A 114,707-nucleotide genomic window follows, 5' to 3' on the forward strand; every position below is an offset into this window, starting at 1 on the left:
TGCTGGTGCTGCTGAGCTATAAATAGCGCTGGCTGTGCCCCCCCGGCTGCGCCCCCGCAGATCCCTATTTATTTTTTTTTTTTAATTCATTGTGACTGAATGTTGGAGAGCAGCTGGAGCCCCTCCTCCACAGCAAAGGCAGCTGGCATTTACAGACAATGTATTTTTATTCTCATGGTTTGTTTTTAAACTGACTTGCAGCAAAGTTAAATAAAAGATTAGGTAAATCTCTGTCATTCTTGCGGGGCAAACCTCGCACTGCAGCGCTTCTCAGCCTAGGCACCTTTGAACTGGAGCCTTTCTGCCATCTTGGTGAGTAAAGGAGGGGAGAGTGCAGCTGCAGTGTTGGGGCACGTGGGTACATCCCATGGTCTCCCCCTGCTCTCTCAGGGTGTTCAGGGAATGGTTCCCAGTGGCACAGCAAACCTGGCTCAGGTTTTCTCAGACCTGTCCAACCCCCACACTCAAAAGCAGGAGCCCAGAGCATCGTCCAACTCCGTGCAGCTCTAAGTTCAGTAACACAGAAGTGATCCCAAAGGTCTCACCACGTGCTACAGGTTGTATTCTTAATGGGTAAAGCAGCAGCAATTAGCAGCAGCCTGCCACAAGGCACCAACTTAAAGGGGAGACAAAACCCTCACGAGCTGAGGGAGGGGCAGAGATGTGCTCTTGGGGCAGGTCAACTTGGGACTGTGAGCTTCTGGTGTCAAGAGCAGCACCAGCAGCACACGGCAGGACTGCTGCAAGGAAAGGTGAGACCAACCCTGCCTGGGCTGCAAACCAGCACTCCTTAAGCGCCACCCCAGCAGCACACACACACACAGAGCCATCCTGTCCCACCTGGATGTTTATTAAAGGAGCCTTTATGAGGAGCTTCGTGCTCAGCCCTTCCTCTGGGGCCTGATCGTAACTTCATAGTAAGGTCAGGTTCCTGCAGTCAGGGGTGGGAGCAGCCCCAAGCTGTATTCTGAGAGCCACGTGGGTGCCTGCTACATTCCACAGTGCTCGGGGAGCGTCGTTAGGATCAGTGCCTGCTCGATCACATCCACTGGTGAGAGTCGCCCCACAGGGATCTCCTCGGGCAGGGAGCCACGGGACAGAGACTCCATGATCACCGCAGCTGAGCCCACCTCCAGCTCAGGCGGCGGCTGCAGTGCCACCACCACAGTCTTCTCGTCCTCAATCACCAGGTTCCGCAGCTTGCGCTGCCGCGGGTTGTAGTTCTCCACCCGGTCGTGGATCTCCATGTGGCGCCTCAGGTGAGCCTGCAATGGGAAAGGCCAGCCAGGGCTGGCTCCCCAGCACAGGGCACCCCAAGAGGGTCCGCAGGGCAGGGGGAGGCCTCACCTGCCGCGTGAACTTGTAGCCGCACTCGGAGCACTCGAACTTCCTGACACCCTTGTGCCGGCGGACGTGGACACGCAGCTGCTCCACAGCTGCGGAGGGAAGGGAGAGCCCTTCGGTGGCAGCACCACACTGGACATGCCCAACGTGAGGTTGAGCCACGCCATGGGAGCAGGGCAGGTGCCAGGGCCATGCCTTGCTGTCACCTTTGAAGGTCTTCCCACAGATCTGGCAGAAGTGTGGCCGGCCCTCCTGGTGGCGGCTGGCAACATGCCGCAGCAGGGGCCCCTTCTCGGTGAAGCGCTGCTCGCAGAACTCGCAGCTGAAGGGCCGCTCCCCGGTGTGTGTCCGGTTGTGCTTGTCCAGGCTCGCTGCCATGGCATGGGGAGAAGCACAGGTCAGTGGCATGGTGCCTACCCCCAGCGTGTGCCTGAGCCATGCCACGGAAAGTGATGGCACAGTCGGGCTGTACCAGGCTGGCTATCAAGGCTCAGAACACTGCAAGCAGCAGCCTGACCCTCACTGGACTAAACTCCAATTCCTTCCCCTTTGGTGCTGTGAGGGTACCAGAGATGAGGAACATTCCCTCCTCAGCCAGCACATGCTCATGAGCATGGGGCTCCACTCCCCACAGGAATCCAGGAGCCTCACAGGAGCCCAGGATCAGGCAGGTTTCCAGCACAGCTGCTTTCTGGAGGCCTAGGATGCCAGGCCAGAAAGCTTGGCACCACCAGTCCCAGCTGTACCTTGTGTCCTGAAGGTCTTGCCGCAGAGGTGGCACTGGAAGGGCTTCTCCCCAGTGTGGGTACGCAGGTGCATGTTGAGGTTGGCCTTCTGCGTGAAGGCATGGTGGCAGAACTCGCAGACATAGGGCCGCTCGTTCCTGTGGGCAGCCACAACTTACCTGCAGCCCTGCCAGCTGCTCCTTGCCCAACACTCTTGTAATTAAACCCCACTCAGTTTCACCTGGCACCTCTAGGAAGGGGCTTCCTGCCACCCTCCAGCCAGCTACTGCCCCCATCATCATCCATCCAGGTGCCCTTGAGGGAGGAAGCAGAGGCAGGGTGGAGGCAGAAGGATGCTGGATGCTGGCAGTGTCGTACCTGTGCTTGGCCTTGATGTGCATCTGCAGGCCATTCCGGCTAGAGGCCCTGTGCCCACACTCCTCACACACAAACAGCTTCTCTCCACGGTGCTTGAAGGCCTCGTGCAGGCGCAGCTCTGTCCGAGACAGAAAGCACTTGGAGCAGGTCGAGCACTGGAAGGCCACAGGAGAGCACAGGGTTAGGAGCTGTGCCTGCGCTGCCCTGCTCGCTGCCTGTGCCCCAGCCCTCCGCTTGCCACTCTGGGGCCCTCCTGATGCCAGCTGTGGCAGCACCTCCAGCTCTGAGCCACCACCTGAGAGGAGGCAGCCTGACAAGGGTCAGCGCTTGGAGCGATTAGCCAAGGAAGTGACAAGAGCTGCTCCTGTACCCAGGACAAACCCATCTGCAGCAGCTCCGTCACTCCCCAGAGACAGGCAGGACGATGTGCAGCAGTCGCTAGGCGAGGACTGAGCACAGGATGATTCCCCCCTGAAGTCCACCCCTGACCTCCCCTTACCGCATGGGGCTTTGGTGCGCCGTGGAGCTTGATCATGTGGCTCTGCAGGTCCTTCTTCTGCATGAACTGCTGGGCACAGGAGGAGCACTGCAAGGCAGGAGAGGAGCAGGGTCAGGTTCCAGCTGCCCACAGACAGCCATTTCTGCATAATAGGATCAGCAGCATGCAGGGCAGGGCAGTGTCGCTCTGACGTGGAACCCCCAGAAGGCTGCAGGAAGCGCCTGGCTGTGAGGCCTCCTTGGAGCACATCATGGCTCAGAGCCTGGGTATGGCCCTCACTGAGCTCCTGCACTCAGCTCCCCTGCCGGGCTGGGTCAGGCTGCCCCTCCCTTCCTGCCAGCAGCCATCCACAGGCACCGCTGACCTTGTAGGGCATCTCTCCGGTGTGTGACACCATGTGCAGCCGCAGCTCCATGCGCCTCTTGAAGGCCTCCTGGCAGACCGAGCAGCTGAACACCTGCAAGACACAGGGCAGGTGTCAGCACCGCCAGAGCCCAGCACACAGCTTGGCTCAGCCCCACGCAGGCCTGGCTGATCTGTGGCACAGAGGTCTTTGTGGCCTGGAAATGACCAGAGGTGAGCTGCTGCTGTCCTCAGCAGCAGAGTGGGAAGCCCTGGCTGTGGGATGCTGTGTGGGGCATGAAGGATTTTGGCTGAGTGGGACAGGTGAAAAGGCTCCAATCCTGCTCCTGCACAGCACCCCTCACTTCCCACAGCACCCTCCTGCCCCTACCTGCTCCGAGCGGTTCATGCAGTTACGGGCCTCGTGCTCCAGGAGGTTCTCTTTCCTGAAGTAGCATTTGCCACACTTGGAACATTCAAAGGGTTTCTCTCCAGTATGTTTCCTGGGGAGTGCAAGTGGAGAGCACCCATCGTTGCCAGCCCCACAGCAGGGATGCAGGAGCAGGCCCCTTACACCCCCAGCATCAACATTGCATTGCCCAGAAGCTGCCTTCTACCCAGCTTTTGGAACACAGTCGAGCTGCTGGCACCCACTGTGCTCTGTGAAACCTCAATTCCACAGGGCCAAGGTCCACCATCAAGCAAAGCAGAAGCTTGCACCCCCTCTGCGGGTACCTGCTCTGGTTATCCCTTACCATGCCAGTGTGCTCCCCATAACCCAAACTTCCCCAGCCCGTGCTAATCCTGGAAGCCCAGAGGCAGGATTTGCCACTGGCCACCTCAATGCCCCCTCCTAGCCCCAGGCTGCTCCAGCCACTGAAGGACCCCAGCCTAGGCATTGCAGCCCTCGGAACCATTTCAGAACTACAGAACCACCCCAACTCAAAGCGATCCCCATGCGGGGCCAAAGAGGACCCCCTCTTTCACCCCGGAGGGCACCGAGGCGTTGAGATCACCTGGCTGCGAGCTGAGCCCTTCGCCACCCCCGCGGGAGGGCTGAGCCGCTGGGGGAGCGGCGCGATCCCGGCGCACGGACGCGAGGGACGGAGGAGCCGAAGCCGCAGCGTTTACCTGTTGTGCACTTTAAGGTAATATTTGCTGAGGAAGGTTTTATGACATGTGGGGCACTCGACCGGCACCGCTGTACCTTTTCTGCTCCCCGGTGTCTCCGCCGCCCCCGTGCCGCCGGGTGCCTTCCCCGGCGGGGGAGTCTTTTTGCTCTGTAGGGCCTTTTCCTCGGAAAGGGGCTCGGTGTCGCTGTCCCCCGCCCCGCCGTCGCCCACTACCTCCTCCGGGGCCGGGGGGGGACCCTGCGAGGGAACAGGCGGCCGTCACCGCGTCTCGCCCGCAGAGCGGCCACCCCCTCGCTTCTTCCCGTCCTCCCGTTCCCATCACGCACCGCCGGGCCGCTGGGCTGTGAGGCCGCCACGGCCACGCTGTCCGCCTCGCTCAGGCGGCTCAGGGCGGGAGCAGCGGGGCGGCGGGGCCGCTGGCGGGGACCGGCGGGACGGAAGGCGCGACAGAGCGCTACGGCGTCGGGCACGCCGAGCTGCTCGGCGGCGGCCAGGAGCCGGGCGCGGTTATGGGCGGTAAGCGCCAGGCGGCCGGTGTAAAAGAAGTCAAGGAGAAGCTGGAAAGTGTCGGCGAGACCCTCGGGCAGCGCCACCGGCCTGCCGGGCTCGCGGGCGCGGAAGAAGCGGGAGCAGCTGGCCAGTACTGGCCAATGGGCGCGGAACTCCCGCCCGCCCACGCCCAGCGTCGCATCGCAGAACTGCCCGGCCACGCGCTGCCGGTTCAGCTCGCGCAGGACGCGGACGCTGTGCGCCGCTGCCGCCGCCATGGCCGCGCCGCTACCGGGACCCGGGCGCCGCCGCCATCTTGGCAGCGTGCCGGAAGTGGCGTGCTCGCGCCGGGCTGCTGCGCACCGGAAGTGACGAACTGGAGCCGCGGCGGGAGCGGGAGGGGAGGGGAGTGGGGAGGCACCGCTTCGGGGACGCGGTCGAGGAGATGGTGGCAGTGGATCTGGCCCCTCACTGCTCAGGTGTCGGCCAGGCGCCGCGTATAGTGCTGGATCGCCATCTGGAAGTGCTCGGGAGTGTTGAAGTGCGGCCGCAGCAGGATGACGAAGGCCTTCGGGAAAAAGAAGCCGCCCAGCAGCGCGCCCACCGTGCAGAGGTAGCCGAACACCTGGGCCGCCGCCTCGTCCCGCCCGCGGAACGCATCCTGAGTGCAGAGCACGGTCGCGGAGCAGGCGAGGTGCAGCAGTAGGCTACAGGTCAAGCACTTGGCCTCGTTGTAGCTGGCGGGTAGATCCTTGCCCGCGTAGCTGAGGGTGAAGCAGCAGACGCTGAGCAGCACGGTGTAGGCGGTCACGGCCGTCCTGCTCACCGCGTCGTTCCGGCCGCACTCCAGCAGCACCCGGTCGGTCGCCGCGCCGTAGTCCATGCGCGGTGCCGAGGGGCTGATGGTTTCCGAGGCCAGGCACAGCAGCGCCTGGGCCACCGTGCTGGCCGCGATGAAGAGTACCGGCCCCCTGCAGCGCAGCCAGGCCTCATAGAGGGCCGGGCAGCGCGCGTTCAGCTTGAAGATGCAGATGATCTGGAAGGAGCGCGTTGCCACGCACGACAGGAAGAGGGTGAAGCTGATGGCAAAGAGGGGGAGCCGCAGCAGACACGAGTGCCATGTGGGCTCCCCGAAGTAGCAGAAGAGGCTGCTGCAGGCGCAGGCCAGAGAGCCCAGCATGAGGAAGCACATGTTCCCACCCGCTGACTTGACCACTGGTGTGGAGACGTTCAGGGCAAAGAGAACGGCCAGCCCTGCCAGGAGCAGCATGAGGAGGGCAGTGAGGGTCAGCAGTACCCAGGAGATGGGTTCGGACCAGGACAGAAACTCGATGGTGCGGTTGAAGCAAGCCTCACTCCCCGTTGGGGCCCACTCATCTATCCTGCAGGACTGGCAGCTGTAGAGGTCTGTGGAGGACATGAGCCCGAGTGATGACAAAGACATCTCACATTTCATGGACCCTGGTAAGAGATGTGCCCCGGGCTCTGGCAGGGGCTCAGCTGGGCCAGCTGAGGTTCAGAGGTGTGTGGGCTGTGGGTGGAAATTGGCTCAGGTATCCAGCTGCAACCACTGAAGGCCAGGAGGGGTTGCAGCTGCTGCCCATCTGCGGATGGTGCTGGGGAATGGGGCAGGAACACCGCTTGTGTCTGGGGGCTCCCCATGTGACCCAGAGCTGACCGGTTCCATTCCCCTCAGCCCATGTGCAGGCTAAGGCTGCCAAGCAACCTGTTTGTTGTGGCTGGTGACTTGGAGGCAGGAGATTTCTGCCACCTGTCCCAGGCAGGAGACATTTCCATATGCCAGCTGCTGGTGACCACATTGTCCGGAAGCCCTGAGTGCCACCTGGAGCTCAGAGACAACCACTGGGTTGAATTTCCCTCACGGAGGATGTGGTGCCGGATGTCCCTTGTCCGTTGGCTGCAGCAGAAGGGGCTCTGCCGGTGCCATCTCCACTGGCTGTGGGCTTAGCATACCCACAGGGAAGCAAATGCAGTCAAATGCACCACGTTCAGGACAGGTCAGAGGCTGTACTGACCAGGGGAAGGAGAGAGAGCAGGAGGGAAGAGGCTGGGGAAAGAGCGGGACGGCAGCAAGAGGCTGCTGGAAGGAGGAGGCCGGGCATGGGAGGGAGGACACGGCCCTGCGGGCATGCTGACTGGATGGGTTCAGGAGGGTTCACAAGGGACACACTGACCTGATCTGTTCAGGAAGGTTCCCGAGGGGCAGGGCACACAGCTGAAGCAGCAGCGGTGGCGGCTCCGTTGCAGCCGCTTCTGTCCAGGCTGGCAGGGCTCAGAGCACACGGAGCTGGGAGCCTGTCGGGAGCAGCAGGAGTCAGGCAAGTGAGTAGCAGGCAGGAGGATGCAGCTGGCTTGGCAGTGAGCAATAAGGTCTGGATGCAGGACAGTACCTGGTGATCCCCTGTGTGCCACAGGATTCTGCCCTGGGTGATGCTCAGCCTGTCAGGGTTCACACGGAAGGTTCCTATCACGTCAAAGGCCCAGCTGGGGCCGCTCCAGTTCCACATGACAACGTCATAGCCCTTGCGGATGTCCCCACTGGCATCAAAAGAGATGTGGCTTCTGTACAGGCTGAAGTTCACTTGCTTGATTCTTGGTAGGAGCTGTGAAACAACAGGAAAAAGAGCCCTTCTCACTGATAAGCCTCAGACTGGGGCATGTCTTGCCTTGGGAGGGAGGTGTGCTAGAGGAGGGCCCCTTCTCTGCTCTGCCTTCTCTCTCAACAGCTGGCATAGATCCAGCTGCAAAAGCCTTCCTGATTTCTGCTAGGGGCTGGCAGTAGAAGAACCAAAGTGACCTAGGGTGAGGTCTGTGTCTGGGCTGCTCTGACTATGATGGGTGGCTGAAGCCCACAAGGCTCTTCACCTGGACACAAGGGTTTCAGAGGGGCAGAAGCCCCCAGGCATGCAGGGAAGATTGTTCCTCACGTTGCTCTTACCTGCCAGGGGTACACAGTGCGCTTGCTGCAGGCCCCCGAGGCGCAGCCCAGCAGGGCGTGCAGGCCGTGGGCCACGGCATAGACAGCAGAATAGACGTTGAAGGAGGCTTGAGCGTCGTAGATGTCAGGAGCAGCAGCAAGCGAGAGGCAGCGGGTGCAGCGCTGGGTGCAGGCCAGCTGGGTGCTCTCTGCATCCCCCACACCTGCCCCTGTGCTGCCAGCACGTTCAGCTGCAGCACTTTCTTCTGCTGCCTTCCAAGGCACAAACCGTTCCAGCATCATGGACTCCGTCTTCTCGACCGACATCCCCAGCACTGAGCCAATGCTCCTGATGCCAGGCACCTGCCAGATGGTCTGAGCCAACGGCCAGTCCTCAGAGCCCACCCACACCATGCCTGTGATGTTCCTGTGCACCACCACCTCAAAGAAGGGGAGGACGCTTTGCCTGGTGGCAAAGACAACAGTGACCTTGACCCTGACGTCCCTGAGGATCCTGACCAGGTTGTGGAGCTCCGGGTTGCTGGCATTGGTGCCGGTGGGGATGAGCCCTCGGTAGGCGACGCAGACACTGCTTGTGCTCAGCAGTTTGTAGAGGGCCTCCAAGCTGTCGCGGCCATAGGCGTTGTTGCTGCCCAGCAGTGCAACCCATGTCCACCTAAAGTGCTGCAGCAGCAGGAAGATGGCCCTCACCTGCTGCCCGTCACTGGGAATGGTGCGCAGGAAGGAGGGGTAGAACCGCTTCAGGCTCAGCGGCGCTGCGGAGGCTTCATAGCTGATCTGCAAAGGGAGCCAGGAGAAGGGGCCCAGTAGTGGCACAGGCAGCCTGGCTGCAGCGAGGTTCAAGGCTAGGCAGGCAGCAGACCCACAGCTGAATGTGCTGCTATAGAGAAGCCTTTGGAGGACAGACTGAGAGCAGCAGCTCCTTCATGCCGGTTCTCAGAGTCGAAAAAGAGATCCAGGCCAGCCACACGTGGCAGGGCTGCATCTTCAGCCCAGCCTGCCTCCTTGCCTCCATGCTCCCTCAGACCATTTCCACTGGCTAGCCACACTTACCTCCGGGACAAGGTAGACGCCGAGGATGGTTGCTGTGGTGAGGGCCAGCTGGGTACTGTCGGGTCCAATGACAGCCACTGCCTCGGGCTGGTAGTGGTGGAAGGCAGGGAGCACTTCCACCTCCTGGGCACCTTTCCGGGCAAGGGCTTGCAGCATGGCATGCAGGCTGGCAGGCTCTGAGCAAGCGTCATGGATGTCGTAGCCCAAGGTGATGTTTGGGAGAAGGGTGCTGGAGTTGTTGATCTCCTCCACGGCAAAGCGCATGGCTTGGGACAGGCAGTAGCCGTGGCTCTTGATGGTGGCGATGCTGTGTGGACACAGAAGTGGTTTTTAGAAAGGAAAAAGCACATTGGGGGTGGAGGAGTGGGGAGCCAGGGGCCACGCCAGGCACTGGGGGCTCACTTGTCGCACCCGCCCACGAACGGCTGCGCAGCAGCCCGCGGTGGCGGTAGGTGTAGCGAGAAGAGTCCGGCCAGGCGGTAGTCGCCGGCGCTGGTGAAGAAGGAGGCGGCGGCTGCCGTGCAGAGGCAGAGCAGGGCGGACAGTGGCATGATTAGGCGGTGCCGGGCGGCGGGCGGCGCCTCTTAACGGAGCGGCAGGGGCGGGACCGAGGGGTGGCGCCGAGGAGGCGGACGGAGGCTGAGGCTGCCATGCCCGCTCGGCGCGGCCCGCCGGCCCGCCGGCCCCGACGGGGCTCGAGCCGCGGCGGCCGGGTGGAGGCGGCCTGGAAGGAGTTCGTCGCCTCCTTCGCCCGCGCCAGTATGGTGCCGCCGGCCGACGGGGGTCTGGCGGCCGTGGAGGCGGCGGAGGGCGCCGCTGTCCTCCTCCTGGCTCCGCAGCAGGTGAGCGGCAGCGGGCCTCGCCGCGCCGCTTCTCCGTGCCCATGGCCGTCGGCTCACCGCGCCGTTCCCTGCAGACGCTGACCTTCACCGGGAAGTGTCGCTTGCGCTGCCTCTATGGTGCTGTCCGTCTCCTGGGCTTCGCCGTAGCCTCACACCAGCCGGCGCTGCCGGTCTTCTCGCCCGCCACGCACTGCGCCCTGACGCTGGAAACGCTACCGCCCGCCCGCCCGCCCGGCGCCGACCTCCGCCAGCTCCGTGCCGCCGCCCGCGCCGCCATGCGCGCGCACGGCGTCCGTCGCCGTGAGTGTGGCCGCCGCGGGGATGCGGGGCTGCCGCCATTTCGCGGGCGGTGCGGGACCGCCGCCATTTCGCGGGGCGGTGCGGGCGCCGTTCCGCGGGCCGCCGCCTGAGGGCGCTGTCTCCTCGCTGCAGACGCGCGCGTGAAGGCCATGGCGCGCTTCGCGCCGGACTGCGCCCTGGTGCTGCTGGAGCACCTGGACACGCCGGTGACTCGGTACCTGCTCAGCCACCCGCCGCTCTCGCGCCTCTTCGAGCCCCCGGTGAGCCCCGCGCCCGGCCCGGTGCCTGCCCTGCCTTTCTCGCAGCAGGCGGCTGGCGCCGCAGCCACCCTTGGTGCACGCCCCCAAACCTTTCCCTCTTCCCTAGAGGAAGGAGGAGTCCAACTTCACGCCAGAGGACGCGGTGCTCGCCTCTGTTGGCATCGTGAAATGCAGCGCTGAACACGGGCTGCTGGTGTCAGAGAGCATGGTCCTAGCTCTGGAGGAGCTGATCCAAGCCTGCTGTGGTGAGTGGCCTGGGCTTGGTGAGTTGGGGCTTTCTAGCCAGACCAAGTCTGCAGTGTTTCTTCCAGGCTTTTGTTGGTTTATTTTCTAACAAACTCGCCTAATGAAATCACATCAGAGCAACTGTCAGTGCTGGGCCATTCCAGAGTATGTTTTGTTTTCCAGCTGAAGATGAAGGTGTCCCACTCATTCTGGTGTGTGGCCCAAAAAATACCGGCAAGTCGACATTCAACAGATACCTGATCAATCTGCTGCTGAACCGGTGAGTCCTCATGTCTTGCACGGTTCCAAGCAGGGTCTAGGAATGGGGGAACAAAAGCTGCCTGCCAGGGTTCTCAGAAAAGCTGTCAGGGCTGGAAACAAACAGGGAAAAGCTCACAGAAATGGCTCTTCTTGTCTTGGGCTCTTCTTAGGCAAGTTGTCTCTTGAAACGTTTCTGTTCAGATATTGCTAAGTGCTGCCGGCTGGCACTGGGGCACCTGAGCCAGTTGGGCTCCTGGTTTCAGTGAGGATCTGGGAGCTGCACCACTCAGACACCCAGTGAGGTATAACTGGTGTCTGGAAGAGTCTTGGTAGGGGAGGTGTAGACGCTTCCTGCCCTCACCTTCAGGGCCATATAAAATTTATAGCTCTGCAAAGGCTGGTCTCAGGGTGCCCAGTTAACATGGCAGGGGGTACTCTGGTATTGCCACCTCCAGTCCAGCTGTTTCTGAAGCTACTGCCATGCATGGCTCTGTGGGTGAGGCTGTGCCATTCTCATTCAGTACCTGCTGGGTGAGGGCATGAGAGAGACAAGGGGTGGCTCGACTGGGGAGTTCAGTGTGATCCCCTTCAGCAAAGCCAGGCTGTGTTTGTGGTGTGTTCTAGGGTGCCCTGTGGATGTAGCTAATTCCCAGGTTATGTCCCCACAGCCTCCCCTCTGTGGAGTACCTGGAGTGTGACATAGGGCAGACGGAGTTCACACCGCCAGGCTGCGTGTCCCTGAGCCACGTCACGGAGCCCCTCCTGGGTAGGTGCCTCCCACTGGGTGCCAGGCACCTGCTGCACTGCCAGCAGCTGCCTGTGGGTACAGGCTGTGCTGTAGCTGCCAGAGCTGTGTAGGGAATGGAGGCAGGCTGGGAAGGTGCTCTTGGGAGGTACCATGTGAATGCCTTGTTGAGCAGCTGGCCACTGTTCTCCCTGCTTTGGCTTTCATCTGTTTCAAAGAAAGAAGGGAGTTGTTCACCAGGTGGTGGGACAGGCTGTGGCATGTCCAAGTGGATTTTCAACCTTTGGGATTTGGGAAGCCTCTTTGGGGAAGACTGTCTTAGGTTTCAGTATCAGTAGCCAGAGAAATGCAGGCTGATGGATTCAACACAAGTTAGGGGCTGTTGTGGTGAATCTGAAAAAGCTGGAGGCAGGGAAATGGCTGCTGGTTGTGGCCCCTGTGGATTGGGGCTGCTGCCTGAAATGGCCATGGCCAGGCTGGGTTACCTTTAGCGTGGTCAGTCATAGAAGCGTGTTGGTTTAAAACACTGCTTTAAAACAATGATTTGGAACAAAAAACAAGGGGAGGTCCCCAGCCAGAGAGAGCTCCAGCACAGAGGCATGCCAGGGACACAGCGGTGTGTGCAGGGGATTGTGTGGAAGTGCTGCAGCGCTGCCAGGGCTCTGCTTTGACTTCCTGAAAGCACTGGAGGTTGGCTGCTTGCTGTTCCAGGGCCCCCATTCACTCACCAGCAGGCCCCACGCAGGATGGTCTACTATGGCCTGACCAGCTGTGAGCAGGACACGGAGAGGTACCTGGACGTGGTGAAGTCTGTGTTCAACTCCTACAAGAAGGAGGTGCCCCTGGTGGTCAATACCATGGGCTGGGTGAAAGGTAGGCAGGGTCAGGCTGCTGGCGGGGGTGGGAGCTGGAGCAGGACGTGGCCAGGTTCTCTGCAGAGCCTGTAGCCAGAAGCAGAGCTTGCCCCTGGGGAGCCTGCAGTGCTGTCCCAGGCCTGCCCTGTGGCTGCAGCAGCAGTAGTGCTGTCTTCTCTGCTCCCTGAAGGTGAGGGCTTGCTGCTTCTGATCGACCTCATCCGGCTGCTGTGCCCCAGCCACATCGTGCAGATGGATGTGTACGACTGGAAGGCTATGGTCCCCCTCAGCCCTGACTACGTTCACCTCACTGCTGGCCTCTACACCAAGGGCAAGCAGCAGGCCAAGTGCAGGCAGATGAGAGCAAGCGGAGCAGAGCCATGGAGCCCCTCGGAGGGGGCTGGGGACGCTCCTGAGTACAAGCTGCTCTACATCCACCCTGAGTTCCCCCGAGCAGGAGCTGCAGGCGAGGCGTGAGTGCAGGGCTCAGTGCTGCCTGCTGGGTACTGGGCTGGGGGAAGTGCAGCTCAGCCTCCACAGCTCCTGTAAATCAGTCAGGGCTAACTGGTTCGCTTACTGGGGGGCTGTGTTCGGGTGGTGGTTGTGGTTTCCAGGTACTTGGTGGAAGGAGGGAGGGGGATAGTTCCTTCCTGTTCTCCAGATGATTGCTCTCAGGTACTCTTACACTCAGCATGGCTCCACCTTGGAGTCACTGTTAGGACTCCTTTGGAGGTTCCTTACCTGTTTCTTACAGTCCTGGGTGGTGATCACCTCAGTTCGAGTCCTCTGATAGCTTGAACACTTCTGAGGTGTTTGTTTTGGAGTCACTGGGCAGGGCCTCTGTGCCTACCCTGACCCGTGGCTGCTCTGGCAGGCGAGTGCACAGCAGCATCCTGCGGGACGCAGCCATCCTGGGCTACCTGGGCCAGCTGCAGTGCCCGGATGTGGGCGCCTTGCTGCCACTGCACAGCCTCCTGCCATACCAGGTGAGGAAGGCTTGGGGGTGCTGCACAGAGCCCTGCTGGGAGGTGATGGAAGAGGGGAGGAGGCTGCGTGGTGTGCCAGGAGGGCTGTGGGTGCAGCACCTCTCCTGTATGCAGGTGCTGAGGTGATGCCCACCTGGCACTTGCTGGGGAGCTGCTGGGTGCCCCGTGCCCAGTGCTATCTCAGCTCCAGCTCCGTTGATGCTGAGCCCTGCTCTGCCTTCCCTCCAGGTGCCTTTCCGTGCCGTGGCGCTCAGGGTCATCCACACAGACGTGGCCCCCAACAACACCCTCTATGCCCTGAATGCCAGCTGGGTTGGGCTGTGCCACATGCCTGATGAGGTACAGGGCCAGGGCGAGGCTCCGGTGTTGCTGACACAGACTCCGGTCTGCGACTGCCTCGGCTTCGGTGGGTGGCAGGATGGCCTGAGCCATGTGCCCAGGGCACCAGGATGGGCACTGGGGTGGCTGCTCCAAGCAGCAGCTGCAGCAGGGCAAGGAGTCACAAGAATGATCTGAGCCCTCTGTCCTTCACAAGCTACGGTTCAGGGCCTTGGGTTTGCATTAACTTGGGGTCACAGCTGAGGGTTGGATGTCACAGCTGGGGGGGATGTTTTGGGGGGTGTTGGAGCTTCTCTCTCTGACAGCCTGACCACCTGCTGGTTTCCTGTTCTTCAAGGCAGGTTCCATATGGCTTGGGCAGAGTTCAGCTGTCCAGTTGTTTCCTTCTACAACTCCTTTAATGCTGCAGTTCTAACTGGGACTTTGGCACTGAGCTGTTCTAGCTCCTGGCAGGATGTGCTAGGGAATAGGGGCACATGGTTTGGGAAGTTAGCCGAGGTGCTGCAGAAGTGGAGTACAGCAATGCAGATGCTCCCTGGTGTGTCTCAGGAAGCCGTTTAGTGCCAGAGCTCTGGCTATGGCTGGCTGCACAGCCTGGCAGGACCAGCTGGGGTGGGGGCTGAGCTTTGCCTGTGTCCTGCTCAGGAATTGTCCGCGGGGTCGACATGGAGAAGAAGCTTTACCATGTTCTGACCCCAGTGCCTGTGGAGAAGCTGAGACTGGTGAACTGCCTGCTGCTTGGCAGCGTTGCCATCCCCAACTGCGTGCTCGTGGGGCAGGTAGGAGCAGCCTGGGGAGAGGGGAAGCTGGAGACTGCCTGGCAGGTTGGGCACTGCATGCCCAGGAATGCCTGGGCCCTGGCAGATGTTATCTGTTCTGGGAACTGCCCTTAACACCTGGAAACCAGGAGAGGAGGATGGAAACAGGGAGAGGAGGACGTTCCTGGCATGCCTCAGATACCAGCACAGGGCTGGTTTGGCCCTGGCTTGCTGCTCTTGCAGCAGGCAACTCTGCCAGCCTGGGGAGGAAGGGGTTTCCTGTTCTACGGAAGAGATGAGGCTTTAAGGCTCTCTGCTTTTGTTTTCCCTTTCCAGCAAGGAGTTCAGGGTGAGATCCCCTATGTCACCTCTGATTACAACTACAGCATCATGGGCTCTGGGAAGCTCAGGAAGAAGCATTTCAAGAGGAGGGAGTTTGACTGCGACTATACCTGAAGCCTGGGCACCACAGGCTCACGGGAGCCCTGGCTGCTGCAGAGCTCACCAGGGTGTGGATACTTCGCACCCACTTTTGACAATGTTTTATATTTTCAGTTTGTATTTTAGTGTTTTGTAATAAAGATCTGTTCAAGACGGGTCTCTGGGTTGAGTTTTTGCCTCAGCTTGCAGGGACGTGGAGAGGACTGGCAGCAGCTGGGGTGGCTGCCACCACAGTGCTCTCTGCCCTGTGTCTGCAGCAGCTCTCTGCAAGCTGCCCTTGGTTAGCTCCTGGTGTCTGAGAGCAATCCATGGTAGTGTGAGCCTGAGCCACAGCCCTGGGCTGCTCATGGTTCTCTGGCTTGGAGAGGGCTCCTGCTGCTGCTTCTTTGCTCAGCACTGCAGCTGGAGATGGGGGAGGAAGCAGCAGCCAGAAGCTCCTCTCTGCCACTGAGTGACCACAGATGGACCCACTGGAGGGGTTTGGCCACTCACCACCCAGCTCTGGGTCACTGCTGTGTGCCAGCTCTGCCCAGTGCCCTGCAGCTGCAGTTCAAAGGCTCAGGCACTGACTGTCAGCCTCAGCTCTGCCTCTGTAAAAATGGTGCTGCAGGTAGAGGCTAAACTGAGGTCCAAGTGGGAAGGAATTTGTCACAAAGGTGCTTCCTGGAGCCCCAGGTGCTGGTCCTGACCAACACCAGGTGAAAGCTCTGTTTCTTTCCCAGGTGTGTGCTGGGGCAATGATCTGCTCTGCAGTGAGGATGAGGCTGGTGGGAGCCCAGCAGAGGTGAGTGAGCATCTGGGGCTGAGCTGACCTTTTGGGAACCCACTCATGAGTGGGTGGCAGCAGCATGTGAGGTGTGCAGTGGATCTGTGACTGCAAAGTCAACCTCCTACAGCTCCTCCGGGCACAGCCTGGTGCTGCCCAGTGTGCCAGCATCAGGGACAGTGCACCCCTTGGGATCCCCAGTGGCCAGGTCTGCAGAGGAGGGATTTTTAGGGCTCATGGCTGCTGAGTAATCCATGAGGAATGCTGTCAGCCAGGGAGCCTGCTTTGAGCCCTCCACCTGTGCAGGGCAAAGGAGCTGGGAGGGGATGGAGCTGGAGAGGAGCTGCCAGGGGCTATGCAAGAGTTAAAGCTCCAACTTAATCCAGGCCTAATTATCCCCATCTGTCTGAGTCTGGCAGTGAGAGAAGGACTTGGCCAGCAACTTCTCCCATGCTGTGGCTCAAACAAACAGAGGGGCAGGCAGCAGACAGGGGAAAATCCCAGTGGGACAAGGCAGGAGTTCCAGAGACAAGAGGGCGTGGGAAAGGTGAGATGGGCGAGGGGCAAGGGTGAAATGCCCAGTGTACAACCTCCCCTGGGCTGACATCCTCCTCGAGGCTGTCACTGTGTCCCCAGCATCCACCCCCCCTGGCTGAGAGTAACAGATCCTGTGCTGGCCAGGCAGGGATCTCCATTGGAGCCAGGGAGCAAGCAAGCGAGTAACCCCCACGAGCCAGTGCCAGGCCTCCCATGCCTAGTTTTGGACGTTTCTGGGTGGGGGTTACCAAGCTGCCAGGGCCTGCTGTCACCCAGGGCAGATGCTGCAGCCACAGAGGGACCACAGCAGCTCCTGGAGGTCAACCTGCATCTGCCGTGACAGGAAAGGGGCAGTGGAGCTGGGGGGAGCTGTGGGACATAAAATTGCCATCAGAGTGTGGCAGCTTAGTGATCAGATGGCAGCTGGGTCCTTGGCACTTAGAGCATTGAGGAGCTGATGATTCCTTTTCCAGGCTGTCACATCTTACAGTTTTGCAGCAGCTATTTCCAGGGTACTTCCTGGATCCCTTTTCTGGTTAAGGTCACCAAAAAGCAGCAGGGCTGAAGGGTGTTGGTACCCTCAGGAGAAGCTGTGGATGCCGATGAGCTTGGGGGCAGGTTGGTCCTGCATGGTGTTGTGGCTTTTGGAGGGTAAGGGAGGGTTTCACGTGGGGCAGGACAAAGCTGCCATCCTTTGCCACTTTTGTGGGGTTTAAGCCCTATTCAGCGCTTTCCCATTTGCTCACATTTAGCAGGAAAATCTCCCCCCAGACGCCTGTGCGGGCTGGGGGCCCCCAGCATGCCCGCGGGGGCGCAGCCAGGGATTGGGGTGGTGCATTCCTGCCCCGCTAAAAGCCGTCTGATGCGGAGCTGCCGAGCAGCCCCCCTCGTCACGCTGATTATTTCCATCACAAGTGCGTCTTGTCCCCGCGGCCGAAGGGCTTTCACAGGCGGCGGAAAGTGAAATTTGTGCAATGTCTGTAGGAGGCTGAAGAAAGGCCCTTTGTGTGCCCCCCGCGCGGGTGCTGGGCAGCCTCCAGCAGCACCCTCTGCCGCCCCTCGGCTCCGGCTGCCGGCCTCAATGCGCTGCTTGTCCGGGCACCGGGATCCACTCTTCAAGCAGGAGCTGGGCTCCCCCAGTTAGTGCCACCGCTGTCCCCGGCGGGGCGGGCACGGCTCGGGGGAGCCCGGCCGCAGACCCAGGATGTTTCTGTACCGGAGAAAGAGGGGAGCCTATGAGCTGGAGGCTTTGCCCGCTGGGCTAGCGGGGCTGGAGTGTGGGGCAGTGGAGCGCTTCTCCTGGAGCTCCAGCCTGGACAGCGGCGAGGAGCCCGGGGGTAGGTGGCTGAGGGCTGGGGGGAGCTGGTGGCAGCCGCCCTGGGCCAGAAACTCTGGCAAGGAGGAGAAGGGGCTGGGAGAAGGTCTGGCTGGAGCAAGGATGCAGCGGGAATGCTGCAGCAGAGATGCCGTGGGAACACTGCAGGTGCAGCATGGGACCACTGAGCAAACTAATCCTGGGGCACTGGCACCGCTCCCTCCCGGCTCAGGCATCTGACACAGGGAGCTGCCGCCGTGTGCTCCGCTGAGGGGACGCTCCGGTTTCAAAGTCCTTTGCTGTCACCGGGAGAGCTGGAAGCGAGAGCGCAGCCAGCAGCGGGAGGAGGTGCCGGGCCAGGGAAAGGAGCTGGCGGGGACAGGATTCCTTCTCCAGCCCCTGGAGTGTCTGGTGGGGACCGGGACACCCTCTGGCCTCTGCCATCACCTCGGGCTCCCTCTGTGCTCCTTGCCGAGGAGCTGCCACCCGCACGCCTGAGGCCCTGCGTGCGACCTGCTGCCAGGGTCAGCGTTGGGGAAGGGCCAGGCGGCTCCGGCTGTGCCAGCAGCTGCGGTGTGTGGCTGATCGCCGGCACCACCGCCTGCTCCAGCCAGCCTCGAGTTCTCGGTGAGTTTGGAAAACTTTCCCCTGGGTGCATGAAAGAATTTCTGGTTTGTTTCCGTTATTATTCCTGATAGGTCAAGTGAAACAGCGGCGAGGGGCAGGAGGCCAGCTCAGTGCAGGGGCCGCTGCGGGGCAGCCACGGCGACAGAGCCCCCATTGTGCTCCAGCCGCGGGGGCAGCGCCGCAGCCCCGGCTCCCAGTGCAGTCTCGGGGAGCGGCGAGCCGAGCCCTGCCCGCTGCTCCTGCGCTGCTGTCCGGCAACGCCTACCGTGCAGTGCCACTCTGCCTGTGCCCGGCGTCGCCTCCGGCCTGGGGCACCAAAGCCGGTCCGGATTGATTCCCCCTCCTCGGGCAGAATCAACATTTTTTGGGGTTTTTTCATCCCGCAGACTGAGTCTAACCTCGGCCTTGGCAGCAGTCCCGCTTGGGCCATCACGGGTGCCGTTTTTGTTGGCAGGAGGGACGCGGGAGAGGGGAGCAGCGCAGTGGGGAAGTCCCTGTGCCGGCTGCCCTGCTGCTGGGGCTGGTGCAGCCGTGCCACCTGGTGCAGCCGTGCCCCCTAGCCTCTCCGTATCTTCTACACCAACTCTCTACCTTCCCCTCGGAGTATCCCTGTGCCTCAGCGGGGCTGCCTCGCAGGGTGTTCCTGCCGCTCTTTTGCCACTCGCAGTCTGCTATTTTTAAACGATTAGATGCGACACAAAACAAAAGCCTTCAGAATAGGATTTGTCCTTAAGGCCGATTTAACCATCAAAGCTTAACATAGCAACTAAGCCCCTTTGGGGGCTGGCGACTCGCAGATGTAGCACTCCTGCAACAGCCCTGCTCCACGCTGGCCTTGGGGAGCTGGGGCAGGTCTGTGCCCTGATCCTGTGACGTGGGGTGCCAGGCAGGAGATGTGGGATGCTTGGCGCCTTCCCCCGTGGGCCATGCAGCACTGGTCTCGGGAAGGAAATTTTACCCCCTGGGAAGACTCTCAAGCAGGGAGCAGCAGGGAGCAGCAGGCAGCAGCAGGCTGGCCCAGCCTTGGCTAAGCCCGAGCACTTTGCCAAGCTCTTCACACAGGATTTGCAGTGTGGGAGCCTCAGCACGGCCCCCTGTGTGGGCAGAGCTGGGACCAGGGCTGGAGAGGGCTCACAGCAGCACCCTGACACTGACCTCTCTCTCTTCAACAGCCGAGCTGTGTCCACTGGAACAGACGGTGCTACACTGCCAGAACCCCAACTGCATCAGCGACAGGACAGCGGCCAAGGTGGGTGCCATGGGGTGGTGGGCAATGCCTGGCAGCTGCCTTCTGCCATTGCCTGGCATCAGTGCCACAGGCGAGAAGGAGAGCAAGTGGCTCTGCCCAACCTGCCATTCCTTAAAGCCCCCCAGCATGGTTAGTAGCACCCTGCCTGCTGTGTACCCCCAGCCCATGCTGGGCACGCACTCCCTTGTGGTGTCAAGGTCCTGCAGGCATTCAATGACACAGCAGCATCTGCCCTGTTTCCCTGGCTGCCATGATTTGGCCTAATCCCTTCCAGCCTGTCTGTCCCCCACACTAGAGAGGATTTAGGGTCCCTTTGCTCCCACTGTCTGTCCGGGTGCTGGGCTGGACCCGTGTGCCAGCTCCCTGTGGGTCCCCGGTGTTCCCGTGCTGGGCTGTGGGCGGTGTCTGGCATGGACCAGGCAGGACAACAGCCCAGCCACGTTGGGAGGTGTGCCCCTGCACTTTGTTTGCACGGCTGGGGTGACAGGGCCAGTGCCAGCGGGGCCACACATGGCGCTGGGTTGCAGCTGCCCCAGGGTGTAGCTAGGACTCACCAGGACCACCCCACTGCTGTCACTAGAGACCCTCAACAGCACCCAGCTGGTAGCATGGGATAGGTGCTCATCCTGTCATGGCACAGAGCTGCACAGTGTCCCTCCTCACTTCATGGGGCAGCTGCTGAGGGTAAACCTGCCACATGCTGTAAGTGCTATGAGGTTGGGAGCTGACCCTTGGGGTGGGCACAGGGGCTTGGGCAGTCTGTCCTCCCTTTTGGGCACGAGCCTGGGGCTGAGCTGCCAGCGTAAGGTGGACAGAGAGTGCTGCATACTGGTGGGGCATCTGCCAAGGGTCCTGGGGGTGCCCACTGAGGGAACACCACCTGCAATCACTGCCTGTGGCCATGCTCCCCAATTCACAGGTGCCATGACAGCCACCACCGGGTTGGCCTCAGTCTTTCGGTAGGCAAGGAGGGCTGAGATTGAGGGAACAGAGTGTCCCTGCCAGGGCCAACGTGCCTCTGGGACTGGGACTGCCCTGTGGCTCAGGGTAGCGCACTGGTGGGTGCCGGGGCAGTGGGGACCGGTGGCCCCCTGGGGAGTGCGCGGGTGGTGGGAGCGCGTCAGCTCTGACCTCAGCAGCACTGGGAGGAAGGAGGGCAGGAAGCGGGGGCGGCTGGAGCAGCACGGGCGCTTCCTCCCCGCAGCAGCACGGTGCAGGCAAGCCCGAGCAGAACTGGCTCCTCCGCAGCAGGGCAGCGGCAGCAGCCCCGCTTGGGGACGAGGACACGCCGCTGGTGCTCAGGGCTCGCAGGCAGAGGCCGGTGGCACTGCCGTTTCCTGAAGCTGGGCCGGCCAGAGCCCCCAGCGAGGCGGGCACTGGCCGGGGGTCACGGGCTGGGCGCTGCGCCGGGGGCCCGGACGGGGGTTTAAAAATAACCTGCAGTGAATGCCCGGTGGGGCTGGGGCCACGGCTGCGGCCCGCACACAATCGGAGGAAACGCTCTGGCCTGCAGCATTGTTTTGCTGCAGACTGCGACTTCCGCCGCCCTGCCGCGGGGACACCGCTCTCACCGGCACCAGCGGCCCCGCTGCGGGAGGGCGGCCTCCCGGTACACAGCAAGGTACGGGTGACAGGGGTGCAGGTGGTGTCCCCCGGCCGCACACGCAGCCTTCCCAGGGCCCCTTGCTCTGTGCTGGAGTGGGAATGGGGCTCTGCAGCGCCTTGCAGCCCTGTTCTGGTCGAGCTGCCTTCCCCGTGCCCGCCCCGTGCCTGCACCGGCCTCAGCATCGTGCCAGCAGGAGGTGGCATGAGACGGGATGTCCCCGCTGCTCGTCGTGCTGCCTGTCCCTCTCGCCGGCATGCCGTAGCTGGTGGCCACCGGGCAGCCCATCCCCACCCGATGCGTGTGCCCACAGGTATGCCACCACGTGGAGTGCCTCGAGCTGAGCCACAGAGGCTCCCTCAGCCTGTGTGAGCTCTGTGACGGCCGCCTGCATGGCGCCATGCACTTCGACAGCCACATCCGCTTCAACCTGCCCCCGCAAGGTGAGCTGAGCTGCATGTGGCCAACATCGCCGCTCCCGGTGGCAGTGGGGCTGGTGCAAGGCAGGACTGGAAGTGGGACGCAGTTGGAGCTGGCATGGGGCTGGGGGTGCCAGCACAGCCCAGCTTGATGCCCATTTGCAGGCTCCATCCTGGCCCGCAACATGTCAACACGCTCCTGCCCGCCGCGCACTAGCCCTGCCTCCGACTTGGAGGAGGATGACGGTCCTGCGGACAGCAGAGGGTGAGCCTCTGGACCTGCACGTCCCCTCCACACCCCCAGCCGGTGACATCCCCATCACCTTTCCTGCCCTGTGCCCGCAGGGAGCAAAGGAGCTCGGCGCTGAAGCTGCCCAAGAAGAAGGCTTGGCGCAGGCACACAGACGTACGGCACCAGCCCCTCTCCCAGCACCATTCAGGGGTGCAGCAGTGTGGCCCCTGTGGGTGGGAGGGAGAGAGGGACCCCTGGGTGAGTGGCTGCTGCCTCCCCTCAGGACCCCAGCAAGGAATGCTTCACCCTGAAGTTCGACCTCGGCATCAACATCGAGGCGGAGATTGTGCCGGCCCTGAAGAAGAAGTCCCTGGGGTGAGTCTGCTGAGAAAAGCTGAGGGAATGGATGCAGTGACTGATGTGGGGACGGATGTGGAGACAGATGTGGGGCTCGTGTCCCCACAGGGAGATTCTGCTGCCAGTCTTTGAGAGGAAGGCAATCGAGCTGGCCAAGGTGGACATCTTCCTGGACCAGTCCCACACACCACTGTCCCTGCAGTTCGAGGCGTTCCGCTTTGGGGGGCACTACCTGCGGGTGAAAGGTGCGCTGGGGGGGGGGGGGAGGGGGGTTCAGCTGCCCCAGGGCTCCCAGTAGCCTCTGACATCCCGGTGCTCCTGCAGCCAAGCCTGGGGATGAACTGAAGCTGGAGCAGGCAGCACAGGATGCCAAGTCAGTCAGCCTGCCCATCCTGCGCCCTGCCAGCACCACAGTGCTCCTCAGACCAGAGGCAGTGACAGGATGCCAGGAGGGTGCCAACAGCCTGGTGAGTGCCAGTGCCAGCCCCAGGGGAAGGAATCAGAGGAAAAGGTGTTGGGGTGCAGCATCCCCCTACAGCCATCCTTTCTGGGGAGATGGGGACATGGGACAGCAGCACAGCGTCTCCTGAATGGCTTTGTGCAGTGTGGGCTGGAGACCCCCCTGGAGCTCCCAAGAGCCAGTCAGGCCCCTGGCTGTGCCATTCTGCCTGTGCTGTGCCATTCTGCCTGTGCTGTGCCTGGTGGTGGCACATGGGCAGTGCCCTGTGCCAGGCGTGTCAACTCAGCTGTAGGCACTGGCCCCACAGTTATGCCATCTATGGGCTGGCACCAAAGCAAAGGCAAACAGGAGCTCCAGGGGCCCAGGGAGTGGCAGCAGCCCAATGCCAGCCTGGCCCCGGGGCTCACCTTGGCCTCAAGACTCTGGCCACCAGCCCTCTTCTCACCATGGAGCCTGGAAGCTGCTGAGTGCAGCTTGGTCCTGCCCTGTGGACCCTGGCCCCAGATAAGGTGTGGGGCTGGGCTGGTCGCCACTCCCCGTGGGAGCAAGCTGAGGCTTGTGGCAAGCAGCACCGTGGGGCACACAGTGCTCAGCTCTGCACTGGCAGCCCTGAGAGTGGGAAGCTGGCTGCATGGCCAGGGCTGGTGGCCACCCGAGTTCAGCACTATGATGTCTGGCTGAAGGACCTGCATGGCCCCGGCAGGGCTGGGGGGCAGTGAGAAATCAGCCACTCCTGCAGGAATCTCGGCCCCAATCACCTTCCAGGAGGCAGGTGGGAGCCAAACCACACCACGGGGATGGGGCTGGCAGTGACTGGGGTGCCCGGGGACGTAGTGGCACGGTAAGTAACAAGGACAGTGCCTGTGGTGGCTCTCCCCAGCGGAGACCAGGGATGTGGCAGGGCGTGGGGCTTTGCCAGCAGCAGCGACGGCAGCGTGCCACATCCCGTGGTTTGGTGGCAGAGGAGAATTCTGGCCCTGCTGCCCTATGTGCCAGAGCAAGGAGATGCCAGTGGCTACATCCCCGCACGGCCTGGGTCTATGCCGGAAGGCAGCCGGTGCAGCGCTGCCCGGGCCGGCAGGAGCTGCTTGGCCGTGACCCAGCTCCCGAGGCCAGCCGGGGCTTTGATCTCGGCCGGGGGATTGTTCGGCTCGGGTTCGCTTATCTGGCGAGGAGGGAAATTAGGTTTTGGTGCTGGCCCCACCTCCTTTTGTTTCGGAGCAGCCAGGCCACAGCCTGCCCGGCTCCGGCTCCACCGTCCGAGCTGGGAGCGCAGCTGAGCAGGCATTTGGGCTGGGAGGCTGTGCCCCGCGGGATGCCCTGAGCCCCCACGCTGCCAGGGCTGCTTGCCCAGGCAGCACCCGCGGTGGCGTACCCCGGGATGCAGGTAGGCAGGTCAGTGCAGGCAGGGGAGTGTGGCCAGGGGGCCCCCGCTGCCCGTGGGTGCCATCCGGATGTCTGCCTGTCCCGCGGGTGTCTGAGGCCAGTGTTGTGCTGTGCCATGCTGCTGTCCCCAGCCCGGTGGCACAGCGGCACCCATTGCGCAGTGCCAGGTTCTGCCCTGGGGGACACCAACTGTCCCTGCTGCAGGCTCCGGGTCGGCGGAGGAAGAACATGACGGAGTTCCTGGGGGACAGCAGCATTTCCAGCCCTGAGCTGGTCCCGCACGGCGGTGGCTCCCTGCCTGCCAATGGCACTGACACTTGGAAGAACCGCGCTGCCAGCCGCTTCAGTGGCTTCTTCGGCTCTGGCACCAGCACCGGATCCTTTGGGCGGGTAGGTAGGGCATGGGGAGGGGGCCCGGGAGACACCAATGGCTATGCTGGGGAGCTGAACGGGATACCCCCAGGGCTCAAGCCACCCCAGTGCCATGGTCAGGGTGAGAGGGTCTGTGGTGTGTCCCCACCCAGCCACTCTGCCTCCTGCTTTTGGCCAGGAGTCAGAGAAGCTGGAGCAGCTGATGAGCCGACTGCACGCCTACGGCACCTTTGGGTTGCCCAAGTTGCCACCCCAGCTCTGCTTTGACCGTGATTCCTGGGAGGAGGACGGGGACGAGGCTGGCCTGGCGCTGGAAGACAGCTGGCAGCAGATCATCCAGGGTGCAGAGGTAGGGCTGGTTGGGGGGGGGATTGTGGTGGCTCTGCCTGGCCACTGGCATGGTGCTGACACTCAGCCTGGCAGGCCCTGTCACGTCGGCAGTGCCACCAACAGGAAGCCATCTGGGAGCTGCTGCACACCGAGGCCACCTACATCCGCAAGCTCAAAGTCATCACAGATGTGAGTGCCAGCGCAGCTGTTCCAGGCTGTGCTGTGGCAAGGGGCTGGGGGCTGTGGCTGTACCCTACCAGCTCCCCACTCTGTCCCCACAGCTGTTCCTCTGCTGCCTGCTGAACCTGCAGGAGTCTGGGCTGCTCTGCGAGGTGAGCTGTGGCACCAGGGTCCCCTAAGGGGCAGATGGAACCTCAGCCTGGCCACACCAGGAGGGGGAGGGTGCTGTGCCTGCCAGCAGCCTGTGTGCCAGCAGCCTGCCTCCCACCCTGCAGGTGGATGCTGAGCGGCTCTTCAGCAACATTGGCGACATCATTCGGCTGCACCGGGAGCTGTGGCGTGGCGTCATGGCCCCGGTGCTGGCCAAGGCGCGGCGGACTGGGGCTCCACTCTGCCCCATCGACTTCCTTGATGGCTTCAAGATGGTGAGTGGGGGGCCCCGTGCTGCAGCGGGGAGCTGTGCTGTGCCACACTCCACAGTGACCTCCCTGTGCCCCCCAGTTCGGCTCCCTCTTCAAGCCCTATGTGCGCTACTGCATGGAGGAGGAGGGCTGCATGGAATACATGCGGGCGCTGCTGCGGGACAGTGAGCTCTTCCGCGCCTACCTCACGGTAAGGGGAGCGGGTGGGGGTTGGTGCCAGGGCCAGGGCCAATGCCAGGGCTGACAGCTGTGTGCTGCAGTGGGCTGAGAAGCATGAGCAGTGCAGCCGCCTGAAGCTGAGCGATATGCTGGTCAAGCCCCACCAGCGCCTCACCAAGTACCCACTGCTTCTCAAGTCCGTGCTGAAGAAGACCGACGACCCACGTGCACGTGATGCCATCACCACCATGGTAAGGGGCTGGGGACCCAGGGCTGTGAGACACAGTGTGGGGTGGTTCCCCTGGCCCCTGGAACCAACCAGCTCCCTGGGTGCAGATTGGCTCTGTGGAGCACTTCATCAATGATGTCAACTCACGCATGCGGCAGCGGCAGGAGCAGCAGCGCCTGGCAGCCATCCTCAGCCGCATTGATGCTTATGAGGTGGTAGAGGGAAGCACGGATGAGGTGGACAAGGTAGGCTGGGCACAGCAGAGCTACCACCCCATGCCATGCTACTCGGTATCATCTCATGCCGTGCCACATGCCATGCCATACCATGCCACACACCATGCCATACCATGCCACACTATGTTATTTCAATGCAAGCCAAGCTAATTCATGCCATGCCATGCTACCCATTGCCATGCTATGCCCTGCTACCCTGTGCCATGTCACCCCCTGCTGTGCCCCTGGCAGCTGCTGAAGGAGTTCCTGCGGCTGGATCTGACAGCCCCCATCCCTGGCACCTCACCGGAGGACACCAGGCAGCTCCTCCTGGAGGGCAGCCTGCGGATGCGGGAAGGTAAAGACAGCAAGGTGAGGACCGTAGGGAACAGGGAGCCTTGGCCTCGGCTCCTGACTGCCCAGCCCTGCCTGCCCACCCCTGCCTGCCCACCCCTGCCCACCATGTCGACTGGTGCCCACGGCCCTGTTCTCACCCCCAGATGGATGTCTACTGCTTCCTCTTCACTGACCTTTTCCTCATCACCAAGCCTCTCAAGAAGGCTGAACGCACCAAGGTGGTCCGGCAGCCCTTGCTAGTGGACAAGGTAGTCTGCCGGGAGCTCAGAGACACAGGTGAGAAAGCGCTGGGGGCGCTGGGGGCTGCAGGAGGTCCCTGGACACTGCTGATGGCCTCTGCCTACAGGGTCCTTCCTCCTCATCTACCTGAACGAGCTGGGCAGTGCCGTGGCTGCCTACACTTTCCAAGCCAGCGGGCAGTCACTGTGCCGCAGCTGGGTCGAGGCTGTGCGCAATGCCCAGGTGAGCTGCGTGGGGGGTGGGCGGGGGTCCCCCAGGCACCTTGTGGCTCTCTGATGCCTCCCTCTCCCCAGAACCTGCTGCAGCAGCTGCGGCAGCGCCGGCGCCTGGAGGAGGCAGAGGGGGAGGAGGAGGATGGGGAGAGCAGCGCTTCGGCCGCCAGTTCACCCACAGTCCGCCGCCACGGCAGCACCAGCTCAGACTCACAGCAGTGGTAGGGAGTGGGAGGGGGCCCCCAAACAACCCCTGGCCTAGCATAGTCCCCTCCTCACCTTTTTACTCCCACAGCCTGTCCAATGGCTCCACCGAGACCCTCGCCGTGGTGGCAGTGGATTGTGGCGATGAGCTCTCCTCCCCAGACTGGGATGCAGGGCCCTTCAGCTCAGCCTCGGATGGCTCCTCTGTGGGCACCAGCGCCTCCATCAGCACTGGCACCTCTGCTGACACCCCCACCTCGGCTGAGACCCCCACTCAGGAGCTGCTGGCAGGAGCTCTGCCGGTTCCCCTGTCCCAGGGGGCAGACACCGCAGCCAGCGGCTGCCGCTCGTCCTCCATCGACAGCGCTTATGGCACCCTGTCCCCCACCTCCCTGCAGGACTTCGGCCAGCAGCCAGAGGGGGTGGCTGAGGAGGGCCGGCAGCCCCTTTTGGCAACCCCAGTCCCATGTCCCTCCTCACCCCGGCTGCGCCGCCGGATGCCTGTGCAGCTGCTGCCCTGCCCAGCCAGGGTACTCAAGTCCAAGTCCGAGGCCAACTTGCCCCAGCTCGTGCCCCCTGGCTCCCCAAGCCCCCTTAGCCAGAGCCGAAGCCTCTCTGACCTCTCTGCTGGCCCCCCCTGGACTAGCCAAGCCCCAGGCCTCCTGACTGCCCCCAGCAGCAGCAGCAGCTCCACCTCTGAGCTCTCAGAGCCAGAGGAGCCAGGGGAGAGTCCTGTACCCCTCCCAGGGGAGCTCAGCTGCAGACCTCTGCCCACTGCATACCGGACCCTCTCGGACCCCCAGGAGGCACAGCACCGCAAGCTGACGCTGGCACAGCTCTACCGGATCCGGACCACGCTGCTGCTGAACTCCACGCTGACCGCCTCGTAAGCACCCTTCTGCCTGCACGCTCCCGGAGGATGCTCCTCATGGGCTAGGTCCTGGTGCTGAGGGCATCTCTCCCTGCTCTCTGCCTTGCAGGGAGGTCTGAGAGCCGTGGAGGTGGTGAGGATGGACACGTGGCTGCACCAAGGAGCTGTTCCCGCTTCTAATCGTAGCATAACGTTGGGGCCAGGCAGAGTGAGCACTAGGTTGCCATACCAGTGGGGTCACAGAGGGGGATGCCAACCAGTCCTCGTGGTGAGGACATGCCCGGGGTGTGGTGGCATGGAGCTGCCTGCTTCTCCCTGGAGCAGGGACGGATGTGGCACACAGCTTGTGCCAAACCTTTGTCCACAGAGATGAGAGCTGGGGCCTGACCATGGTGTGCTGGGCAGAGGGCCTCGGGACATGGGGGACTGCCAGGGCCTATGAGGCAGCTCCTGTGGGTGAGGAAGGGTTGATGATGTTGGTGGTGGTGATTAGAGAAGGTGCTGAGAGGAACACAGTGTCAGTGGCACAGTTCTGTTGGTAGTGTGAGGAGGCTGGGGCTGGTGGCAGGAGGGGATGATGCTGGGCTGGGGCAGGCAGTGGCCTCAGGGTCTGGTCAGGGCAGGGTTTGCCTTGCATGTGGGTGGGCAGCAGTGGGTAGCAGCACCTGGGGCAGGAGTGCAGGAGCTGCATGGGGATGTGGTGGTGGTTGGGATGCTGGCTGCCATCCTGTGTTGGGCTGCACTCCGTGTCCTGGCTGAGCAATAAACCAGCTGGTGCAAGCTGTGCCTGCCTCACCTCTCCTTGAGCCGCAGGGCCATCTTCCAGATGGGCATGTGGCACAGCTGACAGGAGCAGAGAGCGGGGCTCAAGACGGGGACAGAGCCCTGGGGAGGGGGTCAGAGTTGCTCCCTAAGCCTCCCACATCCCCCCAGCCACGGTGGATGTGCGCCAGCGGGCAAGGGCAGGCAGCAGCCGGGCAAGGCAGCGCAGGTCCCTCCCGCACCCAGTGCTCCATCATGTGGTTCCGTACCCCCTGGTCTCACTTCCAAAAAAGCATTTCCTGCCGCGGCAGCTCTAAAAGGCTGCGTGGGGAGGGCTGCTGCTCAGTCACCACGCATCACACGCTACTGCCACCAGTGGCAGTGATGGGGTGCCAGGCACCCTGCCTGGGCGCTGAGCTGCCCTGACACCCTGCACGGCCCTGCTCCGCTCACCGCTCGGCATGACCTAGCCACGTCGGCCGCAACGATGAAGCACTGCTGCCCAGGGGTGGCTTGGGTGAGTGTGGTGGCACTGGGGTCCTGTGGATCCCTGGCACCAATTGCAAGGTCCCCCAGGGGGTGTGGAGGAGGGTGGGGTGGTGTAAGCCCAATGCCAAGAGTGCTGAAACCCTCACCCTCCACAGCGGAACGCCTGGGACTGGAGTCTGCCTTGCCAAAGTGCCCACAGAGTGGTATGGCTGGGGGCACTATGGGCACAGCCACTAAGACTGTAGGCATGGCCACAGTGACCACAGGCATGGCACGACCACAAAGACTGTGAGCATGGTCATCATGCAGCTGTGGGGGTTTAGCCACAGGCCTGCAGACAGGGCATTGCCATGGGGACAGGCTATGCCAACAGCCTGTGGGCTCAGGTCAGGACTGCCAGCGGTGGAGGCTGCTGGGGGCTGTCCTGGGCGGTGGCTGCCCTAGCACACGGGTGGTGGGAGCAGAAGCCCGGCCGCGGCCGCGTCAGGGTCAGGGGTAGCATTTGTGTGGCACAGGAAGTGGTGCCTGTCCCTTTGCCATGCAGCCCGCGGCACGACATTACTTGTGCTGAGGGCTCCCCTGTCCCCGGGCACCTGCTCCTCGCGCCGGGCCCGCTGCAGGACTCCGCCATGGCACGGCCGTGCCCAGGAGGTGACTCAGCCGTGCCGGGGCAGACGGAGCTGTGCGGGCGGGACGGGGCGGGCGCCGTTTCCAGTCCGGCGGCGAAGGGTTTAGCAGAAAATGATTCAGGCGCTAATCGGGGCCATCGCGGCCGGGAAATCCAGCCTCCGGCGAGGAATCCCCTGGCTTGCTGCCCGCCCCCCGGCACTCCCCGGGCCCCTGCCGTTCCCTCGGGCTGAAGGGTGCCAGCGCGGGCAACCCCCACCGCCCCCGCCGGGGCTGCCCGCGGAGCGGTTCTGCCGTGGGTGCAGCGCCGGCACGGCGGGGCGGGGCGGGGCGGCGCTGACCCAGTTCGGGACGCACGTACGGGGCCGATAGCATCGTGGGGAGCATGAGGCAGGCACGGCTTCCTCCCGGGGAGGAAATCGCCTCCTCTGCGAGGAAGAGCAGCCCCAGGAAAGGCAGAGCCGGCAGCGTTTAACCCTCCCGCGACCGGCTGTCGGCACCTCCCTGTGCTGTCAGCCCAGGGGCACCGGGTCCCTTGTCCCCACTGCTGCGCCAGGGAGCAGGTGACAGTATCCCAGCAGAACACACGGCAGGGTGGCACAGTGCCCCTTTATACTCGTGCCACCAGCAGGAAGCTGCTTGCCCAGGTGCAGGGGGAACATGTGGCGCAGAGGCTGCCATTGGGCACTTCTGGAGCTGGGGCCTCACACTTGCACAGCTCTGGAGCATGGGGCTATGGCTGCAACCATCCCACCTGGCACAGGCACTGGTGTCCATGTGGCATTGAGTTGGGCTTGGCTCTGCCTCTGGTAGCCCAGCACATGTGGCTTGCAGGGTGGGGAGCATATGGGGGCACGGCCCCTGGAGTGCTCTGGCTGCTGCATCCCTGCTCTCTCCCTGCCCACAGGTGATCCTGGCAGTGCTGTGGCTGGCACTGAGTGAACCACAGACCCCACCATGCCAGGACAGGCATGCTACCAGACGCCCCTGTCCTGCTGGCATGAACTGGGTCAAGGAGGCTTGTGGGTGCTGCACCCAGTGTCCTGCAGGTGAGAGCTGCCTGGCTAGTGTGTCATGGCATGGCCAGTACAGCATAGTACAGCACGCCATGGCACACTGGACCACAGGTGCCCATGTTCCCTGTCACCCTGCTGTCCCTGCAGGGACGTTCCTGTACAAACCCTGCTCAAGCCTTGGCAATGATAGTGTCTGCAAAACCTGCTCTCCTGGCACCTTCCGTGCCCAGCCCAACACCTTCACCAAGTGCCAGGCTTGCTATGAGTGTGACCAGCAAGGTGAGCTAGCAGCAAGCCGCCCTGTGCCATGCTGCACCATGTCATGCTGTGTCCTGCAGCACCCTGCCACTCACTACTGCCTTCTGCAGCTTTCCAGAGCGTGCTGAGCAACTGCTCAGCCACCAGCAACGTCGCCTGCGGCTGCAGGCCTGGGCACTTCCGCAGCTGCCTCGATGAGCAGTGCACTGAGTTCTCCTGCCTGCAATGCCAGACCTGTGCTGGGCGCCTTGTCCAGCGACCCTGTGAGTGCTTCTGGCCAGCCCGTGGTGTGCCCCCACGAGCTGTGCCCCCCTCTGCAGCTGTGCCCTTTCCCCAGGCTCAGAGACACAGGACACACTCTGCGGCAGCTGCAAGCCTGACTTCTACACCGAGGGTGGTGAGTGCCGGCCATGCCCCACGTAAGTTCTGACCTGCCCTGTGCCTCAGCCAGGAACACAGGTAGGGACCATGGCACAGCATGGTGCCCACAGCTCCCCTCTTCTTGCAGGACCACCCCAGATGCATGTGGGAAAGAGTGCCAGCGGGCATGCAGCGGCAGCGACAGCAACAGCCAAGGTACAGGTTGGTGGGGCTGGGGGCAGGGGCTTGGGGGGCACTGTGCTGGCTGGCTGATGGGCAAGTTCTTTCTCCTCCTTGCAGGCTCAGGGCTAGAATACATTCTGCTGGCATTCACTGGGCCCCTGTTCCTGGGTGCCCTCGCCATCTACCACAAGAGGAAGCAGCTCTGGCACAGTACCTCATCAGGCAGCCCCCATCCCACAGTGCAGGCAGCCAACCCCACAGCCTGGGCCATGCCATTGTACCAGGACAGTGCCCAGGTGGGTGACAGCATTTGCTGGACCCAGTCGTGCTCCTCCCAGGTGACAAAACTTGCTGCTGGCATGGGGAGGCAGAGCCCCAAGCATGACGCCTTGCTGCAGAAGCCTGGTGGCACAGCATGGCCGGGAGGTGAGGTGGGACCCTCCTCCCCTCTGGAGCCCAGAGCCACCCTGCTGCAGGGCAGCCAGCTCTACAGCATCATCGATGCAGTGCCAGTGCGGCGTTGGAAGGAGTTCATGCGGGTGCTGGAGCTGCGTGAGGCAGAGATTGAGCTGGTGGAGCTGGAGGTGGCCCATGTCCGCGACCAGCAGTACGAGATGCTGAAGCGCTGGTGCCAGCAGACCAGTGCCACCCTCGACCACGTCTTCACCGCCCTGGAGCGCATGGAGCTGTCTGGCTGTGCAGAGGCGCTGCGCCGAAGCCTGCTGGTGGGCCCCTGAGCCCTCTGGCACTGCGGCTCTAGCACAGGGAGGTCCAGGCACCTTCCTGGCTCACCATGTGCCTTGGCTCAGACGTACCCTTAAGTATTGTTACTTATGCCGTGTAGACATTTTATGTCAGTTTTATGTCCCCTCCCCACCCACCTGCCCTCTCCTATTTATGGGACCTGCATGCTGGCTGCCAGCCGCTCGCAGGACGAGCAGGCACCGAGCCCGCTGTGAACTCATGGGATAGTTCTCGAGGCCGCCCACCGCTGGGTGCGCCTGCCCTGCCCCAATAAAGTGGCACGTTTACCAGCCCCTGGCCCTTCTTCCCAGGGATGCATCAATCCATCTGGGCACCGGGGTACCGCTGTCAGCAGGGCCACCACTGGTGATGGGGCCACCACAGGTGATGGGGCGATGTGGATGGTGGTGATGATGTGGCTGGCGGGAGGTGGTGTGGATGAGAGGGGCACTGTGGTGCGGGCAGGAGGTGACATGGGCGCCCCAGGAAGGCGCGGGGCACTGCTGGCAGGGTTTATCGTTTTAATTGCTGGAAAGGCAGGTGGTCCGGGGCGGAGGCCGCGAGCAGCCTTCAGTGGCTCCAGAGGTGGGAGGGGCAGGAGTGGAGGCAAGTGTGCCACAGCCGCAAGAGTGAGATGCTAGCAGGGAGCACACGGAGCTGGGCAGTGAGGTGAGCCCAGCCACAGTGGTAGAGCCAGGTGGCACACAAGGAGCCAAGTGCCCCATGCGATGGCAGCTCACTTTACAAGGGGCAACGTGGGGTGATGGTGGGCTGACGGCAGCGGGACATGGGCTACGGGAGCGCTGGGGGCTCCTCCAGGTCGGACTACACAGCCATCCGTGGTGGGAGGAGGGCGCCAAAGTGCATCCTGGTCCACGCTGAGACCTGCTGGCCTCCTCCCGCCACGAAGAGCCAGGGCGCGGCGTGGCGTGGCTAATGCTTGGCTATGTCCCCCTTCTTGAGGATGATCTGCCGCTGCCAGGGTGCCAGCTTTGTCTCATCGTACCCGAGAGTCCTTAGCTTTTCCGACTGCTCCTTCTCTTTCTCCTCCTCCTCCCGTTTCAGCTTTTCTTGCTCTTTCCTGCTTGGCAGTGGAGTGCACAGAGCACCTCGGTCACCAGAGCCACCAGTGCCGTTGTGCCCACCCACTCGCCCAGGGAAGGGGCTTGCGGCACTCACCGTTTCTGCTCCCTGCAAAGGCAAAGGGAAGAGCAGAGTTAGCAGAGCACGGGGGCAGCTGGCTGTCAGTGCCATGCTCCCCGGCCCTGGCTCACCTCTCCTCCTCCAGCTTCTTGCGTAGGATGTCCCTCCTCCAGGCTGGCATGCTGGCCAGGCGCGCCTCCTCCTCCTTCTCCTGCAACAGACACCTGCGTTACTGACACCACCAGGAGCTCGCCGTTGCTGCCGGCACCACGAGGCAGCGGCATCGCCCCCGCGCACAGCACCGCATCCCAGCACGGCACCGTCAGGGGCTTGCCAACAGCATCGCCCCTCGCTACCCCGCTTCTGGCAGCAAGGGGAGGAGGAAGGAGTGCGCGGCGTGGCCAGCCCTTCGCAGCACACCACAGCTTTATTGCACCGACACGCAGGGGCCCGCGCTGCCCCGGCACCGCAAACGCCACACCGGAGGGGAGCACAGCCCTAGTGCTGCGCCCCCCGCACAACACACAGCCACAGCAAGCGGCACACTGCAACTTCGGCCTGCGGCCTCGCGAACCAACACCGAGCCCTCACCGAACGCAGCCACGGCACTACCAGAGCCACAGAGGCGGCCGAGCACACCTGAGCGCCAGGTCCTGCCGTCCCCGGCTTCCCCCATCGCCTGCTCCCAGCCTGCTCCCCACACCGCACCGCCGGCACAGCCTGCAGCACCCTGTCGAGCTCAGGTGTCTGACATCTCCACCTCCTTCTCCTTCCAGAAGGAGAAGCTGCGGTCAATGAAGCGGCAGACGTCCTCCTCGCTGAACTTGCCCAGCTCCAGCACTGGCACCGGCATGGGCACTTCCACCCCCTCGCCTTCTGGGGCCTTGAGGAGGGACTCTTGTGGGCTGCCTGCCACTGCAGCGGGGCTGTCCCCAAAAAACTCCTGCACAAGGTCCTCAAACCCATCGAGCCAGTGGCAGTGGCCAGCCTCGACCCGCTCTAGAACAGCACGATGGAAACGGCGGACGCGGTGCCAGCTGTGGCTGCCCAGGCGGTCGAACATCTCGTAGCAGAGGAGGTGGCGGAAGCGCCGCTCCTCGGAGCTGAGTGGCATCTCCAGCAGCTGGAAGTAGCCCAGCATGAAGAGGTCGAGTGGGAGGCTGTCATGGGGCACGGGCGAGCCGCCGACGTGGGGCAGGAAGTGCTGGGGCCAGTACAGCACTGTGGCACGGCTCAGTCGCCGGATCTGCCGCCCTGGTACCCGGCGGGCGATGCTCCTCCAGCGAGCCAGCAGCTGCCTCGCCGCTGGCCACTGCCTTCCCAGCTGCCGCGGCCACTCCACCTCGGGCACCAGTGCCTGTGCCCGCATCTTCCAGTAGTCCAGGAAGAGGCAGACAGCGCGCTCCTTGTGTGCCTCGGCACGCTCTTGTAGGTTGCTTGGTTCTGGATGTGCCAGTTGGCTGCGCCGCGGTACCCCGTCCCCATACTCCTCCTCCAAGACAGGCTGGCGGGTGCTGCCAGGGGTTTGTGCCCGCTTGCGTTTGGTGACCCTGAGGAGGGGCGTGGGGGGCCCTCCTGGCCCCTCATAGTTGGCCTTGAGGCTGCGGACAGACACGCCACAGCCCAGGATCTCACGCCGGGCATCGTGGTGGGTGCCACGGCTGCCCACCACCCCCACAGCCCCAGGGCCCTCGTCGCCCCCCAGGGTGGCCGGCAGCACGGGCGGGCTCCTCGGCAGTGTGGAGGGCTGGCTGCCGCGGGCAGATGATTCCTTGCGGCCGAGGGCAAAGCACTGGGGCACCGGGGCAGCGGGCAGTGCCGGGAGCGGTGGTAGCTCCTCCTCCAACCACCCCGGCTGGGCCTCTTGCATCACCCGCAGGCTCCCCAGCTGCCTTTCGAGGTACTGCACGTCCTCCTCCCACATCGGCTGCCCGGTGTGTACCGGGGTGCCCCTGCAGCTGGGTGGCCTGCGCTGACACAGGGGCAGCGAGTCGCTCCCGGGCTGTGGCGGGAAAGAGGGCAAAGGGGCTCTTGAGGCTGCACCACCTACACCTTGTGCCGCCGCCGCCATGCACAACGCCCCTGCATGCGGGTGGGGTGGTCCCTTCTCAAGGCCAGAAGCGGGGGGTGATGCCACACACACCATCTCGCCAGCTCCGGAGCTGCTGGGCCTCACCCATGCCACGCTCGTTGCCACAGCACACGGAATGCTCCTACCTTACGCCGCTGCTCCTCTTCCTCCTGCATGCGGAGCTGCAGCTTGCGCACCATCACCTGCCGCTTCCACTCGGGGATGGGTCGGCCCTGCTCATCGTGGCTAGGCAACAGTGCCTCCACCTCCGCTGCTGCCCCGACGCCCGCCGCTGGCATCGGTGAGCTTCCATTCAGCACCGGCTCTGGCGAGCCCCCTGCCAGGCAGCGTGGCGGCCCAGCAGCCTCGGGGATGGCCGGCGGGGTGGGCGTTCTGGTGGGTGATGGGGAGGACACCGGTGACTCTGCCTATAGAGGAATGAGGGAGGGAGGGCGGTGGGTGTGCACTGTGCCGAGCTGCGACAAGCCACCAGCTCCCCTGTCACCACCTACATTAGCCCCTGCCTGGCCGCTGCCGGAGAAGACTGTGGTGAAGCCTTTGCTCTGCGGTGTCGGCTTGAGGCTCTTCCCAGCTTTGATCTCAGCCAGCAGCTCCGAGTTGTCGCCAGTGGGGGACATCATGTTGAAGGATTTGGTGCCTGACGGGAGGCAGTGAGGGCAGTAAGGACCCTGCCATCGGCAGCCCCCCCACCCCCACCCCTCCCTCCCGCCCGCTGCCCCAAAAGCGTGGGGGTGGCTGTCTGACTGTCCCTAAACTTAGGAGCCCTGGGACCACCGTTGGAGCTCCCTGGGTACATGGAACCAGCACCCTGGCAGCCAGTCCCTGGGTCCATGGGACCTTGCTACAGCAGCACCCTGGCACCCAGCTCACTGGGCCCATAAGATCAGCACCCAAATCCTCAGGTCCATGGGACCCCACTGGAGTAGCACCCCAGCAGCCAGCAACCTGGCACCCTAGCTCCATAACACCAGCACCCCAATACCCAGTTTCCTATGTCCATGGGACCCTGATGAAGCACTCTAGCTCCTGGAGCCCCAGCCCTGAGTGCCACCTACCCCGCAGTACTGTCCTGTCACAGCAGTGACCTGGTGTGGAGGGACAGTTCTGTGGATAGTGCAGCCCCAATACGGCAGGACAGCCCTGTGCCACCTCATCAGGAGCCCCGGACCCGCTATACGCTCCCCCACAGTCCCTGGCAAGAACACACAAACAGCCTGAACCAGCCCCGGTGCCATCCCCGAGCCCCAAAGGCTGCATGGCACCAGCACTGGGGTACAGAAGTGCCTCTGAGGATGCCCTCACCACTGGCTGCGCCACCCGCCCCGCGAGCACCCACCGTCCATGCCAGCCATGTGCGAGTCCCTAACGGCCCATTGCGCTGTGCCAAAGCAGAGCCCCCTCCCCGCTGCCAGCGCCCGCAGCTCGCCCCGCTCTGCTGCGCCGTGCTGGGGCCAGACGGCTGCGGGTGCTGAGGGGCCAGCGGGGTGCCTGTGCTGCCATCCAGCGCTGGCTGAGACTCCTCAGCCCCAGGCGCTGGCGCTAATAAAGCAGGCGCTGAGCAGCCGCCAAAGCCTGCCGGCCGTGACCAGCGGCGGGGGAGCGGCCGGTGCGCTCACGTGGCGCGGTCACGCCGGCCGGCTGAGCCCAAACAAAGCTTCTCTATGTCCGAGGCTGGAAGTGGGGCCACGGGGGCTACGGGGGGCGTGGGGCCCCGGCCGCCTGCCCAGCCCTGCGTCGGCGCTTGAGGCACCCACATGGCACACGGGCCCGGCGACGCAGCGGCAAGGGATTGGCAGGCAAGAGGGCTGGGGGCAGCTCGTAGCACAGAGGCCGTCGATGCCCCGTGGTTCTGGGCAGGACCGTGCTGAGCTAGGCCCCTCCACCTGCGGCCCATGGCAGGGCACCCCCTGAGCAGGCGTGTAGGGCGCTGGTACTTACTCTTCATCTGCCTGAGCGCCTTTCCTCCTAGGGGGAGAAGCAGAGAGGCAGCGCAGGCCGCGCGGCAGAGGAGGGATTTGGCCACCGCGAGACAAGAGAGAAGAGAAGCGGCCAGCAGTGAGAGCAGGCGGGGGCGGGCGGGCATGGGGGCCCCCGCGCCGACACCGGAGGAGAGAAGTATAGAGAGGCCGTCAGGAGCCGTGCGGCCGTGGAGCCGCAGGACAGGCGCCAGGACGGCCGATGCCGCGGTGCAGCCGATGGTATGATGCCCAGGATTGCTCCCTGTGCCCACCCAGTACCCCGTCACTTACTTCCCGTGGAGGAGGAGGAACGGCGGGGACCGGCAGGGGTCTCGGCCAGCGGAGGTGGGGGTGGGGGTGGCGGGCAGCCGGCATCGGGCAGCGGCGGAGGGGGTGGTGGGGGCGGCAGTTCGGTGCCAGGCTTGCTCTCCCCATTGCGCATGGTATCCGTCGAGATGGGTGACGCCTGGAAGAGAGCAGGGGCAGGCGTCACCTGGCACGGGTGCCGCCGAACCACATGCTGGCCGTGGGTGCGAGGCCGGGTGCTCACCTCCTCACTGTGCGCCATTCGCTGCAGGCCAGGCTGCTCCCCCACTCTGTGTCCCAGCTGCTTGTAGTAGTCTCCGGTGCTCGGCTGCTTGCCGAAGTTCCTCGACCTCCTGGTAGAATCGGCCCTGCGCAGGCCCTCGGGGCTGCTGTCGCGCGATGCCAGCTGCAATGGGGAGTGCACCTCAGTGCAACAGTGCCCAGCTGTTCCTAGGGTGGCCGTGGGGCAGAGACATGGTGGGGCAAACCTGTGCTAGCGGTGGCTGTGGGGCAGATGCCAGGATTGGAGTACGGCAGGCGCATGCCCCAGGGGTCCACTTGGCATCAGGCTGCACCAGAGTCTGCATGCTGGGGTGGCAGCCTGAGCCATCAGTGACTGGCACCGTGACCCCATAGCCTGTGCCCAGAAGCTTGGCCAAGCCTCTCCCGGGATAACCCCCCGGGAACAGGAGTGCCGAGCCCCGGCCCCACGGATTACCAGGAGCTTATCCCTCGCGGGGCTGGGGCCCGGTTCCAAACCCTCTCTGAACAGGGCTCTCAGGCAGCGCAGCCTCGGCTCACCTCAGCACATACCACAGCAGCTTTGCAGGTCGTGCTGACGAGCGCTGGCACTGCAGGGGGCTGTGCCCGCTTCCCGAGTCTGAGGTGCTGACGGGCACGGCTCCACTCCCCATGCCGGGGCCCCTCTATTTGCATTTCGCGGTGCGCCACCTCCGCCTGTGCCATTTGCACGACAAGCCTGGGCGCTCGCCACTGCCACCAGCCCCAACTAAGTCAACAAGCACCAGCTTGGTGCTTCCTGCTCCAGCTGCTGTGGGCTCTGTGCCAAGCTCGGCTTCAGCTCCAACAGCCCCAGCCCTGGTCTAGCGCAAGGATGTGTGCCACTCAGTCCCCCTGTACAGGGTGCCAGTCTGCCCCAACCTGGCATGTCTGCAACGCCCCAGAGTTTTCCGGCTCTGCAGCCCCGGGCAAGGCCAATCATTAGCCTCGTGAGCGCTAACGAGCCATGGCCAGGCACAAAGAGCAAAACGGGGTCCTGAGCCCTGCGTGGGCCTGGTACACACTGCTACACTGTATCCCATATAACCCCATCCCGTATACCCCCATCCCATATACCCCCATCCCCACCACAGTGGCCTCTGCCAGTGCCTCGGCCACGGCCCTAAACTATTCTCCCATCCCTGGTGGGCTGGCGAGAATCACGGTAGAGGGTCGGGGTGGCCCTGAGCCCACCACACCCCTGTGCCTCCCCTGGCCTGCCCTGGGGGGCTGCACCCCTCTTACCTGTGCACGCCCGGCTGAGCCCTCTCGGCTGCTGGCAGCACTGGCAGTGCTACCTGACACCTGCAGCGCAGGCGACACCGGAGCCGGCTGCTCGGGTTACAGCCTGCGCAGCCGCCCACGCCCAGCTCGGTGTGGTGCCGGTGGCACCGCCAGAGCCACGTGGGCACAGCTGCACCAGCCAGCCACGCGCCGGCCTGCGTGGTGCTGCCAGGTGCAGTGATGCATCTGGGCTGCCCGGTGCCATGGAGGCACAAGAGCATCCCTGGCTTCGACTTGCTGCACCCCTCACTGACTATTGCACCCTGGCTCCTGGTGCCTGCCAGCATTGTGGGCACATGGCCTCAAGCAGGGGCTGTCCCCTCCCAATGCTGTCAAGAGCTACCAGCTCCCCACGGGAGGTCGGTGCCCAGTTGCATGTCCCTCCCGGGTGGCACATGCCCTGGGCCAGGAGCAGGGGCGTGGGACGTGGCGCTCGGGCCGTACCTCTCGGCGCAGCGCCTGGCTCTCCACGTGCCGCAGATTGTTCTTGGCCCGCACGTAGATGTCGGCCGTGTGGGGTGCAGCAGAGGGCATGGGTGCGGGGTAGCCTGGGGGCGGCGGGGGCAGTCGGGCAGTGGGAGGTGGGGGCGGGGGGAAAGCGGGGGGTGGGGGTGGAGGGGAGCCCTCGCTTGCCGACCCCCGGTCCCGCGGCCGCATCTCTGGGTCCAGCATGTCCATGTAGGCCTGCATGTCCGCCAGCGCCGGCTCGGGCACTCCTGTACAGGGCAGGGGGTCAGCAGGGGCTGGGCCCACGCCCCCTACCCCATACCCCCCGTCCCCGCACTCACGGGCAGCAGGGCCCGCCCCGGGGCCGCCCCTCTTCTCCCCGGTGCTGGACTGGCTAGAGTTGCAGGAGTCGTAGTTGGAGAGGGTGCTGGCGGGGGAGCCGACCTCAAAGCGTGCCTGGGGCACCGATGCCGTCGTGTTGGGCGACGACATGCCCGAGTCGGGCTGCCGGCATTCCCCGTCCGCTGAGGGATCCCGGGACAGCACACGGTGCTCCACGCTCTGCCGGCAAAGCCATGCCGTCGGGCACGGGGGTGGGAGCAGCGCGGCTTTTCAGGCAGCCCGCAAGCTGCCCGCACGCCCGGCTGCGGGGTGCTGCTGTACCATGTTCTCCACGGTGCGCAGGTACTGGGCACAATGGCTGTGGCCGTTGTAGTCGGCGAGGTCGGCTGCCGTGTAGCCATCCTGGTCACGGACGCTGAGGTCGGCACCGTTCACCACCAGGATCTGGCAGCACTGGGGAGAGGCGGGGGGGGGTGGCAAGCCTAGAGGGCAGTTCCCATCCACCCTGGCACCCCACCGGCCGCCGGCACCCACCTCCAACTCGCCGTTCTCAGCAGCGTCATGCAGTGGCGTGCCACCCCAGCTGTCGGCAGTGATCTCCCCCCCGTGCAGCAGCAGCCAGCTCAGCACCTTGGCGTGGCCACGGCTGGCAGCGAAGTGCATGGCTGTGGCCCCCTCAGCGTCCCGCTCCGACAGGCTCACCGTCGTGAAGCTCATCTGCACCAGCAGGTGGGCTGAGCGCTGGTACTGGGTACCCCCACACCATGCTACCAGACTGTGCTCAGCCACACTTACCAGCCAGACGATGACAGTGTTGTGGCCCATTTGGGCAGCGGCATGCAGTGGGGTCATGCCGTCGTGGGCACGTGCATGAGGATCAGCCCCACAGTCCTGCACCAGGTACTGGATGATCTCCAGGTGGCCCTCCTGGCAGGCGAGGTACAGAGGGGTGGCCCCCGTCTTGGTCTGGGCACTCAGCGTGCTGCAAACGGGACACAGTGCCCGTCACCTGCAGCCACCAACGCTGGCAGAGCACTGGGATGGGTGGGCACAGGGGACACGTGGGTTGCTGGGATATGGGGACATGTTGGGGCACAGGGTGGATGCGGGGGCACAGGAAGTACACTGGGGACAGGCAGGACAGTGCCAGGGCCTGACTGAGTGGGCAGCATGGGCAGTGTGGGCAGTGTGGGCCAGCAGCCACCCACGCCATAGCCCCCGCTGGGTCCCTGCGCAGTGGCGGGAGGTCACTAAGTTAATCAGCCTGCTTAGGCTAAGCTCCTTCCTCCGGCTCTTTTTTGGACACTGCAATTTAGCAGTATTTTAAATAAGCCTCTTAGGCAGCACCGGCCACGGGGGAGCAAGCAGGGAAAGGCCGATGTGCACCATGTCTCTTCAGGCCCCCACTGCCCACTGCCAGCCCCACTGTTGGGCACAGGCATCCCCCTGCCACCCTGGTACATCCTCATATCCGAATGGCACAATCCCAAATCACATAGCCGGCATCCAGCGTCCCAAATCCTCTGTCTCTGTACCCCACATCTCCACAGCCCCATATCCCACACCCCGCGTCCCGCATCCCCGCCGTAGGAAGCTGTTTTATTAAGAGCTCCGTAAACAAACCTGTTGAATATTTAAAAGAGGAAGAGCAATAAATACCGGGCGCCGTTATCGCAGCGATCGCGGGCCCTTAATAATTGATCCCTGTAACCGTGAGACGAGCCGCAGCCAGTACTGCCTTCCCGCCGTGCTGTGGCGCAGGGCAGTGCCGCAGTGCCAGGTCGGCACATTGCTGGGCACTCCTCAAGCCGGACCTGGGACAGTGGCAGACTGGGCCGGGGTGTGAGGGAACGACAGACACCTGGCACCCGTTCAGCCCCCGATGGCCGTTTCCATTAATCGGGAAGGGGTTAAGCCACTTGGGGAGCGCCGGTAAACTGCTTTGCCAGATGGCCGAGACCCCACGCTGTGCCACCGGCTGCCGGGGACCCCTCAGGGCAGGTGCGAAGGTGGCCCGGGAGCGCCAGAACCCCGAGGCGGCAACAGATATTGGGTTTCGTGGCTGTAACGGAGCCTCCGAGCAGACGCACGGTCGGGAGCGGGGCCAGCCCTAAATAATTCAGGGGGAAGGCGGCAGCGGCGGCGGAGCGACCCCGGCTTGAAGCGTGAAAGCCAGCACGGGAGGGCGGCCGCCAGCGTCGCACCGAGCCCGGCAGCGTGGGCACCGAGCGGGAGCTGCGGCCGGGCCCTTGCCGGGCTGCCGGCTGAGGGGGTTGACCTCTACAGAGCCCAGGGCTGAACTGTCGCCCGCGGAAGGGGATAAAGAACCCGGGCTTGGGCTGGGCAAATTGAGGGCGGTGAGTGCCACGGGGGCTCAGGCCCTGCCGGGGGGGACACACCACTGGAGGGGATCTGGGCCCGTGGCACGTGGACACAGAGCGGTGCTGAGCACCCTTCGCCTCCCGCTGCCTCGGGACCCCATGGCCGTGGCGGAGCTGAGCACACCCTGGCACCCCCAGCCTCTGAGCGCACCGGGCACGGCATGGGGCGGCAGCAGGTCCCGCCTCAGCCGGACCCGGGTGTTATTTTGAGCAGCCTCTGCCCACAGTGGAAAATCGGACCACAGGCCGCAGCTCCGCAGTCAGGCTGGGTACCATGTATCCGGCAGGCTGCCGTGCCAGGTACCCTGGCCAACGGCCGGCCCCGAGCACCACTGGAGGGGCGAAGAGGGGTCGGTGCCATGGCGGTGCCGGGGCTGCCGCGTCCGGTGACGCCCGCAAGCCTGGGCAGGCAGAAAGGTCGCACAGGGCGCGGTGCCGGCCCGGGCTCGGCGGGCAGCCTGATCCATTTACATAACGGCGGCGGACAAAGGCGGCTGTGTTATCGCCGGGGGCCCAGCGCAATATTTCTGCCAGAGCCCGCCGCGCTCCTCCTCGCCCTTTCTCCTCAGACCATAAAGCAGGCGCAGCTGGCTGCCGGGCTGATAACGCGGCCGCGTTGCCCTTGGAACCGGGGATGAGGGTGGCTGCGGCATCCGTCCCCTGCTCTGGCACCTTGCCCGGCGGCTGGAGGGAGGGATGGGGCGGCAGCGGGCACCCAGCTCCCCAGCCAGCCTCTCTCCTGTCGGTGGGTGCCCCAGGTGCCGAGCCCGTGTCTCCCGCCGGCAGTGGGGGCCGTTACCTGGGGCAGTGTCCCAAGAGGAGTCGTAGGGAAGGGAAATCCCCTTTGGCCGCGGCATAGTGGACGGGCAGCGCTCCCGTGTTGGTGGCCGCCGTGGGGTCGCTGCCCCCGAAACGCAGGAGCCAGTCGATCACCTCGTGGTGACCGAAGCGGGCTGCTAGGTGTAGGATGGTGGCACCGGAGTTGTCTGTGTCCTGCGGGAGGAAGCGGCGAGGCCATCGGCACCGGGAACCTGCGCCTTACGGCAAGGGAGGAGTGTGCCGGGCTGGAGAACCCCCAGCCGGGAGGTGGCACCGAGAGAGTGGCCTGGCCGGGGTGGAGGTCCCTTCTGCACGGAGCAGGCCATAGGAAGGGTCATGGGACAGGCGTGTGTGCTCTCCGGTGCGGCCTGCAGCGGCACACAGCTAGTGTCGCATAAAGCCCCGTTTGTGCCACCGGGCGGGCTGCCCTCGCTGGTTGAGCGACGGGCAGAGCTGGCCCCCGGCCAGGAGGTAGCCGAGGCCTGCTGACTGCATCCTTCCCCCTTAATCCCGCTCCCAGCCCCTCCGCCTCCTCCTCTACCTCCGCCCGTCACATGGCGTTAGACATCGGCCGGCCCCAGGACAAGCCGCTTACCATCCCGGTCCCGCCGTTGTGTAACCCCGGCAGGGTCCGACGGCCCTGGAAAGTCTGTGCCCGTATAGGGATGCCGGAGTCCCTGCCGGTGTCACCCTCTTTTGTCCCGCCGGTGCTGTGAGGGACCACGGTTCCCCCGCCCACGAGGATCCCATTGCCCTCCACCGCCCCGCGCGCCCAGCTCGCACCTGCACGCTGCATCCCCCCTGCGTGAGCAGCCACTGGAGACAGGCGAGATTGCCGGTGGCGGCGGCATCGTGGGCCGGTGTGGCTCCGTTGCGTGCCCGCGCATCCCCTCGGAGCGCGGCCTCCACCGCCAGGTACCGGAGACAGGCTAGGCGGCCGGCGCGGGCGGCGTGGTGCGCGGGGGAGGCTCCCAGGGCGTCCCGCAACCCCGATCGCAGCAGCCCAGCCGCTCGCAACCCTCGCAGAGCCTCCACATCTCCCTGCCGCGCCGCCTGCAGCGCCCGCTCCAGCGCCATCCTGGCCCCGGCCCCGGCCCCGGCCAGGCCCCGCCGGCCCCGGCCGCCGCTTGGCACTGCGCGGAGCTCCCACCCCGCTGCCCCCCGGCTCTGCCGGCTCCTCCTCCCTCGGGGCCGCCCCTCTGCCAGCCCCGCCCGACGGCGCGGTGCCGCCCGCTGTCCACTGTCTACTGCCTGATGCCTTGCTCCTGCTGTCCACTGCCCTCTGCCCGGTGCCGCTGCTTGCTCCACCTCGCCGCCCTCCTCGGCTCTTGCCAGGGCAACTGCGCTTTGCGAGACGGAGGCTGGTCCGGGGGACGTGACTACCGCCACCGCCACTGACAGCCCTGGGGAACCGTGTCCGTCCCTCCTATCCCACGGATGTCCCGTTGCCCCACCCGCCAGGGCGAGAGGCGCGGAGGTGATGGGCACGTCCGGTAGCCCCGACGTGAACCTGCCGGTACTGGCCTAACAGGCAGGAGGAGGGGGGCGATACTGGGCGTGATTGCCGGACTCCCCCTACCCAGAAGGATTGTAACGGGGGGTGGGAGGTGGGCACCGCGGGAACCGACGGCAGGAACCGTGAGCTGCGCGGGCAGAGACGGCAGGATTCGCGGGCAGTGGCGGTGGTTGCCACGGGCACGGGCAGCTATCAGTACTGCCCCTGAGACGCTCTCCTCCGTCAGCACCGCGGACAGCCGCGACACCACCCTTTCAGCACCACAGACAGCGGCACGACCACCCCGCCCGCGGGGAACCGGTACCGTAGCGCCGGAGCACTGTGTGTCCCCCGGTCCTTGCGTCCCTTTCCTGACGCCGCCTGGCTGAGCAAGGTGGCAGCCCCTGGCCCTCCGGATTCCCCTGCATCCCGAGGACAACCGGGCCGTCCACCCGCTCCGTTTCGAATCCCGCACGAAGCCGCACCAACGGCATCTTCGACCTGCTCCAAGCGCTTGGCTGAGGCGGAGCAGCCGCCGTCCCGGGAAGGGTATCATCCCGGGGCAGCACGGGAGTACCGGGGCTCCCGTCGCCCCGCCTGGCGACACCGTCCGGCTCGGCGCTGATGCCGCTCCGACGGCCGCGCGGAGAAGCGGCACGGCGCTGCCAGCCAATGGGGCTGCTCGGAAGGCGGTGCGCGGCGCTGCCCGCCAATGAGCGTGCGCGGGGGGCGGTGGCGCGCGGGGGCGGGGCGCGGAGGGCGTGCCGCTGCCGCAGCGCCGTTGCGGGCGGGGCGCCGGTGCGGCCATGTCGGAGCCGGGGGCCGTGGGCCCGGGGCCGGCCGCCATCCAGGTCTCCAGGTACGGCCCCGCTGCGCCGCCCGCGTCCGGGGACCGGGGGAGGGCTGGGCAGGGGCGGGCAGGCTGGTTGGGCACCGCGGGCGGGCGCCGGGGCCCGCCCCGCAGCCAGGATGCTACGGGCGGTGCAATGGTAACACTGCCTGCACCGGCCACGCTGCCCGCTCTGGTCATGCTGCCTGTGCCGGTGACGCGGCCTGCACTGGGACGCTGCTTGCGCTGCTAACACTGCCCGCAGCAGGCACCGAGAAACAGCGCCACGCCCTCACTCCGGTTTCTGTTAGCGGGCAGGGCGTGCCCCGCTTCTCCTGCCGCTGCCCGCTGCGGCTCCCTGGCGTGGCCACTTGCCGATGCACGGCCCATCACAGCTATTGCCTCATCACCACCAGGCCTCTCCTTCCCTCCGCCAGTAGATTATTTGTTGCCCTGGCAAAAGTCACTGCTGCCAGGATGCCAGGTGGAGTGGTGGCACGTGCCCGGCTCAGTCAGTTTGCCGCAGTGGGGTGGCAGTGAGATGCAGTCCCAGATGAGCAGGCGGCTGCCTTGGCACAGGGGCAATGCCTCCTCCCAGCCCCAGCAAGCATTCAGGGCCGTTTCCACTGGCACTCACAGGAAGCCACGTGCAGGCAATGACAGTGATGTGGCTGGCACCAGTGTGGGGCACGATGGCCCAGCTGCTCATCCAGTAGGGCAGCAGCGAATCCAGGCATGGCAGCGATGTGTGAGCTCAGTGTCCCTCTCCTGGCAGGATCATGCGCCCAGATGATGCCAATGTGGCAGGGAATGTGCACGGAGGAACCATCCTGAAGATGATTGAGGAGGCAGGAGCCATCATCAGCACCCGCCACTGCAACTCCCAGGCTGGGGTAAGTCATGCCAGGGCACAGCTTGGTCATGGTACAGGGACTCTCTGACCTCCCGAACTGCGCCCTGTGGGCCTGATGGGTGTGGGGGATTCCCCAGAGTAACGGAAATCCCCAGGGGCCTCCCTGCTGTCCTCCCACACCAGAAGCTCCTGGGTGCAAACCACTGGTGGCTCTGGTGCTGCCATGGCATGGCCTCAGCATCTGCTGGAAGGGTTTTGCAAGCGGAAATGTTGCTGTGGTGCTGTAAATGTTTTATCTGAAGGGTGGTTAGAGGCATTCCTGGTGTCGGTTATGGGTGGGGAAGGAAGCTCAGTTGATAAGGCAGAGGCCGCAGTGCTGGAGCCATGAGTGGCACAGGCTGGCATCCTGTGTGGCTGCTACCCTGCTGTCCTGCCATCCCCAGGAGCCCTGCGTAGCCGCGCTGGCGCGGGTGGAGCGCACAGACTTCCTGTCCCCAGTGTGCATCGGGGAGGTGGCCAACGTCAGTGCCGAGATCACCTACACCTCCCGGCACTCTGTGGAAGTCCAGGTCAACGTCATGTCCGAGAACATTCTCACAGGTAGGTGCCCACTGGCAGCTCTGTCCCAGAACTCCAGGACTAACCAGGATAAGCCAAGAGTTTACAGTGCTGACCCCATCTGGCCACTCTTGGCAACCCCTGCTGCTGGCACAGGGGGAATCTTGGCTTTGGATGGAGTGCTGGGGGCAGTGCTGGGACAGGAAGCCAATCAGGCTCCTGAGGAGCACAACTCCACTGATGGTTTTCAGTGGAGAAGGGAAGCTGTCATTAGCTCCTCCTGCCTCCTTTGCTGCCCGTGTCTGGCCAGGAAAAGGTCCTTTTGCTGCCGTTGCTGCGGCAACTGGTCCTGCCTGCCAGGATGCCTTCCCAGAGCAGTGTCACATCCACTCTGAGCCAAAGCCCAGCAGAGCTGGGGGTGCTTGATGCCGGTGGCATCACCAGTGCGTGGCCACCCCCAGCCCATGGCAGCGCCAGTGGCAGGTGAAGCTGCCTCCTCTCTCCTCCAGGGGCAAAGAAGGTGACGAACAAAGCGACACTGTGGTACGTGCCACTGTCCCTGAAGAACGTGAACAAGGTCCTTGAGGTCCCCCCAATCCAGGTAGGATGCCTCGCTTTGCTTTCCCAACACTGGAGCAGGGTCCAGCAGCAGCCCTGGCAGTGCCAGTGGTTTTGCTGGCCCTGCTCTTACTGGCCTTGCCTTCCAGTATGTGAGAAAGGAGCAGGAGGAGGAGGGGAGGAAGCGCTATGAGGAACAAAAGCTGGACCGGCTGGAAACCAAGCAGAGGAATGGGGATGTGATATTCCCTGTCATCAACCCAGGTACCATGGGCAGTGTGTGGCACTGGGAGGCTGAGCTGGTTCCTGAGGCAACTCCAGCCATCCCTTGGCACCCTTGGCTGTGAGCTCCAAAACATTGCCTCAGGGATGGGATTTTGGATATGTGGAGGGGGAGCCAAGTGGGCACGTGTGCTGGGGCTGAGGGGTAGGATGCTTCCTGACAAAATGTGGTTCTGTCATCATTCCTGCATCCCTGGTGTGCCGCTGGCAGCTGGTTTTGCTCAGCACAAGGTGCATGCAGGCACTGGGTGAAGGCTTTGCATGCTCTGCAGCTGCAGCTCCTCTCGGGAAGGCAGATTGAGCCATAGGTTCATTGGCCAGGGTTTGAAGGTGAGGATGAGCTATGGGAGGGGTCAGGGGTCCTGCTCTTCCTTCCCAGGGCATCACTGAGGGTCTCTTTCCTACCAAAAGTGTTGCCCTAGCTTCTGGAAGCACAGTGGTGATGAGGGTGAGCCAAAAGGGCAAGTGGCCAGTGGCTTCCCGGACCAGCTGTGGTCCTCATGCAGAGGTGGAGGGGTGGTATGTGGGGATGGTTGTGGGGGGCGATGAAGGATGAAAGTTGCTCAAATGTTTTTTTTCCCCTCTGTTCTCCATGCTCACAGATAGGCAGACAAAAGGTAAGGCTCTGCAGGCACTGCCATGGGTGCCAGCCCTGAGGAGGGGATGCTCACAGCCAGGGTCTTGGCTGCTTGTCCTGCACTAAGCAACTTTCTCACCTCCTGTTCTAACAAAACCACCTCTGAGAGAGGTTGCCCTTTGCCAGCACTCAGAGGGTATCATTTCTGTCGCTTGGATTTGAGGGCAAGTCAGACGCCACCAGCATGTGCCAGGGCTGGGGCATGGGGAGCTGAGGGCTTCACACAGAGGGCAAAGCTTGGCTCTTTGGAGACACTACAGAGTGCCGAGTTTGGAGAGATTCAGCTGCAGCTGCTGGCATGGGGAGGGGAGTGTACAGCCATGCCTCCATCCCACTCTCTCCTGTTTGCTTTGGGGCTCTGTGAAAGCTTTAAATGGAAGAATGAGCTGAGCTGGTAGGAATTTGGTGAGTGGGATTAGAGGGAGGCTGTAGCTCATCAGGCAGTGATCAGCCTCTGCTCTTGGGCTTTCTTAGGGCCATTTAAACATTTAAATATAGTTCAGCTTTGCACAAACCAGCCCTGCATTTTCACCCTCCAAAGGATTTAAAGCAGGGGTGCAGGGTGGTGTGTGGATGCTGGCTGAGCAGCTCTGACTGTTGCTTTACTCCTTCCCTACCCAGAGCCGCAGACTGTTGGCTACAGCCAGTCCAGCCTGATCCACCTGGTGGGACCCTCAGACTGCACGCTGCTGGGCTTTGTGCACGGAGGTGAGTGAGCACAGCCTCTTCCACAGCTGGGTAGGGTTCCTCTGGAGCAGAAGCTCCTTGGTGTGAGGGCAGTTTGTGGTCTTGGTGTTCAGGGGAGGCAGGCTCTGTCTCTAAAGGTGTGCAAGGTCTTTGCTGCCGGCTGCAAGGTTTGGTGTGGCTTCAGCAGACACAGAACTTTATTTATGCTGAATGAAGGCTTCACCTGCCTCCACAGGTGTCACCATGAAGCTGATGGATGAGGTTGCTGGGATTGTGGCCGCCCGCCACTGCAAGACCAACATTGTCACCGCCTCCGTGGATGCCATCAACTTCCATGAGAAGATCCAAAAAGGTACTGGGGGTGGTGGTGAGCACTCTGCTGCTACCCTGCAGTGCCACTTCCCTTGGCTGTGCTCTCAGGACACACCGGCAGGGAACCTTAGTCCCTGTTGGACTTGTCCTGTGCCAAGGAGCTCCCACTGAGAGCTGTCTTAGGCACGGAGCACGTGGGACCCCTTGCTCCCTTCCTCTGAGGAGTGGGGGCCGATTGCTCCCCCAGCCCCTCTCTCCTTGGCAGGCAGCGTCATCACCATCTCAGGGCGCATGACCTTCACCAGCAATAAGTCCATGGAAATTGAAGTCTTTGTGGATGCTGAGCCCTTCGTGGACGAGAGCCGGGGGCGGTACCGCGCCGTCAGCGCTTTCTTCACCTTCGTCTCTCTGAGCAGGGAGGGGAAGGCACTGCCTGTCCCGCAGTTGCTGGTAAGAGCTCTCCACACCTGCCTGTGAGCTGGCCCCTCTCCCTCTCCTCCTGGGGCAGGCCCTGGGCAGCTTTTCTGTGCAACAAATCCTTTTCCTGGCAGAAAAATACAAGCACAAGTGACCCTTTGCAGAACAGGTTCAGGGCTGTTTTTATGAGATTTCTTCTGGCTGAGAATTGCTGATATGGGGATGAGGTTTTCCTTCCTTGCAGCAAAGGACAGGCTGCCTGCAGGCTCTGCTGCTGGAGATGCACCAGAAGGGATCCTGAGCAGTAAGAGAGTCCCATGTCCCATGCTCCCCATGGCATCTCTGCTCCACTGCTCCTGCCTATTTTTTGTTCTCCTGATCCCCACAGGGCTTCACTCAGGCAGCAGCACTGCTGAGGGGCTGCTCCTTGATTAATATTTGATCCTGTGCAGGTTTCCTGCTCAGTGCTCTGCCCTGCTGACCGTTTGGGCAGCTAACTCTGCAGGAGCTGTCAAAGCACCAATCAAGGACTCCTAGAGGCCCAGAATTGTTTGGGTTGGAAAAGGCCTCTAAGATCATTGGGTCCAACCATCAGCCTAACCCCCATGGCCATTAAGGATGCCCAAAACATGCAGGCTGCCCTGATGCCACTGTTGCTTTCTCTGTGCAGACGGAGACTGAGGAGGAGAAGCGACGCTTCGAGGAGGGCAAGGGCAGGTACCTTCAGACCAAGGCCAAGCGGCAGGTGCAGCTGCAGCAGGCTGCCCAGCAGTGAGCCCTGCCCAATGCCCAGGTTGCCGTTAGTGTCATGTCTGGCCTGTGCCAGGCCTCACACCTTCGCCCACCCCAGCCTGCCACCGGAGCTGCTGCAGTTGCTTCGCTGCTCATTGGTTTAGTGCCCCAGACCTTGTGCTTTAGGTGGCTTGAGCATCCCGAACCCCCCCGTGGCAGCCTGCCCGGTTGCTCGTCATTTGCCTCTGGAGCCCTGCTGTTGTCACCGTCTGGTCCCCTGAGCAAAGCTCTTGCCCTTGCTGGAGCGGGGCAGAGGCACCTGGTGGCACAAGGGCCACGTGAGGCCGGCCAGGAGTTGTGTGATGCTGTGTTCAACTTGCCAGTCTGTCCTGAAACTGCACACCAAAGCTTACTGATGGTGCCCACGGCCAGAGCCGCACCCGGGACCGTACGGAATGTCTCAAAGTGTTTCGTTGACACCTCTAGGTAGTTTCTCTGTGCACATCTAAGTTACTTAAGGAATTCTGTAGCATAAATAAAGTCTGTTTGTTGTTCCCGGAACAAGAGGGTTGGTGCTTTTTGCTTTATCATCCCGAGCGGCAGCAGCTCAGGAGCTTCATTACAACGAATCCTGCTGCTTCCCTGCTCCTGCTTCTGCCCTGCATCCTCCCGGACTCCCGGAGCAGCACAGAGGGCTCCTGACCTTGATTTTGAGCAGGCCTGTCTCTTTCAACAGGAATCCCCGAAAGGCTCCGGTGCTGCTCGCCACCCCACAGCCCCTTCCCCAGATCCCGGGGCCCTCAGGCTGAGTGCCGGCTGTGCTGGGCCCCGGGGCTGGGGGAAGACGGAGCAGCACCGCCGGGCGTGTTCCGCGTTCCCTCCGTCCCCCAGTGAGGCACAAACCAACCGCAAACCCGGAGCTCCTCACGTCAACTTTAATCAGCCTCGGAAGGCGAACCCGGAACTTTTCCATGGCTTTAATGCATCAGCGAAAACCAGCGGGCGGGAGGCGAGGGGACGACGGCCCCACGGTTACAGCCGGGCGAGGAGTGGCATCCCGGAGAGCCTGCCCAGCGCGGGCAGCTCCGGTCTCCAGCGCCAAACAACACCCGAACCGGAACCGGTCCCGGTGACACCGGGAGCTCAACCCTCGCGAGACCCGCGGCCCGCGCTCCGCACCTGCGCGGGGCGGGGCTCTCGCCGCCGTTTCCCGGGCGACGTGGGCGGGGCGGTGCCGCCATAATGGCGGCGGGGGCGGCAGGTCTGCGGCGGCTGGGTCGGGAGGCGCGTGCCAGCCTGGCCGCCTTCCTGCTGGGCGCTTCGGTGGCGGCGCTGCCGGTGGCGCTGGGCTCTCCTGCTGCGCTGCTGGTTGCCCCCGGGCTGCGCGGCCGCCTGGCCCTCGCCATACACGTGGCGGCCGTTAACGCGGCGCTGCTGCTGCTGTACCCGCGGCCGCTCTACAAGGTACGAAGGGAAGCCCTGGGGGAGCGGCTCCGGGGCTTGGCGGGCCGGGGGAGGCCTATTGAGGGCGGCGGTCGGGGAACACCTGACCCAGGGGAGGGCGGCGAGGGCTGCAATTGAGAAACGCCTGTCCCGGAGCAGGGTCCGGCTGGGCCCGGGCCAGGGCCAGGGGAGTGCCTGTCGGGGTCCTTAGGACTGTGAGAGGGCTCCGGGAGTGGCGTTCGGAGACACTGGGCTCGGGAGAGCGCCCGGCAGGGCCCGGGCCATGTGGGCGTTGAGGCGGCAGCAGCAGCCTTCTCTCCCGTCCTTCTGCTTGCAGATCGCCGTCCGGGCCTGCTTCCTGGGCTTCGTGTTCGGCTGCGGGCTGCTGCTCAGCGTTGGCCGCTCCGCCTGGCGACACTTTGGCTGGTAAGGACAGGGTTGGGAGCCGGGTGGCTGCGGGGCCCCCTGGCCCTGCCAACCCTCCCTGGCTTCTGCAGGTACATGTGCTCCCTCTCCCTCTTCCACTACTCGGAGTATCTGGTGACAGCCATCAACAACCCACGCAGCCTCTCGCTGGACTCCTTCCTGCTCAACCACAGCTTCGAGTACAACCTGGCTGCCCTTTCTTCCTGGGTGGAGTTCACGCTGGAGAAGTTGCTCTTCCCAGGTGGGCCTCTCCGTCCTTCTCTGCTGTGCCTCTTCCCATTTGCTGTCCCCTGCCTCTGCACGTGGCTCCCTCCAGGCCCACCTGCCTGTCAGCAGAGCCTTGGTAACCCTGGCTGAGCTGCCCTGGCAACAGCAGAGGAGGCTTTGACATGGCCTTAATCCCCCTATGCTCAAAGCCACTCAGTTCTGGCCTGGGGAGGTGGGGGAAGCACCCCCTGGACCCTCTGGGCTTCTTTGCCTCATGCCAGCTCCTCAGCCCTTTATCCCTGCTCCTTTTGAGTAGTTCTGGTGGTACCCAGGTTGATGCTTTGGTTATACCTGGGTGTTGTCTTTTGACCCAGAATAAAATCAAATCAGCAAAAGCTGTTTGCAGATCTGAGGTGCTTCTGGATTTGTGGCAGAAGGAATGTTTCCTCCTTCCTCACCCTGTAAGGGCTGGCTGGGCTGTGGAGCTCCCTGTGCTGTCCCCATGCTGGTCCCTATGCCACCCCAGCTGTGCTTTGCCAGCTTTGCCCTAAGCTACAAAGCTGGGGTCCTGTGGGGTAATCCCTCACGAGGACATCCAAGCTCTGTGGGGGTGGCCTCAGTGGCAAGGGACACTCTGTGCCTCCCTGGTGGGGCAGTGGCATGTGGAGTGTTGGCTGTGTTTCACAGGTTGTCACTCTGAGGTGGGGAGGGGAAGTCCACCCTAATCTCCTGCTGTGTGAGCCTGATGTGCCCTATTTGCAGAGCTGAAGCAGATCACCTGGCTGAGCACCGTGGGGCTGCTGATGGTGATCTTTGGGGACTGCCTGAGGAAGGCAGCGATGCTGACTGCTGGCTCCAACTTCAACCACATCGTGCAGAATGAGAAGTCAGACACTCACACGCTGGTGACCAGCGGTGTCTATGGGTGGTTCCGGCACCCCTCCTACGTGGGGTGGTTCTACTGGAGCATTGGCACGCAGGTATGGTGCCCAACCTGCTTTTAGCTTACAGCCCAGCTCTGTCTGAATGCTGCTTCGTGTCCGTACCAGGGTGCCAGCTAGCAGCAGCAGGGGTGACCTGGGTGATCAGCTGGTGACCGGAGTTCCCTTGCATCCTATGGCCAGACTGTCTACTGTCAGCAGTTGGACACAGCTGTGCTGTGCTAAATGCTGACCTTGTGCCAGATGGCAAAGCAAACTCCCTCTAAGGGTACCCAGAGTAAACTAGGAGCCAGCTGTGGTTGAGCAGTAAGTCAGCACTGCCTTAGTTGAACTTTTCCTGTGGTGGGTATCTGGCTTTGTTTCTCTGGAGAGAGACCCTGGAAGGCTGCACCAGGAGCAGCATGGCCATGCATGGGCTCCCTAGAGCATCTTTCAGCCAGGGTGGGCAGGAACTGGCAGCTGCCTGCAGGCCACTTCCTTCATAAGCACCACAGAAGCTGCTGGGATCTTTGAAGAGCGTTTAGACCTCGGGTGAAGGGTTGTGAGCTCAGGGACGGGACAGCCGGGGTCTCTGTGAGGGATTGGGGACTCTAACTGTTGGTGGCTGTCCGCAGGTGCTGCTCTGCAACCCCATCTGTGTGGTGGGCTACATGCTGGCCTCCTGGCGCTTCTTCAGGGAACGGATCGAGGAGGAAGAGATCACTCTCATCCACTTCTTTGGAGAGGAGTACCTGGAGTACAAAAGGAAGGTGCCCTCAGGCCTCCCTTTCATTAGAGGAGTCAAAGTGGAACTGTAGCCTGGGTGAGCCCCGGACTGGCTGAGCGAATGCCTGGCTCCAGGCGCTGCAGCACAGGGTCGCTGCACCGGGATCAGCCTCTTGGTGTTCCTTGGCTGCCCAGCAGGAGCTGGCACAGGGCTGGGTGGCCTGCTGGGATGCTGGCAGAGCAGAAGCTTGTGTGTCCTGCTCAAGTCCTTCATTGCACATTCAGGGATTTTCCAGATAATTTAGCCTGTTGCCACCCCGAAGAGAATCGAAGCCTCCTGCCTGCAGCAGCAGATGTGGACTTGGATGCCTCTGGGCCCATTCTCCTGGAGAACTGCTCTGCCCCTGTGCCCACACAGGGAGGGTGCTGGGCAGGGCACTGCCCTGATGGCATCACTTGGTTTTAAAGCTCTGTGCCCTTGTGAGCTGGGCAGTGCAGCTTTCATCTCTTTAGGCCCAGTCCTGCATGCTGGCACTCGGGCAGCTCACAGGAGCAGGCCTCAGGGGCAGGGGCTGCCAGCCCTTGGTGTGCTGACGTGCCAGCACTGTGGCATGGATCAGCTGTGGTCCAGGACAGGAGGGCTCTCTGCTCACCAGCACTGCTGTGAAAAGCAGCAGGAGAACTGAGCCCTGCTCCCTCCTGCGGCTGCTGCCAAGGAGTCGCTGTTTCAGCTGATGCCTTCCCAAGCCTCCCCTCTGCTCTTCCTTCTTCCTGCTTCCAAATCTCGCTGCTTCCTACCCTGCCAGGCTGCCTCAATCCTGAGGAGATCCCAGGATTTTGGGTTGGGGAAGAACTGGGCTTGCCAAGGGCCTTAGTGCTCAAGATCCCTGCCTGCTCCTAGGGGCAAGTGGTGGGGATGTCAGCGTGGCCAGGAGATGCCCCGAGGGAGACCCTCCCCAGGAGGACACAGGTATGGCTGATGCTGTTTTAAACCTTACTAGTTTGGAAATGGTTCCTATCCAGGCTTTGTGGTATAACTTATTCTGTCGTTATATACCAAAGAGGTTCACTGTTCTCTTGAGTTTTATGTTGCTTTTCCTGGCTGGGATGGAGGCAAGTTGCTTGTCAGGTCACACTCCGGTCTTGGGGTGGTCTTTGGTGAAGGTGCTGGGTGCAGCTCGGCACAGGAGGCACTGGTGGGAGTTGCTCTGGGGCTGGTTTTCTTATTTTATAAAAATAAAGAAAACCAAACCAAGAAAAATCGCTAATTTCTGTCTGGTGGCCATTTGGAGATGGTTTGAGGTGCTGGTGGCACCACTGAGGGCATCCTTCCTCTGGCAGCTGGTGGTGGGTTTTCAGTGCTGCAGGTTGCAGTGCAGCATGCCCTGCTCCTGCTGTTTGCCTGCCAGGTAATTTTTAACTGGTTCACCTGGAGGTGTTAACCTTCCTGCTGTGAACTTGCCCCACTGGACTCTGGAACAGCCAACCACAGCAGTTTCTGCCTGGGTTTGATGTGGCCTGATGACAGAAATGAAGCTTGATTGACTGCAGTTGTTCTCTGTGGCAAATGCCCCTTGGTCCTGATCTGCAAGAGTATGGCACCAGCCTTGGTGCCAGTGTGCTGCAGCAGGCTCTGCTCAGGCAGGATTAAGGGGAATAAAGGGACAAACTTCAGCTGGTATAAGGTCTGCCGAGCCCTCTTGGTGTATCTGAGACCAGCAGCCTCTTATTTTCCCCAAATCCTGAGACTGGAAACTCAGGGAGGAGATGGGAGCTCCCCTGGTGTGGGGAAGCCTCCCGTGTCTAGTGAGAAGCTGGAAGAAGCCATCCCAGCCTGTGGCACTCGGTGAGTTTTTAACCAGGAGCAGAGCCCTGTCTGCCCCTTTGCTCTGCTCTGAGAGCTTGTGGTGGGCTGCTGGCTGTGCACTGTGCCAGAGGTGTTTGGTTTCTTTCCCTCCTGTTTGGGAGCGGTGGGGTTTGGAGCAGCTGGATGCCCTGAGCCTGCCCAGAGCCACTGACCCAAGCAGTCACTTTGCTTGTGCTCTTTATTTCCCACCTGCCACATGAGTGCACACCAGACATCAAGACAATGACCAAGCCAAGTCACCCCGAGGTGGCTCTTGCTATGCCACAGGCAGCATGTGCCTGGCCTGGGCTGCCAGCCTTCACCTCTGGCACAAGGTGAAAGCAGCTGGGTACCAAGCAGGGCACTGCTTTTCCATGGTGAGCACCATGCAGCTCTGTGCCCTGGCTTGGAGCTGGGCTCTATGGTGCTGACTCCTGCTGGGCAGTGTCTTCAGCTCCACGTTCCTGCTGGCCCCTGCAGTAGTCTTTGCCTTTTGGGGAGGGGTCTCTGGGGGTGCTGTCAGGTGTGCAGCCATCTCCAGGGCTGGCTGCAGCCCCCTCCATACTGTTGGGTGACTTGGCCCTGCTGAAGGGAAGGCACAGGGCAGGGGCAGGGGCTGGGCAAGGAGCTGAGAGTGATTTAGCACCTGGGCATTCACCATTGCCTACCTTGGCACTGCCTCGCTGCTGTTGCAGGTCCTGAGCAGCATTGGTGCCTGCTCCTCCTTGGGCTCTTGCAACCTGTGGTGGGATGAGAGTGAGGCACAGTTGTGTCCCCCAAGCCCCAGAGGCCCCTCGCAACCCTCACCTAGGCTCCAGGCGCTCCTTCACCCTGGCGATGGAGCGGACGTAGGGCACGATCTGCCTGGTGATGGTGCTCAGGCAGCTGTTCTCCTGCCGCAGCTGCAGCAGGTCATGGAGCTGGGCTGCGGCATGAGGGGAGCAGGCTCTGGGCACTGCTGCTGGCATTGCTGGCCCATGCCAGAGCAGGCACGAGGGTTTTGGGACAGGGCAGCAGGGTCACTGGTACCTTCATAGATCTCCTGCTCATTTGCCACCCGCTGGTACGTCTCCTCCCAGACCTGGAAGGGGCAGAGGGAGCCAGGCAGTGGGAGATGGCACATCAGGCAGGGGCCTGGCACTGCCAGGAAGGTGCCAGTTCAGCCGTACCTCCTCAAAGACGCTGCGCATCATCTCCACGGCCGAGTAGTGCGCAGCGATCTGCACATCCACCTGCAGCGACCTCTGCAGGATCTCGCCCATGGCCTCCGTCCTGACCAGCGAGTGGTGCTTGGTGAGGTCGCGGTGCAGCTCCTGCACCTGGTCCTTCAGGGCCTGGATCTCAGTCTGCAGCGTCTGCACCACCAAGGAGCACCACCAGGGAGCACCACGGTGTGGTCGTCGCGGTCTCGCCGCGCTCCCTGCCCGGTCTCGCCGCGCTCCCTGCCCGGTCTCGCCGCGCTCCCTGCCCGGTCTCGCCGCGCTCCCTGCCCGGTCTCGCCGCGCTCCCTGCCCGGTCTCGCCGCGCTCCCTGCCCGGTCTCGCCGCGCTCCCTGCCCGGTCTCGCCGCGCTCCCTGCCCACTCCCGGTGCCCCCCTACCCGGTAGGTGCTCTCGTAGCTACGGCAGTGCTGGGCGAAGGGCGTCTCTTGCCCCTCTGCTAGCAGCACCTTGGTGCTGATGTGTCGGTGCAGTGTCGGCTTCTGCACCATGTCCACGCTGGACATCTTCTCGCTGCTGGGGGCACAGCTGGGCACCATCAGGGTCTTGGAGCATTGGCTGCCAGGAAGCCTGCGTGCAGAGGTGGCAGCAGCGTGCTGCGGAGCAGCGCCAGCAGGGCAGAGGTGGTAGGGGCAGAACCGTGCTGCTGGCTCAGTCGCACCGCCCCTCACCCCTGTGCGGTGTCCCGGGTGCCAGTCCCATGTACCTTTCCTCACACAGGCACACAGATCAGTGGAATGTGCCTTACACCACCCGAAAGCTCAGACTCCCAGGGGCAGCTCCTGCTACCCACAGCTTTGGGAAGAGGCAGGAGCTGAACTTGGCACAGGGAATGCCAGGGCTTGCTCCCTTACCACAGGTATCTCCTGGTGTGCCCCTGCCCCTGTGGCATTCCCCCCCCCAGCACACGGCCTCCCAGTTCTGCTGTCCCACAGCAATTGTTCCTACCGTACTGTGCCACGCTCCCTGTGCCAGGACCAGCAGCCCCCTGGAGCTCACTGAGCCCAGCCTGGGGCAAGCAGTGGCACCCACGGGGTGGCAGTGCCTATTTGTCCTCTTGGGCTGGGAGTGCCTGGCAGGGCGGTGCTGCTGTGACACCCAGGGCCCTAAATATATCCTGGGTGAGGATCTGCAGGGCACTTCCCTGAAATTCTGATAAAAATAGTGATGGGCAAGAGGCTGTGGTGCCGTGGGCATGCAGGCAAGCAGGAGCTGGCCCTGGCAGGGGGGAGCAGAGCCCTTGAGAGAGCATGGCGGGGCCCAAGCTGGGGAGCAGGGTGCAGCCTCGCCCAGCAGCCTCACCCAGTGCCCTGCTTCCAGCCCTGCTGCCCACTTCCCAGAAGCCCTGGTGCCTGTTGCTGCTCAGCACAGTTGCAGTCGGTGCTGTTCCCCAGCCAGCACTGCTGACAGCCTTGGGGGCAGTGCAGGGGGCAAGCCTGGCAGGGTGGGATGTCAATGGGAGGGGAGGGAGAGTATGTGGCCTGGGTGCCATGCTAGCATCTCACATGTTTGTGCCAGCGATGCCAGGACCAATGCCACCAGCACTGCCACCCAGGGAGCGGCGGGGGCTGAGCGTCAGCAGGGGCTCCAGGCAGCGGGCAAACTCTGCCTGGTATTCGCTGTTGATCTGAGGGTGAGAAGGAGGTGAGCCAGCAGCTGGGGCTGTCCATGGGCACCGTGGGCACTGCAGGCTCTACCTTGCTGGTCTGTGCTGGCCGCAGGCGGTGTGGCAGCTTCACAATCCTCTGCAGCCTCTCCATCAGTTGCTGAAAGGCAGTGGGGAGGTGAGGGGTGCCTGGCACCCTGCCTGTGAGCCTGGCATCCCCACAGGGCACAGTGGCCACCCCACAGCACCACAGAGCATGCTCCAGCTGCTGGCACCACTCACATAGCCCAGGTCCAGGAACTCAGCTTTGTTGGCAGAGCTCAGGAATGCTGAGCAGGTCACCAGGTGGATCTGGGGGAGGGCAGTGTCACTGCTGGCCCCCCTCAGGGCTATGGCACCCCTGCCCAGGCTGGAGCCCTACCTGCAGGGTGGGCAGCAGGGAGGCGAGGTGGGCAAGCTGCTCCTTGAAAGCCTTCTCCTTCTCCTCGTGCTGGCTGCAGCAGAGTGTGGTGTGGCATGGCACAGCCATGGTTGGGCACTGGTGAGCTTTCCAGCCCCGGGGCGCCCTGTGATGCCCTGGGAGAGAGGCACCCCTAGGAGGGTGCTTAGCCCCTGGCCCCTCACCTCTGCACAGCTTTCAGCAGTGTCTTCCTCCTCTCGGAGAGCTGCTCCTGCAAATAGCACAGCTGCCCTCTTGCCACCCTGTCTCCTCCTGCTGCCCCAGCTCTGCTGTGCCAAGGCACTGGGCACTCCTGGGCACTTCTGGTCACAGGGCCCCGCACCTGCATGTGGCTGAAGAGAGAGTTGATGGCTGCCTCCTCCTCGCTGGCACTGTTGTGCACCTCCTCAATCATGGCCTTCAGGAGCACGATGGCCTCACGGGTGGAGGTCTGCAGCTCCTTCACCGCCTGCCAGGGGCAGAGGGGCAGCTGTGGGCACCACAGGCAGCACCACACCTCTGCCCCTCCCCCAAAGATCTGCCATCTCTGCTCACCATCACTGCCTGGTCCAGCCGCTGGCAGCCTTGCATGTAGGCAGTCTCGATGTCGATGCAGTGTGCCCGACTCTCCCTGCAGACATGGGTGTCAGGGCAGGGGGTGCCAGGGCATGGGGCAGGTGTGGGGCCAGGGCTGCTCACCCCTGCATGTCTCTGAAGCAGTTGATGCAGAGCATGGACTTCTTCTCGGTGGAGAACATGATGTAGGGCTCCTCGTGCAGCGCTGAAACGGGCAGGGCTGTCAGGCAGCCTGGCATGGCAAAGGGCAGCATGGCACGGGGTGGGGCAGCAGGGCGTGGCACTCACGGCACTTCTTGTGGATGTCTTTGGTGCGCTTGGAGAGGGAGACGATCTCATGGCGGGCAAACATCCTGGCACGATGAGTGTCCTCACGGCATGGGGCACAGAGAGGCTGCCCGCAGGTGTTGCAGAAGTACATAGTGTCCAGCTGCTGCGCAGGGGAGAGGGCAGCTGCTGGTAGGCATGGCTTTGGGGGGGGAGGGGTGCCCGGCCGACCCTGCTCTCCTCACTCACTGCCTTGACACAGCACTGGTCGCAGTTGGCACACTGCACCTCCTCCTCGCTGTCGGCCGAGCTGTCCACCAGGAACTGCAGGAGCCGGTCCACGGGGGGCAGCCCTGTGCCTCCCCTCACCACCGAGGGGTGCCTGTGGGCATGGGATGGGAACAGGATGGGGATGGGAACAGGAGGGGAAGGAGGGAAGGATGGGATGAGAACAGGAACAGTGCAGAAAAAGGAATGGGAAGAGGATGAAATGGAGACGAGGATGAGGTGGGGATGGGGATGAAGGTAAGGATGCAGACACCCACCCAGGGCAGGTGGGGGCAGACTGGGGACACTGGCTGCATGCCCTGGTCCTGGCATGCCCCTGGCAGGCCCTGTCCCTTACCCGCAAAGTGGGCAGCACAGGCGGCCGTCGCTGGCACGGCCCCGCAGGCAGCTGGCACAGAAGTTGTGGTAGCAGTCGAGCAGGCACGGGTGCTGGTAGGGCTCATGGCACAGCAGGCACACCAGCGGGTGGCAGTTGGCCTTCTCCAGCTCTGAGCAGCTCCCCAGCAGGGAGAAGATGCCACCAGCCATCTATGGGGCAGAACGCAGCCCCTCTGTGCCCGCTACACCCCTCTGTGTCCAGGTGGCCTGTGCAGGCCTGGTCATGTCAGTGCTGTGGCTGCCGTGGAAAGGACAAATCCTGCCCCTCTGGGGCCCACAAGCTGCTGCTGCCTATTTTTAGGTCATGAGCTGTGCAGCATGAGGCTGCCCCAAATGCGCCCTTTCCCCCTGGCACCACAGGCTGCATGTCCCCAGGGCTGGGGTGTCCCCTGCAAAGGAGCATCACCTGCAGCTGAGCGTGCCCCAGGACAGGGGTGAGAGGGTCCCCCTGGGCTGGGGGTCCCCCAGGAGGGAGCATCTCCTGCCCTGGCATACACCTTAAAAGTGGCAGCCCGGCAGTGGAGGCAAACAGCTGCTCCACGCGGTGGGGGCACGCCGAGGGGCACCGACCCCGCGCAGTGCCAGGTGAAAGCTTTACCTCTGTATGCCGGAGCTGGGCTGTGCCGAGTTCGGCCGTGCCGCTGCTGGAATGAGAGCGACGAGGCGGCCGGGCCGGGCTGTAGCGTGACGTGGGGCCCCTGGCACCACCAGACGCCTGCCACGCAGCAGCCCAAAAATAGCCCTGTGCTCCTCGGCATGACAGGGACGGCTTTTGTGTGCGGGCAGCAGGGGGGCACAGGGGGCCACCTATGTGGCCAGAAGGTGAGGGTACACCCCATGGGCAGCGAGTAGGGTCCAGGAGTGCTCCCGTGGGAAGCACAGCACCCAGGGGTGCGGGGACATGCTCCACGGGAAGCGAGTAAGCATGGGGTACGGGGGTCACCCCGCAGCAGCACAGCACCCGGGGTGCGGGGACACGGCACCCCATGAGAAGCGAGTAAGCATGGGGTACGCGGGTCACCCCGCAGCAGCACAGCACCCGGGGTGCGGGGACACGGCACCCCATGAGAAGCGAGTAAGCATGGGGTACGCGGGTCACCCCGCGGCAGCACAGCACCCCGGGTGCGGGGATGGTCCCGTGGACAGTATAAAGGAGCAAGGACATGCCGCGCGATGGGCAGAGATACGCCCCGAGGTGCGAGGACATGGCAGGACGCCATGGGCAGCAAAGCAGCACCGTGTGCTTCGGAGAGGCGCCCACCCTTCGGTCGCTGCAACACCGATCGCTCTCTCCTCGCCGCCCCTGCTTTTCCGGGCCGGCGGCAGCAACCCCCACCGCCCGCGGCTGCCAGGCCCCGCCCAGCCAGGCAGCACTACTCGCTCGCGGAGCAGCCAGCGGCGTGGGTGGGAGGGTCCGGAAGTCATCGGTGCTCGCGGTGCTCTTCTCATGCGGCCTGCGCACGCCTTGCGGCCCGGCCCCGCGTGGTCTCGCCTCTGTGCGCCTGCGCCTTGCGCACCCGAGCGAGTTTCCGCGCACGCGCGCGGCGCGGCGCTCCTTTTTTGCCCCTTCGCTGGAGCCGCCATGGCGCCTGTGGTGAGTCTCTGTTGCCGGTGGGTGGCTGGGTCCACTCATTCTGCCCTTCCTGTACCGCTCCGGCCGGGCCTCTGCCTTCCTTCTGTCCCGGGCTGTTCTCCTCCGGCCCGGCGTGGACTGCTCCGGGCCTACGCGTGGGGCTGCACCACGCTTCGGCTTCCCTCGGTCCTAATCTGCTAGGCGTCGGGCGGGTGGCTCGTGGGGCGAGCGGCTGTCGACGGCCCTTCCCTTTCCCCACAGACCGGGTCCTGGCCCTTCCCTTCTCTCTGCACCCAGCCCGGAGCTCGGCCCGTTCGCCCTGCCTCCAGCATGGAGCGCGGTTTGGCTCCTTCCCCACTTCCCCGACTACATTGTTTTGGGTCGATGCCTCACGGCTCTCTGTTTCCCCCCGCTGCAGAAGAAGCCCGCAGCGAAAGGTGGCAAAAAAAAGAAGCAGGTGTTGAAATTCACTCTGGACTGCACCCACCCCGTGGAGGATGGCATCATGGACGCCGCCAACTTTGTGAGTGCGAGGCCTCCCTGCTGCGGGGTCCGCTCCCAGCTGGCAAACACAGCCCTAGCAACCCCTGCCGCCCCTGCTCCCCATTTTTGTCCCTCACCTCGGTGCAGCATAAAAGCCTGCAGTGCTGGGACACACCCTGCAGACAAAGGGAGCCTGGGCGGTGCTGGGGGCTAGGAGATGTTCAGTGTTTGCAAACGCTTGGCAGTTAAAGAGCAGGCATTTCCTTGTCCGCCCGGTACTGATACCATTCATCCCTGTCTGATCATCTTGAGTGCAGGTTGGATGCTCAGGGCTGTGGCTGAGGAGTCCCCCGAGGATCCCAATTCAGCCACACCTCACTGGCTATCCCCTCGGGAGGCAGGAAATGTAGCCGTCTCACTAACAGAACCTTTCTTAGGTGCGGGGCTGAAGTTTGGGTTGTCTGTGGTTGGCACCGGCAGGCTCAGAGCCTCCCAGCCTGAAGGAAGGCAGCTTTCCTGCTTTGCCCTGCACATCATGGCCCTTCTCTCTCTGCCCTGTCTCTAGCAAAAGGCCAGATCGTGAGTGAGCTGGGGAGGCTTTGGGAGTGCTGGCAGCTGTAGGTGAGTGATGGCTTTCTTCCCTTGCAGGAGCAGTTCCTGCAGGAAAGGATCAAGGTGAACGGAAAAGCGGGGAACCTGGGTGGAGGCGCAGTGACCATTGAGAGAAGCAAGAGCAAGATCACAGTCACGTCAGAGGTCCCGTTCTCAAAGAGGTGAGGTGGAGGAGCAGCCCCATGCCCTGCTGGCACTCATGGATGTCACAAGGCTGCTGGTGGTGCCCAGGACTGTGGTTGATCATTGCCGGCCTCAGCTGTCCCTTGGTGGGGGACCAGCAGTGTTCAGACCGAAGGTGGGCTGGCACGAGGGCCTGGGAGCAAACAGTTGTCAGGAGGTGTGCTGAGGCTTGGTGATGCTCTGTGCAGTGCCTGCTGTTCCTGAATGATCTTTGAGACAGAGATGGAATTATGTTCCTGCTGGGGAGGCTGGTGGGCTTGGCAGGGAAGGGCACACAGCTGAAAGGATGCGAGGTGTGGAGTTCAGGGGCTGATCTGCAGCTGAGCTGTTCCACTCGCTCCCCATGTCCTGTGGGGCTTCTGCCCTCCATCTGCTGCTTGGTGCTGCCTGTTGTTTCTCTGGCTTCTGTGAACAGGATTCTTGCTCTGCCACAGTTGGCCCAGTGAGACAGCCAGAGGTCTACAATGCAGGGAGAGGAGAGTTGCCATTGGGGCAGTGCTGTTTGAAGCACTGGTTTGCCCAGTGAGGTTTCTTTGTGTAGCTGCTGCACTGGGCACTGTATGAGTTGCCAGTGGCCATCTTCATACCAGCACAGTTGAACTGGTGGAGGGGAAACTCGGTGCTGTGGTGCAGCCTTGGTGGGTAAGGGGAGAGCAAGGACTTCCCAGGCTCCACGTTGTAGCACTGCTGATGCCCTGCCCTTGGCAAATGTGTTCTCTGGCAGAGCTTTGCTGGGGTGGGCCTGATGGGACTTGTTGCTTCTGGTAGTGATGGGACCTCATGGGGACAGGGATTTGGCCCATGGAAGGGTTTGCTGGGGGCAGGAGAGGGTTCCTGGAGGAATGCTGCGGTTTTGGGGGTGCAAACCTAGTTTTGAGCCACGCTTCTCCCTGCAGGTACCTGAAGTATCTGACCAAGAAGTACCTGAAGAAGAACAACCTGCGGGACTGGCTGCGTGTGGTGGCCAACAGCAAGGAGAGCTATGAGCTGCGCTACTTCCAGATCAACCAGGACGAGGAGGAGGAGGAAGAAGAGGATTGAGCTGCCCACCCCCCTGCAGCCGTTTTGTACAGTTTTGCTTTCCTGGAATAAAGGGAGGGGAGAGTTGTTGATACCCTGCGCTCAGCTGGCTGCTGTGGGGGGATCTGGGTGGATTTCAGGGGTCTTGGCGGGGGGGGGGTTGAGGCTTTTCGGGGAGCGCCGGGGCGGGGCGAGGGGCAGGGTCCCGCGGGGCTACGTCACGGGGGGGGGGGGGCGGGGCCAGCGCCGCCATCTTGGCGCGGAGGGGCCGTGCCCGCCGCTCGCCCCGGGGCGGGGCCGACAGCGCTGCCGCCGCCCGGTATGCGGGGTCCGGCGGCTGGCCGGGAGCTGCTGGACGACGCGGAGAACGAGGAGGACGTTTCGGGTAGGCGGCGGGCGCGGTGGTTGGGGCCTGCCCTAAGGCGCGGCACGGCCGGCGGCTGCCGTCTCCCCGTCCCGGCGCCTTGCCTCCCGGTTCAGCGCCGGCATCCATGGCGCCCACGAACCGGCGGCGAAGCCTTTGCGGGGGTGACGGCCAGGGCGTGGGCAGGACGCGGCGGCTGGAGCGGGCAGCGCCAGGCCCTCGGCTGTGGCAGCCGCGGGCTGTGCTCCCAGCGCGGCCATTCCTGGGCTTTTCGCGGGATCCTCCCGGGTGCGCGGCCCGCGGAACCGGCTCCGCTCCGGGTGGAGGGCCAGCTCCAAAACGGGGGCTCGCTGGGCTGGTCCCCCGGAGTGCGCTGATCCTGCGAGGGGAGCTCCTGGGCTGCCTCGCTCCCGCCCATGCCGGTGGGCGCGGTGAGCTCAGGCTCGGCAGGCAAATAAACACTGTCGAGGGCATGAAATAAATGCCAGGGGCTGGGCAAGCGGTGATGAGGGGAGGGGGAGAGAGTGGGGTGGGATTGGTGCCTCTGCCAGGGGCCCTGAGGTGGCATATGCAGCCTGACTGGGGGCCCATGGCACTGCCCAAGCATGGGGCCACAGCAGAGCCACCTCCTGTGAGCTGTGTGTGCCATACAAGGCCTTCCTCCTCCTTGCTCACCTTCCACTGAATCCCTTTCCATGTGGTCTGCTCGAAGATCCAAGTGGTGAAGCACTAAATGCCTCTGTTCCTGTGTGCCCAGGGCAGCAAGTGGGGTGTCCCTGTGCCCCTGCCTCCCTAGAGAAGAATGCAGGTGCCAGCCCCTCTAGTGTTCATGGGCCAGTGACAGCCAGGAGCTGGGCATGAGCAGTACTGGGGTAGCACTGCCAGGGCTGCCTTGAGGAGTGGCAGTGGATCTGCTGTGGGTGCCAGGGTCTCCATGAGGCCACAGAGGCCTGTGCCTTGCTGCTGCTCAGGTGTGCTACTCTGCCAGGGTGAATGTGGGCATGGTGCCCAGTGTCCCTGTGCACTCCCTTTGTATGAGCTGTCCCTTTTGTCCCCAGAAGAAGATGATGGGGTGCTGGAAGGACTTGAAGAGTTTTTTGCAGAAGAGCAAGTGGCTGTGCAGAAGAAAAAGAAACCCAAGAAGCTGAAAGATGGCAAAGCTGCCAAAATCAAGAGGAGGAAGAAGGAGGTAACGCTGTGTGCTCTCATGCCAGGCTGGGGGGCTCTGGGTGGCAAAGGAGTGTGAGGTTGGGCTGTCCCTCACCAAGCTGCCACCTCCTGACCCTGGGGGTGATCTAGAACAGGGCGAGAGTGGTTCTTGTGCAGCTTGGAGGCTGTGGGATACAAGCCTGCCCTGTGTGTAAGGTGGTGGGTGCCATCTCTCCTCCTTGGTTGGAGCCCATCCCTACTGCAGTGCAGCAGTGACTCTCTGGCACATCCTGTGCCAGCCTGGTGTCTGGGGAGGGAGATGAAATCACCATCCTGGGATATGACCAGGCCAGGCTTGGGGGTTTCTGCAGACACTGGTGTTGGCTGTTCTCATCCAGGACGCTTTGGAGGCTGGGCAGCATTGGAGCTGGCAGGATCTGGCACCTGGAAGGTTTGGGCCATGGGTGGAAGGGTTGGGCCGTCTGTGGAGCACCGCAGCCAAGGTGCTGTGTCCCTGAGGATCAGACCCTCCTGAGCCCACACTGGGCTCTGCTGTCTGGCTGGGACATGGTGTGGCATGAGCTATGCTGGGAGAGCTGGCTCTGGTACAGCGTGGTCCCTGCCTTTTGCCCTCTCCCTGGGCACTGCTTGAACGCAAGGACAGGAGCAGACATCTTGTTGTTGGCCCTTTACCAGAGAAGCTGCTGGCAGGAAAGGTGAACAGCTGGGGGTTCCTTAGCCCCCTTCCTTCCTGGGACACTGGTGAGGGAGAAGCCACCCAGACATGTCTGCAGCTCTTTCTTGCCAAACTGGGGCTGAACAGTGCTGCTTCTGGGGGCCATTCGCTGCTGCTGTCCCCATGGGATCTGGACTGACAGACAGGCTGGCTGGCTGGGGTGGTGCAGGGAAGGGCTGTTGCTGCTGATGGGAGCTGGTCTAAGAGAAGCTGATCCTGCCCTGCCCTGTGCTACCTGCCAGCCTTTTGCAGAAGGTGATGCCCAGAGGATGCCATTGTCCTGTCATTCCTGGCTATGGTGGTGGCCTTCCCTTCCTGCAGACACCACATAAAGCTGGCTCAGGTCCCTTTGCCTCCCTCTGCTTCTCCATTTTTCCTGTGCTGCTTTTCTGGGGATAAGGAAGAACAAAAAGACACCCGTCTGCTATGTTCACCTCTCAGCTTGGGCCAAGCAGAAAACAGGCTGAGTGTGGAGTGTGCTTGTTTTTAATTAATGCCTTGTGTGGACATTGACCAACCTCAGCTCTGCCTGAGGAGGCTGTGCCTGAGTCCCTCAGAGCCAGCAAGGAGCCAGTGTGGTGACTGTTGGCAGGCACCAGGCAGAGAGGAGATAAAAGAGAGGCCTTGGGCAGTCCTCCCCAAGAGTTTTTTTTGGGGAAGTGGCTTTCCCCCCACTAGGGGAAAAAGGGCTGCAGACCTCTGCCATGGGGCCAGAGCCTATTCCATGCCTGACTGGTGCCCAGTTTGTGCCAACGGCACTGCCATGCTGTGCTTGTGCAGGAATTCACCTGCTCCAGCTACAGTGGAACTCCTTTGGTTTGGGGTGAGGCCGAGAAGCCCCAGTGCGGGAGCTGGAGCTTCAGACCCCTGGGAAACCTGCATCGGATCCCCTCGGCGTGCGGAGCCGAAGGGCCTCGGAGCGAGGGGAGCGGGAGGAGGCTGTCGGCGGCACTGCAGCAGTTCCCATGGCAACCAATTACTCTCTGCCAAATTACGGCTTTTGGAGCTACGTTCTCTCGGAGCCGGGCAGGGGCAGGCTCCGCAGTGCCCACCGAGTAAGGGGCACCCAGGGCTCCCGCCTGGCGCTGGCTCGGGGCGCTGCCAACGGCCCCTGCTACCGGGGCGGCAGCGCCGGCTGGGCGCTGTCCGTGGTGCTGAGCGCGGTGCCGGATCCTCACCGCGGTGCTGAGCCCGAGGCTAGATCCCCTCCGCAGGACCACTTCCCGCCGAGGTCTGAGGCCGGTGCCGAGCTGCTGTACCCGCTCCATGCCGGTGCCAGGGCCGTACCATCCTGGTAGGAGGGCTCTGGTGTGACAGGAGCTGCCCCAGCACACGCAACCTGTCTCAGGGTCTCTTGGAGATGTGGTGTTGAGGGCCATGTTTTGGTGCTGAGTTACGGTTGGATTCCACGATCTGAAAGGTCTTTTCCAACATAAATGATTCAGTGATTCTCCTCCCTCAGAAGCCTGCCCTGGAGTGGCACTGCTAGATAAACCCAGGGCCTCTTTCTGTTTGTGTCCCCTGTGCTCAGGTGCCTCTGGCTCTCCCAAGTCTGCTCCTCATGGGGCTTTCCCCAGCCCCACAGTGGTTGTTTGAAGCAGGGCTGGCTTTGGCTGGTGGCAGCGCTTTGTTCGTGCTGGCTGGAGGAGAGCAGAGGGGTCAGTCCCTGCTCTGTCTCCACTGATGCTTTCTGTTTTAGGGGAGCAATGATGAAACGTCAGAGAATGAAGAGGAGGTGGAGGAGAAATCTGAGAGTGAAGGGAGTGACTATTCCCCCAACAAAAAGAAGAAGAAAAAGCTGAAGGAGAAGAAGGAGAAGAAACCAAAACGGAAAAAAAAAGATGAGGAAGAGGATGACAATGAGGATGGAGCTCTAAAGGTAGCAAAGATCCCTTTGCCTCAGCAGATGCTATAACGTAAGGCCTCAGGGTGTGGCCAGCTCTCCAAGGTACCTGGTTCAGATCTGAGCCACATATCCTGGCCCCTCACCTGGTGCTGAGGGAGGGCAGCAAGAACCCAGCACTCCCTGGCATGGCGTGGTTTGGCCATGGGTGCTCACAAGTCCTTGTGGTGCCTTTTGCGGTGAAGACAGAGCCTTGTACTCTGAGGTTGGAGCACTAGTTGGGTGCCTTGGGTCTTCTGACAACTGGCAGCTTCCCAGCCTGAGGCAGCCTTGCAGCCTTCTTGGATTGCCTGTCCACATCCCAGTTCATGGTGTCTGACCTCTGAGCTGGGGGACAGAGGGTGGCAGAGTTGCTTGTGGTTAGAGAAGGTGGCTTGGTGAGTTCATGAGTAGCTTGCCATGGCTTTGGTGAGGCAGAGATTGCAGGTGAAGGACTGGGAAAGGAAGGATTCTGTTTCTCTGCTGTTTCTTTTGCGTGCAGACAGAAATTGAGTTTCTTGGGGCTGTGAAACCCACCAGGGCTTTGCGTGGTGGTACCTGGCACAGAGTGCTTGGCTGGGGCCACACATCTTGCTTCTTGCCTTGCTTTGTGAAGCCTCTGTGTGTGCTCTGTTTCTAAGTCACAGAAACAAGCCCTGGGTGCTGCTGCCTGGGGACAGCACATGGCAGACCCAGCCTTGAGCTACTCCTCTGCCCCACTGTGTCGGTGTGAGCTGAAATTCCCCCCCCCACCGACAATAACCAGGCTAGCCCAGTCTGGAAGCAAATGAAAAGCTGTATTTACAAGCAGAGTCTAAAATCTACAATGAAATGCAATGAATATATACAAATATACAAAATTCACAACATTCACAAATATATACAATCAACAGAAAAAAGCACAATCGATCTCCCTTTGCTTCCCCCCAAGGGGACCCTCCCAAAGGGGCCTCCCTCTCCCAGGAGCTTCCCCCCCAGACCCCCCTGGACAGAGAAGCAGAGTTAGTTAAGCAGAAAGTTGTTAACTTAGCTGCCAAGGTCAGTACGTGTTATCTTCAGCCAGAAGAGAAGAAGAAACAGCAGCCAGACAGCCCAGCAACTGCCCCCACTGCAGAACGCAGAATGTGCCGAATGCCTACTTTGTTTTGGGTAATAGTTCTTAAACATTTCTATCTATCCAATGGAAGTGTTTAGAACAATCGTTATTTTGCTTTCTTACACCCAATAGTGACTTATTTACATTCTTTCACTTTCTCTGTTCTGAACTTTGCAAGGAAAAATTAAAAAGACAGTTTCAAACCATCACAGTCCACCCCTTCTAAACAATTCCATTGGCTGCTACTATCATTTATCTAATCTAAAATAATATCTACAACAATAGGTGAATAAAGACCATAGTCCATTCCGGCTATCCCAGATGTAGATGATTCAAAAGAGTCAAATCACAGGAAAAACAGCAAACAGCTTGTTTCCTCACAGATGGAGCGAAGGAAGGAACAGGGACTCTCAGGTGACTCAGGGCTCTCAGGGTTTGTGCACCGTAGATCTCATGAACTCTCCTCTTGGGCGCGATGCTGTATCTGCGCAACACTCTGAATTTAACCTCTCTCAGCCAAAGTTAGATTTCTTTGTGGAATACACTGAATTTCACCATTTTCTTGCATCACCCAATAGGTGTGACCAGGACCTTCAGCAGAAACCACCCCTCGGACAGGTTTGGCCTCTCCTGAAGGAGAAAATACCCAAACAGTTTTGCCTAACAGATTCTTTTCTCTGATAACAGGAACTCTATCACCTTCCTCCTTTCGCAACAAATCTGATTGGGCAGGTCCAGCTCGATTCACTGAACCTCTACTATTCACCAACCAGGTTGCTTGTGCTAAATGTTTCTCCCAGTTTTTCAAAGATCCACCCCCCATGGCTTTGAGAGTGGTTTTCAGCAAACCGTTGTAGCGTTCGATCTTCCCTGCAGCTGGTGCATAGTAGGGAATGTGGAATATCCACTCGATGCCGTGCTCTTTGGCCCAGTTTTTTACAAGATTGTTCTTGAAATGAGTTCCATTGTCCGACTCAATCCTCTCTGGAGTTCCGTGTCTCCACAGGATTTGTCTCTCCAGGCCAAGAATGGTGTTACGTGCAGTTGCATGAGGAACTGGATAAGTTTCCAGCCATCCAGTGCTTGCCTCTACCATAGTCAGCACATACTGCTTACCAGATGGAGAACGAGGTAGAGTGATGTAGTCAATCTGCCAGGCTTCACCATACTTGTACTTGGACCATCGGTCACTGTACCACAAGGGCTTGATCCGCTTTGCCTGCTTAATAGCAGCACAAATGTCACAGTCATGGATGACTTGTGTGATAGCATCCATGGAAATGTCAATGGATCTGTCACGAGCCCATCGGTAGGTTGCATCTCTGCCTTGATGTCCTGACGAGTCATGGGCCCACCGAGCTAAGAACAGCTCACCTCGGTGTTTCAAGTCAAGATCAGGATCAGGATCAGAGTTTGTGTCCACCTGGGAAACTCTTGCAGCTAGATCTGCCTGATGGTTGTGTTGTTGTTCCTCTGTAGCTTTGCTCTTAGGAATGTGAGCATCGATGTGTCTCACTTTCACTGGGATTCTCTCAATGCGAGCAGCAATGTCTTGCCACAGATCTGCAGCCCAGATGGGCTTTCCTTTCCTCTGCCAGCCATTCTTCTTCCAGTCTTTCAGCCAACCCCACAAGGCATTGGCTACCATCCACGAGTCGGTGTAGAGATAAAGCTTTGGCCATCTCTCACGTTCAGCTATGTTAAGAGCTAGCTGGACAGCTTTTACCTCTGCAAATTGACTGGATTCTCCTTCTCCATCTCTCGCTTCTGCAACTCTGCGCGTTGGACTCCACACTGCAGATTTCCATCTCCGCTTGTTCCCAACAAGACGACAGGAACCATCTGTGAACAAAGCATATCTCTTTTCATCATCAGACAGATCACTGTAAGGAGGAGCTTCCTCAGCACGAGCTACTCTCTCCTCTGGAGGTTTAGCACAGCTTGTGCCTTCTGGCCAGTTTGTGATCACCTCCACCAAACCAGGCCTTTCGAGATTTCCCATTCGAGCTCTCTGTGTTATCAGAGCCATCCACTTAGACCAGGTAGCATCTGTTGCATGATGTGGTGAAGAACCTTTGCCTTTGAACATCCAATTCAGAACTGGCAATCTAGGAGCTAGAAGAAGTTGTGACTCAGTTCCGATCACTTCAGAAGCAGCTTTCACTCCTTCATAAGCAGCTAAAATCTCTTTCTCTGTTGGAGTGTAGTTTGCCTCTGAGCCTCTGTAGCCACGACCCCAGAAACCAAGAGGACGTCCTCGTGTCTCCCCTGGAGCTCTTTGCCATAAGCACCAGGTTGGACCATTGTCACTCGCGGCCGTGTACAGAATGTTCTTAATGTCTGGACCGGTTCGGACAGGTCCCAGACCCATCACTTGGACTACCTCTCGCTTGATCTGGTCAAAGGCTGCTTGTTGCTCAGGACCCCATTGGAAACTGTTTCTCTTTCGAGTCACATCCTAGAGAGGTTTCACAATCTGACTGTATCCAGGAATGTGCAGTCTCCAAAATCCCACTATGCCTAAGAAACGCAGAGTTTCTTTCTTGTTGATGGGATTTGCCATGGTGGAGACTCTGTTTATCACATCCATTGGGATGTGACGGCGACCATCTTGCCACCGCACTCCCAGAAACTGGATTTCTCTGGCAGGTCCTTTCACCTTGTCTCGCTTGATAGCGAAACCAGCTTGCAAGAGAACGTCAATGATTTTGTTACCTGTCTCGAAGACTTCTTCAGCAGTCTCACCCCAGATGATGATGTCATCGATGAACTGAATGTGTTCTGGAGCTCCACCTTTCTCCAAAGCATCATGGATCACTGCATGGCAGATGGTTGAACTGTGAATCCACCCCTGGGGCAAACGATTGAATGTGTACTGAATGCCTCTCCAGGTGAAAGCAAACTGAGGCCTGCACTCCTCTGCTATGGGAATAGAGAAGAAAGCATTAGCAATGTCTATGGTAGCATACCATTTGGCCTGCTTGGATTCCAGCTCATATTGGAGTTCCATCATGTCTGGTACAGCTGCACTCATGGGTGGAGTTACTTCATTCAAGGCACGGAAATCAACTGTCAGACGCCACTCTCCATTCTGCTTTCTCACAGGCCAGATTGGACTGTTGAAAGGTGAATGAGTTTTGCTGATGACCTTCTGACTCTCCAACTGACGAATCAAGTTTTGAATGGGCACCAAAGAGTCACGGTTGGTTCTGTATTGTCTGTGATGCACAGTTTGAGAAGCAACCGGCAGCTTTACATCCTCTATCTCATGTTGTCCAACAACTGCAGATTCATCTGAAAGCTCAGGTCTAATGGACAACTTCAATTTTCCTCCATCAATTTCTACAGTTGCTATTCCAAAAGCCCATTTGTAACCCTTAGGGTCTTTAAAACGCCCTTCTCTCAGAAAGTCAATTCCCAAAATACAAGGTGCATTAGGACCTGTTACAATAGTATGTTTCTTCCACTGCTTCCCAGTTAAACTTATATCAACCTCTATCTTAAACAACTCTTGAGATCCACCAGTGACTCCCTGAATAGTTATAGATTCTCCCCCTTGATAATTTGATGGTATTATGGTGCACTGAGCTCCTGTGTCAACCAAGGCCCTGTACTTCTGAAATTTTGAAGTGCCAGGCCACTGGATGTACACATCCCAATAGATTCTGTTATCTCCATTATCCCTTACCTCCCCCTGGCGGAAGGCAGGGCACCCCTAATGGTGGGGATTACCTCCACATGTACAGCTGGCACAATGTCCAGCACCAGAATTAGGATCACTGTTGGAGCTATCAGAGTTGTTCTGGGAAACTGAGGAAGCGACAGCTACCCTCCTGGTATTGCTACCTCGGGATCTGCCCCTCTGCAGCTCCCGTAACCTCTTGAAAAGATCAGAAGTTGGTTGACCGTCCCATCTGTTCATGTTCTCACCAAACTGATCACGCAGAGTTATCCAGATACTGCCACGTGATTGCCTCTGCTGTCTGTTTTGGTTTGACCTATTCTGGAATGGCCTTCTTGGAGCACGTCTGTTCCTAACAGCTGAAACTTGTATCCATCTGGAGGAAGAGGAATCAGAATCATCCCCCTTCATCAAGTTGGATATGGAGGTTTTAAGTTCCTCCTTCAGCTCTTTCATGCAATTCTCCATCTTTCCAGACAGAGTTTCAATGGCTGAAACCAAAGAAGTATGTGCAAGACTATCCTCCAATTGCCTCATTTGGTCAGTGAAATGGCCAACAGTAGGAGGTGCTCCACCATAATTTCTTGCCACAATCCTGCTTGCCAGAATAGTAGCATAATTAGGAGGAGCAAGCTTAATGAGCTTTTTGGCAAGGCCTGTTCCAACAGGAATTTCATCAGGATTCAGAGTCTTATGATCTCCATACATTACTTCTCTCACAGCAAACTCTCTCAGACGCTTGATTCCCTCAGCTATTGTGGTCCAAGGCTTAGGGTTCCATGGTAAATCATCTCTGCTGGGGTACCTCAGCGAGACTGCCAGTAGGAGGCGTGCCCACAGAGAAACTTTACCAATGCACTTGCCTAGATGCCTGTCTATGCCTGTATCCTTTGAGAGCATCCCCAACTGAGAGGCCGACTTGTCACCTACCACCAATGCTGGGGCTCCCATATCAAAACACCTGGCTAGCCAAGACAGGACTGGCTCATTATCTCCTCTGATGTAATCCTTCCTCACATGTCTAATTTCCTGTCTGGGTGCATTAGCTGACTGTATGTCATCCTCATCATCATCATCATCATCATCCTGAGGTCGCTGTCCCCATAATCCTATTTTAATCCTCCGTTGAATTTCTTTGAGTTCAGAGGCACTACCAGCAGTTGCTTATCTACTAGGATCTACATCCTGACCTACATCTCCATCATCCATGTGGGGTCTCAAGAGGTCTACCAGAGTTTTAAGGCTAACCCTCTCTTCCTCATCAGAAGGATCTTTCTTAACAGAGGGACCCTGAGTAGAAGGACCCTCATCTCCATCTGCACCATCTCCTGCAGCATCTGCATCTCCTTTACGCTTTCTGGTTACAGTGGCCACCAAATTTACTGGCTTGGTTTTCACATTCACAGCAGAGTTGGAAGAGCAAGTAGCCTTATGTCTTTCTTGACACAGTGCTATCAGTAGCCATATGATTATTCCAAGAAGCAACAAAATTAAGGCAAGCACAAGATATCTAGGGTACCACTGGTTCCAAAGACCCTCTGTAGTTGTAAGAGGAGTAACAAACTCATATGTGTCTGCTAGCAGATCCATAGTTGAGTTACCATAGCTTCTTAGCCCAATAAGACCACAACAGAATTCACCAACATTCAGTAACTTGTTCTTAACCCAAAGAAATGACTTATATGCCACATATCTCACAATCTTGTCTATCATGCAAGAAATGGCCCATCTGTAGACAATTGCACCGATAATAGATGAAATAGAATGACTCAGAATCCAAAACAGCTTCATTTTGCTTCCTAATCTGAGCAGAAATAAATCACAAGCAATCGAGCCCCACGTTGGGCGCCAAAAATAAAAAGTGTGTCGGTGTGAGCTGAAATTCCCCCCCCCACCGACAATAACCAGGCTAGCCCAGTCTGGAAGCAAATGAAAAGCTGTATTTACAAGCAGAGTCTAAAATCTACAATGAAATGCAATGAATATATACAAATATACAAAATTCACAACATTCACAAATATATACAATCAACAGAAAAAAAGCACAATCGATCTCCCTTTGCTTCCCCCCAAGGGGACCCTCCCAAAGGGGCCTCCCTCTCCCAGGAGCTTCCCCCCAGACCCCCCTGGACAGAGAAGCAGAGTTAGTTAAGCAGAAAGTTGTTAACTTAGCTGCCAAGGTCAGTACGTGTTATCTTCAGCCAGAAGAGAAGAAGAAACAGCAGCCAGACAGCCCAGCAACTGCCCCCACTGCAGAACGCAGAATGTGCCGAATGCCCTCTTTGTTTTGGGTAATAGTTCTTAAACATTTCTATCTATCCAATGGAAGTGTTTAGAACAATCGTTATTTTGCTTTCTTACACCCAATAGTGACTTATTTACATTCTTTCACTTTCTCTGTTCTGAACTTTGCAAGGAAAAATTAAAAAGACAGTTTCAAACCATCACACCCACGTTAACCCTTTCTGTAACTGCAGGAGCCCAAGAGCTCAGCCCAGCTGATGGAGGAGTGGGGCCTTGATGATGTAGATTACATCTTCTCTGAGGAGGATTATCACACTCTGACTAACTACAAGGCCTTCAGCCAGTTCCTCAGGTAGGAAGCTATGGGTCTGGACAGAACTTTGTGTGGTGGTTGAGGTTTGGGCATCGTTCAATCAAGCAGCTGGAGCTGTGAAGTAAATTCTACATGATGAGCTCCTTGTGGTGTTTCTCTGCCTGGCTTGGTCCCTAGGACTCCATTTTAATTGCAGGATTGACTAATGTCTTAGTCTCTGCCTCTCTCCAACCCCCATTTTTGCTGTGTGCTTATTTGAAAAGTTCTGTGAGAAGTATTTTGCAGCACCAATGAATTTCTGCTTCTACTGCATGCCCCTCAGGACACAATGGGTGTCAGGGAGAGGCCATCTCTGGGGGAATCCAGCTGTGCCCCCTCTTGCACATGTTTTTTTTTTTTTTTAAGGGGACTCTGGCTTCTGCTGCCTTTCCAGTGCCTACAGTGTCCTACAGTAACCTGCTCCTGAGCCAAGCACCCAGCACTGGTGCATTTTGTGACTGGAGTACCAGCACAGGAGGGGCAACAGCAGACACGCAGGGAGGTGCTGATGTTAACCTGTGGTTCTTTCTCTCCCCAGGCCTCTGGTTGCCAAGAAGAACCCCAAGATCCCCATGTCCAAGATGATGACTGTGCTTGGTGCCAAGTGGCGAGAGTTCAGTGCCAACAACCCCTTCAAGGGTAGCTCTGCAGCTGCGGCAGCTGCGGCCATTGCAGCAGCAGTGGAGACAGTGACCGTGTCCCCACCGCTTGCCCCCAGCCCCCGGCCACCTGCCCTGCCCACTGTCATCAGGAAGGCCAAAACCAAGGAGGGCAAGGGTGAGTGCCACTGTGGTGGGCTGAGCAGAGGGGCTGCTCTCCCAACCGTGTCTGCTGGCTGGAGAGGGTGGTAAAGCATCTTCAGGCAGGAAACTCTGCAGCAAAGCAGGGAGGTGGAGGCAGTCCTGGAGGTGGGGTTGCAGCTCCTCTTCCCCTTGTGAAGTCCTGGAGGGAGCTGTGACCCCTGGCAGGTCACCCTGGCAGTACTTGCACCTTCTGGACTTTTCGCAGTTTGTGGCAGTTAATGCTTAGCTTCATCCTTGGATTGATTGGGGCCCTTCTGTGCCATCCTCTCTCCTGGGAGCTGTGCAGGGCAAAGTCCTCCAGAAGGCAGCAGTGTCCTCAGGCTGCTGGGCCTGAGCTGATGAGGTTTGCAGTTAGCAAGGAAAGGGTAGCATCCTGCTGGCAGAGCAGGGGTGGTCTGGGCGGATGAACGAGTGCTGCGTGGCAGCTGAGCCAGGGGCTCTGCCTCCAAGGTGGCAAGGAGTGAGGGGTGGCAAGGCCCTGGCAGCAAGGCTGCAGCTCTTTTGCAGAACAAAGGATTCATTCTCCTGGCAGCTGGGTGGAAGGTGACTGTCCCAAATGCCATCTGAAGCAGCAAGCCAGCTGTGTGGCTCTGCAGGGACTGCTCTGGAGATCTCTGTTCCCCATTTCTTGACAGGGGATCAGTGCTGCTGAGCCCACCCGTAGGAGAGGCAGCAGTGGGAAGGGAAGAGTCTCCCCCTGTGTTCTTCCTCAGGAAGGCTGCTGTGCACTTGTGCAGTCTTCAGCTCCTGATAACTTGAGAGGTCTTGGACAAGCAGCCTGGAGCTGGCAGCAGAACCAGGCGTGCAGCTCACAGCCCTGCACAGGGCACCCATCAGGGCCTCCTGTGGCCACTTCTATCTCACAGACCTTTGCCTGGATCCCAGGGCAGAGGCTTTGCACCTCCAGTTCTTTGTACATTCTGGCCCTGGGCTTGCAGCCTTTCACACCAAGGGATGTGCTCTATGGACGGCTCTAGCTGCTGGGCTCCCCAGTGCTCTCTTGTCTTCCCCATAGATCCTGGCTTTGCTGCAGGAGTTGATCTGGGGACAGCTGTTGGTAGAGTACCAAAGGACTCTTCTGCTTCTCCAGGTCCAGGCGTGCGGAAGAAAATCAAAGGCTCCAAAGATGGAAAGAAGAAGGGGAAGGGGAAGAAGGTGGCAGGCTTGAAATTCCGGTTTGGAGGAATCCCCAGCAAAAGGAAAAAGGGCTCCTCTGTAAGTGCTTGGGATTTGGGTGTGGGAGAGGCAGGGAAATTGTGGGGTGAGCCCTTCCCTGGAATCCTCCCTCGTGCAGGGGTGTCCCAGCCCCAGTCCTGCCCCTCGGCGAGTGCCAGTCCCCAGGCAGTGGGCCCTGACTTGCACAGAAGTGGAAGCAGAGAGCTCTCCCTGTCCTGGTGTCTGCACCCAGGGTGATGTAGTCACAGCAGTGGTCTTGGCAGCCTTGGCACGCTGAGCCTTCCCTGAGGTGCCTGGGCAGCTGCTCTGTGCCACGTCTGTGTTCAGTGCTAACAATGGCACCAGGGGAGCAGAGCCCCTCGTGCCAGGGAGGCTGATGTGTAACACAGGGGGGATGTACTGTGAGCTGGGCAAGCTGTCCCTGTGCTGAGCAGTGCCAGGGCATGGCCTTCAGGCCCTGCTGACATCCAGATCTACACTTGTTGATTGCTTGTGGGGGCATGGATCTGATGGAGGAGATCTCCCTCCTCCTTCACACTGAACCCCATCTGTGGGTGCCAGGAGCCCTTTCACCCTGTCATCTTCCTGCAGCTCTGGCCAGTCTGTTCCTGGGGCAAGGAGGGTGCCCAGGAACTCAGCTGCTGCCCAGTGGTCCCACACAGATCTCTGGGGGTCTCTGGAGGCTTGCTCTGCTGCAGAGCAGCATTCTCTGGGATGGCATAACTTGGGCAGCCTGTGCTTTGCTCTTCCCCTCCACAGAGCGAAGAGGAGGAACGAGAGGAATCCGACCTGGACAGCACCAGCATCAACAACTCCTCCGTGCGCTCCGAGTGCTCTGCTGGCCTGGGGAAGAAAGGGAAGAGGAGGAGAAAGAAAAAAAGGAGTAGGCCATCCTTTGCTGCTTTTCTGTGGGAACTGCCCCCTGGGCATCCTTTGTAGTCTGCTGCTCTTCTCAGTGCCCCCTCCAGCCACTGTTGCCCTGGCTCTGTCAGCTCCAGGCCAGGTCTGCTGCTGGCCCAGTGGGAGCAGATGTACTTGTGCCTGGCTTCATGTGTGACGTCCTTCCTTGGTGCCCAGGCTCTGCTGTGGGTGGGCAGTGAGTGGATCCTGCTGTGGGAAACTGGCTCGCCCCGACCATGCCAGTGCCAATTCTGGCAGAGCAGCCCTGTGCCAGGGCTTTTCCACTGATCTGCAGCCAAGATTCCCTCCAGGCCTCTCTTCAGCCACTGCCTGGGGCTCATCTGTCCCCAGCTCAGCTCTGTGTCACCACTCAGAGCTGTTGTGGGAGAGCTGTGGCTGTGGTGCTCTGCCCTGCTACGGTGCCATGGCTCACCAAGCCTACTTGCCCCATCTCAACCCAGGACCTTGCCTGTGCTCTGGGCACTGGGGTGTGCCCTGGGCAGTGTGAGCAGCTGGCACCGTGCCTCCACTTGTGGTCCTGACAGGATTTATCCTCTGACATCAAAGTTCCAGAATTTGTGATGCTTCCAGGGAAGGGATTTCTGAGGAGTAGCCCCTGGGGAGTTGTGGCTTGGGGTAGGCTCCCAGTGGGTGAGAGGATGCGAAGAGAAGGGAGATCTTGTCTGTGCAGCCAGGCAGTGGGCAGGGGTAGGTGTGAGGCAGTGATGTAGGAACAGGGAGGCAGAACAGTGATGGAAAGCAGCTGTCAGGGTCTCTCAGCAGCTTCATGGCCACACATGCATGGATGTTCCTGCATCCATTCCCTTGCTGTGGGTTCCATATGGTGGGTTCCATATGGGAGTACCTCCATCCCTGTGCTGCTGTTGAGAGCACACCCCCAAGCCCTCCTCTGGCTCTTAGTGTTCGTGGGGGACTGCTGGGGCCTGGTGCCACCCTGCCTGGCTTCCTGTGCCAGCTCTGCCCCCTGTGCTGCAGCAGGATGTATGCTGCCTTTCTGCCCTGCATTTGGGAAGAGATGCTTGGATCCAGGAACATCCTTTGGCCTAGTGTTGCTGTTGGGGTTTTGCTTGCAAGGAGTGCAAGGGCTGGGGCACAGTTAGGGCTTGATGCTGGGCAGCCTCCTCACTGGACTGGCTGTCTGGGTCCACATCTCCTGTGTGAGGAGTATTGCTTCTTGCAGCTAATTGCTGATGAGGTCTTTAGTGCCAGGTGAGGCAGCTCCTGCCATGAGCTGGAGGAGCAGGAGGTTGCAGGCCTGTGCCATGAGTTTGTGGCAGGGCTGGGAATTTGGCTGAGCTGTTCCGGTGCTTGCAGGGCCTGGTCCCTCCTTCCCTCCCTCTTCCCATCCATGCCTAGTTGAGAGAGGTCCTGCCTCTGTGCCAGATAGCACCCAGGGAGAGCAGAGTAGTCCCAGGAGAGTCCTCCTCCTGCTCAGCCGTGTCACCCTTGCATGGTGCGTTTGCTGGGGGCGCGGCTGCCTGGGGAGTTTCTCTGACCGGCTCCCTTGCAACCTCTCCAGGGTCTGGCATTCTCCATTGAGAGCCTGCAGGAACCAAAGGATGATACAGTGTGGAGAGAGAAAGAGAGACAGAGGTGAGAGGATTCTGTGTGCAAAGGTGAGGGACAGAGAGGTAGGGGGACGTGCCAGGAGGGGTCTGAGGCCAAACTCTTTCCTTCTTTCCCTGATGGTTGGCAGAGGAGCAGGCGTCTGGTTCCCGCGGCATGGCCGCAGCGCCACCGCCCTGACTCCGTGTCCCTTGCTTGCAGTCGAGGAGGGAGATGGCTACGAGACAGACCACCAGGACTACTGCGAGGTGTGCCAGCAGGGTGGGGAGATCATCCTCTGCGACACCTGCCCCCGTGCCTACCACCTCGTCTGCCTCGACCCTGAGCTGGAGAAGGCCCCCGAGGGCAAGTGGAGCTGCCCCCACTGTGTGAGTGAGGTTGGGGCCCCGTGGGCACGGGCAGGTGGCAGTGAGCACCGGCAATACCCTGGCTGTGCCTCCCCAGGAGAAGGAGGGCATCCAGTGGGATCCAAAGGAAGAGGAGGAGGAGGAGGAAGAGGAGGGTGGTGAGGAGGAGGAGGAGGATGACCACATGGAGTTCTGCCGGGTGTGTAAGGACGGAGGGGAGCTGCTGTGCTGCGACACCTGCCCCTCCTCCTACCACCTGCACTGCCTGAACCCTCCGCTGCCTGACATCCCCAATGGGGAATGGCTCTGCCCTCGCTGTACTGTGAGTCTTACCAGTGCCCCTCAGCCTGCCCTGGCCCAGCCTGGCAGCAATGCTCCTGGCTACCTCTACCCCCTCACACCTTCTGCCCCTCACACCCTCTCTCCATGCCCTCTGCCATAAATCCCCTCCCTGGCACAGAATCACTGCCAGTTGTGCCTGAGAATTCTGCATGGCTCAGGTCTGCCCGTGGGGACTGCCAGCTGGTGGCTCCCTGCTGGCTGTCAGGTGAGATGTTCATGATCCTGCCCATTTGCTTCTTTCTCCCCAGTGCCCTCCCTTGAAGGGCAAAGTGCAGCGCATCCTGCACTGGGCCTGGAAGGAGCCCCCAGCCCCCCTGCTCCCACCCATGCTGCCCACCCTGGGCACGGAGCTGGCTCTGCCCCCACCCAAGGTGCTGGAGGGGATCCCGGAGCGTGAGTTCTTTGTGAAGTGGGCAGGCCTCTCCTACTGGCACTGCTCCTGGGTCAAAGAGCTGCAGGTGAGCCGGCATGGCACTGCCAGCCTCATCAGTGCGGTGCCCATGCCCCAACGCCCGCGGGCTGAGCCTGGCTCCCTGCTGCACAGCTGGAGCTCTACCACACTGTCATGTACCGCAACTACCAACGCAAGAATGACATGGAGGAGCCTCCAGCCTTCGACTATGGCTCGGGGGATGAGGAGAGCCAGAGGGAAAAGCGGAAGAGCAAGGACCCACAGTACGCCCAGATGGAGGAACGCTTCTACCGCTATGGCATCAAGCCCGAGTGGATGATGATCCACCGCATCCTCAACCACAGGTGAGGGGTCACAAGAGAGCAGGGCCTGTGCCAGGGTGCCTGACTGGCAGGCTGAGGAGGGAAGTGGACAAGGGTGAGCCCCTCCCTGGCACCCTTGGCGTTCACAGCTGGGGCTTGGAGCTGTGGCTCTCTGCTGGGTGTCCCTTCACGGACAACTTGCCCAGGGATGCTTTGTGCCCTTATCTGAGCCTCTGGCACTGCCTGACGCAGGCTTTCTGTGCTCAGCTGAGCTCTGCTCCATGAGGCTGGGATGTTCTTGCTGTCCTCCTGTGAAGCTACCCCTTGGGCTGGTGGAATTTCAGCTGCTGGCTTGCCTTGAGGTCTCTGTGGCCTTGGAGGGTTGGTCCTGAGGTGAAGCCAAGGCCAAACGGAATCCATGCTTCCTTTAATTTCTGCTACACCGCATGTTTGAATTGCAGTGAATTGTCCCAGAGGGTGATGCACAGAGCCCTTCCCCTCTGCTCAGAGACATTGTTTAGATCCCTGTTACAGCCCACTTGTTCCCTGGTTCTGCTGTGACCTGTGACTGGGTCTTGCTGCCACTGGCTGTGCCCTGTGGCTGCTGCCTCTCTCCTAAGCTGTACTGGGACAGCAGCAGTCCCTGTGGTCATTGTCCTACCAGGACACAGCCCCTCTGAGCTCCTAGCAGAGGTTAGGCACTCACCTGGGGTGAGTTCCACGCACCCCAGGGCTGTGTTGTTGCCACCTGCTTCTCCCAGTAGTGAGAGGGACAGCACCCCAGGAGAGGAGTTGGAGCAGGTGCCCAGCTCCTGGCTGGAGCCAGGCCAGTCACATTCCCTCCCTGTGGAAGACATTCCCTGCAGGTGGCACATTCCCTGCAGGTGGCTGTCACACTGAGAGGCTGCAGAGGCCTTCTTGTATAACTTCTACATTTCAAGTGGCAGCTGTGAATGCCATGCAGCAGCTATGCCTGAAGGCTGCTGGCACAAAGGAAATCAGCTGCTGGGCTGCCTGCTGCGCTGAGGTGGAGGCTTTCTCCACAGGGACAGGCAGTGGGACCTAGTTGTGTTTATTCCTTTTCCAGTGTAAGAACAACTTCAGGGAGCGCTGAGTGCCACAGGGGGAGAGTGAGAGGGAAGGGAGGTTGTTGGGTGCCATGGCAGATCAGCTTCCATAGCTCCCAGCTGCAGCACCCCCAGCAGCCTCTGGCACTTCTGCCTGTCTGTACTTTTTGTGTTCCTGCCCCTGCCTGGAGGTTGTGGTCTGTAGGTGCCAGCAAAGGGTGAGGCACCTGGGCTGGTGGAACAGGGCATGGCTGGCTGCTGCCTGGGGCTGAGTCTCATCTCACTGCTGGGCCTCTGGTGCCCTTCATTGCAGCTTTGATAAAAAGGGAGACATCCATTACCTGATCAAGTGGAAGGACCTGCCCTATGACCAGTGCACCTGGGAGATGGATGAGATCGACATCCCCTATTACGAGAACCTCAAACTCCTCTATTGGAACCACAGGTGGGAGCTGGGTGCTGCTGGCACCACAGCTGCACTGGCACGGCCTGGGAGTGCTGATGTGGACTGGGCCAGGACAGCTCCTGTGGGGAGCCAGTCCATGGACTGAGAGGTGTTTCCATCTCTTGGCTTGGGGACTGGGAGAGGAAGGGGCCAGAAAAGCTCTCATGGTGGGTGGAGTGGTGGAGTTTGGGAGGTGCTTCTGACCCTCCTCCTGGGGACTGGCTGAGGATCTCCTGCCTGCCTTCTCCTGAGCCCTGGCTGTTGCAGGGAGCTGATGCTGGGGGAGGATACCTGCCCTCTGAAGAAGCTGAACAAGAAAGGGAAAAAGCTGAAAGAGGAGAAAGTGGAAAAGCCTCCAGACACACCACTGGTAGACGTAAGATGGGGCAGGGGCAGTGCAGTGGTGTGAGCCCATGGAGACAGAGGTCTGGCTGCTCCCCACCTTCTGATGTGTCTTTTGAGGGCCTTGGTTTTTTTGAACTGAAAGCTCCAGGGTGGCTTTGCTGTGAGGAGCCTGAGGACTGGGCTGTGCTGGGACTGTGTCTGCAGCTCCTCCAGGGCTGCTGGGTGCTGCAGGGCTGAAGGGGTATTGTGCCTGGCTGCAATGAAAGGAGCAGGAGCTGCTTCTCACTGACTGGTGCCATCTCTCCCTCAGCCTACGGTGAAGTTCGACAAGCAGCCCTGGTACATCGATGCCACGGGTGGCACACTGCACCCATACCAGCTGGAGGGACTGAATTGGCTGAGGTTCTCCTGGGCACAGGGGACAGACACGATCCTGGCTGATGAGATGGGGCTGGGCAAGACTGTGCAGACCATCGTCTTCCTCTATTCCCTGTACAAGGAGGTGAGTGGAGCCCCCAGCAGCCCCTGGGGTGGCTGAGAGCTGCTGAGAGCAGGGAGAGCAGCCAGGACTTTGTCTTCCTGAGCAGGGCCACTCGAAAGGACCATACCTGGTCGGTGCCCCTCTCTCCACCATCATCAACTGGGAGCGAGAATTCGAGCTGTGGGCCCCTGACTTCTACGTTGTCACCTACACGGGGGACAAGGAGAGCCGCGCGGTCATCCGTGAGAACGAGTTCTCCTTCGAGGACAACGCCATTCGCAGCGGCAAGAAGGTCTTCAGGATGAAGGTGGGAGCCGAGCCTGTGCCCAGCCACTGAGGAGGGGAGAGAGCAGAGTCTGTCCCGGGGGAGGGTGCTTAGGTTCCCCCTCACCCAGTGGTTTCCAGAGAGGGAAGCTGTCGCTGACTGCACACAGGAGGTCTGTGAAGGATCAGCTGTGTAGGTCTCTGCCAGCCCCTGCTCTGTGCCTGTCACCCCCTGCTTGGTTCTGACTCTCAGCTGGGTGCAGATTTCCTGCTGGCACAGCTTATGCCCTGCTCCTGGTGCTATGCCATGCAGTGCAGGCAGCCCCCCCTTTTCTCCTGGGGTCACTCATGGCAGCCGCAAAGGTGGAGGCTGATCCATCATCGAGGCTCTCCTCTCTGCTCCTCCAGAAGGAAGCTCAGATCAAGTTCCATGTCCTGCTCACCTCCTATGAGCTGATCACCATCGACCAGGCGGTGCTGGGCTCCATCGAGTGGGCCTGCTTGGTGGTGGATGAAGCACACAGGCTGAAGAACAACCAGTCCAAAGTAGGTAGCAGACTTGTGAGCGAGGTTTTGCTGGTGCCACAGAGGTAGGACGCTGTAGCTCTGGGTCTGCTGCTCCGTGCTTTCCTCCCTGGGGGAAAGAGTTGTCCTGACCTCAGACAGCTCTGCCTGGAGCTCACATTGCAGTGGGTTTGCTCTCTTTAACGTCCTCTGGCATGAAAAATCCTTCATCAGGGGAAGAGGTGGCAGCCTGTCTGCCTGGGTGCCAGCTTGGCACTCCTTGGATGGGCTGTTGTGGGAGGGAATCGATCCCTCTCCTTCCTCTCCTCTTACCTGAGACAAAGTGTAGCCTCTGGCCCCTGGGACCTTCACCCAAGCCCCAGCACAGGGGAAGGTGTGACCATGGACATCTAGGGCTGCTGCCTGTGCTCCATGGGGATGTCTTGGAGCTGGACATGCAAGCTGGGGGTCTGCTCAGCACACCTGGCCTGGGGAGAGGTCACTGCTGAGTGTCCCTGAGCACAGTCTGCAGAGTCCCCATGTGACTAAGTGGCTCCTGGGAGCTCTTCTCACCCCTCCTCATTTCTTTTCTCAGTTCTTTAGGGTATTAAACAGCTACAAGATTGACTACAAGCTGCTGCTCACTGGGACCCCACTCCAGAACAACCTGGAAGAGCTTTTCCACCTGCTCAATTTCCTGACTCCTGAGAGGTTTAAGTAAGTTGCTCTGGTTTCCCGCTCAGGGTGGCTCTGCAGAGGCTTCCAGTGTGTGCCTGGATCCAGTCCCTGCTGTCCCAGTGCTACTGAACTGGCAGGCAGGTGGCAAAACACATTGTCCCTGTGGCTTCTTACAGCAGCCCCACACATGTTTAATGTGACCCCAGATTTATTGCTATGGGCTGCTTAGGGTATGGGTCCCAGGAGGAGCTGTGGTCCTGCTGTGGGTCAGGAAGTTTGTGAGTGAGGAACAGATGCTTTGCTCTCACCCAGTGCTGCTGTGGCTCAGCATTGTGTACTTCTGTCTGCTTTCACAGTAACCTGGAGGGCTTCCTGGAGGAGTTTGCAGACATCTCCAAGGAGGACCAGATCAAGAAGCTCCACGACCTGCTGGGGCCCCACATGCTGCGGCGGCTCAAGGCAGATGTGTTCAAGAACATGCCGGCCAAGACTGAGCTGATCGTCAGGGTGGAGCTGAGCCAGATGCAGAAGTGAGTGACTCCGGCTTTGGGGGGCACAGAGGAAACACTGAGGCTGGACCCCCTTCTCCTGGCCTTGGCACTGCTGAACCAGCCTTGCTGCCAGCTTGTCAGGAGTCAGAGTGCAGCATCCTGCTGCCCAGGGGCTGCTGCTCAGCTGCCTCTGCTCAGCATTTCCTGCAGAACTTGGCAGCTTGCAGGGGAGGGCAGCGTCACTTCTTCCTGGCACAGGGGCCAAGGCTTAGCTTACATCCAGCAGTGGGGAGCATTCCTGGGCACTGTGCCCCCAGGTCCCACCTAACAGGGACTGTGGTGTCCACAGAGCAATTGAACAAACCCAGCCCTGGGCTGAGGGCACAGAACCATCGCTTTACAAACTGTCCAGGAGTGCTCTTTGCCACGACACAGGGGGGGTTCATTCAGTGCCCTCCTGCTTGTGCCAGTCCTACACCCAGGCAGGTTAACAAGAGTGTCCCCTGCCCTCCCCCAGGAAGTACTACAAATTCATACTGACACGCAACTTTGAAGCCCTGAATTCCAAAGGTGGTGGGAACCAGGTGTCTCTGCTCAACATCATGATGGACCTGAAGAAGTGCTGCAACCACCCCTACCTCTTCCCGGTGGCAGCTGTGGTAGGTTGGCCTCTGTGCTGTGGGCGCAGGGCTCAGGACATCCATGGTGGGGGCTGCTTCCATGACCTTGCTGTGGTTACTACTGTGGCATTTCCTGAGGATTTGGTCTCTGAAATGCGTGTGAAGGTCAGAAGTGAGGTCCATGAGTGCTGTCTTTGGAGGAGCTAACCAAGATGCCTTGGCAGGAGGCCCCAGTTCTCCCCAACGGATCCTACGATGGCAGTTCTCTGGTCAAGTCTTCTGGGAAGCTGATGCTGCTCCAAAAGATGCTGAAGAAGTTACGGGATGGGGGTCACAGAGTTCTGATCTTCTCCCAAGTGAGTGCAGGGAAGGGTCAGTAAACAAATGTTTCTCTGTAGGGCTTTTGCTGTTCTGTACCAGAACTTTGTGCTAGCAGCAGACAGATGTGGGTGGAGGAGCTGGTGGCAGCTTGGCCCCAGACATCATGGCAGCTGTGGCAGTCATGGTAGATGGGCTGGACTGTGGCCCAGCTCTCTCCTGAGGGACTACCTGTGCTGTTTAAAGCCTCTGTTCTCTGTGAACAAGGAGGGGATAAGAGGAGCAGAGCTCCCTAGTCAGATTGGAGTCCCCTGTGCTGGAAGAGCTGCCTGTAGAGAACAACGTGCGAGCATCATTCCGCTGGCACTGCCCATTTGCTGTACTCTGTCCTTGGTGGTGCCACCAGCACCACTGTGGCTCTTGGGGAAGCCAGGTGAGGCAGAGCTGCTCATGGCAGTGCCACCTTGCCCTGCAGATGACAAAGATGCTGGACTTGCTGGAGGATTTCCTAGAGTACGAAGGCTACAAGTACGAGCGGATCGACGGTGGCATCACCGGCGGCCTGCGCCAGGAGGCCATAGACAGGTTTAATGGTACTCATGTTGCCACCTTGTGAGGAGAGGGCAGGGGATGGGTGGGCAGCTGACAGCAGGGCTGGCTGGCTGTGCCTGCAGGACAGGTGGCAGGGGGTCACCTATGCCTCGGCTGTGCCATGCTGGCAGCTGCAGCTTCCTGAGGTACACTGTGGGCTGCTCTTCATTGTCCAGCTCTTGAGTTGTGCCCCACAGTGAACCCTAGGCTTAGTCTGAGGCATTCTGAGGCACTTTGGTGCTTCTCTTCATGGCCTTGATCGGCAGCACAGCTTCTCCTTTGGCTCTGGAGCTGCCTTCTCTCCCATAGCTGTTTCCCATGGAATGATTTGCTCCTTAAAGCTGGAAGTTAGATTTCCTGGACTAAAATGCTTCCCAGGGAGATAGTTGAAACCCTATCTTTGGAGGTGTTTAAAAGATGCAGAGATGTGGTGCTGAGGGACATGGTTTAGTCCCAGACTTGGTAGGGGACGGTTGGACTCTTAAAGAGCTTTTCCAAGCCAAACCATTCCATGATTCTGTGTCCTTTCAGTCCTTGCTTATTGGCTTGGGCTGCTGGTTGCTGTTACTTCATCCCTCAGGTGCCATCCTGCACCTTCCTGTGTGAGCTCCACTCCCTTCTGCCTCACCTCTCCTGTCGGTTTGTCTTTCTCAGCTCCTGGTGCTCAGCAGTTCTGCTTCCTCCTCTCCACTCGCGCCGGAGGCCTGGGCATCAACCTGGCCACGGCCGACACGGTCATCATCTATGACTCTGACTGGAACCCCCACAATGACATCCAGGTCTCTGCCCTCTCCTCTCCTTTCTCGTCTGGCAAACACCTCTCTGGCCCTGCCCTCTGCTCGCACACCCTCCACAGGGAAGTTGGTCTCTTCCTTCTGGAGCTGTTGACTCTCTCTGCCCTGTGTGTGTGGTGCTTCTGCTTAGCAGCTCCTTTCACGCACCCAGCAGCCTTGCCCTGGCCCGCCTGTGGCATAGCAGAGACCTGGTCCCTAAATCTGCCTCTCTTCTGGGGGCTTCTTGCTGTCTCCTGCTGCTTGCTCACAACTGGGTGCCCCTCATCTTCTGGGGAGCCTCCCCTGGTGCCTCCTGGCACAGTGGCTGCAGGGTTCCTGAGCAGATTGTGTGCCGCAGGCATTCAGCAGAGCTCACCGCATCGGGCAGAACAAGAAGGTGATGATCTACCGCTTCGTGACCAGAGCCTCGGTGGAGGAGAGGATCACGCAGGTGGCCAAGAGGAAGATGATGCTCACACACCTGGTGGTGCGCCCGGGGCTGGGCTCCAAGTCCGGCTCCATGACCAAGCAGGAGCTGGATGACATCCTCAAGTTTGGGACAGAGGAGCTCTTCAAGGATGATGTGGAGGGTGAGGCTGTGGAGATGCTGGGGATGCTGTGGGGCCCTGACAAGCTGTGGGGCTCACTCTGCTCCTCACCCCACCAGGCATGGTGCAGGGGCAGCGGCTCGGTGTGCCAGAGGCTGTGCCCCCTTTCCCCGACACTCTGTCAGCCAAGGGGGGAGCAGTGACCCCTGGCATGAAGAAGAAGCACAGTGGCACCCCGCCAGGTGTGTAGCTGCCCTTGCTGGGGTGACCTCTCCTGCTCCCTCCTACACTCCTGCCTGGCTCTGCAGCTGGCTGCTCTGTGCTCCTGTTGCCTTTGCTGTGCCCTCCAGGGGACAACAAGGAGGTGGATGACAGCAGTGTGATTCACTATGACGATGCTGCCATCTCCAAGCTGCTGGACCGCAACCAGGACGCGACGGATGATTCGGAGCTGCAGAACATGAACGAGTATCTCAGCTCCTTTAAAGTGGCTCAGTATGTTGTGAGAGAAGAGGACGGTGTGGTAATGTCATCCTGTCTTACAATCACACCTCCCTCTGCGTCCCTCGGTGTCTCTTCCGCTGCCTCTTCCTGTTCTTGCAGTGTTTTGGCAGGGGCAGGACTCCCAGTTTGTCCCAGGCCCACCCCAGGGTCGTCCTAGCGCTGGTGGGCTGCCTGCGGGTAGAGGAAGCAGAGCTGTGCTTGTCCTGTGCAGGTCATGGTGCAAACCAGGCCCTGTCCTTCGTTGCGCTCACAGCATCCACAGGCTGCCTGTCCTTCTGAAGGCCCTTCCCAGCAGACTTGCACCAGGCATGGTGCTGCTTGGGTACCATGCTGCTGTCACCTGTTTTCCCAGTAGCTGACTCCTGTCCTTCATCTGTGGATGAAGCTGATGGCAGGTGGCCATTCTGGGGCATCTCTCTGGAGCTGTAGTTTTCCCCTCAGTGTGGGCATGGGCACTGCAGGGCAGGATGGGCAGCAGGGTTTGGAGGAGTTCTTGCTGGGTGAGAGCTTGGCTCAGCCCTTTGGCAGCCTTGCATCAGGGTCAGTAGGCTTGGGCAAAGACCCAGGAGCCAAATGCCAGGCAGCAGCTCTGTGCCCTCAGTCCCTGGAGTGCTGCTGGAGGGTAGGCAGCACAGTCATGTGGGCACACCTGGGGCTGCCTGGTCTTAAGCCTCTTGTCTCCTGCTCTTAGGAGGAAGTAGAGCGTGAAATCATCAAGCAAGAGGAGAATGTGGACCCTGACTACTGGGAGAAGCTGCTGCGGCACCACTACGAGCAACAGCAGGAGGATCTGGCCAGGAACCTGGGGAAGGGGAAGAGAATCCGCAAGCAGGTGAACTACAATGACACCTCCCAGGAGGACCAAGGTACAGCCCCCTGCCAGCTCCAGCTGGGCCTGGGATGGGCAGGGAGTCCTGAGGGCTGCCTCTGAGGAGCTGCGCAAACAGCTTCCCGAGATTCCTACTGACTCAGTTGTCGCTTGGTGCTTCCCTGCACCGTGGCTCTGTACTTCCCAGCTCCCTCAGCTTTCCAGGGCAGAGACTTCAAAGCCTTTTCCTTGTTTATTTTGCCTGTGAGCTCCTGGGTTTGATGGAAACATTTAGGAAAAAACAAGTCCAGGGGCAAAAGATTTCCAATTGTTTTCTGTCTGTAAAAGAGAGCACTGGTTTTAGAAAACTTGGGAATGGGATTTCCTGCTTGCTGTGTCCTCCTCTCCCCCTGCCCAGGGGTCTTTCCCTGTTCTCTGTGTCCCTCCTGGGCAGAGTCCTGCTGCTCAGGCACTCTTCTGACCAAGCCTCCCTTGTGGTCTGCAGAGTGGCAGGATGAGCTCTCTGACAACCAGTCAGAGTACTCTATCGGCTCTGAGGATGAGGATGAAGACTTTGAGGAGAGGCCAGAAGGTCAGAGTGAGTTAATGTGTTTGATACTCCATGGACTTTGCGGGAAGCCTCTGGCTCTGGGGTGCAGCAGGAAGCTCTGGGCTGGAGGGGCTGGCATGCTCCTGGGCACTTTGCTCAGGGGGATGTGCCCTGCTGGCCTGGCAGGTGAGGAGATTCTCAGGGCTGGGAAGGCAGCTGGGTGTTTCCATCACTGGCTGCCGCAGGGCCTTGTTCCGGTCCTTGTGGTTTGAGGATGGGGCCTGCAGGAGGAATGGGCATGGTACCATCGTGCCAGGTATGGCAGAGGAGTGCCCTGGCTCAGGGAGGCAGAGGGATAGGTGGAAGGGTCTCAGCAGCCTGGGCTGCTGCTTGAAAAGGTTCTGCTCCTGTTGGGAGGGAGCCAAGGGAGCTTGGGGTGGGTGAGCCCTTCTCCTTCCTTCCTCCTGGCTGGGCCCTTCCATCACGGAGCTGCTTGACCCTAGGTGGCAGAAGGCAGTCCCGGCGGCAGCTGAAGAGCGACAGGGACAAGCCTCTGCCTCCTTTGCTGGCGAGAGTTGGGGGCAACATCGAGGTGAGGCCTCAGCCAGGGCAACCAACACTGCTGTGCCAGGGCTGGGCTCAGGGGCTGCTGCCCTGTGCCAATCATCAGCACATCAGCCCTGGTCCAGCCAACCTATAACAGCCACAAGACTGCTAGAGGCCACCTTGTGCCACCTTCCCCCCCAGGTGCTGGGCTTCAACGCGCGGCAGCGCAAGGCCTTCCTGAATGCCATCATGCGCTGGGGAATGCCTCCCCAGGACGCCTTCAACTCCCACTGGCTGGTCCGGGACCTGCGGGGGAAGAGCGAGAAGGAGTTCAGGTGTGGGGGCTGGGTGAGGCCTCTCGTGGCTCTTCCTCTTGGTGCTGAGCCCTCAGTTGCTGCATTTGGAGCGGCTCTGGCCATGCCCTTGTCCTGCCATGCTTTGCAGGAGCCCAGGGAGGTTTGCTTCTGGGGAGGGAGCCCTGGGAGGTGCTGTCCTTCTCCCTGGGACAGGCTCAATGTCAGCCTGGGGTTCGGCTCTGCCCTCAGCCATAGGTGCAGGCAGGGGGTGGGTGCTCAGCAAGGAGCCCAGGGGCTGGGCTGAGGTCTGGCTGTGCTGGCTCCCTGCAGGGCCTATGTCTCACTCTTCATGAGGCACCTGTGTGAGCCGGGGGCGGACGGTGCCGAGACCTTTGCGGACGGCGTCCCCCGTGAGGGGCTGTCACGCCAGCATGTCCTGACCCGCATAGGGGTCATGTCGCTTGTCAGGAAGAAGGTAGGTGAGGAGAATGTCAAAAGTGCCCTTCCGGGGGTGGCATGGACACCTGTGAGCTTCCTTGGGTGCTGTATGCCTCTTGCCAGGGAGCTCCCATGGAATCTCCCAGGCTCGGCACACAGCCCTGTTGGTGATGGCAGTGCTGAGTGCTTCCAGACCCTGCTGAGTGCTTCCAGGCCCTGCTGCTCCTTCTCTATGGGTGGCAAAACAGAGAACTCACACTGGAGACCTGCTGGATCTCAGCTGCAGTGTCAGATGTCCCTGACAGGGCAGGTGCAGCTGTCCTGCTACTGTGGGAATCTGTGGGTGAAGCAGCCTCAACGCGACAGCTCTGCCATGCCAGGCTGGAAGCATCTCTGCTGTGTTTGACTTGGTGATGTCCACCTGCCCCAGGTGCAGGAGTTTGAGCATGTCAACGGCAAGTACAGCACCCCAGATGCGATCCTTGAGGGCCCAGAGAGCAAGAGGTGCAGTGAGGTGGTGTCTTCAGACCCCAACACCCCTGTCCCAGCCAGCCCAGCACACCTGCACGTGGGACCTGCAGCCCTGGCAGGTAGCTGTGCCTGCAGGCTTCTCCAGGGTGTGGCTTAGCTCTGGCATAGGGAGAGGGGAGGGCCAGGACAGCAGAAGGTCTAACAGGTGTCTGCCAGCCCTGGCAGTGTACTTGGCCCTCTGAGGTTCCACTCAGCAGCTTCCACACTTTGCTGTTGTTACAGACAAAGCAGAAACACAAGTGGGGCTCCAGGAAGAGAAGGACCAAGTGGAGCAGAAGGCCAGGAAGGCATCTGACAGCCAGGTAGAGACTGGCTTCCTTCAGCATCACCTCCAGGAGGCCTTCTTCTGTGGGTACTTGCCAAGGAAGGGGCAAGGCTGGGATGATCTGATGCTTGCCATTAAGGTGCCTGCAAGTGCTGAGAAGGTGGAGAGTGAAGAGCACCCAGAAAGCTGTGACAGCAAGGAGAAGCCACGGGAGGAGAGGCAAGAGGAGATTGAAAAGATTGAGCCCTCTCCTGAGCCCCTGGGCAAAGGTGGGTCTGGGGTGTGGGTGAATTGTAATGCCCACATGTGGGCTCCCTGCTCAGCCATGGCTGATACATCTCAGGGCACCCAGCAGCACCATGGATTTGCACTGGAGCAGTCCTGCAGCTGAAGTTGTATGGGCCTGGGCAGCTGTGGCTGTGCTGGTGCTGCAGCTTGGGTCCCTCTTCCCTTTCTCCACATCCCTGTGGGAAACCCGAATGTCTCAAGGTCCTGCAGAAATTCCTGAAGCCCCGCAGCTCCAGGTTGTAACTGAGAAGTGCTGGTTTGGGGCTGTCTGTTCCTGGCAAGATGTTCCTGGAGATGTCTTAAGGAAGAGGGAAAACTAAAACATTTTCTTGATAAAACATAGAAGAATTTTGTCTGTGAAGTTCTTTGGGTGCCTTGAAGGTGCAAGCAGTGTGATCACTGCTCTGGAAGGGAAGCTCTGCCCAGAAGAGTGTTCTGCAGGTCAAGCTTTTCTCATGTCCTGCTCCCTTCTGCAGAAGAGGGGATTCCAGAGAAAGAGAAGCCTTTGGAGGAGCTGGAGTTGAACAGCAGCCCAGGCAAAGGGGAGGACAGAGAAGCCAAACCAGGTGAGGCATGAGGGGGCTCTAGGGTGAGAAGTGGTGTGAAGAGTCTTCAAAGTAAAGCAAGTGCCTGGCACAGGGGTGAGGGATGGTATCCATGGGGTGATAAAAGGACAGCCAGCAGCCAGTGCTTGCCTCCTGGGGATGCTTGGGAGCCATGACCAGGAACAAGACTCCTTTATGATGGGTCCTGCCTGCACTGGCTGTGCACAGTGGGACCTGCCAAAGAGGCCAGTGGTCAGCTGCTGTGGTGGCTTCTCCAGCAGTGGGGAGTTCCCCTGGCAGCTGATGGGACAGGGGTGGCACCAGTCAGTGTTTTGGTGGGGTACAGTTGGGCAGGTGCCATATCCTGTGTTTGTCAAGCAGAGGAGGCCAAGGCAGAGGAGAAGGAGAAGAGCGAGGCTCAGCAAAATGGTGACAAAGAGGAAGAGGAGGATGGGAAGAAGGATGAGAGGAACATCACCTTCCGCTTCATGTTCAACATCGCTGATGGTGGCTTCACAGGTGAGGGGCAGAGAGGAGGCACTGGCTGCCTACACAGAGCTGCTGCCCATGCAAAGCTGCTGCCCTGCAGCTTCCACCCTGTGTGAGGCCTGCAAGAACCACAGCAGGAGGCTGCAGGGCCACAGTGCTGCCTGTGGCCTCCTGGGAGATGCCAGCAGTGGTCCTGTGTGGTGACTCTTTCACCTTCCTTTGCCCTCCGGCTTCTGCTTCCACAGAGCTGCACACGCTGTGGCAGAACGAGGAGCGGGCAGCCACCTCCTCAGGCAAGATCTATGACATCTGGCACCGCCGGCACGACTACTGGCTCCTGGCAGGGATTGTCACGTACCCTTTGGCATGCTGGCAGCTTGCCTGGTGCCTGTGGGGGGCTGGGAAGCGAGGGCAGCCTCGGAGGGGAATGGGGCTGGGGTGTTGGAGCAGGGAGGGGGTTGGTGACGTGGCGCTGCTGTGGGCGGGGGCCACCCCATCAGCTGGGCAGGTCTTCCCTTGACACTCCCCCGTGCCAGCCATGGCTATGCCCGCTGGCAGGACATCCAGAACGACCCTCGCTACATCATCCTGAACGAGCCCTTCAAGTCAGAGGTCCACAAAGGGAACTACCTGGAGATGAAGAACAAGTTCCTTGCCCGGCGGTTCAAGGTGAGTTGCAGGTCCAGGGCTGGTGAATTCTTATCAGTGGGGGGGATTGGAGTGGCACCGCAAAGCCAGGGAGAGCTCACCAGCACCTTCTAGCTTTGAGGGGCTCATGGTCACTGGGCACCTGGGACCTTGCAGTCTCTGCAGCATGGTGCATGGAGCAGAGCTGGCTCTGCATGGGCTGGGCTGGTGCTCTGCTGTGGACATGATGCCCAGGGCCCTTCCTGGGGTTCTTGGTGTCTGAGCAGCAGGAGTCATCCTGAGGGCTCAGCCTGTGTAACCAGGAGCTTTTGGGAGTGAAGCCAGTGGGGACTGTGGCAGGGGTCCAGCTGGTTTACACTGGGGAGGAACCCGCTCCTGAACCCTTCCCCTCCTGCACCTCCCAGTTGCTGGAGCAGGCCCTGGTGATCGAGGAACAGCTGCGGAGGGCTGCATACCTCAACATGACTCAAGACCCCAGCCACCCGGCCATGGCCCTGAACGCGCGGCTGGCAGAGGTGGAGTGCCTGGCAGAGAGCCATCAGCACCTCTCCAAAGAGTCCCTGGCTGGCAACAAGCCTGCCAACGCTGTTCTGCACAAGGGTGTGTGCTGCAGGGTGGGCAATAAGGGTTTGACCACCCCGGGCCTGGGGAGATCCAGCTGGGAGTGTGTCCCTGGCTCACATCCCTCAGCCAGGAACTGCTTGCTCCTCCCTAGCTCTCTGTGAGGGCACTGGGCACTGGCTGTGGAGGGCACTGGGCAGTGTCATGCTGGTGGTGGGCATGGTGGTGATCCACAGTGCTCTTAGCCACTGGCTCCCGGCCAGTGTGCTGAGTGCCACCTCTGCCGGCAGTGCTGAACCAGCTGGAGGAGCTGCTGAGCGACATGAAGGCCGACGTGACTCGGCTGCCCTCCATGCTGTCCCGCATCCCACCCGTGGCTGCCCGCCTGCAGATGTCCGAGCGGAGCATCCTCAGCCGCCTGGCCACGCGTGGCGGGGACCCCACTGGCCCCCAGGTCAGCGAGGGGGGGATAGGGATGGGCATAAAGCCCTCGGGCAGGGCTGCTGGTGGGACTGGGGCTGCAGGTCAGCAGCTTTTCTCCCTTCTTCGCTCCCCAGGGCTCCTTCGGCTCCTCCCAGATCTATAACAACAACTTCGGGGCAAGTTTCCGCGGCCCCGGGCCGGGCGGGATCGTCAACTACAGCCAGATGCCTCTGGGACCATATGTGACCGGTGGGTCAGGGTCTCGAGGGGACAGTCCTGAGGGGGGGGAGTGCAGAGGTGGGTTTGAGCGGGCCGGGATCTCTCGGGGCCAGCGGGTGAGCCGGGGCCTTTCCTCTCCTTGCAGATGTTTAGCTGTTCCACCATTGTCCTCTGCAGCTCCATCTCCAGCTGAGGTAAGGCTTTGCCGGCTGCTCCACAGGCTCCCAGGGAGACGTGAGGCTGGGGGGCTGTGAGAGTCCCGTTCTGGGCTGCTCCCCAGGCTCTGGTGTCCACGCGTGGGTCTGGTTCAAGCAACCGCAACAGGCAGCAGCAGCAGGGACAGAGCCCTTGGGCTTGCTGCCTGTGCCTGAGGGCTCCGTGTGCTCCCCCAGCCCGGAGTCTGGCTGATGGCAGCTCTCCTTGCAGCAGTCCCTGGAGCCATTCCCTGGCCGAAAGCTGCCCTGTCGCCGGAGGAAGGGTTGCCTGGGTGCAGCTTTGCCCGGGTGGGTGCCGAGCCGCCCCCAGCGCCGCCGGGCTCCTGCCCCGCTTCGAGTGCGCTTCTCCCGCAGTTCCCCCCGGCGGCCGCGGTGGCTGGCACGGGGGGCTCCTGTCCGTGTACATTTTTTGCACTTTCTTATGGAAGACTTGAAGGGTTTGGCTGAGCGAGGTGGGCTGAGAAGGGAGGTGGAGTCACTGTGTTTGTGTCTGGTGTTGTTGGCACGTGGGGGTGAGAGGGGAGCCCCGCAGGTGCCCCAGTGCCTCATCAGCTGGGTCCAAGCTGGCTCCCGCTCCTGGCCATCCCCATGCAGTCCATTCCTGCGTCCTCGTGGTGTTTGAGCAAGTGCATGCCCACTGCCAGCCCTGCTGCCACAGCCTGCCTGCTGCCAGAGCCCACCTGTCCGCTCCTGCCTGGAGCACTGGCATGTGCTGTGGGGAGCCCTGGCACTGCCCCCAACACTATGGCAAAGTCAGGAATCTGGGCACGCCAGGCATGGGGCACATGGGTGGAGGCAACGTGGGCAGGAGGGAGGGCATGGCTGGGGCCAGGATGGAGATGCTGTGAGCCTGGTGGCACCGACTGTCCCATGGTGGTGCCCCCTCACTGGCAGCTGGCAGCAGCAGTAGGCAGCACCCCTGCGTTCACCTCGTGCTCCATGTGTCCTGGTTCTGTTCTTTGTGGTTTAATAAATCCCTTCGGAAGGACGAGCAGAGCCTGCTGGTGTGTGAGCAGCTGGGCTGGGGGTGGTCACGGGGCCTGCCGTGAGGGTGGGTGCATGGTGGTGCTGAGGTAACCCCGGGGTGGTGCTGGGGTAGCCCCAGGGGGCTACTGGTAGCGGTCACTGCTCCCCAACAGCCTGTGCACTGTGCAGACACAGGCACACACGTGCATGCCATGGGTGTGTGTCTGTGCTGATGCCTTTCCTGACTGCATGCAGACTCTTGCATGTAGAGCTGCACATCTGTACAGCTCTGCAGGCACCTCTGGGCACAGAGCCCATGTGTGGGTGCAGTGACTATGCACAGGTCCCTGTGTGCACACATCTGCGCTGTCCTGTTCCAGCAGCAGGTGTAAAGGTCTGCAGGCACAAGTGGGCATCAGCTGCTGCGTCTGGGGAGGACTCTGCACACACCCCCAGGTGTGGCTGTGCACACCTACAGGCATTGGCAAGGGGCTGGGAGCTTCCAGGGGGAGCACAGGTCTGAGGTGTCTGCAGCCACAGGGAAGGTGCCAGTCTGTGTCTGGCTGTGGGTCTGTCCAGGCCCACATATCCTGTTTCATGCACTGGGGCATGGAGCTGAGTGTTGCACAGCTGGGTGTGGGATAGCTACCCCTGCACCTGGCTCTGCCGCTCTGCATGCACATCTCCAGCTTGTGTGCACATACAAAGACTCACAGAATGGCTTGGGTTGGAAGGGGGCTTAACGATCATCCAGTTCCAACTCCCAGGTTGCTCAAGGCCTCATCCAGCCTGGCCTTGAATACCTCCAGAGAGGAGGCATTCACAACTTCCCTTGGCAACCTGTTCCAGTGTCTCCCCACCCTCACTGGAAAGAATTTCTTCCTAATCTCCAGTCTCAATCTCCCCTCTTCCAGCTTCAACCTCTTTCCTCTTGTCCTATCACTACCAGTCCTTGTAAAAAGTCCCTTCCTGGCTTTCCTGTAGGCTGCTTCACGTACTGGAAGGCCACTGTAAGGTCTTCCAGGAGCCTTCTTTTCTCCAGGCTCAACAGCCCCTGGTCTATGCAAACAACTATGGATGTAGCTGCATCACTGTATGTGCATGGACAGTACCGACCTGTACATAGGCACAGACACAGCTCTGGAGTGCTGCAGGGCTACCTCTGCACCAATGGGTTCCAGAGCTGTGCCTGTACCGAGCTGTGTGCCTCTGCATCCCATACCTCTTTGCATGGATAGCTGTGGGTGGATGAGGACTGGCAGGGCTGCAGGGGCCTGTGGGGGTGTAAGTGGATCTCAAGGCTGAGCTAAGCTCTGGGTGTACCTACAGACTGTGGGGAGTTACATCCCTGTGTACCTGTGTGGGTGCCTCTGGGTGTAAACACAGCTGCTTGCAGACAGGCACCCAGGTGTGCCCCACATGTACCCTGCCTGTCCCTGTCTGTGCGTGCACACTGGCACACTGCCCCACCGATCTCACCCCCCCAGCACCTCCCCCACCCAGCATGGCCCAGGCCACCACGGGCTCCCCATCACTCCTCCCCCCGTCCCATCACCGCAGCCCCATGGATGGCGGCGCCGAGAGCAGGCTGCAGGGCGCAAGCTGGGGAACAGCTTCGTGTTGTCGGCCTCGGGGACGTACAGCACCCGCTCGTACCCCGCGCTCGGCGCCTCCGCGGCGGGCAGGGGCAACGCATGCAACGGGCCCCGCGCCACGCCGGCGGCCCCGAGCAGGGTGGGCGGACGGCCTGGGACTCGCCCTGCCGCTCCCGGCCGGCCCTCCCTCGGGTGGCAGCAGCACAAGGGTCCAGGGCAGCGCGGGCAGGGGCTCTGGGCGCTCGCGGTGCCAACCGCACTCTCCACTCCGCTCCCACAAAGCGAAAGCAAGCGACGGGCGGTGCGGCGGCGCCTAGGAGCGGTAATCCTTCTTGCTGTACGGTTTGTTGCCCAGGATGCTATCGATCTCGTGGACGATGGAAGACGACAGCTTCGGAAGGACCTGCGGGGGACGGGCCAGGAGTCAGGATCAGGCCCCTGCTGCTGGCACGCAGCCGTGCCGCACTCGCCGCCTCCTCCCTGCCACCTCCCTGCTGCAAGCCCCAGCGGAGTGACCCAGTTCTAGGGAGCCTGGGTCGGGCTCATCCCCCATCTCCCAGCCCAGCAAAGCCTCATCTCCACTGCACAGCATCAGATGGAGCAAAACCCATTTCTGTTTCTAGCCAGCTTCACCACCCTTCTTTTCCTATGCCCCACACTGCAGGACTGGGTGCTGCAGGGGGTCCAGAGGAGGGCAATGAAGCTGGGGAAGCATCTGGAGAAGAGTGGCTGAGGGAGCTGGGGGTGTTCAGTCTGGAGGAGGCTGAGGGGAGACCTTATTGCTCTACAACTCCCTGAAAGGAGGCTGGAGCCAGGTGGAGTTGGTCTCATCTTCCAAGGAACAAGTGACAGGAGAAGAGGAGGTGCCCTCAAGTTGCCCCAGGGGAGGTTTAGGTTGGACATGACGAACAATTTCTTTTTCAAAGTGATTGCCAGGCCGTGGCCCAGGCTGCCCAGGGTAGTGGTGGAGTCCCCATGCCTGGAGGGGTTTCAAAGCTGTGGAGCTGTGGTGGCCATGGTTTGGTAGTGCCCTGGCAGTGCTGGGTTAAGGGCTGCACTCCATCATCTGAAAGGTCTCTTCCAACAAAAACCGTTCTGTGTTTCTCTAAGCCCTGTGAGCAGGGGCTGCTTGCTCCCCTGTGGCACTGCCTCTCCTGGCACAGCTGCGGGCAGGCACTGACCTGTATTGCACCGATGTTCTCCATCAGCTGGTCGGCATTGGAGGCACCCAGCAAGACGGAGCTGACACCCTCATTGCGCAGGCACCAGGCTGGAGGCAGAGAGGAGAGACTGAGTGTGGCTCAGCCACCTTTGATGTCCCCCTGACAGTGTCCCCCTGTCCCCTCACCGATGGCGAGCTGGGGCAGGGTGCAGCCCAGGCGCTCAGCAATGGCCTGCAGCTCCTTCAGCTTTGCCTGCTGCCGCCGGCCCTCCTCGCTCAGGATCTTGTCCTTCAGCCACTGGTATCCCTGGGGGGGGCACAGGAAGGGGCTCAGCTCTGCCAGAAACTTGTGCAGTCAGGGCACCCCCAGCTGCCCAGGTCTTGCTGGTCTCCTGGGGACCTTGAGATGCCCCGGCTCTGCTCCCTCAGCTCTACCTGTCCTGGGCTCACCTTCAGCGAGGCACGGGAGTAGGGGGGGATGCCTCCATCATACTTCCCCGAGACGATGCCACACGCCAGTGGGGACCAGGTCATGGCTCCCACACCTGGGAACAGAGCAGAAGGTGAGGCTGCTACTCTCCAGCTCCCCTGGGGACCGTGGCACAGAGGCTGTCCTGTTGGGCTTTGTGGGGGGGGGTTAGCAGGACACCCACCCACCCCCCCCACCCCCCCCCCACACACACACCTTCCCGTACCTATCTTGTGGAAGAGCTCAGGCAGCTGCACCTCCACCTTCTCCCGCTGGAACATGTGGTACTCGGCCTGCTCGCAGATGGGCGGGATCAGATTGAACTGCCTGGCCACTGAGTAAGCTTCCTGCCGAGGAACCGGGACCCTCAGCACTCTGCTGGCCCCCACGAGCCCCCTGCTGACCCCCTCTGACCCCCTCGCTGAGCCGCGAGCAGCCCTCCTGGAAGATAATTAAGGCTCAAGCGCATCTGCAAGCGCTTGGCTGCTGCCAGCTGCTGTCTAATTAAATCAGCGTCACCGGGGCCGCTCCGCTGCGGCCGCCCCGGCCCCCCGGGTCCCTACCATGATCTCCATGGAGCTCCAGCGCGAGGTCCCCCAGTACATGGCCATCCCCTGGTTGATGACGTGGGTCATGGCTCGCACCGTCTCTGCCGGAGGGAAGGGGAGAGCAGCAGGGGGGGGGGTTAGCAGGGGGCCGCGCTGGCAGCAGGGGTCTGGCATCCTGCTCCCCGGCGCCGGGGTGAGAGCTGGAGCTGGGCTGTGTTCGGAGGATGCTTTCGGAGGAGCAGGATAGGGACCGAGGGAGCAGCCACTCGGGATGTGTCGGGGACCACGGCCGCCCCTGACATGCCGCCAGTGATGCCAGGGCTCTCCCCATATGGATGCAGCCCAAGGCTCCTGGCACCAGCCCCTCGCCCCGCGGGGTACCAGCGCCGACATCGCTGCAGGGGAGGGGACCTGAAGCATTGCCCCTGTGCTGAGATCCAGGCGAGGGAGGGAACACCAGACCCTGTGCAAGGGTCTCAGGAGGAGCCGGCACTGAGCCATGCGAGCCATGGCCAAGCCAAGGCACTCCTGCAGCCACAGGCAGGCAGCGGGAACAGCAAGGGGTGGGGAGCTGCCCTGGCCAGGGAGGACCCTGCCATGGTGCCCCGTGGCAAGGGCCTGGGGACCTCTTTCCTCCCCTGGAACTGCAGGAAGGTCTGAAGGGATGGGGGCGTTCTTGTGCTGCCGCTGCCTCCACGGTTGGTAGCAGGGTTTGCTCAGGGTACAGAGGACAGGGCTGGAAACCACAAGGAGTGGGACTTCTGCCCCAGGAAATGCCACTGGGATGTGGGCAGCGGCAGCGTGCGGGCAGGGAGTACCTTCCACGATGAAAGTCCTGGACTTGGAGGAACTAAATAGGTCCCCTGGTGATAAAAGAGAGATTTAGAGAGAGTGGAGTTGGCTGCTGCCAGTGGAGCAGAGCAAGTGGCTTGCTGGGACAGGGCAGCCATGTGCCACTGAACCACCCCCACCATGGCCCAGAGGGTCCTGGTGCTGGGCTGGCAGAGGTTCAGCTGCTGTGGGTGACCCTGGTGGCAGAGGAGCAGTTTCTGCTTGGGAAGGGAAAACACCCTTGAGGTAACAGCCTGGCGCAAACCAATCGTGATGCCAACAAAAGGCAGCAGGGAGGAGCATGGCACCACGGGGCAACACCCACCTTCCATGGGTGTGTTGGGGTCGGGCCGGTTGGCAAACACCACATCCACATACTCCAGCTGCAGCCGCTCCAGCGACGCCTTCAGGCCTGCCACACCAACCAGACCATCAGGTGTGTCAGGCTCCATGCCACCAGCCAGCAAAGGCACAGCCTGGCCCTGGCATATCCTGGCACTGAGGCTGGCAGTGCCCAGTGAGCATGCCTACCTTCGATGATGTGCTTCCGGGACAGGCCCCTCTCTGTCTCAGCCCTGCAAGAAGAAAGGTAGGTGAGAGCTCAGCAGGCTCCGGCCGCTCTGGCATGGGACTGGCATGCTACCTACTTTCCTCCCCAGAAGATTTTGGTGGTGATCACCAGGCTGGACCGTCTGCAGGGAGAAACAGAAAGTCACTGCTGGTGGTACCCACAAAGCCCCATGTGCCCTGCCTGCTCCCTGCCTACATTCACACCAGCTTTGCCCAGCCCATGGGCACCGCATGGATGACTTCGCTGCACAGGATCAAAGCTCAGCTTACCTCCACCCCTTCTTCTTGATGATGTTCCCCAGCACCACCTCAGCCCTACAAGGTAAGGGGATGTAAGATGCTGGCACCTGAGCTCCTGCAGCCACAGGGAGTGGCAGCCACCAGCAGGGATGGCCCTGGTCCCTGGCAGCTGTGGCTCACCATGCCAGGGAGAGTGCATGGCTATGCCCATGTGCCACAGGCACCACAGGCAGTGTGCAACGACACGAGCCATCACCTGCAAGAGCCAGTACTGGCTGTCCCATCCTGGCAGCTGCTTTGCAGCTGGCAACCCTGGGAGACTCCCAGCTCAGAGGTGCCAGAGGCTGGGGTGCAGGGGGAAGCCCCATGTGCTGCCACCAAAGCTGGGCACCTACTTGCCGGCGGCGTAGACTTCTGCCGTGTCAAAGAGATTAATGCCATTGTCGTAGGCTAAAGTCATCAACTGCTCTGCCATCTGCAAGGGGACAGCAGGGATGGTTGGTGAATGTAGCTGAGAGCTGTGTGCTCGTGAGCTCTGGCAGACCACGGGCACTGAGGCCAAGACCCATAGCTCTGCTGGCACACCATCCCCTCAGGGCACAACCCTTACCTCGTCTGTGATTTGCCCTCCAAATGTCACCCATGTCCCTGCGGGGGAGAGAGTGAACGCATGGTGAGTGTGGTGAGCACCCAGTTGCCACTCCCCTGACCCATGGCCACCCACCCCACTCCTCTGGCACAGTCCTGGTATGCTGCGGTTGGCCTGGCTGCATGCAGCACAGTGCTCTCAGCACAGCCTGGTCATTTCCCATTACTCAGGAGGTGAAAAGGAGAAAAGAATGTGACAACTTCTGGGCTGCATCTCAAAGCTGCTGCAGGGCCTAGGGGAAACCCTTTCCTGCTCTTCCCTTGGCAAAGCATTGCTGGAGTGGCAGCCACAGGATGGAGGGGGCATGGCAAAGCCTGGCACTTACCCAGGCCCAGGCAGGACACACGCAGCCCAGACTTGCCCAGGTTCCTGGAAGACACAGAACTGTTAGCAAAGCCACCAGAAAGCGTCCAGACGCCGTTCCCATGTGCTGCTGGTGGTCCCTGTCCCTGACCCCATCTGTGGCTGGGGGCGTCCCTCAGCCAGGGTCTCCCCATCACTGAGTCAAAGCCACCCTAGGCTGCACACACAGCTGATTGTTGGTGGCACAGCCAGCATCAGTGCAGTGATGCCACTCCGCACACACTAAATAACTGCTCTGCCTGGCAGGGTACCCAGGAGGGGCAGCAGACAGTGCCCTCATAAGTGCTGCTCCCTGTGACAAGGGTGTCCCATGCCCTGACAGAGCTGCCAGCACGGGAGGATGGGGCAGGAGCAGTGGGACTGGCACAGTGGTGGTCAGGCCTGGAGGATCCCACACATGGCACGAGCTGTGCCTGTTCTCTCTGGTGGAGTACAGGGGAGCACAGGGCTGGCACAGGGAGAAGGTGCTGGGCAGTGGAGCAGGATGTGGGAGAAGTGGAGAGCCCCTGAGAAGTTGGTTGGCACCAAGAGCCAGAGCACAGCTCTGGGGAAGGGGGCCGGGCTGGCAGCCGCCTTCGCCATGCCGACGGAGAGCCAGTTTGTGCCGGGAGATGACAAAGGCTGGAGAGAGGAGCGTTAAAATAAATAAAGTGTAGGTGAGCCGGCAGCTCGCCTGCGCCCGTGTCGCGTAGCAACCGGCAGGCACCGCCACCGCCGGCATGGGCACAGGGAGCCGGGCAGGGAGCAGCCACGGTGAGCCGAGGGCTGAGCCGAGCCGGGCACCTTCCTTGCGTGCTGCTGCCTTAATGCCCAGCACCTGGAGGTGCGCGGGCTGCCCTCAGCCCTGTGCTGTGTTCAGGGTGGGGAGACACCCTGGCCGTGGTGGCTCAAGCCCACCATGATGGGGGGTCATGGTGGCCCCATCCTGGCCTTTCCAGGCTACAGGGGCATCACAGGGTTCCTCCTGGGCAGGTGGGAACTGGTGGCACATTGCTGCTCCTAGCTTTCCTGACTGGAAGCGTGCTGACTGCCTGCCCAGTGGGGATGCTGGCAGGATGCTGACCAGGAGAGGCCAAGTACCCCCTGGCACTGTGCCATGGCTTTCCTATCCCTTTGCACAGAGCAGCCCCACCAGGACTGCCTCCCCCCGCAGCTGCCAGGAGGGATCCCGGAGCTGGCCACCCACTGCTTGGCATTAGGTGGACCCCAGGGTGTTGCTCCTGTGAATGGGCACATAACCATGAGATGCTGAGCGTGGAGAATGTCACTATGTGTATCCCCAGCAGTGCTGCCATAAGGATTTGGAGTTCAAGAGCCAGACGGGGCCACCCCAAGCCCCTCCCCAGTGCCCAGGCGAGGGCACTTGGCTGCTCTGGACACTGATGCTGATAGTGGGTGACGGCTGGAGCCATCCCCATGCTCGGCTGGCCTGATGCGCTTTCTGCCTAATGCCAGGCACAGCTGGGCTGCAGTGAGGGCACGCAGCGGCTGGCAGCTGGACCGTGGCGTGCGTTGTTCATCTGGGGGGGGAACCCCCAGCCCGGCGCCTGGGTGCATCCTCACGGAGGGGGTATCCCCCCAACCCCATGCCTGAGCTAACACTAATCTTGGGGTGGGGGGAAGCCCTCAGAGCTCTGCTGTAGTGCCAGGGATGTGGAGAATGTTAACCCAGTGGGTGCCAGCCTGGGGGACACAACGTGTCCTAGCTACCCTCCTTCGTTTCCAGCCCGACTGTGGCCCAGCTGAGGGCCGACCCCTGGCTGCAGCTTCGCACACGTTTTGCAGGGTGGCGAGTCCCCGACGGCACCGGAGCGATGCCACAGCAGCCCGCGGATTAACGCATTCCACGACTCCCTGACACCCCCCCCCCTCCCCGGCTCGGCAGCCACCGGGGACCCTTTTAATCTGGCCCAAATTTTGGGTCCCTTCCCTGCCCCATCCCGCTGCTTTTACAGTAGGCTGGCTCAAAGCCGCCCGGAGAGGGGACAGGAGTGAGCAGTGAGGAAGGCGACGTAGGCGCACGGTCAGCACTTTGAGAACCCCAAACCCACAGAGCAGGACGTAAACCAGGGATCAGGGGCGCCCCAGACCCTGCCACCTCCCCGAGCTTGGTGAGGAGCAGAGAAAGCAGCCAATCAGGCAGCGGATCCCGTTTCCTACCGGTATTTCATCCCCGGCTGCTTGATGCTGGACTCGCTGGAGGAGGGGGCGTTCTGCACCGAGAGCTGCCCCAGGCTTCGAGCCACCATGGCCACGGCTCGGAACTTGCCGCGGGTGCCCAGGCTGGGGCTGCCGGCATTCTGTCTGTTCAGCCGGTCCTCCGCGCTCCGGCTCTTGATGCTGTGCTCGGAGCACACAAAGGAGACCTGCATGCTGCTCCGGCGGGCAGCCGCTCCAGCTGCCTAAATTTAGCCGGCGCCCCGAGCCAGGCGGGAGCTCCTCCCGCACGCCGCCAACGTGACGCGGGGAGCTGCGAGGCGGCGGGCGCGAAGCTGCTCCCGGCAACCCTCCTGCCCTCAATATTTGATGAGCTCAGGAAGCGAGCAACTGAGCAGCACGCGGGCAGGTGGGGGGAAGGAGGAGGAGCTCTGCCGCGGGTGCCCCCACCGCGGGCAATGTGCCCAGCCCCAGTTTGGGGTGACGCTGGCTTTCCTTGGCACAACGCCCTTCTCCTGGGTGGGTTGAGTCCGAAACAAATCCTTCCGTCCGGAGCCAGCTCTGGCTGTTAGGCGCCAGGTTTGCTAGAGCTGGGCCAGCTGCCCGCCTCGGGGTTCCAGCCTCAGCGGCGCATCCCCCGAATTACACCCAGCTCTAACACTGGGGTCTGAGGCAAACCCCAGCTCACACCTCCCGCCAACGGGGGCCACAAGCCGGCTGTCCTGCGGCACTGCTTCTGGCCGGGGCCCTGCGCTGGTTGCCCACCCCATCTGTGCCCCCCCCCAGGGGACGAGCAAGGAGCGGAGCTGGGGCTTCACTTGCAGGGGAAATCACACGCGGCTGGCTCTGATCTAGAGGAGCTTTGTAATCTCCACCGCATCCCGCTCCCGCAAAGCTCCTTAGCTGCGTAATCCCACCGGTGCCAGAGCCAGCCCTTCGCCGGGGGGGCACCCGGTATCCATCGGTAGCTCCCCGAGGAGAACGCACAGAGATTTGGGGGCAGTGGGCATCTGCCCAGAGGGGCAGCACCAGCGCGGCCTGCGCCAGCCTCTGCTCATCAATAAATAACCACCCAATGAATATTTGATGGGCTTTTGCCGCTGTGTAAATGTTACCTCTGTCATTGTGAGCTGAGCAGAACCTGACCTACTGTGCCGCGGTGTGGCACGGCATGGCACGGCACGGCATGGCAGCAAGCAGCAGAGCTGCAGTCCCTAGGGGCTTTGCTGCGGTGGGGTGTGAGAGGCCCCCAGCATTGTCACAGGGGAAGCAGCAGCTGTCCACTTCCCTGACGACCTCAGCTGTAGACAGGTTATCAGAGGTGTCTGGCCCCCTGCCCCCTTGCCCACCTGCAGTGCAGGGGGAGAGGGAAAGGATGTGCTGGGAGAAGCAGCCTCATGCCCTCTGAGGAGCTGCAGCCGACTCTCCAGCTGCCCACATGAGTGGGTGATGAGAAGGACAAGAGCTGGGTGAACTCCTGGCACACCCCACCTGTGCCTGAGTCCCAGATGCAGAATTCACGCCACACCAGGTCGGCACACCCGAGTCAGAACGGCACAGGTAAGGTGCCCCCGTGGCTGCTCCAGGGGCCTGAGCTTCATAAGCACCAAGGGAGGAAAGCCAATCAAGAAGCTCATCGAGCAGCCAAGAGGCCGCAGCCCCGGCCCACCGCAGCCTCTCCCGCACACGAGATCCCCACGTTCCCGGCTTCTCCGGATCTCGGCGCGGCACAGGGCACCCGGAGAACCCCAAGCGATCCCCGACGGGTGCAAGACGAGCGGCAAGCAGCATCTCCTGCTCCAGCCACACACCCCAGGCTGGGCACGCTCGGCCCTCACCACGCTGCTCGCCCCACCGGCTCCGGCGCTGCCTTACCTGTACTTCATGCCGGTGGTGCGGGCGGTGCTGTCGGCCAGGGACAGTCCATGCATCCGCAGGAACTCCTCCAGCGTCTTCGCCCGTGCCGCCGCCCGCACGTCCCGCAGCCGCCGCAGCTCCAGCCCGTCGGCCGGGCGGGAGGCCGGCAGCAACCCCCACTCCGGGGGGTGCCGGCTGGCCACGCTGCGGAGGCTCTCGCTGTACGTCATGGAAAGCATCCTGCCTCCCCGGCCCGGGCTTCGCCGCCGGCACCGGGAACGACCCCTCAGCAAGGCTATGGAGAGAGCTGGGAGAGCGTCTCGCCAGGCTCCACCGCTGCTCGTGGAAGAGCCATGTCAACACCCATGCCATGCCGTCTCAGTGCTGGCACCAGCCATTGCAAGGACCTGACCTGTGGCGGGTCTGCGGCGCAGGGAGGGGAGAGCAAGGATCCTGGCAAAGCCATCGCCTCAGCAGAGCAAAGCTGCGGTCGGGGAGCCGAAGAGCAAAGGCAGGGCGATGGCAGCAGTGCAGCAGGGAAGGGATGCGGCACTGCCCATTGTCGGGCAGCGATGGGCAGCTGGGGCTGCGGTAGGTGCCCACCACAGCCTCCCTAAGCCTGGTGAGCTGCTGCAGCCTGGCACGTGCCCGGGCTGTGCTGCCTCTCAGCTTGCACCAACTGGCCTGCCACTGGCCCCCTATGGTGGGCCTCAGGAGACAGCTGAGGGAGGGCAAGGATGGCAAGGTGCTGGTGAGAATCTGGCACCACACGCCAGTGGGTGAGAGAAGCCAGGATAGGAATGACAGCCCCATGGGGCTCCCCAGGGAGGTGGGCATCCACAGAGGGCCCATGGGTGCTGGGTGCTCACTGGTTGCTGCTGTGCCTGCAGGGTGCCATAGCTCACATTGCCAACCAACACCTTCCCTGCAGCCACGGCAGCGACCATGCAGCTGGCAACAGCCACAGAAAACAGCCTGGCACAGCTGGAGGTCCCCAGTGCCTCTCCGTCTGGGGCCTCATCAATGGTGGCACTGGCACTGATCTCCCTGCTCTCTGCAGTGTCCCCCGCACTCAGTGTCTGAGGGGAGCAGGGACCGGGGCCAAACCCATGGCACTAGTGCCGAGGCGACTGCTGGGAGCCCACCGAGCCCAGGCTGTGCTAGCGTCAGGCTCCCAGCGGTGGTTTTCTCTTTCCCTGTGAAGCTCAAATTCACAGCAGCAGGAGCCAAAGGCAGAGTGCATCTCCCATTGAGGTATGACCTCGAGGAAAAGAAGACAGCCCAGGAGATGCAGAGTAGCTGCTGGCGAGGGGTGACTGAAGCCCTGGGGGGCTCCTGTGATGCCAGCACTGCCATAGACCCTCCCGCTCTCTGCAATAAGGACTTGGGAATGCAGGGGAACGTGGCAAAGGGACCTTCTCCTTTGGCAAAGCCAAACCCAGCTCTGGCCACCAGCATCTGCTCCTTGCTGTGCCTCAAAACCAGAGCTTGGAGCTGGCACCACCAGCACCAGCCCTTCACAGTGTCAGTGGCTCCTACCAGGCATGGGTGCAGACCCACCGTGGGATCCCCATTTCCCCAGTGGGAAGGGGATCCCAAGAGGATCCCCTTGTCCCTGCTGGGATCCCTTTGCCCCTGGTGGGATCCCCTTGCCCAACAGCAGCCAGGAGAAGTCCAAGCTGGCTGCAGCGCTGCTCTTCGGCTTCACCATGCAGTAATGAAAGGGCTGCAGCAAGCGGAGCCAGGGGTTTGGTCTGGGCTGTTTTGGGGAACAGGGCGACACCTCCCCGGTTGTGAGCTGAGTCCCGTGGCGGGGCAGCGGGGAGAGCGCAGGGGCAGCAGCACCACCGACAGGTTGCTGGTGAGCAGAAATCCCAGCGCGGGCAGAAAGACGAGAGCCGCGGGGCTACGGGAGCTGCCGGAGCCGGAGCAGCGCCGAGCCCAAGCGGGAAAGGCCATTTGCTGGGGTGGGAACAGCAACCAGGCTCTGCGGGGCGACAGGGGACCACTGGCACGTCACAGGCACAACAAGTGGGTGACAAGCGGGGATGCAGGGTGGCTGCTCAGAAAGGCGTCTGCCCAGCCGGGCAACCGACAGCCTCCCTAAAACCAGAAAGACCCCAAAACCTCCCTTGAACCCCAAGCCACCAAATCCACCCCACACAGAAACCCCTCCCTACTGCCCGTGCCACTGCCTGTGCCCATCCCTGCTCACCGCCAGCCCCGACTCACCCGCGTGTCGGGGACGCTCTGGGCAGCTGGGCTGCCCCGGGGCAGCTTTAAGAGCGAGGGCTGGGGGGGTTTGCGTGAGGGGCGTGTCAGAGCTCAGCGTCCAAAAGCCATTGGCGGCAGCCAGGGCCCCCCCAGAGTCCAGCGTTCTCACCGCGCTCCATTAGCCCTATTCGGGGATTTTCTTCCTGGTGAAGGGCCCTAAATTATTCATGGCCGCTTCGCTAAAAGCCCGGGGATGTGCCACTCACTGCCGTACGAGCGCTGCCAGCATGACCTCCGCCCGCCGCCGCCCCGCGCCCTGCGGTCACAGCTCCTGCGCCATTGGCACACAGCCTGCTGGGGACAGCTGGGGCCACGGGGGCGCAGAATCCGTTCCCTATGGTGGCAAGGTCAGAGCTGGGCTGCGGCAGGACCTAACCATGGGCTTCTCTGGGCAGGAGACCCAAAACAGGGCTGGGCAACAGTTGCCACTGGCCCATGGGCACACTGGCTGCTGCCTGTTGGCCTCAGGAGCCGTTCATACCAGATATGTCCAGCGGTTCAGATGCCTGGCTGGTTTGGCAGCCAAAACTCATCCATGCACAGGCTTGGCAGCACCAATGGTGGCACATCGCCGGGACAGGCAGGCTGGCAGTGCCACCCAGCCATCCCAGCACCAGCCAGCCTCTCCTCTGCCAGGGATGGAGTGGGGAGGCGATGACAGCCCTTGTCCCCTGTCTCCTCACAGCTGGGTCAGACCTGGTCCAGGAGGACTGGGATGGTGCAGCCCCGGGAGCAGTGGCACGGCTGCTGGCACAGGGCGCAGGCAGAAGTGCCTGCTCTAGCCGGTAAGAGCGCGGCGGGGCCGGGAAGTGTTGCCTCGGAACCACTTAACGCTGCCTTGCTTAATGGATGGGGCCGGGGAGCATCTGGCTGGGCTCCCGCAGCTTCCCGTGGGAAGAGCCAGCAGGCTCCTCCCAGTGCAGCACCCGTGCGGGGTGCTCCTCCTGAACCGAGCCTCACACCCCTACACCAGCTGCACCCCGGCAACCCTGCGCCCACGCTTTGGTCACGCTCTGCTGCGTGGGGAGCACGATGAGGATGGTCCCCACCTACCCAGCCGCACACGTCGGGTCCCCGCACCACGCTGCCGAACCCACGAGCAGGCGAGGACGCGGTGCCATGCTAACAGCACCGCGGGCATGGGCAAGGGCCACGCCTGCTGGCCGGGGGGGATTTTGGGGAGGGGGGAGGGTTACCTGTAGAACTGGAGCTGGCGCTTGGGGCTCCCGTATCTCGCGCTTCCGACAGCAAAGGGAAGAAAGGAGAAAGATGCCACAAACCCCATTAGAAAGGTGGAACGGGACCGAGCGGCACAGCTGGCAGCCACGGGAAGGGTCAGGTGTGTCACCCGTGCCACGCTGCAGGGGTACCGTGTGGTGGGCACCAGCATGCTCCCCCAGAATACCCACAACAGGCATCAGCCCCGAAACGCTGCTGCTGGTGCCTGTTTTGGTGCGGTCCTGCAGGTTCTCTGCACAAAGCAAGGGTGCGGGGTTGGTTTCTGGGGTGCTGTGGCCCTGGTTTGAAGCCCCCGGCGCCTCCCCCTGCCCTTACCTGTAAATCATCCCTGGGGAGCCCGTCTGCCGCAGCGAGAGTCGCGCCGGGGAGTCAGTGGTGGATTCGGGATACATGGAGCCAGCCTGGGCTCCTCGGAGCCGCTCGCCGCCTCACCCCTGCCACAGGGGAAAGAGAGGAAGAAAAAGAGGAAGAAACGGCGGTTTTGGGGGCATGCACATGACGGCACTTCCTGTTGTAGAAGCTCTGAGCCGGATGGGCATGTGGCACAGGCAGTGGCACAGCAGCAGGATGGGCAGTAGCAGACAGGGCACATCAGCCCTGCCAGCCCGAGCTCCCACCCTGACTCGCTACCATTCCCGAACCCATCCTCCCCCTGCCCTGTGCTGACAGTTCCCCAGTTCTGTTGCTCTCACCAAAATTCTGGGACTCCCAGGACTGGCAGAGTGGGGCTACCTGCTGCCTGCCTCACTGCCTGCCTGGCTGCACGTCTCTGCCCGCTTGGCTGCCCACAGGAGGCGAGCAGGGCATGCTGCGGGGAAGCCCAGCTGCGGCAGCGAGGCACTGACCCGCGCCGGGGAGGTCTTACAACCAACCAGGAAACCAGTAACGTGGGCCTGAAGAACGAAACACTTTGCGGGTGTTTAACACTAAAGCAGCCCTCAGAGCTGCTTCTCCTGCAAGGGAGAAGCTCATGGAGTTCGACTTTTCCACAGCCCATGGAGGTGTGGGAGCCTGGAGGGAAAGACAGGCTCAGCCCCTGGCACCCTAGACCCTCCCTGCCCTCATCTTTATGTCACAAGTCACGATCTGCTTTTTCACCTAGGCGGGGACTGAGAGATCTCTGGGCTACTTCCCTGACTGCCCTGGGCACAATGGGGCCATCGCCTTGCACGGCGTGATTCTGCCCTGGCACACATCTTGCCTGCATCCTGGTGTGCCCACATCCTGCATCCCACCCGCATCCCAGCAGGGCATGCCTGTGTCCTACATTCCTCCCACAGCCTGCAGCCTTCCTGTAACCCAGCACAGTGAGCCCGCATCCTGCATCCTGGCCTGGTCTGTCTGCATTCTGCATCCCTCCCTGCACCCTGCATCCCTCTAACACCCTGCATTCCTCCTGTATCCCTCCAGCATCTCCCTTCCTCCTGCATACCAGCACAGAGTGCCCGCACAGCACTTCCCGTCTGTGTCCCACCAGGACGTGCCTGCATCCCACATCCCTCCTGCACCCTTCATCCCTCCAGCATCCTGGGCTGGTACACCTGCATCCCACATACTTCCCGCATCCCGCCAGCATCCCGGCCCGCGTGCCTGCATCCCAGCGCATCCCCTGCAGCCCACGCGGCGCAATGGCAGCGGCTGCGGCAGCTGAGCCCATCCCCGCTGAGGCGCCTGCCCGCCCACCGCAGCCCCTAACCTCGCTGCGGCCCCGAAGAACGGCCCCGAAGTGCGGCCCCAGTGCAGAGCCCCTGAGCGCTGCAGAACTGCTGCTCCCCTTGGCCGCAGTTGTGCCGGGGCTGAAGATCGGGCACGGTAAAGCAGGGTTTGTTTTGGAGGACAGAAGGGAGCTGCTCCCTCAGCCCTGCACCCCCTAGGAGGACCAGACCTAGGTCCCCCCAAGCCGTCGTCACTCCCAGGCTTCTCCCAGGGGCTGCTCGTGTCACCTTTGCAGCGGGTCAAGGGCAGCCACTGTCCCTGGCACTCTCTTGCACGCTTCTGCAAGCTGCTCCATGCCCGCTCAGCATCACTTAATTAGCAGCAGGATAATGAAGCTGGGCTGAGATGGGGGGCGGTGCAAGAGGGACAGCCGGCCCCCAGCCCCAGCACAGCTTTATCCATGCCCGTGCTGCCAACTGGGACACACAGCGACTGCAAGGCTTGGCACCGGCTGTTTACGCATCCCGGGGTTTGTGGTGGATGAGCTCAGCGCTGCGATGAGCTCAGCTCTCCGCAACCTTCAGCGGGACCCTCATCTGTCACCTTGTGGCGATGCCGGGGGGGACCGAGCGCGGCGGCTGGCAAGTCTCCAGCGGCACTGGAGGAACTTTGCCGGGAAGCGATGCCAGACCGTTGGCACACGGTGCAGAGCTCCGTGCCCTGAGGATCGAGACATCCTGGATCCAGGGGCCAACCCACCCCTCTGTGCTCCCGAGAAAAAGGTGCTGCCAAAAGCCTGGTCCTCTCCGTGCCAGAAGTTTGGTGCTGCCCCCAGCCCAGTCTTGCACCTTCAGCTTCCTCACAGCAAATTCCACCGCGAGCTTGCACCCGCAGGAGTTTCTGCAGGGTAATGCTTGGAAAGGGATGAAAAGTCTTCGGGACTTCGGGATGCGCCCGGCACCCAAGTGCAAGGCTGCCCCACAAGCTGGACCCATCCCCAACCAGCACAGAGGGCTGGGAGAGGATGGGCGCTGAGATACTAAGGGGATTCATGGCTGGGAAGCCTCTGGGAGCTAGAGCTGTGATGGCCCAGCCTTGGGAGGGGGGCAGAGGGTGTGCGTCCTGCAGATTGCAGCCCACCCCAAACACGCTGTGCTTGGAGCAAGCAAGCACACACAGCATTAATGTGAACCTGGGCTCGAAGCCTCAGTGCCCACTGCTGAGCCTGACCCTGCAAGGGTGAGGCACTGGGTCGGGAGGAGCTGCAGGACCCCCACCCCAGGCACCCGAGTTTCTCTCCCAGCTGCTCTGGTGAGGGATGCAGGGGACATGGCACCGAGCATCCCTCCATGATGGGCAGCCATCCCTGCTATGTCTGCCCCTTTTGAACCAGCTTTTCAAGCAGCTCCCTCAGCAAATGCCCCCACCACGCCGCGGGGAAGGTGACTTTAGCGCCATTACTCACGCTGTCCGGCTCTGCCTTGCAGCCTTGGCACCTCCTGCCGTCACCTCTGTGTCCCGTGCACCCCCTGCCGCAGCCCCGGCGCTGCAGGGATCCGCAGAGCATCA

At 61.3% G+C, this 114,707-nt stretch overlaps 12 protein-coding genes across 17 annotated transcripts; 7 read left to right on the forward strand and 5 right to left on the reverse strand.

Annotated features, from left to right (window-relative positions):
- Positions 1-841: 841 nt before the first annotated feature.
- On the reverse strand, positions 842-5,188 carry ZBTB48 (zinc finger and BTB domain containing 48). Its single transcript, XM_054394812.1, is given in 10 exon segments — positions 842-1,265; positions 1,348-1,436; positions 1,551-1,715; positions 2,091-2,227; positions 2,448-2,602; positions 2,947-3,033; positions 3,311-3,403; positions 3,680-3,791; positions 4,420-4,762; positions 4,804-5,188. Coding segments are annotated over 10 exon segments (1,842 nt in total). The 3' UTR covers positions 842-989.
- Positions 5,189-5,385: 197 nt separating this feature from the next.
- On the reverse strand, positions 5,386-9,473 carry TAS1R1 (taste 1 receptor member 1). Its single transcript, XM_054394898.1, has 6 exons — positions 9,325-9,473; positions 8,923-9,229; positions 7,870-8,646; positions 7,322-7,534; positions 7,106-7,226; positions 5,386-6,317 (listed from the first exon to the last, which is right to left on the reverse strand). Exons 1-6 carry the CDS (start codon positions 9,471-9,473, stop codon positions 5,386-5,388), a joined length of 2,499 nt encoding a protein of 832 aa, XP_054250873.1.
- Positions 9,474-9,572: 99 nt separating this feature from the next.
- NOL9 (nucleolar protein 9) lies at positions 9,573-15,084 on the forward strand. The gene is made up of 12 exons (XM_054394899.1): positions 9,573-9,764; positions 9,839-10,064; positions 10,197-10,372; positions 10,431-10,569; positions 10,733-10,829; positions 11,479-11,576; positions 12,267-12,428; positions 12,600-12,882; positions 13,284-13,395; positions 13,624-13,801; positions 14,380-14,513; positions 14,829-15,084. Exons 1-12 carry the CDS (start codon positions 9,573-9,575, stop codon positions 14,946-14,948), a joined length of 1,917 nt encoding a protein of 638 aa, XP_054250874.1. The 3' UTR covers positions 14,949-15,084.
- Positions 15,085-21,415: 6,331 nt separating this feature from the next.
- On the forward strand, positions 21,416-27,694 carry PLEKHG5 (pleckstrin homology and RhoGEF domain containing G5). The gene is made up of 19 exons (XM_054395120.1): positions 21,416-21,473; positions 21,615-21,714; positions 21,795-21,855; positions 21,965-22,056; positions 22,147-22,283; positions 22,363-22,453; positions 24,016-24,274; positions 24,435-24,605; positions 24,680-24,775; positions 24,868-24,918; positions 25,042-25,191; positions 25,268-25,378; positions 25,449-25,598; positions 25,684-25,821; positions 26,044-26,163; positions 26,292-26,424; positions 26,495-26,610; positions 26,682-26,821; positions 26,896-27,694. Exons 1-19 carry the CDS (start codon positions 21,431-21,433, stop codon positions 27,692-27,694), a joined length of 2,958 nt encoding a protein of 985 aa, XP_054251095.1. The 5' UTR covers positions 21,416-21,430.
- Positions 27,695-28,924: 1,230 nt separating this feature from the next.
- TNFRSF25 (TNF receptor superfamily member 25) lies at positions 28,925-32,107 on the forward strand. The gene is made up of 6 exons (XM_054395094.1): positions 28,925-28,954; positions 30,461-30,848; positions 30,938-31,090; positions 31,165-31,246; positions 31,336-31,403; positions 31,488-32,107. The coding sequence occupies exons 1-6, from the start codon at positions 28,925-28,927 to the stop codon at positions 32,105-32,107; spliced, it is 1,341 nt and encodes a 446-aa protein (XP_054251069.1).
- Positions 32,108-33,047: 940 nt separating this feature from the next.
- Positions 33,048-44,242, reverse strand: ESPN (espin). Of its 2 annotated transcripts, XM_054395017.1 has the most exons (15): positions 43,949-44,242; positions 43,146-43,339; positions 40,761-40,947; positions 40,500-40,682; positions 40,287-40,418; positions 39,977-40,184; positions 39,621-39,892; positions 37,808-38,019; positions 37,599-37,732; positions 37,288-37,314; positions 35,841-35,986; positions 35,475-35,756; positions 33,389-33,468; positions 33,294-33,305; positions 33,048-33,195 (listed from the first exon to the last, which is right to left on the reverse strand). In XM_054395017.1, the coding sequence occupies exons 1-15, from the start codon at positions 44,240-44,242 to the stop codon at positions 33,048-33,050; spliced, it is 2,511 nt and encodes an 836-aa protein (XP_054250992.1). The 2 variants fall into 2 exon arrangements, with proteins under 2 accessions (XP_054250992.1, XP_054250993.1); XM_054395018.1 differs by lacking the exon at positions 37,288-37,314.
- Positions 44,243-45,466: 1,224 nt separating this feature from the next.
- On the forward strand, positions 45,467-50,568 carry ACOT7 (acyl-CoA thioesterase 7). Its single transcript, XM_054394814.1, has 10 exons — positions 45,467-45,519; positions 46,265-46,382; positions 46,786-46,942; positions 47,410-47,501; positions 47,608-47,722; positions 48,343-48,357; positions 48,999-49,085; positions 49,300-49,416; positions 49,642-49,826; positions 50,464-50,568. Exons 1-10 carry the CDS (start codon positions 45,467-45,469, stop codon positions 50,566-50,568), a joined length of 1,044 nt encoding a protein of 347 aa, XP_054250789.1.
- Positions 50,569-51,767: 1,199 nt separating this feature from the next.
- On the forward strand, positions 51,768-54,415 carry ICMT (isoprenylcysteine carboxyl methyltransferase). Its single transcript, XM_054394815.1, has 5 exons — positions 51,768-51,989; positions 52,306-52,394; positions 52,466-52,635; positions 53,364-53,581; positions 54,157-54,415. The coding sequence occupies exons 1-5, from the start codon at positions 51,768-51,770 to the stop codon at positions 54,337-54,339; spliced, it is 882 nt and encodes a 293-aa protein (XP_054250790.1). The 3' UTR covers positions 54,340-54,415.
- A 2,097-nt stretch (positions 54,416-56,512) lies between these two features.
- On the reverse strand, positions 56,513-61,016 carry RNF207 (ring finger protein 207). The gene is made up of 17 exons (XM_054395057.1): positions 60,826-61,016; positions 60,450-60,582; positions 60,222-60,366; positions 60,057-60,138; positions 59,913-59,988; positions 59,701-59,826; positions 59,543-59,589; positions 59,340-59,412; positions 59,201-59,269; positions 59,010-59,078; positions 58,818-58,939; positions 57,693-57,882; positions 57,263-57,448; positions 57,123-57,174; positions 56,901-57,018; positions 56,762-56,833; positions 56,513-56,675 (listed from the first exon to the last, which is right to left on the reverse strand). Exons 1-17 carry the CDS (start codon positions 61,014-61,016, stop codon positions 56,513-56,515), a joined length of 1,914 nt encoding a protein of 637 aa, XP_054251032.1.
- A 1,381-nt stretch (positions 61,017-62,397) lies between these two features.
- RPL22 (ribosomal protein L22) lies at positions 62,398-64,816 on the forward strand. The gene is made up of 4 exons (XM_054394977.1): positions 62,398-62,460; positions 62,858-62,962; positions 63,571-63,695; positions 64,614-64,816. The coding sequence occupies exons 1-4, from the start codon at positions 62,449-62,451 to the stop codon at positions 64,756-64,758; spliced, it is 387 nt and encodes a 128-aa protein (XP_054250952.1). The 5' UTR covers positions 62,398-62,448; the 3' UTR covers positions 64,759-64,816.
- Positions 64,817-65,058: 242 nt separating this feature from the next.
- CHD5 (chromodomain helicase DNA binding protein 5) lies at positions 65,059-97,410 on the forward strand. The gene is made up of 42 exons (XM_054394816.1): positions 65,059-65,122; positions 66,160-66,290; positions 68,686-68,865; positions 76,124-76,242; positions 76,781-77,019; positions 78,136-78,260; positions 78,981-79,104; positions 80,910-81,076; positions 81,153-81,377; positions 81,646-81,855; positions 81,942-82,153; positions 83,492-83,623; positions 83,891-83,999; positions 84,279-84,470; positions 84,556-84,756; positions 85,122-85,259; positions 85,813-85,934; positions 86,252-86,425; positions 86,904-87,045; positions 87,231-87,362; positions 87,800-87,917; positions 88,570-88,694; positions 89,047-89,278; positions 89,356-89,478; positions 89,587-89,759; positions 90,432-90,606; positions 91,054-91,146; positions 91,602-91,690; positions 91,846-91,979; positions 92,271-92,415; positions 92,809-92,968; positions 93,132-93,211; positions 93,314-93,447; positions 93,910-94,028; positions 94,389-94,526; positions 94,742-94,850; positions 95,033-95,165; positions 95,549-95,744; positions 95,996-96,159; positions 96,263-96,463; positions 96,740-96,962; positions 97,157-97,410. Exons 1-42 carry the CDS (start codon positions 65,059-65,061, stop codon positions 97,408-97,410), a joined length of 6,456 nt encoding a protein of 2,151 aa, XP_054250791.1.
- Positions 97,411-99,436: 2,026 nt separating this feature from the next.
- KCNAB2 (potassium voltage-gated channel subfamily A regulatory beta subunit 2) lies at positions 99,437-111,874 on the reverse strand. Of its 5 annotated transcripts, none has more exons than XM_054394903.1 (15): positions 111,798-111,874; positions 111,440-111,481; positions 103,918-103,961; positions 103,554-103,591; positions 103,339-103,418; positions 102,974-103,018; positions 102,781-102,825; positions 102,665-102,708; positions 102,459-102,545; positions 101,318-101,403; positions 100,981-101,101; positions 100,736-100,830; positions 100,472-100,592; positions 100,305-100,393; positions 99,437-99,526 (listed from the first exon to the last, which is right to left on the reverse strand). In XM_054394903.1, the coding sequence occupies exons 1-15, from the start codon at positions 111,872-111,874 to the stop codon at positions 99,437-99,439; spliced, it is 1,104 nt and encodes a 367-aa protein (XP_054250878.1). The 5 variants fall into 5 exon arrangements, with proteins under 5 accessions (XP_054250878.1, XP_054250875.1, XP_054250879.1 ...); XM_054394900.1 differs by lacking the exons at positions 111,440-111,481; positions 111,798-111,874 and adding exons at positions 102,121-102,165; positions 107,988-108,208; XM_054394904.1 differs by lacking the exon at positions 111,440-111,481.
- Positions 111,875-114,707: the final 2,833 nt, after the last annotated feature.

The sequence above is a fragment of the Indicator indicator genome, chromosome 32 (genome assembly GCF_027791375.1).
Source record: "Indicator indicator isolate 239-I01 chromosome 32, UM_Iind_1.1, whole genome shotgun sequence".
Classification (NCBI taxonomy): domain Eukaryota; kingdom Metazoa; phylum Chordata; class Aves; order Piciformes; family Indicatoridae; genus Indicator; species Indicator indicator.

What these genes read in the sequence shown, in the direction of transcription:
- TAS1R1 (XM_054394898.1), bottom strand. Translation starts at nt 9,473, where the DNA reads ATGCCACTGTCCGCCCTGCTCTGCCTCTGCACGGCAGCCGCCGCCTCC. An exon ending in GCGTCTACCTTGTCCCGGAG is followed by an intron (nt 8,647 to 8,922) that starts GTAAGTGTGGCT and finishes CTCCCTTTGCAG; the next exon opens with ATCAGCTATGAAGCCTCCGC. An exon ending in GGCACACAGGGGATCACCAG is followed by an intron (nt 7,227 to 7,321) that starts GTACTGTCCTGC and finishes TGCTCCCGACAG; the next exon opens with GCTCCCAGCTCCGTGTGCTC.
- NOL9 (XM_054394899.1), top strand. Translation starts at nt 9,573, where the DNA reads ATGCCCGCTCGGCGCGGCCCGCCGGCCCGCCGGCCCCGACGGGGCTCG. An exon ending in TCCTCCTGGCTCCGCAGCAG is followed by an intron (nt 9,765 to 9,838) that starts GTGAGCGGCAGC and finishes CGTTCCCTGCAG; the next exon opens with ACGCTGACCTTCACCGGGAA. An exon ending in CGTCACGGAGCCCCTCCTGG is followed by an intron (nt 11,577 to 12,266) that starts GTAGGTGCCTCC and finishes TTGCTGTTCCAG; the next exon opens with GGCCCCCATTCACTCACCAG.
- PLEKHG5 (XM_054395120.1), top strand. Translation starts at nt 21,431, where the DNA reads ATGCACTTCGACAGCCACATCCGCTTCAACCTGCCCCCGCAAG. An exon ending in CTGAAGAAGAAGTCCCTGGG is followed by an intron (nt 22,057 to 22,146) that starts GTGAGTCTGCTG and finishes GTGTCCCCACAG; the next exon opens with GGAGATTCTGCTGCCAGTCT. An exon ending in GTGATGCCATCACCACCATG is followed by an intron (nt 25,599 to 25,683) that starts GTAAGGGGCTGG and finishes CCCTGGGTGCAG; the next exon opens with ATTGGCTCTGTGGAGCACTT.
- TNFRSF25 (XM_054395094.1), top strand. Translation starts at nt 28,925, where the DNA reads ATGAAGCACTGCTGCCCAGGGGTGGCTTGG. An exon ending in CTATGAGTGTGACCAGCAAG is followed by an intron (nt 30,849 to 30,937) that starts GTGAGCTAGCAG and finishes TGCCTTCTGCAG; the next exon opens with CTTTCCAGAGCGTGCTGAGC. An exon ending in GCGCCTTGTCCAGCGACCCT is followed by an intron (nt 31,091 to 31,164) that starts GTGAGTGCTTCT and finishes CCCTTTCCCCAG; the next exon opens with GCTCAGAGACACAGGACACA.
- ESPN (XM_054395017.1), bottom strand. Translation starts at nt 44,242, where the DNA reads ATGGCGCTGGAGCGGGCGCTGCAGGCGGCGCGGCAGGGAGATGTGGAG. An exon ending in TGCGCACCGTGGAGAACATG is followed by an intron (nt 40,185 to 40,286) that starts GTACAGCAGCAC and finishes CTTTGCCGGCAG; the next exon opens with AGCGTGGAGCACCGTGTGCT. An exon ending in AAGAGGAGCAGCGGCGTAAG is followed by an intron (nt 33,469 to 35,474) that starts GTAGGAGCATTC and finishes TGTCTGTTGCAG; the next exon opens with GAGAAGGAGGAGGAGGCGCG.
- ACOT7 (XM_054394814.1), top strand. Translation starts at nt 45,467, where the DNA reads ATGTCGGAGCCGGGGGCCGTGGGCCCGGGGCCGGCCGCCATCCAGGTC. An exon ending in TTGAGGTCCCCCCAATCCAG is followed by an intron (nt 47,502 to 47,607) that starts GTAGGATGCCTC and finishes CTTGCCTTCCAG; the next exon opens with TATGTGAGAAAGGAGCAGGA. An exon ending in CCATGAGAAGATCCAAAAAG is followed by an intron (nt 49,417 to 49,641) that starts GTACTGGGGGTG and finishes TCTCCTTGGCAG; the next exon opens with GCAGCGTCATCACCATCTCA.
- ICMT (XM_054394815.1), top strand. Translation starts at nt 51,768, where the DNA reads ATGGCGGCGGGGGCGGCAGGTCTGCGGCGGCTGGGTCGGGAGGCGCGT. An exon ending in ACCCGCGGCCGCTCTACAAG is followed by an intron (nt 51,990 to 52,305) that starts GTACGAAGGGAA and finishes TTCTGCTTGCAG; the next exon opens with ATCGCCGTCCGGGCCTGCTT. An exon ending in ACTGGAGCATTGGCACGCAG is followed by an intron (nt 53,582 to 54,156) that starts GTATGGTGCCCA and finishes GGCTGTCCGCAG; the next exon opens with GTGCTGCTCTGCAACCCCAT.
- RNF207 (XM_054395057.1), bottom strand. Translation starts at nt 61,016, where the DNA reads ATGGCTGGTGGCATCTTCTCCCTGCTGGGGAGCTGCTCAGAGCTGGAG. An exon ending in ACCAGTGCTGTGTCAAGGCA is followed by an intron (nt 60,367 to 60,449) that starts GTGAGTGAGGAG and finishes TCCCCTGCGCAG; the next exon opens with CAGCTGGACACTATGTACTT. An exon ending in AGACATCCACAAGAAGTGCC is followed by an intron (nt 60,139 to 60,221) that starts GTGAGTGCCACG and finishes TGCCCGTTTCAG; the next exon opens with CGCTGCACGAGGAGCCCTAC.
- RPL22 (XM_054394977.1), top strand. An exon ending in TCATGGACGCCGCCAACTTT is followed by an intron (nt 62,963 to 63,570) that starts GTGAGTGCGAGG and finishes CTTCCCTTGCAG; the next exon opens with GAGCAGTTCCTGCAGGAAAG. An exon ending in GAGGTCCCGTTCTCAAAGAG is followed by an intron (nt 63,696 to 64,613) that starts GTGAGGTGGAGG and finishes TTCTCCCTGCAG; the next exon opens with GTACCTGAAGTATCTGACCA.
- CHD5 (XM_054394816.1), top strand. Translation starts at nt 65,059, where the DNA reads ATGCGGGGTCCGGCGGCTGGCCGGGAGCTGCTGGACGACGCGGAGAAC. An exon ending in GCCTTCAGCCAGTTCCTCAG is followed by an intron (nt 76,243 to 76,780) that starts GTAGGAAGCTAT and finishes TTCTCTCCCCAG; the next exon opens with GCCTCTGGTTGCCAAGAAGA. An exon ending in GAGGAGAAAGAAAAAAAGGA is followed by an intron (nt 79,105 to 80,909) that starts GTAGGCCATCCT and finishes CCTTGCTTGCAG; the next exon opens with TCGAGGAGGGAGATGGCTAC.
- KCNAB2 (XM_054394900.1), bottom strand. Translation starts at nt 108,208, where the DNA reads ATGCTTTCCATGACGTACAGCGAGAGCCTCCGCAGCGTGGCCAGCCGG. An exon ending in GAGGGCAAATCACAGACGAG is followed by an intron (nt 103,419 to 103,553) that starts GTAAGGGTTGTG and finishes GTCCCCTTGCAG; the next exon opens with ATGGCAGAGCAGTTGATGAC. An exon ending in TGAGCTCTTCCACAAGATAG is followed by an intron (nt 100,831 to 100,980) that starts GTACGGGAAGGT and finishes CTCTGTTCCCAG; the next exon opens with GTGTGGGAGCCATGACCTGG.